This window comes from Betta splendens, chromosome 24 (genome assembly GCF_900634795.4).
Source record: "Betta splendens chromosome 24, fBetSpl5.4, whole genome shotgun sequence".
Taxonomy (NCBI): domain Eukaryota; kingdom Metazoa; phylum Chordata; class Actinopteri; order Anabantiformes; family Osphronemidae; genus Betta; species Betta splendens.
This window is the reverse complement of record NC_040901.2, coordinates 13,683,093-13,788,920: the sequence shown is the minus strand read 5'-3', so window position 1 is coordinate 13,788,920 and position 105,828 is coordinate 13,683,093. Positions and strand designations below refer to the sequence as shown.

Below are 105,828 nucleotides of genomic sequence, written 5' to 3'. Positions count from 1 at the left end.
GTCCAGGCTCATGTAGGTAATTAGGCTAATGACCACATAATGAGTCTGTTTGTGCAGGATATTAGCTTTAGCTTTAAACGAGGCAGTTCAAAAACACGCTACTGGAATTTGTCCTGTTTGATCTGAAGCAGAGCTTCAAACTTTGTGGATTTTAGAATCATTCGTTGTGTTTTTCAGTGTTTCTCCTCAGTTCTTTTAAATTGGCTTAAGACACTTTTACTGTTAAAATAAATCTGATCCAGAACAAGTGAGATGGAATGCATCAAACACTTTAGATTCATTAAATGAGATTTATGCAGCGTTCAGATGAAAGATGTTTTCGCTTTCAGCTGCATCTGCTTCACGGCTTGAACAGACGCTGACGTTTGTCCCAGTTCCACAGACGCTTGTTGCAGGTCGGGTGGGTTCCTCCAGCGTGTCCTGGGTCTCTCTCAACCCCCTCCTCACCGCGACGGACCGGTACCGACCACATCACTGCAGCCGCCGCACCGATCCGGTCTCACGCTCCTTCCTAGAACCACGGCCTCAGACTTGGAGGAACAGGACCAGAACCCCCCCCCGACTGCACTTAGAAACTCTGTCCATAAACATAATGAACAGAACCGGTGAATGAAGTCCAACATGCGCCGGAAGCAGGTCTGACTTAAAAGCAAAGCGAACCAAGCTCCTGCTCCGGTTGTGCAGAGACCGGACGTTCCCCTGCTTTTACATCCTGATATTCGTTGTCTCTACATCCCAAACAGCAGAGTCCTGTTCGTAGGACGCACGGTGGGATGAACCCACGGCCGCCAGCGCTCGCTGTCGTTCATTGGTTGCCCGCGGTGACGGCGATCACCTAACGAGGCCTCTGCGGCCGTCATCGAGGTCACCGTGATCCGTCTGGTTCCCTCTGAGCAGACCTTTGATCTGATCTGTGCAGCTGAGAAGGATGTGTCGGGTTCCGGGACTGGATCGGGCTATAAATACTCACCACGTAGCACTCACAGTGCTGCAGAATTCCCAGAATTTGTCACCGCGGCATTTCCCCAGCTGCAGCGGGTGATTTATTTACCGACACATGATCCTAACGGCGTTTGAGCGGTGCTGAAGGAGAGCGCGGTGACAGACGGTAAACCGTGACTTCAGTCCCGGCTGGAAAACAGAACCAGGCTGCCAAGAGCTTCAGGCACAGGCGGTCCAACCGAACCCCATTAGAGCAAGTGAGGCCCGGTCCGTGTCTTCACTCACATGTCCATCAAAGAATCGTCCGGACCGAGACCACAGTGCACCTAGTAGCACCCAGTAGCACCCAGCAGCACCCAGTAGCACCCAGTAGCACCCAGCTGCACCCAGTGGCACCCAGTAGCATCCAGTAGCACCTAGTAGCACCCAGCAGCACCTAGTAGCACCTAGTAGCACCCAGTAGCACCCAGCTGCACCCAGTAGCACCTAGTAGCACCCAGTAGCACCCAGCTGCACCCAGCAGCACCTAGTAGCACCTAGTAGCACCCAGTAGCACCCAGCTGCACCCAGTAGCACCTAGTAGCACCCAGTAGCACCCAGCCGCACCCAGCAGCACCTAGTAGCACCTAGTAGCACCCAGTAGCACCCAGCTGCACCTAGTAGCACCTAGTAGCACCCAGTAGCACCCAGCTGCACCCAGTGGCACCCAGTAGCACCCAGTAGCACCTAGTAGCACCCAGTATCACACAGCTGCACCCAGTAGCACCCAGTAGCACCTAGTAGCACCCAGTAGCACCCAGTAGCACCCAGTAGCACCTAGTAGCACCCAGTAGCACCCAGTAGCACCCAGCTGCACCCAGCAGCACCTAGTAGCACCTAGTAGCACCCAGTAGCACCCAGCTGCACCCAGTGGCACCCAGTAGCACCCAGTAGCACCTAGTAGCACCCAGTAGCACCCAGCTGCACCCAGTGGCACCCAGTAGCATCCAGTAGCACCCAGTATCACACAGCTGCACCCAGTAGCACCCAGTAACACACAGCTGCACCCAGTAGCACCCAGTAGCACCCAGCAGCACCCAGTAGCACCTAGTAGCACCCAGTATCACACAGCTGCACCCAGTAGCACCCAGTAGCACCTAGTAGCACCCAGTATCACACAGCTGCACCCAGTAGCACCTAGTAGCACCCAGTATCACACAGCTGCACCCAGTAGCACCCAGCAGCACCCAGTAGCACCCAGCAGCACCCAGTAGCACCTAGTAGCACCCAGTATCACACAGCTGCACCCAGTAGCACCCAGTAGCATTCAGTAGCACCCAGTAGCACCCAGTAGCACCCAGTTCCTCCTCGTTTCTCCTGGTTCCTCCTTGTTTCTCCTATTCCTCCTTGTTTTTTTCCTGGTTCCTCCTTGTTTCTCCTGGTTCCTCCTCGTTTCTCCTGGTTCCTCCTTGTTTTTCCTGGTTCCTCCTTGTTTTTCCTGGTTCCTCTTCGTTTCTCTTAGTTCCTCCTTGTTTCTCCTGTTTCCTCCTCGTTTCTCCTGGTTCCTCCTTGTTTCTCCTGGTTCCTCCTTGTTTCTCCTGGTTCCTCCTTGTTTCTCCTGGTTCCTCTTCGTTTCTCCTATTCCTTCTTGTTTTTCCTGGTTCCTCCTTGTTTTTCCTGTTTCCTCCTCGTTTCTCCAGGTTCCTCCTTGTTTCTCCTGGTTCCTCCTCGTTTCTCCTGGTTCCTCCTTGTTTCTCCTGGTTCCTCCTCGTTTCTCCAGGTTCCTCCTTGTTTCTCCTGGTTCCTCCTCGTTTCTCCAGGTTCCTCCTTGTTTCTCCTGGTTCCTCCTTGTTTCTCCTGGTTCCTCTTCGTTTCTCCTATTCCTTCTTGTTTTTCCTGGTTCCTCCTTGTTTTTCCTGTTTCCTCCTCGTTTCTCCTGGTTCCTCCTGGTTTCTCCTGGTTCCGCCCGGTCTCTCTTGGCTCCTCCTCGTCACTCTGAGGCTCGTGTTGCTCAGGTTCTGCTTCTGTGTATGTTGCTTCTTCTTAAAGCGTTCTTTCATCAGACGTCCACATGTTGTTGTCTCCACATGTCGCTGTCAGAGCTCTTCAGATCTGCATGCTTCCTGGGTTCTGCTCTTGGTTTAACACGTTCCTGGGTCACCGTTCTGTCTGCCAGCGCTGTCGCAGCTGATTCGTGTTTACTTTTCCAGATGTTTTCCAGACGAGTTTAAGGCGACAAACTATTTTGATGTCTGACGGCCTCCATCACTGAGAGAGCTCCATCTTAGAGTCCTCAGCATCCACAGCTTCGTGTTCTCAGGCCGTGGAGATGGAACATGTCCTCCAGCAAGGAGAGAAATACCTCCTCAGCGCCGCTGCCAGAGTTTCGGTTTGATGAGATAATCAGTGACACTGACGGCCTGACACACGAGTGGCAGCTCATCAGATGAAGCTGCTCTAATCTGTGTTTATGCAGCTCTGTCTGTGGCTGACGGCCAGGAATGCGACGCGTCCGGCCTCCTGCTGCTGGATCGCTACCATGATGTGTCTGTGCAGAACGCAGGAGAAGATGCATCGCCACCGCCCCAGGGGAGCGTTGGACCTGTCGCCAGAAGCCTGGGTCGATTCAGGGGGAACACGAGCACATCTCCAACGCCACCGAGGAGCAGCTTCAGTCATCAGTCGCCCTCAGCCACACAAGGAGCAACTGGGATCCGAACTAGCAACCTCCTGCTTCCCAGACCGACGCTCCACCCACTGACCACCAGGCCTCAATTCAAAGCCTCTCATTGTCTGCTTATGGTTTTCTGCTGAGGCGTCATTTTACACATATTATTTTACACATATTATCTATGCCACTTCCTGTTTTATTTTGTAATACTTCCTGTTTCTCAGTTCAGTTCCCGGATCATTTAGCACACCTGTCAGCAGTTAATTAATCAGCACCAGTATATAGCCTTTAGCTCACACAGACTCCAGTTGCCAGATTGTTAAATTCAGTACTTCTTTCCAGCGTTTAGTATCTTGTCTCCCGTGTATTGATCCTGACTCCCTTGACTACCGAATCCTGCCTGAACCTTGTTTGTACCTTTGCCTGGAGAAGAACCTTGCTTGAACATCTGACCGTGAGTTTGCCTAGCCCTTGTCTGTACCGTCACCGTGATCCTCTGTGTACCGAACCCTGCCTGTCTACTGGACCTGAGATTGCCTGCCCCCCGTCTGTGCATTAATACCGTGCTCTTTGTGTGTGACCTGGACCGTCTGACTCTGCTTGTAGAAATAAAGCCTGTATTTATCCTCAACCCTCCTTTGTGCTGTGCATGTGGGTCCGACGTCTGCCCAAGCCTGACATTCATCCTGACAGTGCTTTTTTTATTATTTTAATTATATTTATTGTATTTTACTATGTGATATCGGCACCACATACACTCATTTTTACACCTCATGGCGCATTTCACAAGGTGAGCCCTCCATTATGACATCACTGCCTTCGCATAGACCCTGCGACAGCACAGATCCACTTTAAAAGGAGTGGAGGAGACGCTGCTCTGAGCTGAGACGCTCAGACTTCAGGGTCCATCAGACGCGTGCAGCGCTGTCACCTGCAGCTCGGGCTCCAGGTGCGACACGGACCCGTCCTGCTGCTGTGTGTTTGCTGGCCCAGATGTGTCCTCTGTCCTGCTGCTCATCTGAAGCACATGTTCATGTGTCGGACAGATGCTGCAGACGCTGCCTTTAGTCAAAACAACGCAGACCGGATCCGAGCCAAAGGACTCCAGGTTCAGGGTCTGAGCGGTGCTTCAGCAGGAAGCAGCTCTGGGTCTGAGCCCTTTGACTTCCAGATCGATGTGTTCCTTCAGTGGCTCTGTCTGAGCAGCACTGCTTCTGCCTGGACGGCTCATTAATCATCAGCCATTACACATGAAGGCTGTGGGATACAGGGAGGACCTGATGAAGTAGGTGCCTGAGACTTTGTGAAAGTCCTGCAACTATTTCAAAGGCAGTTTCAGCAGAACAGAACAGCTCACGTCAGTAGATATAAATGACTCTGGGTTGAACATCTGGTGACAGTTTTCCTGCACAGTTCATATTGATTTGCTCAGAACAAAAAAGTGCAGCTGATTCAGGAGAACCAGATGTTCGCAGCCACTAGCTTTGATTTGGAGGCTGCTCTGTGGGAGGCTTCCAGCTCAGCATTTGCATGGAAAACACCTTAATCACATGTAATTAGACTAATTACACTTAACGATGGCCCAAAATTGTCTGTTCACACAGAACCCCAGCGGGTTTAGGGTCCGAGCTGCAGGACGCCAGGATGGATCCGTTACAGAGGGTCGGTCCTGCTGCCTCCACATCACGTCAGGCTGCGGGAGTGGAGCTTTGAGGCCCAGGCGTGTTTGTGTGTGTGTCTAAACCGGGAGATCAGCTGAGGAACAGCTGAGCAGGAACCAGCGGGTCACGGTTCTGGAGCTGTGGAAGTCTGATGAGTCCAGCGCCACCTCCGTCCACGAGACTGGTTCTGTCTGATAGAACCGGGTCTGTTCCTTTGATTAGGAACTGCTGAGCTTTGTTTTCACTGATCTGTCTGAGCTGAATACAGACGTCGGTCAGCGCGAGGCGTTCACTGTTGATGTGAGAGGAAACGTGTGCTGGAGCTGAGGCTTTGGAAGAAGCCTGAGTCCGTCCGGAGCGGACGTGTCTCATGAAGATGGATCCTCCTGTGTTTTCGGCTTCGCTCCGTCTGGTTCTCCCTCAGTTGGACGCAGGGTTGCGCTTTGATACCACATGCTGTTATTTACAGGCTCAGCGCTTCCTTCAAAGCAGACTCCTATTACAGATGAATGAGCGTCGCAGCGCGTTCCAGGCTGGAAACCATCAGCATTAAATATGAAGTCACATGTACGTTACTGTGCAGCTTTAACGTTCTCAGCAGAACTCAGTAGAACCCTTTCTATTCCATTAACTGAGCACCGCAACCCGTTACGTTTCCAGGATCAGACGTCACCAAAAAGTCAGCAGCTAAAACTGAGGGGTCACGAATAAAAACGTTCGTGATGCCTTCACTGAACTCAGGAAACGCTAACTCTACAGACCTTCAGCAGCTCCAGATTAAAACCATATGAAATGTTTGTATTAGAGGATGACACAGACATTTGAAACATGATGCGATCAGATAAGGATTTTATATTTGAGGTCGGTGTGGACTGGGAACACTGGGTTCATCTTCAACTCCGCCGTATATTTAAAAGCTGTAAACCTTTACCGATCTGTGAAATAAAAGTGCCAGATTCACATGGTCAAATAAAATCCACAGCGGAGGTCAGAACACGCTGACGTTCCACCAGGTTCTGCTTCCTCCAGGACCGTGTGAGGTTCTGTAGCTCCGGTCTTATTTTGATTTCACACACTTCACATTAAAGCTTATCACACTCTCATCTGGTGTTTGCTGCAGACTTCCTGTCACATTCCAGAAATAGCACTTTCCAACTTGATGCTTATTCTCCGTAAACGCACTCCTTCATGTCTGGACCTTGAAGTAGGTCACGAACGAGTCTCAGGAATCTGTTCCGTGCCTCTGATCTCCCGTCCAACGAGGCCGTTTGTGGTGCGCGTGCGGTCAAACAGTGAATAATGGCCCAGTGTCGGTAAACGATGAGTCACTCGGAGCCGGCACAGGGCTCTGACAGGTAGTGTTTGGTTTCCATGGAGACGAGGAGGCTGGGGCTCAGGCTGTCCTGCTGTGGGCTTTAAGGGATTGAGGAGATGAGCCTTCTGCTGTAGTGCTTCAAATGCTCACAGACGATGCCTTCAGGTCCCAACGGTAACAGCAACTCCTGTTGGAGCGGCCTGTTGTTGTGCTGCTTCATTGTTATGGTGAAACTGAGGAAACCTCGTGTTCAGGCCTCTTTACTCAGGAATTTTCTGTCTTTATCTGATGGGTCCCATAAAGTGAAGTGCATTAAAATGACATCAGTCCGTAAAACTCCCTTCCCATTTGGTTTGAACCCCGACGAGGGAAAGGGAGTTAAAAATATACTTTAATAATCTGCTTTGTGAGGTAGTTTTATGTTTATATTCCCCCAGAAGTCGACTGGGCAGAAGCGTCTGCACACGATGTTCCTGCTTCACATTTACGCCACCGCAAAAATGTACTTTATGTGACAGATGCACTCGCAAAAATGATGAAATAATGAGTCATGTATTATTATTTTCATCTTTTAGCAAGTCACTTCTTATTTATTGAGGTCTTCTTTGTTTCATTTCTGCTTGTTCGTGTGTGAAGTGGGGTCTGATGTCTGTTAAAGGATTTACACAGAACTCTGACATTTTTCTTTTCTTTATGTTTACGTAATATACGTGAAATGATGCACATGACAGTGTTATCGGGACTGTTGTTGTGTTGGTTTTCAATTTCTATTTTATCTTAAGGACAATAATATAAAGTCCTGAGCCTGGCCTGGAGAAACGCTACCACCTTACCTTAATCAGGTGATTCTGATTAAGACTTAATTAATAACCTGTAATAATGGCTCAGCTACACGGTCGATCAGTGACTCGAGTAAAGTCACCACCAGCACGTTCGGAATAATGTATAGAGGAAACCATGCAGTTTTGTCTGTAAATTCTGAAGCCTGCAGCAGATTTTATGGTCCTGAAGTGCTCGCCTTCATACTCTATTACCCATGATGCAGTGGGCCAGCTGATGATCACTCTGCTCAGCTGTTTGCATCTGTTGCCATGGTGATGAGCCATGTGGAGGCTGCGCAGGATGTTTGCTGCTGGAGGGAAACTTTAAAAGCGAAACACGCACATTATTTCAGCTAATATTTACCAGGTTATTGGATGAGTCATCAGTAATGGGCAGTGACGTGAAGGATCAGCTGAAGTTTACTGAGGTAAGAAACACACCCACACAGACCTGAACACATGAACATGGCTGTGACCTAAACGCTGAACGTTTGAACCAAACATGAGGCTCCATTGACATGAATCTGGGTCCTTTAGTGAAACGGCAGCAGGTTGTTGCTGTGAAGCTTCAGTTCAGTGAGGCCTTTTCTCCTAGTTTGTTTCGTCCATGTCTTCATGGCTTGTTGAGTTTTGTTCAGTATCTGAAGGTCCTTGGAATAAAACCCACCTGTCGCCTCGTTCAGACACGTTTGGCTCCGATTTCTGGAGCGAGTCGTCTTTTTCTGGGCAGAAAACGAGCAGCTGCTGGAGGCGAGTGTCGTTCTGCACACGGAGCCTTTGGGTCCTTGAGGTGTTGCTCGTGTTCTGGGGTCAGCGTCAGGCTTTGGTCGGGACACGACCCAGCAGAATCTGGACCGTCTGCGTCCGCGTCCTGTTTGAACTTTTAAAGCAGCTGCTGAAAATCCAACATGGTTGATTTTAAAAGTGTAAATGTTGAAACGAAGTTTTAATTTCCTGTGCAGATCCTCTGACTTTGCTTTGGACGTGTTGAACATGAACCGGACACCAGCCGAGCTGCTGTTTATGGGATGCTTGAGGCTGGTGCTGCCTCGTTTGGGTCCAATACTGCAGAGAGGAACGCAGCTCCACCAGTCGAGGATAATTCCTCTGATGGTTTTAACGCTGTGAACGCTCGTTCAGCATCGGTAGAAGTGATTAATGTGCTCGTGGGGCTCATCACAACGAACCTGTGGTCCCTGAATAAGAAGTCTTCACCTTGAACACATGCATGTGTGGAGCAGCTGCAGCAGGAGCTGAGGTTCGTCTGAAAAACCTTCGCTTTCAGGGAATGAATCCATCACACACGAAGCCAAAGCGTCTGCTTCTTAATCCTCAAACAATGTGACTCAGCTCGATGAGATCAGCTCTTCCTGCATTAAACATCAGCAGACTGAGCTCCTCAGCGTCTGACAGGCTCCCGTCCCATATGTGGCCCAGAGCGGCGCGGGTTCTGACCCGGGTACTGGTGGGAGGCCTCAACGTGAGCAGGCGGCGCTGCCAGATGAGCTCACTGGAGGCTCTCTAGTTCTGCAGCTTTGACTCACTGCGTTCTGGTGGTGACAAATAATGAGCCTGGTCTCAGAGTCCAGTTTACTGCTGTATTTTCAACTTTTTATTGTGCCTGATTGTGTTGTTGTGTGACAGTTTACCCACTGAGAGACAAATAAAGGTGTTCCTATTCTCATCCTTGCATCTTGTTAGTGCTTCTCACTATCTATTTGAATTAAGCCGTAACCGCTCAGATGCTCAAAGTCAGTGTGACAGTCTGTGTGTGTGTGTGTGTACGGTTCAGTTCTAATGACCTCATGCTCAGATATGTTTTACGTCCTTCCTCCGTCTCTATTGAAGGTGGAGGCAGGAAGTTGAGCCTGCCGCTGAGTGAAAACACGTGTTTGCAGCTGGACGGGCTGCAGGTACCGTCCTCTGCTCGGTCTGTGACTCAAGTGAGGAAAATGTTAAAGGTTTTGTTTAGTCTCGGATCAACAAAGCGTCACTTCAGCTTCCATTGTTCTTTCCAAACCACAAACCCTTCACACGTTACTGTAGTGGGGCTTGAATGTGCTGAGTGATTCCTCCAGTTACTGACTCATGGTTCAGGAAGTGGCACAAAGTATCTGACGAGAAACCACGAGTGAGACATCAGCCCAGAGAAGCTGTTCAGGTCCCACCAGCGACATGAGCCAACGTATGAGGAGAGCCGAGACACTGAGCAGCTTGTGATCAGCCCGTTCATGTTGGTCTTCACCCCGAGAAATAAAAGTGCATGAGTGTAGCAGTAACAGACTGGACAAATGATCAGGAGGCCTGGTTCTGTTCTGGGGGTGGAGCTGGACCCCTACATGCTGTAGCTGAGAGGAGGATGCTGGTCCAACTCCTCTCTATAGACGACACCTCCACCCCCACACAGTGTGTGTCTGGACAAAGGAGCACCTTCAGCCACAGCTGATCAGTATTACTGTAGGTTCTCCACAGAACGCCACCAGAGAACCTTCCTACCGGTGCCATCAGCCTGTACAACTGCTCCTCTGTCTGTGAGGGTTGGTCTTCATCTGGGCAATAAGTATAATAAAACTTTAGCTAGTAATTAGATGTGAGTGTGTGTAGATCTGTTAGCATTCGTCTCCCTTCCTTCTTGTGTGTTCCTACAACTGACAGCGATCAAAGTGTGCAAATTAATTTCCCTCTGGGATCGATAAAGTTTAAGAATTTTGAATTATCTCTGTTAATAATGCATGTTTTAATTTGTCTCGTTCCTTCCTGAAAAACTGAGAATAAAAACCACCAGCATCAATTTTCAGTAGTTTTATTGAAAAATGCCTCTTTGGTTTTCAGAAATAAATAAGAAAATAAGGCTGTGGATTCACAAACTGCAGTTAAAATATGAAGCAGTGAACCATTTCATAGTCGTGCATGCTGGTTCCCACTGCTGTCGATACTGAGAGAATGACAAGGATGACGACAACAACTATATTCTGGTTAACACAAAATGAAATAACAAAACTTACTACATACACCACAGACTATTCCACCGCTGGTGAAATGAGCCGTGAACTAAAGGAAACCGATAAATATGGATGTAGAGATAAAAATGGAAGCCGTGTGTAACTGATGGGTTATATTTTACACTGATGCACTGTTCAACACTGCTACGTTCAAACAAACTGATGCAAATATGTTACAAGCAAAAGAAACAAGTGGAAAAACTAATCTCACAGGTTTTAATGGATTCCTGACCTTTGACCTCCTTCCTGCCACACACATGTGTAGGTGTTTTCCAATGAAGCTGAGGTATCAAACCTCGTCCCTTTGCGTCTAGTGTGCACAGCTCCTGCTCTGTCTCATGTTAGTCTGCTGGACATCCTCCCTCCGCGCTGGCTTAGCAGCACCTCCTGCTCCTCCTGCTCCTCCTCGCGGGCGGGGGCTACTCTGCTGTCGGGTTCTGGAGGGTATCGGCCTAGTTGGAGATAGCGTTTCCTCAGTTTGTCTCAACACGCACAAACAGAAGTGAATGTGTGTGACAAGGCACCAGGTCAGGGAGGCTCAGGGGCGAGTTGATGAAGGTCGTCGACTAAACCATGACGACGCTCCCCCGACTACGCCTCAGTCCTCCCTCGTTTTGACTCTAGCAGCTCAGGTGTTAGTCTGCTGCTCTGGGAGATGTAGAATGAATGAGGGGTAGAGTGTGAACGTCCAGTCGAGCCTGAGCGGTGAAAAACGGGGATGACAGAAGTTTGAAGTGTTGTGTTGGTTGCATTCAGCAGGAAGCAGGTTGTTGTTTGCAAGGCACAAGCTTTCAAACTACAGATGTTAAAGGTACATTTAGTGGATTGGCTTCATTTACAAGGCACCATTAGTTCATTTACACGTCACCTTGACACCAATGCTGTTAACACTTGTTGCCGTGGCGGCTGCACTTCCTCCGTGTCTAATTCACCTGGTTAGTATCTGTGTTGTAGTTTGGCGCATGCTCCTCCGCTCAACGCAACGTGTCTTTGTTTGGTCTTTGGCTTCGAGAAGCAGCAGGCCATTAAAGGCGCCGGTGCCGTCAGCGCTGCTGCCGGTGGCTTGTGAGTCGATGTTAGTACTGGTTCCCTCTTTGTTGGGTTTGTTAATGGGTTCCTCTGGCGGCTATCCTCTAAACAGGTCTAGCGTGTTTCAGTTACTTCTATGATTTGGTTTCAGGAAGTCAGTGAAAGCAGCACAGGCGGCTTAGAAAGTCTACTATGGTGAACCTGCAACAGGCCAAAGAGGACAGAAGGTCAAAGCAGAGGTCAGCAAATCAACAACTTCTACCTTCGATTAGTCACTCTACAGTCCCAGCATGCTTCAATCCTGCCTTTAACAGTGACTCGGAAGTTCTGACTGGCGTCCATAGGTCGGGTCCAGAGGCTGGGCCAGTCTGTGAGCTAGCTTGTTTGCTAACTGCTAATTTGCTCAGCTGCAGCGAGTCTGATGTGACCTGGGCTCACCAGGTCAGACCCAGAACCTCTGGAGCCGACCCACGTTCGTACCCTGCTCTATGTCCCTGAATGCTTCACACATCATGAGCTGTGAGGTTGGTGATACGTACCTACATATCCTTGACCGTTGTATGGGATACCAACACACTGAGAAGAATCGCAGTACCCAGAGGGTCCAGGAGGCCCGCGGGCTCCAGCATAGCCTGGACGTCCAGGGGGACCGCGAGCTCCAGCGGAGCCTGTGGGGCCTGGAGGTCCAGTCCTGCTTTCTCCTGCAGGGCCTGGAGGTAGAACACAGACGCTGGGTGTTACAGGACTTACTGTAGGTTCTGACTGATAGCATCATGTTCACTGCTTCATTTGAGTCACCCTGGGTCACAGCAGACAGTAAACCTTAATCTTCACCACCAACCATTTAATTCGCAGAAACTCTGAGCGATTGTTCTCCGGGTTGGTTTTATGATCATTCTTGGAAATTCAGCTTTGACGTGTTATTTCTGCCTAATTTAGTTTATGGTGCTGCTGTAAATATGCTCCCACGGTGGTGTTTAACCGACGGGTAATTATCAGCCTGAACACGCTGAAGGAGCTGCTGATCCTTTTTCCTCTGCTCGGTCTAGACGGGGACGAGGCTGCGTTGGACGCTGTCCCGTCTGCTCTGAGCATGTGCTGTGTGTGAGCGTCTTATGTAACGGCTCCCTGCTGTCCAGCTCCCTCTCCTGTCACTCCACAACCTGAGCCGTCTCTCTCTCCGTCTGTCTGAGGCGGGTGTCGGGTGACTGTACATTAGGCTGGATGAGCTGTGCTTAGCTGCTGCAGCCCCAGGCAGGGTGACATCATGGTTTTGTACTGGACCCAAAGCTGCAGATTCTACAGGGAAGCCTCAGAGTTCAGACATGATCATGTTACACTAATGTGACTAACGTATAGTTAGAAGGCACTAAATCTCACCAGAATCCAACGTGTTTCCGCTGACTGACCACAGCTGCTGACTCAGTGTATACTTGAGTTCACCCACACACGATGTGGAGATCTGAAGCCCGGTCAGCAGAGCTCAGCGAGTAGTGTGTGTGCTCTGTGTTGTGCTTTGTGTTGGCAGCCTTTGCTCGTTTGGCTCATTCTCACCTGGAGGACCTCTCTGTCCTTTCTGTCCGATACCTGGCGCTCCTCGCTCTCCTTTCTCTCCTGGAGGACCTGAAGGGAACAGACAGACAGATTGGTGCCGGCTCCTCACCTCTGGGACTGCTGCTTCACTGTGTCGTGTGGATTTGTGTGAGTCGTATCAGGCTCGTCCCTGGTCAGTCGATGGATTCTCCTTCTTTCTGACCTGCTGCACTGACCTAGAAGCTGAGGTCTTGGTTCGGATTTTTTAGTGTTCAGCAGTAAAACACGACTGGACTGCAGTCAATGTCACAAACTGCACATGAAAGCACATTTCAAACTGTGGACTTTGGCCTCATCACACATTTTAATGATGACTTGGAGGAATCCTGACAGGATAGTTTCAGGGAGCCCAACCAACTTGACCACCATGTTTTCCTATGCAGACCTGGACTCTATACTTACAAGCTGTCAATCCACAGACTCAGGTTGGCTTTAGTTGTAGGATGACGTCTCATCTGCATCCTGTCATAACTGTTGCAGAATCATGATTCACTTGCTGACTATTAGATTTGAATGTGTGTGAACATGACATGTTTGGAGTTTTAGGGCAGTTTGATTGTTATCAAACGCTAGTCACTTGTGGAACAGAACACATGGTACCTCATAGGACCGGCTGAGTCTCTGCTGCAGAGCCAAGTGCTGGCTGTGATTACCTCTCTCCCCCTGCTGCCCGGGTAAACCTGGGCTACCAGGGAAGCCGTTCTGTCCTGTGGGTCCGGGCTCTCCACGGGGTCCCTGCCTCCCGCTGGGTCCCGGAGGCCCTGGAGGACCCGGGTTATTGCTGCGGTGCACGCCGCTGGGGATCTGGTTCAGTAACGTGTTGACACGAGTCATTTGTGCTGCAACAGCAGAGGAGAAGCAGAATCACAGACTCATGAAAGACGGGAGGCAGCGCCGTTCCTGCTGCTTAATGACGCCACAAGCATTTCCAAACAGTTCAGGGAGAAAAAGACGAACTCACCGTTTACTAGATGCTCGCAGACTTGTCTGGCAATGGATCGCATCATGTTCTGAGGAGCAAAGTCTCCCTGGGAACAAAGATGTGGGCTTTAGGTAAACACACACGGGCCGAGCTACTGCAGATTTCGTTTTTAATGGCTGGACCTTTTCTCCTAAATATGGCTCTGAAGGTTTGTTTTCTGTTCTGATGTTTACTACATTTGTAAACTACACTAGTCATGTGAAAAACTGGGGCGGTGATATAATATTTCTCACCAAAACCTATTTTTGTGGATTAAATTGGCTAAATCTGCCACATGTGCAGTTTCATGATAAGACTGGAGGAGTTGTGAAGAACAGGAAACTGAACTGAACAACTGAAGTTTTATTACCACACTGGCAATTGATCAGTTTTACTGACTTCAGATAAATTATCTTCAGGTCACGTAAAGTTTGAGCTACTCACTCTCTCGCCCTTGTCTCCTTTGGGGCCAACGGCGCCCTGAAAGCACAGACACACGCGATTACACCTGTCAGACCTTGTGTTGGCGCAGTAACTCTGGGAGGACACTTACAGGAGGCCCAGATTCTCCGGTGTTTCCTGGTTTTCCTGCCATGCCTGGTATCCCAGGAGCTCCTGGAGGTCCCTGCATGGAAACACAAAGCTCTGACAATGGCTCCACAGCTACAAATCAGCTAAAGCTCAGCTGCTGAAAATGAGTTCTTCACATTCTCCCCTCCCTCCCCAAACAAACAAGGGCCCTGATTGGTTTACACTCGGAGTCAAAGCATCAGGTCTCACCATGGGCCCTGCGGGGCCTCTGGGTCCAGTCGGTCCATCCTTCCCTTGAGGGCCCTGACACAAATAGAATCAAACTGGTCAGATCACGCTGAAAGAAGCAGCAGCTGCCGTTACAACCAGCCTGACTGTACTTACTCTGACTCCGGCTGGTCCGAGTGGTCCGACGGGCCCAGGAGGACCAGGTAGACCCTGTGGAACACAAGCAGCACTTTAGTGGGACACTCACCTCTGCTCTGACCTCGACCCAGCTCAAATGACAAATGAAATTCTGTCCTCGCTGGTCTTTTGATTTACTGTGACCATAATGTGTTCCAGACCTGTTTTATCAGGCCTTTTACAGCAGACTCTGTCTGGGCTGCAAGTCAGTAAAGGCATGTTACCACATCCGCTCCAACATGCCCACACCATGGTGCTAACCATGGCCATGGTCAACACCAGCACGAGCTGATTAATCAGTCTGACTCATCACACGTTGAACTGTTTCCTCTGACCACCTGTGGCCCCACACTCAAAGCAGAACATTTTTGAGGAGGACACTTATCAGTCAATCAATCAGGGGACTTTTATTGGCCCTTAAGTTTATGCTTTACTGCTGCCTCCCCTTTGGCTCCAGGCTGTTCTCTGTAACCTTGTAAATGTATAACAGCTAAAGTGGGAGACGTCTGCATCAATGTAGTGATGAGCTCCTCCAGGACAAACTGAAGTAAAGGTCTCTGGAATGGTTAAATGAGGGACAAACCCAGAGACCTGACCTCTGCACGATGAGCACTCAGCTGCACTGTAAGAGCAGGAAACACAGAGCAGCTGGAGGAAACTGGTCCTGTGGTACTTTAACCTCTGCTGGTGTGTTAAGGTCAGTGTCAACGCTGACCTTCTAAAGAATGAAAACCTTATCTAAATGCAGCCGCGTGTTGATGGATGACTCAGAGAAACGAGTCCTGCTTTTCTCACATCATCTGTGTCACTCAAGTCCAGTTCCTCAGAGCAGCACTTACTTTCTGTCCTGGTAGCCCTGAGTCACCAGGCTCTCCCTTTGGTCCAGGGCGTCCCTGAGAGCAGAAAACATGGAAGAGAACATGTCTGAGACATCAGTGATGGAGGTTTGTGGTGTTTGATCATTAGAGCAAAGGTTCCTGTGAGGAAACAGGACCAGCTGTTTTTCACTGACAGCTTTTCTATCAGCTCTCTTTGTTGCACAGTAGTTAGTGGTGACTGACGAACAGAAAGCAGATTTCTGACTGGAAACTAATCAAACTTAATATTTCGAAATTTGTTTGCTTATCTCAAACTAAAACTGTCTCCAGATGAGAAGTTATGAAATGTTTTGAGCAGCGTCGTGTTGCTTGTTTGCCTGATTAACCTCAGTGCATGAAGAGATGTGAGCACGGTTCCCTCTAAGCTGTGCACGTGTGCAATTGTGCACTGCTGTCGGCGTGCACAAAAAATCCAACCTGAATTGAAAATAAAATAAACACAACAATTGATTCCGTGTTATTTTGCACGAGTCGGTGAGTGACCAGTGAATGGCTGCAGTGATGCGATTCACAGCCCTTTTTACGCAGCTCATCAACATAAAAGACAACGCTTTTGTTTGGTTGTATTCAAAAGTTCCCTTCTAACCCAAAGTATTGTTGGACGTGTCTGCCTCGAAATGTGTGTCGTATAGCAAGTAAAGTAGTATCAGTAATAATGAAATTGTATGTAATTGCCTTCATTCAATATGAGTCAAAGAGCGAGTCAGAGAGTTAAGCATCAGCCAGAACAGGCAGCTATAGGTGAGAGTGACTGGATGACGGGCACTCAAATAGAAAGTTGAGGTTTGGAAGGTTGAGGTTTCAAGAAAGGTCGGTAAAGTTCGCGTTGACCTTTGAAAGATAAGCTCTGAGGTTCAATCATCCACCTCACCACTGTATGTTTAGTTTATATTGTCTCTAACACAAATGTTAAATCTGTAATTAGACATTAACAAACCATGCAACTTGGATGGATGCAATGCTGGCCTGACCACAGTGTACATGTCTGATGTCGCTCACAGTAGTCTAAGGGAACGTTCAGGGGGTTTGTGTGTTTGCTCAGACATGAAAATTTGGGATCATTGGATGTGAGTGTGTGGGAACGGATACACTACGACACGTCATGCATTTAGCATTTGTCTGATACTATTTTACATTAAACGTGTAATGCACCTTTAAAGACAGCTGATGATAATATGGGGTTTCAACAGAAGAACTTTCCGTCGCTGTGTCGACTGGAAACATTCCTGTTTATCTTCAGACTGATTTATTAGCGCTCATTCATCCTCAGATACTCCCCAGCTAATAAATTTAACGTAATCCTTGCATGTTGGGATTTCTGTCCGGTCACTGAACACGTGTGGATCAGTGTTTGCAGACTTACAGCCTCTCCTGGCATGGAAAGTCCACTGGGTCCTTGAGGGCCAGGCAGACCCATAGGTCCAGGCGGTCCGATGTCCCCCCGCGGGCCCACTGGTCCCTGTGACGTGCAGGAAGGAGGTTAGAAGAGACGACTGGAACTGGGAGGGAGTTCTGCTACTGGTGCAACGTGCAGAGAAAAGACCAAGAAGAGCTGAGGAATGCTGCTGGCTGGGCTGAACCGGACTCTGCTGTATCAGGTTCTGATATAAAAGCTATAACACTCATTCATGTAAGTAAATACAGATGTTACTCGTGTCTAAGCACAGCTTCAGGAACCACGGTTTCATTTTCTCCTCCTTAATTAAATGGTGAAGCATCAGTGCTGAAAGACGGGTGCTTTGAAAGGTACTTACAGCAGCTCCAGCCTCTCCCCTTTCACCTCGAAGGCCTTTGCTGCCGGGGGCACCCTGCCGAGGAGAAGCACAACACAGACACTTCAATTCTGTATTCACTCAACAGCTCATCTGGACTGTGGAGGCTGGTGACATTGTTCTGATTGATTGACAGGGTGGAGGCGAGAAGAACTAAAAAGAATGTTAAAAAGGTGAGAGCTGGTGGTTTAGGATTTTAGACTTGAATCGTAATTTCAGACGGCTCTTACCACTGGTCCCTGAGGCCCAGGCAGCCCGTTGGCCTCTGACATGCAGGTGCAGGAGTTGGGGAGAGACGGACACTTCAGCTCATCCCTCTGTTGGAGAAGCAAACCTTCAATGCTTAGGTGACAAATCAAGTGATAGTGAAGTGATTCATCCCACACGCCGTTTGTGCTGAAGGCTTCTGCTGAGCTGACATAGCAGCTGTCTGCTCTGCAGCGCTTCACGTAATAATTGGGCTGGAGTCTGAATGCAGAACGCTGAGCTCAGACAAAACTTCATTTGTTTCATTGTCCCTAGAGGTCCCCGGTGCAGAGTCCAAGCACTGAGCTACAGCCTGATACTGTAGCTGCTGCTGATTCCCAAATATTTAACAGCTTGGAAACCAGCGTCCTGCTCTTTTTAGCCTGGCAGCCGACCTGTCCCTCAGGACGTGGGGGATGAAGAGAACTACAATAGGCAGCGTTGTGACCATGTTTTAGTTGTCTACAATGCTCCATCATCTCACTAAGAATGGTGCAGGGTCAACCATTGTACAGTGTGTTAATGCTGGAATGGAATAACTGAAGACGTTACAAAGTCATGAGCATGTGACGAGTTCAGAAAGACTTTGTTGGACACTATAGTGCTGGGAACGTCTGTCTTTCATCGTATGTGTGAGCGGCTCAACCTCTGGTATATCAAATACGCACTGTTTATTATCTGAGTCTGTTCTGATTCTGTTTATGCAGCTCTGACTCGTCTGCTTTGATCTGTAGGACGCCTAAGAAAACCAAGGCCACGCTGTTAGTGCTGAGAGCTGGAGTGTTACTGAACAAACACAGTGATTACTTCAAACGAAGCACAAAAACAAACACTGTGCTGAGTCTTCATACTTAAGCTCTAGATCCATCAGCATAGAAACCCAGCAGCTCAGGAAGCTGTGCGTCCACCTTAGTAAAGTAAGGTCAGGACTTGTTGGCCTTATGCTGAAATGATCTCAGGTTATTGTGCAAACAATAAAGTGCTTTACTCCGTTTGGCCACGACTAACATGACATGCATTAAAAGCACGTGTGTGTAATCAGACCTGGAAAAGGTCTTTGCATTGTCTGGCCAGTAATGGAGGTTGTTGTTGTTTGGGGTTCAATTCGAAATGATATCAGAGGATAATGTTTGGTCTGTCGGCCAAAACCACCATCACACTGTCTGCTTGCGAGTAGAGAAGAGGCTTCATGCAGAAACTGATTATCTGGATCCCGAAGCCAAACATTCACCATCAGCCTGTTGGCAGCAGGTCGGCTGCTGCTGGCATTTGTGCACAGTAAATACATAGACGAGCCTCTCCTCACCATAGACGGGAGGTCACAACATCTGTCCCTGCTGGTCCAGGCCAAGCTGCACACAATGTCAAACATCTGGAGCTGGAACTGCAGAGGAAATGGAAACAGAATGTGAAAACACGGAAGTGGTGTCGTACATGTGTGTGATCCGCCCTCAACAGATCCCAGGAGACGTCTCCTATTGGAGCCATGTTGACAGATTATGGTGAAGGAAGTGGGTTGTTATAATAATCCCACACAGCTCAACGTTGATGTTTGATGTCTGTCAGCTGTGTCCAGCTTTAAACTTGAGTCGTGCGTCTTAGGCTTGTTGATGGTTGTAAAAGGACACTGCTCTAAACTCGGATCCGGTGGATTGTACAGTACAATGTGTTTGTAATGAATATGCTGAAAACCTGGGGACTGGTTTGCGTTTGTCTCTCTCTGCGTGGGCTGATGTGGTCATCTGATGCCAAACCATTCACTTTGAACTCTTAAACTGCCTCAGTCTCTCTTCTTCTGTTTTCACGCTCCTGATGCAGCGTCATTGTTCACTTACAGTTGCTGACTGTCCTTTGGAGCCGATGGCCTTGGACATCTTGCCCAGGACCTGGTAGCCATCGCTGGATGTGTTTCCAGCAGCCTTGATTTCCTTTTCAGCCACTTCTTGGCAGTCGATGTTGAGTTTGACACTCGTGGATGAAACCAGGACATGGAGCTGCAGAGGGAGGAGAGAGAAGAATGGATTTTATTGGCACATTCTTTGCTCTAGGACCGAGGCTGAGGTCTGTGTTTCATCCAGTGTCCTGCAGATCATTAGGCCGTGCAGGTTCTGGTGGTAGAGGCAGACACGCTTGATTGTCCACACTCTAGTTCTGTTTGTTGGAACTGTATCATTATTTTTTTTCTTCTGTTAAATCTGGCCACTGTTTGCAAGCGTGACCTGGTCATTTCATCAGCACTAATGCAAACTAACCAAGCACAGTCTGACACTGGCTCACCTCCTGCTCTCACAGAAGTCCAGTACAACTAAAACACGGCTGTGAGGAATCTGCTTCAACTCTTCAGTGTGAAATAACTGCGGCAGCATTGGATTAATCTGTTACACACAGACCCACAACGCGTTCTCCCTCACCACATCGCATGATGTCATTTTGTGGTGAACCACGGGCGCTGCCTCTACAACAACTTTTCCTTAATGCCGGCAGCTCAGAGGCAGAGGCCGGTCGGCACCAGGCCAGCTGTACGAGGGAAAGCGCTGCTCTGACGAAGCCGCGGCTCGCTGCCTGTGGTCACATCAGCGTCCGCGGAAATGTTTCACTGTCTGAGAGACTAGAGGGAAGGAGGTCAGCCGTGTTTCCACTGACGCTGGAAATGTCAGGCATTAGTTCCCTGAAGTCAGCAGGTTAACACTTCCCTGCGTTGCTTCTCTGGTCTCTGGACGCTGGAGTTCACAGGATGTGGATGCTACAAGCCAATAACACTGAAACACTTCTACTGCAGCTGCCAATATGTAAATGTAATCAGCTTCGAGCCAGAAGGGCTTCACCCAGACTCCTTCTGCCCCGTCCAGTAGAGGAAAGTCTGAGGCACATATTAGTCACATGTGGATCTCCCTCTCTTGAGGATAATATCAGCTATTACAGGCTATCAGACCTGCCAAAATAAAGCTGGAGCCAAATACAGAATTTCTTTCATTTTTTAAGCTGTTCCATATGTGGAGGGCTTTGATCAAACGTCTCTTATCAATTGGACCAGAAAGGAACTTCATGAGAAACAGCTCAAATATTTGGAGGAAGGTTCATTTGATAATGGACTGATGAACTGATACAGTGTCTGATTCCTCTGTGGCACTGTTGATTAACTATAACACACAAGAGTGAGTCACCAACACGTCCTGCCTTCACAAGGTCTCACTAGAGCATCAACAGTGAGCGTTAAGTGAGCGCTACTTCACTCTCCTTGGTTTCTAATGGAGGCACAGGCTTTATGCACCAGATGAACAGGTCACTCAAAGCTTGATTAAGTAGCTGTGGTCAGTGACAGGCTGCCTCCACTCGTCTGCCTGATGGAAGATGACAGCGCAGATAATGAGCAGATTGATGATCCAACCTGCTGTATTAGCACAGGTGAGCTGCTGTAAATCACCTGATGACAGACTCTGCCCTGCAGCAGACGCTGAGCGTCACGGTGGGAGGTAAAACCGTGGAGCTTCAACAACCCCCCTGGGGTCAGCTACAAGCCAGCAGAGGCAGGCTGCCGTCTAGGAGGAGCTGCATGGAAGCGCCCCCGCCCCCCTGCTGGCTCCACTCCGCTCTGATGTAATTGTTTAATAGAAACAGCAGTGACCCAATCTTTTCCAGGCGAGTGTCCCGGCAGGAACTGCAGCGCATTTTTAACGGTCTCCCTCTCAAACAGCTTATGGATCCATGTGATCATGTTGTTCAACAGCTGTCCACACTGTTCCCCTCAGCAGGGCATTGTGTAACTCCTGCCATCAGCATCGCAGCAGAGACCACTCTCTATAATGCAGACGCTCATTTGAGGCCAACTGTGTGATCCACATCAGGCTGGAGACAAGGAGAAAACCACATGAGAGCAGCTACCAGTGGAAAACCTGGAACATTCTGAGTAACAACAACGCCTGGAGGTAGTTTAAAAAGCGTGAAAGAATCAAGTGGAACATTTAATATTTCAGTAGCATCATTCTTCATTTACTAAGTTAAACCACTCCAGCTCAAGTTCAGAGTCTGGTCTGGATGAAATGAGTAAAAGCCGTCATGAACTGAGCCCATGGCTGAGCTCTGTTGTTTGTGGTAAGTCAGAGCATCGGCCTGGGAAGCGGAACGTCCCCGGTTCGACCTCCCACTGGCACCAGGTGTGTCCTTGAGCAAGACACACCAGCTCCCACTGCTCCTCCAGGGGACGGCTGAAATGCTGAGGACACAACCCCAGGGGTCGATCTCATCTTCTGTTCGTCTGAGCTGACACACCTGTAGTCCTGCCACAGCAAAGCTCCATTCAATAGATGTGAATTATGACTCGGTTCAGTTCAACATTAAGATTAAGATCCAACTTTCACACATGGATCAAATCCACAACTTCAAAAAACGGCTCATTTGGAAAGGCTTGTTTTTAACGTGGTTGTTGGAGTCAGACTGAAGGTGTGCTCTGCGTTTACTGTACCTTGTGGAAGCTTCCGTGGAACAGCTGCTTCACTTGATTGTTGTCGAAGGAGACTCTCTGGATCTCACCACGCTCGTCTTTGTTGTAGAAAGACACCGTCTGGCTGGAGGCTGAGCAGAGACAGGAGGCCGTTACAGTGAGTCTGTGACTTAACATCAGACAGCACAGCTCCAGAAGAAGCCCTGGATTATATCTGGGAATCCAAAGTAATTATACCGAAATCAAAGCAGAGCAGCTCCGATTTCTGCTTTCTTTTCTGTCAATATGGACTCAAGGTTTAGAGAACGAGACGCTTACATTAACGCTAAACATAAAAAAAAAAAGTTTATTTGCAGGAGAAGACGACCGGCGCTTGTTGTTTTCAACCAATATTCAGGACACAGATGTACAGATGCTCTAGGAGCTCAATAGGATAAATGATACTTACGGTCGACAGTGACGCCGGTCTCTGGCTTGTGGTCCTTGTTGGACACCTGCCAGATGTCGAAGGCCTCGGTGGGCGAGTCAGGGAGGAGGCGGATCATCAGGATGATGGTGTAGGCGTGAGGAAGTCCGATGGGGTGGACGTCTCTGTTTTTGAGGCGAGAGGACAGATAACGTTATGTCTCCTCTGGAATGACACGGTTCTTAACACTGTCGTCTAAGATAGACGGAGTGAGAGCAGCTGCTGCGTCTGGTCCCACTCACGAGCTCTGAGTCTGATCACTGCAGCTGCTGATCATCACACAATGGCAGAATACTGTTCAGCAGCTGATCTTTACATTTATTTATCTTTTGCTTTAGCTGCTGTTCAAACACGTAACATTAATATGATGACACACTGTTAATATGGAACCAGTGGCTCAGATTTTGTATCAGGAGGTTTGTGCCTCTGATGCTGAATGCTGGTAAACACTGGGCTGGTTTCCTGCTGGTGATTTCGTGGATGGGGAAGCCTGTTGGGCCGTGTTCAGCATTAACAGTCTTGTTTTGTGGCCTGACAAAGTCGAGTTGTGTGGAACCGCTTCAGAACGGGCCGGCTGCACTCTGTCATGAGCCTCAGCCCACTCGACCTCACACAGGATCGTAAACCTGCTGACCCAGATAGGGGAGGAATGAGCTCAAATGGTCTAGACGCAGCTGTGCAGAATGCTTCATGTTACTGACATGAACGACCTGGAAGTCGTTCATGTCAGTACCTCAACAAATTTGCACTTTCAGCCATGCGTCGTGCTCTGCAGGCGTCTGACCTAAAACTACAACCTCTCTAAAGTGGTTGAACATGATTCCCAAGAACTGGAAAGCTTCTTTATTCTTGTCTAAAGGTCTTTTTGTGGTTCTCTGTTGTCCCTCTGAAACTGAATCAGCTTCCTCTTCATAGGAACAGGACCTTGAAGGCCTCCTTTTGTGTTCGCTGGAGGACATAATCAGCAGCGGCTGCTGCTTGAAGCAGGTACTTTTATTGGAGTTTCATGGCTCCGCTCCCTTTTGTCTCACAGACCTATTATGACCCTCTAATCCAGTTTTTGATCTCCAATCCTCTGACACGCAGAAAAGCACTAAGGGATGCAGCATTTTCTAATTACAGTATGCACCAAAAACATAGAACAGCTGATCGGCAGAGATAAAACTTCAAACTTGCTCATACGTTGGCTTTCGATGAACTAATACACATTAAATTATGTTATGTTGTTTTTCTGTCATATGTTTGTGTTTTAAAGCACATTGACTTACTTTTTTATGAACTGTGGATTATGACTAAATGATAAGTTTAGGATGAAATGCTTACAAACAGCAGTTCCTCTGTTACAATAACAACCTATTCTGGGAAGCTTAAGAGACGCTTTATTAAAGTGTTTGTACAGTAAGTGAAAGCTTCAGTCACATCCCAGGAGTAGCTACAGTTCTAACCGGTCAATGTCCGGCTGTGATGTTATACTATAATGGAGTTGATATGAATCTAACTGCCTCCCTGTAAATAACATGGTACACTAACATGGTACTTTGGAAGCATGAGTGCAGCTTGATGTGCTGGAAAGGTTAAACCATGATATATGGACTCACGTTGTGGGCTGGGTCAGGAAGGCGTTCTTGTGGAGCCTGTAAGCTGTGTAGCTGTTGAAGGATCCGGGCTCCATAGAGACGCCTTTCACGGAACTGTAGGTCTTTTCTGTCAGGTTAAATGCCTCAAGCATCCTGAAGCCTGCAACAAACACCATTTTCATTGTGTCAAAAATGCAAGAAAACCTGAATCTGTTTGAGTGGTAAATTCCCTGCATTAGTTCTCACCGGGTGACGTAAAACCGTTCAGGAAAATCAAGGGACAGGCTGCAGAGAGAAAGACACCAATTCAGGTTTCATGTGAACAGACACATACAGACACCGTCGACCAAAAACTAGTTTAAACTCACAGGAAGTCGAGGTTTCACAGATAAAAGTAATCAGGTTTTCTCTGATGGTGTCGAAAGCATCAAAGTTGTCCACGACGAAGACGTGCCTCTCCACGGGTTTGCTTCCGATCTCCTGCAGCTCGGTGAAATCTGCGTCGGCGACACCGATGGCAAAAACACTGTAACCTGGTGAAAGAAGAGAAACCAGGTGAAAAGGAGCCGATCTTCCAATCTAAGAACTTCTGCTGTGCATTGCTTCTGCTTCGTTACCTGCTTGCTGCAGTGTAGCAGCATTCTTCTTGACCTCGTCCTGAGATTGTCCATCTGTGATGGCCACCACCACCTTGGGGACATTTCTCCTCATGCCGTTCGCCACAGAAAAGGCCTTTTCGTAGGTGTGTTTCAGGGCCACACCTGTTTAACAGAGGACAAGAGCTGCTGAACTTGACCTCAATAATTCAGAGGATTCAGGATGATGGAGGAGACTTAAATGTGTGATGAAGAGTGTGATCGAACCCGTCTTCGTGTTTCCTCCTCTATAGCGAATGTAATGAAGCGATGACAGTGCGATGCCTTTGTCTTTGTAAGCGTTCAGCTTGAACTCTGTTTTAGCATCGTCGCTGTACTGAACAAATGAAACCTGTGAGAAAAGTCAGGGACATTTGAAACGTTAGCGCTGCAATCGGTTCTCACAGAAGGATTCAACACCTCCACCTAAAAATACAAATAAATTCAAGAGAAGAATCTGATCACAGGCAGTAGAGACCAGTAGAACCAGCTATAATACAACAGGATCACACAAACAGTAAATGAGCAGCTCTACAATCACGGAGCAGAATCCGTATGTCTGTGTGACAAGAAAAGAGAAATATGCTGTGTAGAAAAACATACAAAGCAGAGACAGCCTCTCAGGGCCTGGTTACAGGATAATACTATAAACCAAAGCACATTTGGTTTCCACGGGATTTGAAGTTTCAAGTCTACTTAAATTTTACATTTTAGCTAGACATTAGATTATATTAGTTCAGACTTTAATAATCCCACGATGGGGAAATTTCGTTGGTTGCAGCAGTGAGCATAAGATTTTTTTAAACAGATGGACAGAAAAAAACAACTGGAAGACATGTTGAACAACATTCAGACCATCAGGGATTCAGTGTTTCAGGAAGCAGATGGAGCTGAATTATGATAGACTGCAACAGATTTACTGTAATAAATAAATCTAAGATTCAGAACCACTGTCCACACACAAAGTGGATCCACAGCTTGTCCTGCTGCTCATCCATCGTAGCTTAATGTCACTGCTAAGTTAGCCTCAGGGTTTGTAGCTCAACATTTAGGATATCTGATCTGTCCTTTACCTTCTATATGTTTACGGTTGTGGTTAAACCTTTAGGATTCGTTGCACATATTTATTACTAACCTGCATTCCTGAGGGTCCGATGACGTCAAAAGCCCCAATGACACTGGAGACAAAGTGCATGACTTTGGTGAAGCTATCTTCTCCGATGCTCCAGGAGCCGTCGATGAGGAACACCACATCTGCTTTGGCACCTTTGCAAACTGAATCAAGAAAACAAGTGAGTAAGGGCTGAAGCCAGCGGCCAGTGCTTCAGCAGCATCGCAGTCAGCAGCAGCAGGGAACATGGCATCATCACACGCCATCATTACTGATAAAAGCACAACACTACTGAGAAACACTGATGGGTCATGTATAGTAATTATGGGTTTCTCTGATAGCTAAAAATTCTGGCTAAACAAACAAGAACATTTGGTCTCCACACGTTCTGAATGGGGACTGTTTTAACGAGTTCCTCTCAGACAAAGACCACTTGGAAACACGCAGAATAATCTGTGCCGTATGTGATCGAGCACACGCTGTAATCTTCTCTTTTCCAGCTCGGAGATTTATAAACAAAACCAAGCAACACAAACAGATTCCTGCTTTCCTTTTTAACACCTAAGCTGTTGGTTCTGAACGGGTGGGTTCCCTTTCATGCGCCCCACAGGACCGGCTACACATGTGCTGGCTATTTATTCACTGCTGGCACGAGTCGCATCCAGAAGGAGTCAGCGTTCAAACCAGAGCCAACATGCTGCAATCAGCCCTGGGATGATCCATGATTTCCTCAAAAGAGGTTTGATGGGAATTTCAGCTTTGTTGAACCTGGTTTCCCTGAATGATCGTGGAGTTGAAAGGTTCAGTCCAAACCTATGGTCCAGCTGAAGGCACAGTTACAGGTTAAATGTAGATTTAATCAGTCTCCCCTTTGTTTATAATCTTCTTTTGTAGTGAAAGTAATCCATCGTTTGACGTGATACAGTAACACATCTCATGACCTCGTTATGTCTTGCCCTGTAGTTTTAGTGAGGCTTTCTTCTGGCAGTTTCAGGTTTATTGTGGCTCTGAAATGTCCTACTTGCTTTAACGGTGAACATTTTGGTCGATGTGCATGTTTGTGTGTGCGTGCATGCGTGCGTGTACACACCAGCGTTGTGTGCTTACCTGCCCACGCAGGGCGGATGGTGTGTGTGTGCGTGTGTGTGCGTGCGTGCTTACCTGCCCACGCAGGGCGGATGGTGTGTGTGTGTGTGTGTGTGTGTGTGTGTGTGTGTGTGTGTGCGTGCTTACCTGCCCACGCAGGGGGGATGGTGTGTGTATGTGTGTGTGTGTGTGTGTGTGTGTGTGTGTGTGTGTGCGCGTGCTTACCTGCCCACGCAGGGGGGATGGTGGGTGTGTGTGTGTGTGTGTGTGTGTGTGTGTGTGTGTGTGTGCGCGTGCTTACCTGCCCACGCAGGGGGGATGGTGGGTGTGTGTGTGTGTGTGTGTGTGTGTGTGTGTGTGTGTGTGTGTGTGTGTGTGTGTGTGTGTGCGTGCTTACCTGCCCACGCAGGGGGGATGGTGGGTGGAGGTGTTGGGGTCGGTGGGAGTGTTGGCGCTGAAGTTGGCTTCACCACTGGTGGAAGAATCAAAATGTTATCATCATACTGGTAATAAACAGAGAACTGTAAACACATCATATGATGAAGTCACTGATTTGGGTCCAGACCAAGCAGTGATGTTACTGCAGAGTCTGAATCATGCTTCATGTCTCAGACACTGGTTCATTCTTTGACTGGATGTGTTGGAGTGAGTTACTACGTTCACTGTTTCTGTAGTGAATCTACAGCGCTACTTGACTGATTAGAAGCATCTATTTAAATAAATCAAATTAATAAATTGAGAATTTCTTCACTCACTAATCCAGTTTGGGCATAAATACATGACAAACTGAAAGCTGAAGGTCCTTAGACCACCGGTCTGCAGGTTTTTTAGCCTCCACAGATTTCACATACATGTTCTCTCTTTGGTGCTGACTCCTGGTCCCTCCAGATTTGGGGTCTGAACGAAGACTGTTGCAGTGTAGAGGGAATATGGAGAAAGTCCGTCAAAGCAGTACTGGGGCAGACCAGCGGGGATGGTGATCTCCTGCTGTCCTTTACTGGAGGCTAGAGACACAGGAAATCAGACTCTTACTTCACTCATTACACAATTTGAAAACACACACTTCGGCTCCACAACCTCTAATGTCAAAGTGATGATTTAATCATTCTCATCTTTGTTCTCTGCGCTAAACAGTCATTACATTGTAAGCATCCGTTTCAGTGTAAAGCAACATAGTGTATTATATGCATTAAAACATCTTTTGACCACTGAAATGGTCAGAAGATGTTTTAATGCAAATAATACACCACGCAAACTGAAATTAGTGTTCACTTCAGCGTTTTATGGGACTCATCAACTGGATGGATTAAATTCAGAGGCAGACTAATAACAGCAGAGGGACTGAGCAGCTCCGGTGTTTGTTCACGATGGCTGGAAATCCACAGTCTGAGCCTCGTAAAACAAACCCAGGGGGTTTCATACGCAGTTTAAGCCCTGAATCATCATGAAAGATTAATACATGCAGCGAAAAGCATAATAGTTACTCATTATATACATCTCCTGGGGCTTTGATCACATTCTTGATTCCCACCAATGACTCAACGATTACTTCCCCAGGTGCTGGCATCTGGCTTTTAAAGTTAACACCCAGGCCGATGGCTTGTTATACATCTACCTCAGCCTGCGTTAAGCTCAGCACATGACAGAGGACCATTTATTTAACTGTTCCATTCTCAGAAGTCGGTACATTGGGACCTAATGATAAATGTTTTGGCATCTTTATACCTGAAGCCTCTGAGACTGTTGTCGCATCCATCTGCTGATGTGTTCACCCTGAATCTGAGCCATAGAGTTTGTTGCATAATTCTAGAGATTCTAGAGACTCTAATCCACATTTAGGAGGATGCACACTGACACACAAGCACGAACAAGGCTGGAGAGGCGTGTACACCTAGATAGGAGAATAAAAGATGACACTCCCCCTTAATATGTGATGGACCAACCCCTTCTTTCCTATTTACACCGGAGCAAACACAGCAACGCTTGTTTACTGCAGAAGCAGCTGCCACTGAGGGCGACAGCTACTTTCAGTGTGACTGAATTCACGTACGAAGGCTTTCCTAATCTGTCACATGACACGATCCAGCTGCTCTGATGATGCAACAGTTTCAGAATGACGTAATCAACACGTTACAAATGAAGCCTCTCGTTTGTCGTCTCCAGAACAGTGGCTCTTAATAGTCAACATAGAAGAGACACATTTATTCAGCGATAAGTGACGCTGACAAAATGTAATGTGTGAAACGTTACAGCTGGACGTTAGATAGTTGTGTGTTAAAGCCAGTGCTTTCCACTTCACAATGTGAAGGAGACGCTGGAGAAGCAGTGAGCTCACCGCTTGCAGTGCCACTTGAGAACACGCAGGTCACAGACCTGTTGACTTGAGAACATGGCCTGCTGCCTTCCAGCAGGATGGACTCTGGATGGAGGAGCTTTTCTAGCAGTGATTAACCATCTGTCTCTCTCCAGGGCACACATCCTGCCAGCTCATCAACAGCCCAAACAGCTGATGACAACTATTGTTTAAACACTGATTTTATTCTACTTATTTACCACTAATCCGTGTCCATGTGTAATTATTAACCAGATTGAGCTTGGTGGTCTGATGCTTTTGCGCCAAGCCAGAACTTGCATCCTGCTTCACGGTATAATCACAAAGAGGCAGCTAGAGACAGAGTCTGGTGCCAACAGCCAACACGGTCCATTAAATGTTCCCAGAGAAGATCTGAAGCACCCGCGGCCATGTGAATGACATCATTTGATCACGTGATTCCTTCAGGCATCTCTTTGATGTGTGCATCCAATCAATAAATAAGACCGTCTGTTTGTGACGGCTCAGACGCATAAATCAGACGCTTTCACACTGGGTTCTGGCTGGAAAATGACGGCATATAACTTCACAATGCGGTGAACAGCACCAGACTGGATGAGCCTGCAACCAGCCTCACCTGCTTCCCAGCAACTGTTAACCAAAGGCTGTACAGGTCAATGGAAGGAAAGGTGGCTCCATCTACGGTGGGACGTGAAGGGACTTACGGTCTACGGGGTTCAGTTTGATTCGATACGACGTTGCCGCTCTGTGATGAGTCCACTTAATGCAGAACTTGTCGTGGTCAATGTCGTAGGTCTCGATGTTGGAGACGTTCAGATAGACTGTGGAGAACACAAAAGAAAACATTTAAACCTCGTCACAAGTTTCAGCTCCATCAATCAACGCCCTGAAGTGAGAGCATCTAGAGAGAATCTAAATGAGAGCGTAGGTTTCTGCTGCTGTGCAAACAAAATATGTTGTTTGGTTTCTTAGACTGGACGTACGTGTTGTTCCCTGTCCAGCGAGTGGCGCACTCATGCCGCCGGTGTACTGAGCAATCACTTTGACATCGTAGGTGGTTCCAGGCTGCAGGTTGTGCAGAGTGTATGAGGTCACGTCTCCCACAAACAGATCAATGGCCTGGTTTGTGCCTGCAAACGAAACAGAACAGGAATATTGTGTCCAGTAAAACGTTTCCTAAATGGGAACCAAGGTCTGGCATAAACACTTCACGACTGACATACTTGAAAGTATTTCTTATTTTTTAAAATATATTTAAAATGTTTAGTCCATTGTCTAACCTGCGGGAGAGTAGATCAGCCTGTATCCCTGGACCGGAGCCGGCACCGCGTCCCAGGCCACTCGGAAGCGCGTGTACCACTCATCAGACACACGCAGGTTTCTGGGACTCAACAGTCCGACTGTGAAGATGGAAGCGGGTAAATTCAACAGTGTGAAACAATGTGGCAGCTCAATAAACTATAAACTGAAACGTTGTTCGTGTGGTTTATGATATGTAATGTGAAAGTTTACATCTGGGTCTCGCTGACTAGTGTGAACACGCAGTGAACACGCAATGAACACACAGTGAACACGCAGTGAACACGCAGTGAACACAGTGACACTCTTGTCTGTCTACTGTACTTCACTCATCTCATCAGTTGTGACACAGCAGGCTTCATTGTCTTGGACCTGTGCTTGTGTTGTTCTTACCTGTGCGTCCATTCCCGTTGAGTGAGCCTCCAGAGCCCTCGGCGTACATGGCCTCTACAGTGATGTTGTATGGGGTGTCAGGGTGCAGGCTCTGCAGCATGGCATTGTTCCTGTTTCCAGGAACCATGGTCTGAGGATCAGAAACAGCAGCTGTGTCAGAGACTCGAAGGCAAACGCTCAAATACTCATTTCTGTCATTTAATGGACTTGTAGAGGACCCCCTACAGTCTAAGGGCTTCTTAGTGGTTTTGGATGATAAACTGGGGAATCACAAAGCAGTACAGCCAGGCCGACTGGGTCTACGTTGAGGTTACTCCAGTGGTTGACATCGGACATCATGTGATGTGTTCCCATTGCTTTCAAACACACTGATGTTAATATGTTTTCTGATGATGGATGAAGGGCCTAAAAACTAAGTGAATCACAGATCTGAAACATTATTTCCTTTTCTGTAGCAAAGATCACTACTAAGCAGGAAGGAATCATTTGGCCGGGGTCCTGAAGCACAAAATTGCAGCCGTGCACCAAATCAAACGCTCTCCATTAGTCACAAACGCTAAATTGTAAAAAGTGCACACATTTGTAAATTCTTACGAGATCTCCTGTCAGTCACACGGCGGAAAAATCCTTTCATCGCTGCATCTCTGCTGTAGTTATGTGACTCATGCACCACAGGTGTTTGGCTAACGAGCAGAGAGGGAGACACAGCTGGGGCGTCTCCGCCCACCACCACACATCCAACATCTTTTAGCTCTATTAATATCGCTATTATGGCCCAAATTACACTGTTTGTTTAACTGAGCCTGTAATTAGTCTCACTAATCGCTGATTCAGAAAAGAAATGACTGAGGGAATCCTAAAACATGACTTTAGCTCATAGCTTCAGAGAAAGAAATTATTGGTGGGACTTGATCCAAAACAAAATTAGAGCTTTATTATGGCTACAACAATTGAGTTCATTTCTTTATAAATAATTTCCTTAAAAGGAAAACTGAAACTTTGATTCAAATTGCTGGTTAATATTGTTGGTCTTGTTTAGTGATTTGGTGAAATGGAAGTTCAGCTGAGCTTCTGTCTGGATACATGCTAGGTCTGCGTTTGTACTCACGAACTCGGTGACGGGATCTCCGGTCAGAGGAGCGTAGGCGATCCTGTACTGCCTGACGGGTCCCTCTGCGTGGTCCCAGCCGATGGTGAGGCTGCTGGTGGTGGCGTCGAACACGCGCATGTTTCTGGGACCGGCACGCGGCACTGCAACCACAGCGTGATACATTAGCTTACATGGAGCCACCACCTGTTGCCTGGTCTGACTGTACCAAGCGTCGGCGTACGTGTTTTGCCGTTGCCCTTCACCGACTGCCCCTCTCCGTCAGCGTACAGCGCAGAGACGGTGATGGAGTAGGGGGTGTTTGGGATGAGGTTGTCCAGGAAGGCGTTATTAGTGTTCCCTGCAACCAGCACCTTTGTGGGGAAGAAACCAAAGGGTCAGAATGATAGATAAGCTCACGACGGCCACAGCGGGGAAGCTCTGTCTATTCAAATTAGCTTTTGTGCGCTGCGTCACAGATTGGCAGTGATAATGTACATAATGAGCTCAGTGCAGATCCCTCAGCCAGTTATCTCCAAGGCTTCCTGTTGCCAAAGCTTTCCTCTAACACTAACAAAGTCCTGGGAGGTTAGATGCCAAACCAATTGTTCATTCGGTAAGTGGACTGACGCATAAACAGTTTTTGCTGGGATGCGGCTGGAGCGTGCAGGTTCTGTCAGCGGCTCGGTGAGCAGGACCCAACATGCAGCTCAGCGTGTTTTCTGACAACAAGGCTGAGTGCAGACATCGTTTGTCACAGCGACAATCACAACATTTATGTTTTTCCTGGGTTTTTGGGCCATAGAGTCAGAATCAGCACCGTGACATCATGAGGAGCGTATGTGCTAGCTGAGGTCTGTAAAGCGTAAATGGGCTCCTCAGGGACAAGGACGTCTACAGGCCTGGGGTCAATCCCTCCAGTAAAGTCAGCTCTGCATTTGGCCATCGTCCTTCTAAAACACGATGAACATGTCATAGTTGAGGTTTACTCATTCAGTCACTGCCTGAAGGCGATGCGCTTCAGCGCTTGTAAAACGGCGTTTAGTGAAGCCAAGGAATCCCAGGTCCTCTGTGTGCTCAGTCCCTGCCTTTTGCCTTTGGGAGCAAGGAGGTTTTTAAAGGATACATTACGTTGACGTGTAATGATTCTTTAAATCGATGGTACAGACCTTAACTGTTGTTTGTAGTTTGTTTGGCTGAAGCAATAGGAAAATTAATTCCTCGGTCAGTTGCTTGAGCAGCTTAGGGCATGAATGAAAATGAGCCACTTTGAGCTCAATTATTCTGTGTTTGTAATAGTTAGTGCATCTTTGTGTTTCTGAGCTCATCTCGGTGCGTTTGCCAAACCCACATCCTCCTACACTAAAACAAAATCAAAGGTAATTGAAGCAAAATACAGCTGAAGTAAAAATAAACAGAGGAAACTGTGACTACACAATAAAGTACACAACACTGATAGCTTCATATCACCATCAAAGCACATTCTAATCATCAGAACAACCTCATTCCATTACAGTTCCTTATCATTTCCCTCTAATCCAAATGCATGAAATCAGTGCTGATGGAGCTGACAAGTCATGATTTCCATATTTAAGAGCATTCCTATAATTATCACAACATCTGTGGAACATCAGACAAACGGCACCAAACGAGTGGGACCACCTGCTTCTGTGGAATCAATGAGCCTGCGTTGATTTAAATGTGATGTGGAGAAGAGATATATGTGAACACGGTTCACAGCCTTGAGCTGAAGATTTGATTGTGGATTGATTCTCAACTGCATAAACTAATTCCTACTCTTCATTTGTGAAGGTTTTATTGACAAACATTCTTACATAAATTAAATTACGTCAAATTTGCAGATTTGAAGAGAGTCACAAAGGTCATCTGTTGGTAGAGTAGCCAACAGCCAGTGACGTTTGATTGAACGGATTTATTTAAGTGGAGGAGATTCAAACTTCTAATGCTTGAGCTTTGGGACGTTTGTCTGAAGGCGTTAAACTGAGCTTGAGAAATGACACTTATCAGCTGCAAGCTTATCAGTAATCATATCTTCATTATCTTTATTCAAACAATGCAAAACTTGCTGGAGCCATGAGATAATTCTTTTTTCTTCTAACCCAGTGTAATTTCCAATAAAGATCTTGAAGGAACGACTGACAAGCACTGACCTGCAGCCTTGGCAACAAAGTGATTTGCAGTAACATCTAACTGTTTATTGCGTAGTGTTGTTTTTCACGGGCTCTAATCCTCTCTTCTTGTCAGCGGAGACACGGATGTCAGGGAAAACGGCCAATCCTGCCCTCCAGACAGATTTTAAGCTAACGTTACTATCGAGCAGCCTCGGGACAGTCACTCACCGACTCTGCGGGTCTGGATCCAGTCAGCGGAGAATAAGCCACCTTGTACTGTTGAACCTGGCCCGTGGCGGGCTCCCAGCGCACGTTCAGGCTGTTGGGAGTGGGGTTGTACACCTGAATGTTCCTGGGTGGTGTGCGTGGCACTGCAGAGTGTGAAAAGGTCAGTGAGTAAAGCATCAAGGCGTGTGTGGTGATTTAATACCAACTAATGCCAAAGGATCTAAAAACAGTGATTACACCGTTTAAAATGTCAGAGTACTCAACAAGACAGGGCAGGCTGTCACGCTGAGGACCAGGGCTTCAGTCACAGACCTGTAACTGCTCAGTGAACCAACAAACGGTCTGCTTTGCTCTCATTTTGATTCACACTATAAATGAAAACAAGAAAATCTAAGGTAGAGCTGAAGCGCTGAGGGCAGCAGGAGTCTGGATCTATGTGGAGAATGTGTAGTAGCCCAGTTTAGAGTTTATGCAAAAGCCCTTAACTTCCTCTTCAAACAGAACCAGATGTACGGTATCTAGCCTGTGGGTTTCTGGAGCTTTACCCAATAATGAGAACTAGCTGCAGTAGGTAGACAAACACAGATAAAACTGCCGCCCTCACGGATGATTTATTGTGTCATTTAATGCTACAAACCAATCATAACCACAGCCGAAGACCTCTCTGAGTCATAAATACACAGGTCCACTGTGACCACACAGCTCCGACTGTAACGCTGCAGTCACTCATGCTCTGGTTCATTAGGCGAGCAGTAGGTCTGCCCTGCTGGCACAGCGTGGTCCTGGGTCGAGCCAACTTGAGCCCCATTCAAAGACTTTTCCTACATCCATTGTATTTATTAGGCTAAATGTGACTGAATGGATGAATGTGTACCAGAGCTGACCACTTTGGACCACACCCAGATGATGAGAGATGTAGAAGATGCACAAGATGTGCAAGCATTCAGTTTGTGCAGCATATTTAATGCTTCACAACCAATGAAAGTGGTTCTGGTTGAACCTAAACTCACTGCAGATGTGCTTAGAACAGACTTACAACCTAGCACGCAGCAGTTTATCTGAATGAGGACATGTAAAATTTCCAAAACAGTCAAGATTTAAATTGCTAATTTATCCCACTAAAGTGCCACAAGAAATAGGTTTCACAGCTTCCCAATTAAACATCCAATGATGCTCTTCTGCTAAGTGTGGCCCACAGTCAACGACAACAGGACGTTCACTAAACAAAAAGGACAACGTCCCAAATTTCCACATTATCTGTGTTTTACATCATTGTTGGACTTAATCACTTTGAGAGGGAATCACGTTAGCTCTTCTTTTGTTCCAGTCGACTGCTCCTGAGGAATTCAGGGTTTTCTGTGATTTAGTGTTTTTGGCAAACTCTGTCAGTTTTGCAGGTTTTTCCAGCGAGTTCACTTACGAGGCACTGTTTGTCTACAGATATGAAGGTCTGACCCAAAAGACGGAAGGGGATCTTTAGGCTGAGGTCTGTTTGCTACCTTTATCAGTCAAATGCACCGTTTCAGCTCTACTGGTCCAAACACAGTGTGCTGAAGGTCACTTTGTAACAAGCTTCAAGTGTTTGATGTTGCAAGTGTAGAGGCTGTCGAAGGAGAAACAGCTTTGGCACTTTCAGTCTACAAAAATGTCCTTACTGCCAACACTGACACTCCCAAAAGTCCAAAGTTCTTTCAGGCTATGTCTTTAGCCAACGGCGTGCACGTTGCACAGAAGGTCTGGGACTCACGTGTCTTTCCTTTGTCTGACTGGCGCAGACCATCTCCCTCTGGGTAAACTGGAACCACAGAGACAGTGTAGAGCGTGTTGGACAGCAGGTTCCTGAGCACAGTGTTGGTAGTGCCACCGGACACCTGTTCCTGCTCAAGCCCAAAAAATATTTAACATCGCAGAATTAGTTAAAGCATGGCAAAAGAATCTAAATGTTAATTTAAATTTCAATGTCTGATGACATGCAGTCAAAGATTCTGTGCATTTGCATCTCTAAAACGTGAGAATGTCACTCTCACCATGTCTTCAGCGCCGCCTGATGCAGGGACGTAGATGATGCGATACTGGCGGACGTTGCCCTCCGCGGGCTCCCAGCGCACCTTGAGGGAGTTTGTGGTGGGATCAGTGACCTGCAGGTTTTTCACTCCACCCAGAGCCTCTGTCAAGAGAGAGGTGATAAACACCAAGTATAGAGCCACAACATTAAAGTTTATATTCAGTCAGATCTGAATTTAGGCGTCTGTATCCTGACTGTTTAGAATGCTCAGACATGTTTTGTGGCTCCGCTGAGCTGATCTGACTGAGCTCACTTGTTTTTCCGTTCTCTGACGCGCGTTTCCCCTCCATGTCGTCGTAAATAGGCACCAGTGTGACTTTGTACTCGGTGTCTGGACGCAGGTCCCTCAGCACCGTGTTGGTCGACATTCCAGATACCTGAGTCTGTGAATGACCAGACAATAAAATAAGATTCCAGTGAAAGAATGTCAGCCAAGGACACAGAACTGCATCTTCCTCCAGTTGTCTGACCCTGGAACTAATGGTAATTCTGCAGATAGAAACGAGTTTAGAAACTTCCCAGTAGAATTTTAATAAACAATTTTGTGTTTAATCAACTTTGGCTGCAGAGATATTCTCATCAGGGGGTCCACTCCATTTTCACAGGGATGTAGATCTTTAATCTTTTATTTTAATTAGCACTGTCCTTGCTGATTAATAAATCTTATTGTCAGTTATCGTTACAGTTTCCCAGAGTAACCATCAACCTGTGGGTGTGGATTGACCATGCTATCGGTTCCTCCAGCTGCTGGCACGTAGATGATCTGATACTGCCTAACGTCACCCTCAGCTGGGTCCCAGCGAACCCTCAGGGAGTTGGTGGTGGGGTCAGTAACCTGGAGATTCTTCACTCCACCCATAGGCTCTAAAGACAAAAGGTGCATCAGTCTCTCAAACAGCATCTGAAAGCAGATGTCTCAAAATTAGGGATGCTATCAATCAGAGAAAAGTGGTCAGTCCATCCTGTGACTGACTAAACTGTCTGGCATTCTGTGATGCCCAAACATCCTCATTAAAGAGCTTTTTAGGTTTTAAAACTTTATTCTCTCCACAGAGGCTTAAATTCCTGCTGCAGATAATCTGTAGCATTTGCTTTACACTGCGGGGCACAGCAGATGTTGGTTTTACTACATCAGGACTGTCCAGATGTTTCAGACTCTAGGAAGTTAATAAACCCGTTGCCTCTATTACGTGAACTACAAATGTTCATATTTTTCTGTCTTAAAAGACCAAGTGTTTCCAGGTTTTTGATGATTATCTTCTAGCAAATGGTTTCAGTTCATGTCTGTACCCTGTGGAACTCTTATGTTACAGGTACATGCATGTGTCATGTTGTGTTGTGGTAATGCTGTGTCGGCCAGCAATAAGCTCTTACAGCATCACTTTCGTCTGAAGGAATTAGTGTCAAAAATCAAGAACGTACGAGGCAGACTTCTTTAAACTGAAGCATATTAAAAGTGAAACTAATTATAATCGGTGAATCCTGATTGTCTAAAGTTATTACACCCTGTAATAGGTTGCAGCAGCTGCAGTGATAGGGCAGCATGTGTCACTCAACGCGAACAAAGCCTGTCAAAATAAGCCTCACTGCTGCATCATGAAGGGATAAAATGGGTCTAATGTTTTCACCATGTGGGAGATACTGCACCTCCTTGTTTTGTTCATCTGTCTCCAGTACCCTTAAAATAATATTAAGCACACAAATATTTATAAGATGGATTTTATTTACGTTTTATTTACTGCTTTGTGTAAAACTGTGCCTCCTCTGTGTCTGTGTGTGAAATGTTCCTGTTAAGTACTGCGCTGTAATTAAAAATAAATGCAAATACAAACAGATCCAGCAAATAAATAAATTCTGCAAACTTCAATAACATGAAAGAAAGAGAGGGAGCTTTATAAGAGCTATAAAACATTAGTTGTTTGGATGTGGAAAACCCAAAGCAGTCACCGCATGAGTGCCAATAATCTGAAAAATGAATTACTAAAGTGTAAATCACACAAGTGTCAGTTATAATGTGTACAGTACATGAGAAGTGATGCTGTGGCATGGACACGTGGCTGAGATGAGGTGCGAATGTGGCACTGAATGGACCCATGTGTATGAATCGTCAAAGTGCTGCTCGTCTCCTTAAAAGTAGTTTTAAAATGTTATCCGTTATTATGTGATGCTACAGAAGTTTCCAAGCAGACATTCACTGGTTCATTTTAAAACTATTTAACAAAAACGCTGATGTGAAGCTCTGACTGTATAGAATTGCTTCACACGTAAAGGAGAATGTTCGTGTGGTTCAATCCTAAACAAAGCATGGGATTATTTTTGGATCAGATTACTTCTTCCAGCTCTGGAACAATTCACAGATGCAAGCACTGCACTCACACGGTGCCCATGTGGAGAAGAGCTGGGTGTTTGGAATGACTGACTCACTTGTCTTTCCCTTCTCCGTCTGCCGTATGCCCTCCACATCTGGGTAGACGGGAACAACCGCCACGTTGTACAATGTGTTGGAATCCAGGTTCTTCAGGATGGTGGAGGTGCTCGACACCTCCTCCTGTTCCACAAAATGTTCAAACCTCTATCAGCAAGTTTACAGTTAATTGTAGCTATGGTAATAAGGCGGTTGAGAACTTGCAACTAAAATATAACCTGGATCAATGTGAAGCTGTAAAATCAAAACTGCTCCTACCATGCGTTCCTCTCCTCCTGGCTGTGCTGCATAGAAGACCTTGTAGCTTTTGACGTTGCCCACAGCAGGATCCCAGCGAACGGTCAAGGAGTTAATAGTCGGGTCGATCACCTGCAAGTTCTTCACTCCACCCAACGGAGCTGAGAGGCAGCAGGGAAACGTGCTTAGAAAGGGTTTAAGATCAATCTGCTCTAATTTTGATTGGCTTGGTTACAGCAGATGAGCAAACGTGACCAGGTCTAGATTCTGACTAATGCATTATGAACAGTCAGAGAGTGATGAAAGATGAATGGCCTTACAATAATCGGAACTTTCTCCTTTTAAACCCTAATCTTAAGGTTTTTGGAGGCATAAATATGAAACCCAATCAGTAAAATGACTCAAGGTTGAGCATTTTTCCAGCAACTTCAAATATGTCTTTGACTCACTTGTCTTTCCCTTTTCAGACTGCGATTTGCCCTCCATCTCATGGTAGACAGGCACCACAGTGACAGTGTACTCAGTGTTGGGCTCCAGGTTCTTCAGAACGGTAGAGGTGGTGGTTCCAGTCACCTGGTCCTGGTTGGAGAGAAAAGAATCAACTTTGGATTGTGCAAACCCCTCAGAGATTTAGAGATCTGTTAGAAAAGCCAAGTCCTAAAAAAGGGAGTTTGGCAGATGCAGAAAGTCTCAGACTGAGCATGATCAGGGGTTAATGTGCCGTGAGCCTGGTTTTCTAGCTGTCTGTTCAGCGCAGCAGCAGGAACAGTTGAACCATAGACATAAATATGGATTTCTGCAGAAACCTTAGATTTTAGCAAAGCACCAAACTGGCAACCAAAAGACCACATCTTCACGGCTAAATCTGCTCTCCACCACTTAATCCAATGTTAGGCCCATTCTGCTCTCTACCTGAGATAAGTCCAAATATTTCCAAATCAAATAGGGACGTAGGCTAATGAAATCGACCCCTCCAGATATTGTCATTGCGTTATAGAAAGCAGCTCAGATGTCTTGGAAACGAAGCTGCTCACTGCACATGCCTGTGTTTTCCATTAAGGGTAATACATGTAAATTGCTACAGTGTTACGCAGCAATTTTTATAAGTCAATATTTGGCTTTTTCCTCAAGTATAACAAGTGTAGCTGTTTTATTCCTATGACTTGATTGTGAAGTCTGAACCGTGATGAAGCTATTCACGTAGAACACACAGTAAAAATGTCTACGATGGTCTTACAACGTCCTGCTCCCCTCCAGCAGACGGCTCCCAGATCACGATGTATTCACGGACGTTTCCCTCAGCGGGCTCCCAGCGGACGTTCAGAGTAGTGGTGGTGGGGTCAGTGACCCTTAGGTTCCTCGCAAAACCCAGCGGCTCTGAGCAGAGATGCGAAGCAGAAAGACGTGTTCATTTGCCACCAGTGAAACTGAACATAGTGTACACAAGTGTTCCTGCTTGAACTGGCCAACGTATGACACATGAGCACGCGCACTAGCTACTCACTTGTCTTCCCGTTGTCGGACAGGCTGGGCCCGTCCCCCTCGGCGTAGACGGGGACAACTGTGATGCTGTAGCGAGTGTCAGGTAGAAGCTTCTCCAGCATAGTCCTGGTAGTGCTCTCTGACACTTGCTCCTACAAAGAAAATCTGGTGAACTCAGCAGTCCATGAAGTCCTAGCAGCGCTAACCTTTGACCTACAGACAAAAGTTCAAACTTTCCCCAGGTGCTTTATTGAACGTGATGTGCAAACGAGCAGGTTTTGAATCAAATCACTATCAATGTGTAACTAAATATAAATATAATAATTCCACTTTTTCCTGCCATTTTCTTCCCTAACTGAAGAAGCAACATATAAAACCACTTGAAAACCCACTGGCACTAAAGTCAAATACTTTCTGTAAAATAAATTGTATTATGACACTAATTGCAGTTAAAAGCAGCAGCCAGATCATCAGTCAGACACTCAGATGTGTTATTGTACAGCTCCTGCACTGTGAACCTCGTTGAACGCTGACGGCAGGCGTCTAATTAAAGGGATTTGCACATAATTCTGTGCAAGCTGCATTCCAGAAACACAAGCCCCACAAACAAGCAATGCAACAGACGAATGCCCTCTGCCAAAAGATTCAGATGCTATTGTGCCGTAACTGCATGGAGGGATTATCTTGTCAAAATCATGACATCACTAAGTCCCCGGCGAGGGCTTTGAGTTTTAAACTTCTTTAAAAGAGCAGTGGTTCAAACAAAGTCAGAGGATTTTATTAACATCTGTTGCAAAATGAGAGACATTTAGAAAATGAGCAAATGTTCATCCAGTGCCAGAAAGAAAAGAAGGAACAGAGAGAGCAGCTCCCACAGTCTATGATCTGCAAGGCAGTAAAGCTTAGATATCTGATATTAGTGGACCGTTTCACAGATGAGCTTTCAAAGCCGTCAGGCAGAAATCTAAAACTGTTCACTTAGTTAGTTTGTGGTTTCAACTTGACTTCACTTAAATCCGCCCAAGTCTCAACACTTAAGTTAGATTAGGTTTTCTGATCTTTACTTTGTTGTATGTATTGAATCATTAAGTGTAATTATGTTGTGTTTATCTAATTTCTGTCTTTTATAAATTATAACAGATTATATAAAGACTTACTGTAATTTAATTGTCTTTTACATCTGATTTAGTTCGTTGTATGTGTAGTTTATCCACTAGAAGTGGAGAGTGAGACAGTCTTACCACAACTTCCAGTCCTCCATCTGCAGGAACGTAAATCACTTTGTAGCCCTGAACGTTGCCGTCGGCAGGATTCCAGGTCACAGTGAGCGTGGTGATAGTGGGGTTGGTCACCTTCATGTTGCCAACGCCACCCAAAGGCACTGGGAGGATGAAAACAATGGTTATTACCTGTTCCACCATAAGACGTTAGGCCTGAGCAGCTCAGCGACCTACATGTCTTCCCGTTCTCAGACTGGCGTTTCCCCTCTCTGGCAGGGTACACGGGTAACACAGACACGGTGTACAATGTGTCGGGTGTCAGGTTCCTCAGGACGGTGGAAGTGGTGCCTGCAGGAACCTGCTCCTGTTTACAGAAGGTAAAAGTCATTCAGAGATGCTTATAGCCATGACCTGCTACATCTTGTCTGCCAAAGACTCGCCATTTCTTCTCGACCACCCGCCGCTGGCAGAAAGAAGACTTTATAGAGCCGAACTGCACCGTCAGCCGGTTCCCAGTCCACAGTCAGAGAGGTCATGGTGGGGTTGGTAACTCTCAGGTTCTTCACTCCTCCCAGGGCTCCTGCACACAACCACAAGTTGAATACACCCTGAACCTTTTATAGTATTTTAGATGCATCCTCGCACATCAGTAGGAAAATTTCTTTTAAATATTTAACGTATTGTCTGTAGCAAAAGAGAAATAAAAAAGCTGATGAATAATTCACAGCAGACATTCTGTGATTTGCCGTTAGTAACAGGCAGGGTAAATGTTTGTGCTCTTACTTGTCTTTCCATTTTCAGACATTGTCTTTCCATCTCCATCAGCGTAGACTGGCACCAGGGAGACATTGTACAGCGTGTCTGGCTGCAGGCCTCGCAGGACGGTGGTGGTTGTACCTGCTGACACTGTTTCCTAGGTTCAACAAAAAATGACCCAAATCAGAGGCAGCCTGCAGCTACAAATAATGTGGATATTTGAGTAGATGCAGTGATTTAAAAACAGCAGCTGAGGCTGAAGGACAGGGCCTTAGGTTCAGTGGCGGCCGACATGAGGCGGTTGCTGTCCTACCAGTCCTACCATGCTCTCAGCTCCACCGGCGACAGGAAGGTAAATGACTTTGTACTCCTTCACTCGACCCTCGGCGGGCTCCCAGCGCACGTTCAGGGTGGTCATGGTCGGGTTCAACACCTGTAAGTTTCTAACTCCACCCAGAGGATCTGACAGAACACAAACATGTTAGAGGTAAACTACTTTTAGTCATTACATCCATTTTCCCTTCTTCTTCTACTTCTTCCTTCATGTCCTATCGCTCCTAGTAGTTTTGTTGTGTATCAGCAAAATGTACTATATCATCAAATTAATTATAAGAATCGTACTACATCCTCTTTGTAATGTTTGTAGTCATGTCTTACTGGTCCTTCCTTCCCCAGAAATGTCTCTGCTGACGCCAGTGGAATACACAGCTGCCACGGTGATGTGGTACGGAGTGTCAGGGTCAAGCTTCTGCAGGATAATGCTGGTCTTCTTCCCTCCAACCTCCTTCTGTTTTCAGAAAGCATGTCAGCAATGAGACTTTTGGTTTGTTCTTTATTTCAAGGCCATGTGCTCCACAGAACAGTCCTATCACCAGGCATATCCTTTAATCTCTTTTGGTAAAGAAGAGCCTTTGCACAAGATGAGGCAAAGATGCTGTACCGGAGTAGCACAGAACCTGACCCGGTGTTTTTACTCCAGACTGAACCTTTACTATACAGTATATCATCTCTTCAAAGGGAACCTGAGCTCACCCTGCAGACTAACTGCCTTTTATCTTAGAGCGATGATGAAAACAACAAGGCTACAGATGCTCTCAGTCTTGGTAAACACAAATGACGTAGCTAGGAATCAGGACAGAGATCCATTAGACAGACTTGTAACACTGACATCATTTGAATCGACCTTGACACATTGTTTAGAGAAACACTGTCATAACATCTCAGAGACACAATAAAATGTAACTGGCTGAAATTCCTCTCATACATCCCTCAGTCTTTTGAAGTTACATCAAGAGCGAATGGTTTGTTAGGCCATCGTGCAGGAATGCAAGCTTGGAAAGCAGAAGTCTTTTAACTGTACCATCATGCTAAAGACCATGTCAATAAAACAACTCAAAATGTGCTGATGGAGCTCAAGGTTCAGTCCAGATAAATCCCCCTCCTTTAAAGTGCTAGCTGCCAAAGTGGGTTTAACTACGATCGTTCAGGATGGGAAAAAAAATACACTTTCTACTATAAATCTGAGAGTGAACGTACTGAGAGACGTGCCCCTCCTGCGACAGGTCCGTAGGTGATCCGGTAGTTCTGGACTGTTCCAGGGGCTGGGTCCCAATTCACTGTGAGCGTCGAGGTTGTTGCGTTGAAAACCTTCAAGTTTCGTGGAGGCCCAGAGGGCACTGGAAGAGTACAGATGAAGCCAGTGAGATAAATCAGTCTAAACATCAGCACAAGAAGTGTTGGATGAGGGGTGATGATGGTGAACATGATGACGGCAGTGATGGCGTTGCTCCTACAATCCTGAAGGTCATGGGGATGAAAGCACACAGATGAGGATGAAGCTTCTCAGAGCAGGGTGGAAGTTCAGCAACTTCTGATGCATAAATTTCAGTTTGCTTGAAAATGAATATTATTGAATATTACCGATGAAGCTAAATTAGAAGTAAACTCCAACCCTACGAAAGGAAGACTGCAACAACGCATGCAAACAACATTAATGAAAAGCTGAGATTTTAAAAATGGATGGTGTTAAAATATGAGATGAATATCACAGTACAAATGTGACAATGAAACATGATGGTAGTTGGGACAAGAACAAAATGGATCACAATGGAAATAGAAGCCAGGTTTTCTTGCATTTGGAGGTAAGAATTAAACTGAACTCTAAAATGTGTATTCATGCATTAAAAAACCAAGTGTCCCTCATCGTCTCACTTAAACTTATGAACATTCAATTGGAACCAGTACTTCTCGTAACATACCATCAGGATCCTTCAACACTAGAAAGAGATGTTGAGAAAACAGTGTTATTTCGTTTCACTGATCTGTCATTACACTGGGAGCCGGGGGACGATGCTGCTCAAATGGCTGACTTACATGTGCGCTGGTTTCCCATCAGGTCTTCACTCTCTGACTCGTCTGGATAGATGGCTGTGACAGTGACCGCGTAGTCGGTGTCAGGGTCCAAGTTCTGCAGAACGTGAGAATTCTCATCGCTGCTGAGGATCGACTGGCCACAGACAGAAAAGAGGTACGTTAGGTATCTGTGATCATAGTACCAACACTGTCACAGCTTTGCTGACTTACATAGGAGGCGTCGGTTCCCCCCTGCTTGACCCAGCCGATGCGGTACAGGGCCACGTCCGGGGCTGAGTGCTCCCAGGTTGCTCTGAACGAGGTCTGGGCCACCTCGGAGAACTGCAGGTTCTTAGGGGCTGGGACAACATCTGCCAGCAGACAGTATTAAAGTCTAGACCTTTTACTGTGGTGGCAGGTTTGTACATATTTAAAATAGCTAATCAAATAAAAGATATGAAAGACGATTGAGAAGTTGCCCTCCTCTCTTCCCTAACTATAGGACACTGTAATACTGCAATTTGTCATGTGGGTTTAAGTAGGTCATTTAAAAATACTGCAAAACACTACAGGTCTACAGAGAATAAAAAAACAAAAGAAAACAAAAAAACGAGTCTGACCTGTGATGGCGCTTGAAAGCATTGTGCTCCCAGGTCCCTCATCGTAAACTGGAGTGACGGCCACATCATACTCGGTCTGAGATATGAGGCTGGTCAGGTCCAGGGTAGTGACATCACCATTCACTTCAGCCTGCCAGGGACAAATTGAATCAATTTAAAGGTATTGCCGATCATATCAATAAAGCAGTACTTTTGTAGGTTCAGTGAATACCAGGTGCTACAATAAATCACCGCTAAGCTTTTCCATAAAGTGCTAAGACATCTAATCTCAGCAGAGTCTTCCACGTTTAACCAGTCGTAGAAAAACAGAAACTCTGCACCCAGCAGGCAAGACACAAGCAGCTTTCAGCAGGAATCCTTAAGAACAGTTGAGCCGCTGCGTGTCATCCATCAGAATTTCTGTCCACCAACAGCACCATTGTCCCTCCTCTGAGATCCAAGTGAGGAATGAGGAGAACAAAGTGGTACTGTGATGATCCAGTCAAGCTGGGCCGACGGCCTGATCCAGGTTTTCTCATAAAGATCATCCAACAATGTGGAACCGCTGCTAGTGAGAGGTCGGCCATAACTCTCGAATTGGTCACCTTCCCAGACTAAAGAAACTGCAGCTTATTATTAAATCCACCTTTCACTCATCTAATCTGCACCAACATTTGTTGCAAATGCATTGTTGCAGCAGAGGAACGTAAAAAGGTCACAGCTGGACATTCCAGCTGCAAACATATCTTTAAGCGAAGCAGGGTTACATGACTGCAGGAGAGTGTGAGATGCGATAAGTGTTAAGCATTTTTTCTCCATTCCCCAATGGTGACATTTTCAGTCCTGCAGACCCAGCTGGCTCAAATCCCCATGTCCCTTAGTAATATTTAGATTTTATTCTAACAATACAAGTAACAAAACGGAACAGAGAAAGCAAATGCTCACTGTCAAAGTCAGAGTTTTTTTTAAATAAAATGAACTGTTAACAAATAACCCATAAACATGGAAGAAGCTCTGTCTTACCTCCTTTACGTCTCCTTCGTCTGGTTTGTAGGTGATCAAGTACTTGCGGACAGCCCCAGGTGCAGCATCCCAGATGAGCTTCATGGTGCTGTGAGTAACATCCCTGATTTGCAGTACTCCAGCAGGAGGCACAGGCACTGAGGGAGAACAGGAAAAAGACATGCATTAAAATCTGGCCAACCCTGACTTAAATATAAAATCATCCTTGCTCCCACTGTCAATATTTCTGTGAAGAATTAAAAAGACGCTGACTGAAATGTTGGGCCAAAGCATACTGAACAGCTGAAAAACAGGCTGCAACTCATTTTCTTCATGCTGCTTTGGATATTCTGTTTTTCAGTGCGTCTGTTTTATATCTACTGTGTTGGTTTCAATCCAAATTATAAACTCCAGCATGTGAGAGATGTACTGTATGCTGTTCCACAAAAATGAAACTCTCCTATATTCTGTCAACCATCCAAAAACATTTGAACAAATGACCAAATGAAACATGGCTTGTATTCACAAAACGAAAAACATTTTAAAACAATTTCATGAAAGTTTGGTTGAACCTTTAGTTCTTTAGTTCACAGACATGAGGTTGTTTTGGTCTTGTGTTTGGTGAAGATCTGGTCCCAGTCAATAAAATGCTGTATAACCACTTGTCTTACTGTACATGTCTTATTATTGACTAGTATGATCTGACCAGGGGGAGCTTTGCACCAAGAAGGCTTAATGTAATGTTGTAGTAGAAACATGTACATGTGCTACATACATGTGACTCCTTTGCCTTCCAGGGGCTCACTGACAGCTTCACCGTACATGGCCAAAAGTGAGATGGAATACTCCGTGTTGGGTATCAGCTGCACCAGCTGGACATTAGTTTCATCTCCCCCAACGCGGACCTATGTGGGGAGCAGACAGAGAAAGTGGGGTGTTGGAGGGGATTGGAGAGTACAGGTGGAGGTCACACACCAGGAGGTAACAGTTAACAGTGAACAAACCAGTGAACAACTGTTTCCTACTCATATTTTTACTATTAACACCGCCAATAAATAATGGTAGTTAAAAAAGCATAAGCCTCCACCAGGTCCCAGGTGAGTAATAGCACATATAGGTTAAGTTTTATCTAAGTAGCATCCTCCGTATTTATATCATCCCAATGACTTCAGGCCATGAGCTAATACTTCCCATTACCAAGGGTGGCTGGGCTGTGAGCGACCACTTCCTGCTTAGAAGAGTTCGTCCTTTTGCCATCTGGAAGCAGTAAGGTGGCACAAGCAGCAGCCTAGTCATATAAAGTTGATGTGGAAATGCTGAGCACACAAACTAACATGAGTGCGTTTCTGAGTCCAAGTGTCTGTTTCCATTGTTTGAAAGTGCTGGAGTGTTGCCTTGTACCTTTAACTTTTAGGACGTTAATAAGCATTAACACTCTGAGGATGTTGCTCTGTTTACCAGCCTGTTCTCATTTAAACCATTAAATGTTGATTTTGACATGTTTTTGGTTAAGTATGAAGAGCGAGAATCCAACCACAAAGTCAGGAGATGCACAGATGAACACCTACACTAAGGAATTGTCCCACTGTGTTTGATGACCATGATGAAACTGTAATATTGAAGCTGAAGCTCTATATTCCCTGAATCCAACCAGATAATTTTTAACTCCAACCACAAAGTCTACTCTAAAGAGCGTCATCCCTGTGACACTGTTGTACAGTACATGCATCCAGCATCAGAGACGAAAGAGAGCTAACAGGGAACTTTGAGTTAGCATTCTCTTACCTCTTTCTCCTCCTGGGGCTCAGAGGCATTGACGGACCTGTACAGCAGCAGATATCCTGTGGCCCCCTCCACCTCCTCCCATCTCACCCTCATAGTGGTTACACCCTCATCATAAACGTTCATATTCTCCACAGCTAACAGTGGCACTGATGCACAGGAGCAGATAACGCAAAAAGAAGCTCAGTGACACATCTGACACATACACATATATAATGGTTTTCAGACTGGAACGTAAAGTCACAGATAAAAACTAAGACACTTACAAGTGGTCTCAGTGCCCTTCAGTGGCTCGCTGCTTTCCTCACCAGCCACAGAGTAAACATTGACCAGGTACTTGGTCAGAGGGGTTAGGTTCTGCAGCACAATGGTGGTGACCGACCCGTCAACCAGCACCTGGAATGATAAAGAAGCAGTTACCGTTTTGTAGCATTTGTCATCTTAAGTGAATCGGACAAAGGCCAATAAAAGCACAAAGGATGGAAATGATCCAGTGTTCTGTTTTTTGAAATGAGACAGACAGGAAGTTAAGTGTAAACTAAGTGCAGGTTCACCAAAGATACTGTGATCCAGACTTTAGTTCCTGAGGGCCATGTAAACAGGCCTCTGAATAAAAGCCAGTCCTGGGCATGCGAAGACTCCAAGAGTCAGTTTTTAACCTGCCTTGTGAAATTTGCCACAAAAGATGAAATACACCAGAATAATAAACAACAGGCATTTATTTAAGTTTTGATTTCAAAGTCACTTTTTTCCCTAACTGGCAATATTTCATTGTCTAAAGAGTCACAGGTAGTAAATCAACTAAATAATTGGTTCACAGAAGAAAACGCAAACAGAATAGTTATCTGTTACAGTTTAAATGAGATCTAATGGGCCCCAAAGGGAACTAAAAAGCAGACAGCGGAGTACTGGTATGATTCAGGATCAGATCCAGTACTAACAAATGATGAACAAAGTTCTGAAGCACACAGAGCAGATTGTTCTAATGAAGTTCTATGGAACAAAGCAATTATCTGAGACTGTAACTGAAACGGTACTGCCTGCACACTCCACACTGTCTTGGTTCTGTTAAAATTCCTTTAGTTGTGTTCAGTTTGAACAAGACTATTGTTTGACAGCAAAACCAACCTGTGACGATCATTTTCTGGAAAGGACCTATGACCACAATTCTAAAATGTTTGCTTACTGATTTTACAGCACTGTTCTTCTTGTGTACAGTTTGTTTTCAGCTCCAGGTCTTGATAACTAACGGAGGGTAAAATAAGCTTCATCTCACTGTCAGTTCAGGTCCTCCTGCCGCTTTCATGTAGACGACGCGATACTTGTCCACGGAGCCACTGGGAGCTGTCCATGTGGCCCGGAAGGAGTGGTGGGTCACCTCTGAGGTCACCAGGTTGGTGGGTGCCTCCAATGCGTCTGCTGAAATGGAGCAAAGAAGAGCTGGATTATGAAGCATCATGTCAAGTCTTTCACACTCTGAACCTGGTTTCTACAAACCTGCCACCACTGATTGCTCCTCTGACAGTGAAGCTGATGGCCTGCCACATATGACAACTCCAGTGACAAAGTGTTCCTTTAAAAATGTTTTTCCTCCTGCTGTGCTGTAACTTATTTCTCCATTTCCGATAACAGATCTGATTTACACAAAGTTAATGTTCTTCCAGTGTGAAAGCTTCCATCGGATGCTTGAATCTGTGGGCAGTGCCCTTCAGTTGTTGAAGGAATCAAAATTGTCAGCTTAAATCCTTCTGTCATGGTAATCACGGAGATCTTCAGTTTTTCTATTCATGAGTAAAATTGATTTGTGAAAAACAGCGTAATGTTTACACTGAGTGCATTACTTCTACGCTGCACCTGTCAACTTTCATTAGGCTCATCAGTTAAATAGAATGAACGCAGCTGTGCAAAGCAAGAGCAATTTGCTGACGTTCATGCCTTTACTTGGACGGAAGGTTTATGTCGTCTTTCACGAGAACAGAAACGTCTCCTGCCCCGAGCATCTGTACAACCACCTAAATGCCTGTAGTAACATTGAGATAATGTATGTCTGTCTACTACGCTTTTGTGAATTCCGGAAAAGCTGAAAAACCAGCCATTACCAAACGTAAATCTGACTCAGTATAAGAATAAGATACAACCTTCAACTTTGTCACATATCTACAGAATTATGTGTTACTTTTGTCGTAACAAGTCAGTACTGAGCTGCTTTGAAGCCAGTGTTTAATTCAGAGCAGTTCTTTGCATTTTGAGAGCCAAAAACTCGGCTGTCAGCCAGGAAAACTGGCTCCACTGTGGCACCGACTCTTTGCTGGGTTACAACCAAGAACCACTTCTCTCAAGACCTGGATTATGGTGACCAACTATCTACACCGAGGCTTTTTTATAAACATCAAAATGTGCATCGTTTATCAGATTTGCTGAACTTTAGTGTTACTGAAGTAGTGGTTGATGCTAGGTAGCTAGCTAATGGCTAAAGCTAATGAAGAGCCCTTCCCATTTCACCAGAATAAAAACTTTTGTATGATCTTAAAGCAAATATTTGAGCTTTATCTGGAATAAGGAGCTTTTTGAACCTCATTACCAGCCAATATTTGACTTATTTCCTACCTGAACCTTTGACACTGTTGCAAAGATTGTCACTGAGGTCATCAACAATGTCCAACAGGAACTTGAAATCGTTGACGTTGTACATGTGAATTTCATCGGGATCGGTGGCAATGGACCTCAGCTCATTCTCATCAGCGTTCTTCACACCTAGAAAAAAAAGTCATTCAATAGATCTGTGCCTAACATATGCCAGACTAAAGTTTTGTTTCATAAAGAACTAATCTTTTTTTTTATTATTATTAGGTTGCTTATACTCAAGTAAAACATCTAGTTGGAGATATTTCTGCTAACATCAGTATTTAATGTCTCAAATGTCTTTCAAAACACATTTAAATTATAACTTAATCATCCTATAGATACTGTATCAACCTTCAGCACCCTGTAAAAGCAGCTGATTAACTACTGTATAACACTTTTTTGTGCTTTTGGGACGCAGAGACTGGATTTGCTGCTGCTGCAGCTGACAGCATCACTCACCGATGGCATAGAGCTCAATACCACTGTCTCTCAGTTTCTGAGAGTTGACAACAATTTCATCTTGGGACTTTCCGTCAGTGATCAGAACACCAATTTTGCGGGCCTCGGGTCGCTGTCCCACACTGGGTATGAAGTTGTTCTGGAGGATGAAATTCAGAGCCATTCCTGCGTGAAAAAAAAAAAAAAAAAATTAAAAAAATACATTTAATTAATGCATAAACAAGCCAGTGGCAAAAAAACATTCGACCCTTCCACCTTAATAAAATCTAAATTTATCAACAATGTCTGTGTAGACCAACACAATATTTTTATCCCTTTCCCATTCTTATGCAATTCAGCTATTCTATTCTTCGTGAGAGATCTGAAGTCGTGTGAGCAATAAAACTGGCATTTTTAAGGACACAGTAAAACAAAGTAGCTCTAACCCACACGTTCTAACGTGTTTTATTGACCAGATTCCACGGTTCAACACTCCTGACTTCAATTAGCTTTTATTGCAGCCATTACTTGATGATTTCATACTTTTCAACCAACTCTATAAATGTCTCAATAATGAATTCGATATGAACATGATTAGTACAATGATTTGTATGTTACTGGTCAAAATAAAATAAAATTTTAATTTAGATAAGGATGGGACCAAGTCAAGAGTACAAAAATGTAGGCTGTACTTTCCTGCCATACTGAAAACATTACAAGTAGTCAGTACTAGGACAAAGTAATCAATGTGGAGCCACAAATCAAGGCTGGAAACAGTCTTTTTATTATAATATTGACTGACTACATAACACCAAACCTAACAAATGGTGCTGTGTATGCCCTAGACAGACATGTTGTGATACGTTCTGGTATGTACTTGTTCAGATGATGGACACAAATTGGGGAAGTAAATTTGGACAGAGGTTAAATGACCTGTCATGGTGTTTCCTCCTTTGTATGGCAGGTTGTTGACGGCGTTCAGCAGGGATTCCTTGGTTGGGTGGGCATTGAGCTGCCACTCTGTCTTTGGGTCTCCACTGTATTGAGTCAGAGCTGAAAAAGACAGTGACATGTAGAAACCACAAACAATAAACCTACAACGTGTTGTACATGGAAGTATTTTAATGAAATCCTCACTACTCCAATAATTTATACAAACTGGGTAAAAGGGAGGCTAGTAGTAGTTACAGAGGCCAGTAGTACTGTAGTAACATCATTACCGATCTGGACCCGCTCAGGGCTGATGTCAAAGACGCTGACCATGCGAGCAATGAAGTTACGGATGGTTTTGAAGTTGATGCGGCCAATGCTCCAAGACCCGTCGACCAGCAGCACAATGTCGGCCTTGGCGTTGGTCTTGCACCTTGTGTCTGCGTAGACGTTGATAAAATGGAGAAATGAGCCACAGATTCACAGTTACAGGTGGACGTGAGTACACGTGACAACAAACCTTATGGGAAAATGAGAAAAGAGAAAGAAATGAGAACCAGAAAAAGAGGAAAAACTTCTCACAATCACAAAGGCAATATGTTCATACAGCATTACATAAGAAATAATTCACACTCGTATACATAGAACAGCTGTCATTTCGAGATGAACTGCTCTCTTTTTTTAGGGCCTTGTTTCTCCTCTCTCTCTCTTCACACAGAAGTCGTTGGGTCTTTCGATTCAGTGGAGAATGAGCTGTGTGTCTTCAAGCTGAAACTGAGGATGTGCTGTCCAGCAGGTCTCTGGCCTCCTGCTCCACACAGTTACTGCACATTTCTACTTCAGGCACCTGCAGGGTTGAAAAATGGCTGCTCGCCCTCTTTTCTAGGACAACAACAGACACCAAGCAGTTTAAAATCAAGGGTGTGCAACTGAAAACACAATGGGTTGAATTTCTCTGGTCTTTATTGTTTGCAGCAGGCTGCAGAAGCAGATGTTCGACGCCAAGAGTTGGATGCTTGGCTGCAGTCTGGTTCAGTTATACCACCACTGGTAAACAACATGCTCATGTGTCCCACTGACATCAATTAATAAAAACAGATGTCATAAACAGAGTCGGCTAATGTGCTGCAGTCGACTGCTGTGTCCGGTAATAAAATACCCAGCTTTGTCTGGTTCTTTCTTAATGTTTCGTTGTTTATTGTTGTAAGGCATCTCGTCACTGGACCTTAAGAAGCGGGGGTTCTCTAACAGCTCAAAGAACTACCAGGAACTCAAGGTAATTTTTTATGCTGACTTGTGAAAGCTGTTCTTGTTGTAATATGTTCTAATAGCTCTACCATTGCTTCCTCATTGTGACTTGATTTCATCTCTGCCAGACGTCTTTAAAACTGGGCTTATTCTCAGATAATGTAAAGCAACTCAACAAGTGATGATGGAAACAAGTAGAATTTCTCACTTCACTGTCAGGCTTTTCACACTTCGTTTAGGAGAGAATTTTTTAAACGGAAAAAATAATTTTATGACATTAAAAAGATTTTTAAAAAAACCTGTCCAGCTCTGCCAATCTGGATGGAAGCCTTCACTAAGCAGCCTGTCATGTGAGAGCCACGGTTTAATATGATAATCAATGAGTGTAACCTCGGTGGAACACAGCCCACTCTGTAGGCTGCTGGTCACTGTTCCCCATTAGAGCAGAAATTCCTGGCCAGGGTCAGCTCCTCCTTAGAGCCCTGTGTGAAGCATAACATTTTCCTAGCTGCATACGTCCTAGCAGCAGCTAACACACACACACAAGCTAATTGAGAGCAGAGCCATTTTCAAATTTTTGACTTTTGTATCACAAAGGAACATTTACTAGAGGCTGACCGCTATAGCATGTCCTCCTAGAGAAAATGAAGATGTACTGTATGTTTCCAGTGACACGTTTAATGTACAGCACATTGTGGGATGGCTGCTCACACCCACCCTGGTGAGGGAATGTGTCCAAGTGAGCAATTAATAATTGTTAGTGTCAACACTTCAGCGTGCGTCTATTAAGTATCTTGTCGTTTTGTTCTAGATCAGACTTCAGTGAAATATGAGGGGGGTGAGGAAATGCAAGCCAGCCCCCTCAAAGTAATTTTGCACTAATTAGAATCATCTGTGCTAATTTGCAGTCTGCGATTCCAGTCTGACAGTGACGTTGATTCCCCTTGACAACAAATAATTCAACATTCTGGCGGCACTTGCAAGTTCGACCACTGCTGTTATGAGGAGACTTAGCTCAGACAACGGCTGGTCTGCAGGCCTGCTAATGGAGTGTAGGCTGGGTTATAGAGTGATGCATTTGTCAGCTTTTACCAGCAGAGTCCAAAGGAGGAGGTTCAGGACCATCCATGAGTGTCGTCATCTCCTCTCCTGCCAAAGGCAAACTTTCCCCTCCATCAAACATCCCAAACACAGCCACAGAGTACCTCGTTTGTGCCCTGAGGAAAAAGAGGACAGCACTAAACCTCTACCAGTTTTTCATTATCTCCATTAAAACTAAGAGGATCTAGATTTTTATGGTTATCATTTGATACAAAACAAAACACATCACATGCGACATTTGATGCTACATAGGCACTAAAAAGAAACTACACTTCTCAACTGTGATGCGAAACTTTTGGTTCAAATTGCTCAAGAAAAATCTGTCTTACCGAAGTTCTTCCAGAACGATTGTGTTATCATAGGGGCCAACATGTAGCTCTCCCAGGTCAATATCATCCCCTGTGGGGTGAAAGGTCACCTTGTAGCCCCTAACATCTCCAGGTGCTGGATCCCAGGAGACTCTGAAACTGTCCTTGGTGGGCTCTGAGGTCTGGAGGTTCCTGGGAGGCTTATATTGTGACACTGAAATAACAGGACCCCACAAAAAAAATTACAACGTCAAGCTCTGACAAAGGTTTTACAAATCAGCCAAACTACTGAAGCCAGTTTCTCATTAGTCCATAATACAATTCCTGGTACCTGGTGCCAAAAGCTCAGTATCATGCTGTGTGTTAGTAATAGTAGCATGTGTGCAACTGTGATTTTAATGTCAAAGTGAAAAGGTCACTGATTTGTTGCGGTGCAGCACCTGTAAGAATGAAATACTCAATTTAACAAGTCGTTTAAACTCCACATTATGACACAATGGAAAAACATGGTGATTGACTTGTGTTAACATTTTTGCTGGCACAAATGTCAAACGCAGCATTTTCAGGTTTTAAATACATTTAACTGGAGAACGTCTGGGAGGCCAGTTAAGACAGTCATCTGCAGCTTGGAAATGATTTAACAATGTTTGACACTTAACCTGGAGTCAAATAAAGATGAAGTGAATGTGGTGTTAACCAGCTGGAAGAGCTCTGCCCTGCACTGTCACCTGATGGCCATTCAAGGTCAGACACATCAAAAGCGTGGCCTGTACTGAGTGCACACATACAGTATGTGCAGCTTTAAAAGGCTGCAGGCTTGTGCTTTCTATTTTGTATAGTGTTGAGTCTAAGACTAGGCATTGTCCTTCCTGAAGCTCCATAATTAGGAAATTAGTTAATGGTTAAACACTGACCCCCATCTCAGCAGCAGGTTTTGAGTGACTTTGAGTTTAAACGTCTTGGTTAAGATGGAAATGTTTCTGCAGTGTACCGTCACTCAGTGGGTTGAATTATGGACCAACGTACGTGTCTCTCCTACTCCTTGCCTTGCTTTTCCTTCCCCGCGCTTGTAGATGGGGTGGACGGTGATGTTGTACTTGGTCAAAGGCTGCAAACGCTTCATGACGGTGGAGGTGGCCGTGGCAGGGATCTTCAGGGCTACTTCTTTGCCTCCACTGCTTGGGACATACTTCAGGCGGTAGTTGACCACCCTGCCCGGCGCTGGAGTCCACGTGACCTTCATGGTTCGCTCCGTCTCATCTGACACAATCAGTCTTTTACCAGCAGCAGAGGCTAAAAAACGAGAGCATATGAATCCTTGTTAGAAATGTTATCTGGTTTACTTAAGCTCCAAGGTCTCTGTTACAAGATCCCCGCAATTACTTAACACGCAACATCTGATGGCCAGAGCTGCGGTTGTTCTGTTTGTCTTACCATCTGTGGTTTCCTCCCCAGCGAGTGGGCCGCTGTCTGTGTGACCGTACGAAGCAACAACAGACACCTGGTAGAGTGTTTCTGGGGTCAGCCCTTCCAGGACTGTGCTGGTAATGTGCCCTGGCACCGTTTTCTGTCCAGCCTCCTCAGAAAACTGTGACTTCCATCGAACCCGGTACATCTTGACATTTCCTGGTGCTGCTGTCCATGACGCCTTAAAGCTGGTGTCTGACACATCGCTGGTGACCAGATTTTTAGGGGGTCCCACATCTGAGCAAACAAAACAGCAGGGACATATTCAGGAAAATCAAGCAGCAACACTTTTTCTGGCACTATTATGTTTTGGAGGAAAAGTATTAAAGACCCTCTACCCCAGCCACACATTTAACCATCACTAACGTTAGCATCCATAACCACTTTTTACTGTTTCAAGCCGGTATTTTTACATTTGTGTATTTCTGTCTTTAACTGAAACCTGTTATGTCCTAATGACAGAGCTGAGAAGGTTCTGTTAAGTGTTTGTAAGGTTTTAGGAGAAAAACATCCTCCCTTTGAAACACGTGATCAGACGAGTGGACAGCTCATCGCAGCTATAAAGCGCTGAAGAGACACGAGGGAGCTGTCCAAGATGAATGCCTTTATATAATTCTGAGGACACTTCGGAACATAACGTCTTCATTAGTGAGTAAGGAGCCGTGGGAGTCAAAAGACATAAAACATGCAGAGAAGCAGCTGAGCTACTGAGACAAAGGGACATCACAGGGTTTTAGGAAACTGCTTCATTTTATCCAGCGATTGCCACAGTCTTTCTCCCTACGGGTTCACTTTGTTAGCTGGTCTCCAGTTAAATATGTGGGTACCCAAACGTTCTTGTTTGTTTCTTCAAGATGTTATGAACCTTGAAATGTTTGACAGCCTAACTGAAAAATACATTTTTATGTCTGGGTACTTACTTTTGTAGCTTTGGCCATTATTTCTATTTAAAGCAGGAGCTGGTTTGTGAATAATTTGGCATTAGTTTTACCAGTCCCTTTCTCAGGCTCAGTGTTTCACGTCTGTGAATTCATTGTGCTGATGGTCATCAATAAAATCCTCGATAAAGACCAATGAGCCATTTCCAGAAGTAGCTGTGCACGGCCACACCATGACGCAACCAGCACCAGCTTTGATTTGGACCAGGAGCAGAAGCTTTTTCACCCCAAACTCTAGCCTTTTAATGGCATTGGTAGAGGTTAAATGAGTTCATACTTTTATGGCTCATCCATGTTCAATCTGGCTTTGTGATTCTCACTGCCGAGAGGTTTGCATGTTCTGGTTGGTGTCCAATTTCCACTTGTAAAAGACCTGGTGGCTCCTGAGACCACGGCTCTGTAGAGGCTGTTGGTGATGTCACCGGACCTCTTGATCCTGCTCACTCATGGTGGCTTTACTGCACCAATACACAGCCTCACTCTGTGTGTGCCACCTAAAGTTGAGTTGGAGCTGAGTTACTCCTTAGTGACTCTCAAACACAATAGAGAAATCACTGACAAATAAACGTATCAGTGAGGATTAGTCCTTTAGCCGGAAGACATTTTGTCTAGTGGCAACACTTCTGTAACTCCCGTTCTAAGGCTCTAAGAATAATAAATAAATAAGGTTATGAATAATTTTAGAGAAGCAGGAGGTGAAAGGTTGATGACAGCATGACCAGAAGAGGCACTGGAAAGGCTGTTTATCCGATGTGAAAATTACTGTACCACAATAAATCAACCCCAGCTATGCAGTCGAGTTCGAAATAAACTATACTATTTTAGGTTTTGCCAATTGATGCAGCTCTTTAGCAAAATGGAAAATATTCCTCTTTTCCAACTGTAAACATTTCTAAAACTGGCAGAAACTGAACCATCTATTTGTCTCACAACAATAGAAAAATAACAACAGAAAGAAACTAATTTAATTCTAATACTAGAATACAATTTAACGTAATAATCTTTAAAAAAAACATGTTAGGAAAAATAATGTTTCATTTTTCATGTTGAGAAGCAAATCCTTAAAACTAAAAGTATTAGTAGCTTCATTCAGCCTTCACTGATTTAATGCGTAGATGTGTGCAAATTGACTAATAAAGCTATATATTTTACTCAAACTTTCTTTAGGCCAAGCCTTTCCCAGACTCAACTATGTCTGAAACATGTTTACATTTACTTGCTGACTGTATAAGTATAGTTGCATTTTGAGCTAATATTTGATGTGCTGCTCAGCTGTTGTCAGCCACTGGCTCAGACATGACAGCAGACATCATTAGTGGGAGCTGGGAGCTCTCCATGGCTGCTGCAGTGTTTTTTTATTTTAATCAGATTCAAGGAATACTGTCTCTCAAAGGCAGAATTCAAATTTGGATGCTTTTGAACTTACCAACCACAGAGAGACATCAGATGGAGTACGGACTGTCTGGCGCTCTGCAGATGCAGATCCTTAAAACATTCAGAGCTAAATTTCCACAGCAGATTTAATGCACTAGAGTCTTTCCACAGACAGCTTGGTGCAGGAATGACAGCGTTCACTCATGCCCCTGCTGAACTGTTTAACCTGTACAAGCACTGGTCAGCTTCCATACAAATGCTATCCTTTGGCTTTGCAGCATCTAATACCTAGTTCTAGCAACAGTCTATGCTTTTCAAAGCTTTTTACTTCTGATCTGTCACACAGATGAGAAGGAGCCTTATGGTCACAGTGGAAAGTTCACAGCTCATTACGTTGGGTAAACTTGGCCACTTGACACATTACATCTAATGTCAGCCATTTATAGCAGGACAGCAGTTATTATACAGGTGGCCCAGGTGAAGAGAGAGAAAAATTGAACCATTGAACAAAGGCAGTATTACTGTCAGTGGATATGTAGAAATTACTACAACGAAAACAGCACAGATGAAGGGAGGCAGTGGAATGCAGTCAGACGGTCAGACACTCCTTTAATTGCAGACATAAAATAAAACCTTATCTCAAGACATGTTTGGACGACACCTCCTACTCCTTTACCCTACTTTTCAGTGCTTTTATATAAGACGTATCAAGCTCACCACTGTAATATTTAATCACGTGTTTTGGCCCAAAGATTCACTACCGCCACCTATAGTATATGTCTTTATGTCCACCTCCTCCCAACCTTGACCTCAGAAGTCACTCCTAATAACTAGGGAAAGTCTGAAAACAACAGATTGCGTAGTGTCAATACATTATCTTTATATTTAAAACCTCAAGTGTTTAGTTATTTTAAAAACATTTTGAGGTCAATGGAAATGAATTACATAAGAACTGCACGATCATCAATCTAACAATACGTTTGCTCTCTGGCAAATCCTGAACCCTGTGTCTACAGTTATATAAGTTTTTCCATCTCACAGTCCTGGGATCAGGAGGTCCTGGTTAATGTCAACTCTGATGGGTTCTTCCAACAATTGCAGCTGCAGGTCAGGAGATGTTAGCGTCAAACAACTGAGCAGATGAACCACATTTAGCTCTACTGTGCTATTGTTCAGAAAAACACTAATACTGACAACAGAACAAAAGTACACAAAAAGATCAGAACACTGCCAAAACCAGCAAGTTACAAAAAGGATGTTTCCCAATTTACAGTAGCTCACATTTGATCATGTTATTTTATTAGATCTACTGAAGCATAACGTGAAATTTTAAATAAAAAGAGGGATTACAGCGCAGCCAGCGGGGTTCTTCATTAAACATCTGAACAGGTTTCTTCCTGCCTCTGATGTGGACCAAAACCAGGGATGTCTTGAGGCCCTACCAGTAATAACACTAAAGCAGGCCATGAATGCAACGCAGTGGATGGAATACAGCAGGCTGTGCCAGTACGTGCCCGACACACCAAACATCAGAGGAAACAGCCATGGGAGACGAGGAAGACGGGCAGCATGAAACAAGGTTTCATGGAGACAGAGGCACAAACAGAGGAGACAGCGACAGGAGTGAGTCAAGTCTTCCCTGCTCCTCCTCTCCTACAGCCCTGCTCCCCGCTAGCTTACATTCCTGTCCAGTCTTGCTGTTTCTCCTCTGTGGCTGGCTGCTGTGGGCACTGTAACCCCATATACACGCCTCAAACAGGTCAGGTTGAAGGAGCCGTGGTTATGTCCTGGTGGCTGTTTGAGGCTAAGAGCTCTCAAATTGTGATGACGTTTTACTGTGAGCCACCTGGGTTGTTTTTCCTGGGAAATTCTCCCATGTACGCTGAAGTGCAAATATAGTTGTCATGATTGTGTACAACATGTGAATGATTATAGTCACATCTAGCTTAGTTTCGGCAACATGTTTAGTCCAAAGGTTCTGTTCAGTGGCAACTGGACTCTTTGTCTTAACCTGCCATCCAAAACCACAGCTTACATTAAAGCCACTTTTTTCTCTAATGCAACTCAGAAAAAATGGAGCAAAGAGCTTATTATGTGCAATACATCTATTGCAACACAGGACAGGAGGCAAAGATCAGAAACAAGGATATTGTATCAAGTCATACTGTAGTTCTGAGATAGTCATGGCACGGTAAACATCATGATGGAAGAAACAGTTATAAAGAACATAAGGGGAGAATAATATAAATCCATCTGAGAGGCAGCTGGGTGTTTCATGTCAAAGAGGTGCAAGCTGGGATTAATCCTGTCTGTTTTTATAAACCAACTAAACTAAAAGAAACATGACCTCAGACAACAAGCAGCTGTAAACTAGGATGAAGGTGAACAGGACACACTGACTGATAAACAAATGGTGTTGCCATGTTTATCTCTAGTTGCATCCTCAGCTCTGTGGCTGTAGGTCCATAATCATACATAACCCCTCCCTAACAACGCTAAACCCAACCACCCTCACTAGAAGTTTCTCCATAAGATAATGTCCTCAAATTACCAACAAAACAATGACTAACAGCATTAACCAGAATCTAAAAAAGTTTTTAATTTAATTCAACTTTTCCTCATCATTGTTTATCACCTTTGAGAACATCTTGACCCAATTTCCCAGCACTCTTTGCTTCTGTCTGTTTCCCATTCCTTTCCCTTTAAGGCAGCGCAGCCCTGATGAGGAGCTCGATGGGTGGTTGTACTGACACTTAAGGGCTGGGAGTTCACTTTCCACTGGGGTGAAGAGTGTGTGGACTCTGGCACTCCCAGGCAACTTTGCAATACAAATCAAAACCAAATGACAGATGGTGATGACTTCACTGACATTCCTAAACAGTCTCAACATAGCAAAACATAGAAAGACAGCATGAAACTACAACATTTTGAAGAACCCATATTTTCAGATTTCTGTCATTTTGCTCATTCTGCATAATTTTGGAAACTGTTGTTAGAATCTGTTGAGTATTTAAACAAATGACCTAATTACTACTCAGATTTAAGAAGCTGTAGCACTCAAGGACAGGTAATCACTCTGCAGTGAATTCATACGGACAACAGAGATGAACTAAATTTTGATCAAAAGAACCATAGAAGTCCAAGTTGACAAAGAACAAAGCCCAATGGGCACATGTCTTTGTGACACAACAGCCACATGTAGGAACGAGACAAAGGAAAAAGTAACAACAGAAAGTGGTCAGGAAAACAGACACAGCCCAAGGCCCAAAGACAGAGCGCGTCAGAGGAATCCAGTAGTGTGGACATATACTGACAACTTCCTGGTAATGTCCTAACATCTGCAAAACAGTCCTAAACCCAGACTAACTGATCATAGTGTCCACCTTCTCCAACATCACCCCTTACATCTAAAGAAATCAGGAAACCCACTCAGGAAAACACTTCAAATAGCTATCTTAGAAAATTCTACATTCTATTCTCTTTTAGGGCAAATTTAAAATGATAAACTAAAGCTTTTCCAGAGAACAGTATGTACTTTCATGAACCTGGTGTCTGATGACTCTTCGTATGTAAATTATTTTAATCGTTAGTGCTTGACTATCTATACAGTGTAATTATACACTGTAAATGGAGGATACAAAAGTGGACATTTTGCGCTCCAGGCAATGCAGTGATTCAAAGATCAGTTACCTTCTTTGGTGGTGCCGTCAGTCTGCTGTGTCACTCCAGGTCCGGACCGGTATTCAGGTGTGACAGTAACACGGTAGGTGGTTTGAGGCTGGAGCTTCTGGAGCACAATAGTTGTCTCGCTGCCTACTGTGGTCGCCTCCAACCTCGAACTGTCGCCCCCTACGGGTTCATAGGTCAACCGGTAGCGTGTGACTGCTCCTGGAGCAGGCTGCCATGACACTCTGAGGCTGTTTGTTGTCTCTTCATTTACTCTCAGATTGCGCACTGGGCCTTGCTCTACAACAAACAAGGTTGTGTTTGAGTGTTCATTCAGTTAAATACAGTAGCTTACATAAAAAGCTAAATGTGTTGACTCAGTATAAATACCTTCTAATGTGGTCTCGTAGCCTTTCAAAGGCAAGCTTTGCCCTTTCTCGTACTGAGCATAAACGTTGACTTCGTAGAGGGTGATTGGAGTGAGGTGGGGGAGGAGGGCAGTGAGCGTGTCCCCAGGCACAGAGATAGACACGTAATGTCCATCTGTATCATCAGCCGGCTTGAACTTCACCAAATAGGACTCAACATTTGTAGCGTCGATTTCCCATGAAGCTCTGAAGCTCCTGGGGCTAACGTCTGAGAAGGTGAGGTCTCTGGGCTGGACTAGTTCTGTAGAGAGCGTGGGGGAAAGCCAATATTAGTCAAACACAAGTAAACATATGTAAGTTCCCAGGCTGACTAAGATCTTAGCAAAATCTGACTCATTAGGATTTTGATTGTAAAGATGTTTTTGCAATAATTTCACACAATAACTTCTCTTCCACATGCACTTTTTTAGACTAACCTTTAACATAGAACAGAAATATATACTATATACTATATAATATAGTATTGTTTTTATTTAGTTTAGAGAATATTACCTAAGAACCTAAAAATACTGATGCCAGTGAAGCCAGACCTTCAGAATGGTAAAGGCTGCTGTGAAATGACTCGTTATGAGAGCTCTCTGACTCATTATATGAGATGAAAGCTGCGGCTGGGCTTCTTTTTCAAGCTTCTGTGCACTTCTATTTGTTGACATAAAGTCATTATTATATAAGAATTATATAATCAGAGTTGGTGAGTCACATTCTACACTGGAAGCTCAGTTTGGCAAAGTAAAGCAGCACGATTAATTTTTAGTTTCTAGCGGCTTCAAATGAAAGTAACTCATTTCACTTGTTTAAACTTGACTGCCAGATGTTCAGGGGGTTTGATGATTTCAGTACCAAGAATGCGTTTCATAGTCAGGATTTGTTTATGGACACATGATGGACAAAACACCTGACGTTTTGAATTGTTCTGATGTGATAATAAAAGGAGTCATCTGGTGCTCCAACTAAGTTTAAACAAGTGCTAAGACCAACCACTACGTGACCCAGTTGTGTTTCCACATGCAGGAACTCTCCCTGCCCTTGAAAGATCAAAAGGTGGACATGTGTTTCACACATTGAGGTAAAAGCGGGTTCAGTTGAAAAAGATGCTCTTGGAAAAGTGACATGAAAGTAATTGTCTGCATATGGAAGACTGCTGGTACTGGTTTGCACTGGGTAGAGTTACATCTGAATGCTGTAGTAATTAATTGTTAAAATGTTGTTTTGATCACTGCAGATGTTCCACACAGTGCTCATATACAGCAGGACTAGCGTTGTATTGTACTGAACAACACTGCAACATTGGTACTAGCTCAATATATTAAATAAAATCAAACTAATAATTTCTGCTCTGCTGCTAAAGCTACAATATGGTTTAGGTTTACCAAGTGAGCAACTGCCAGTAATAACAACAACAAAATTGTTGTTCTGAAATATTGGGAAAACAACCAATAATTGATGAGCAGAGGAAATTTAAGCACATATTAAATCTTTATATAATCCTAATGCAACAACAAAACAAAGAAGACTGTCATCGGCATAGAGGATAAAAGCAGTCTTACGTACGTCTCTGGTAGATGTTGCGAAGTTCCTGTTCAATTCTCAGGCAGATGGATTGTGTAAGTTCTTTGGAAATTCTCTGGAAGGCATCGAAGTCCTCCACAGTATACACATGGGTCTCTGTAGGCATATTGGCAATGGCCTCAAGCTCAGATCTTACAGCATCCTTAACGCCCACTGCAAAGATCTCCACGTCTGCATTTCTGAGCTTATTTGCCGGCTCCCGAAAGGCATCCGACGACTTTCCATCAGTGATGAGGATGGTGACACGGGGAACATTTGTGCGAGCCCCTCGATTAGCCTGGAAGATCTTCTCCCTCACGAAGGTCATGGCCTTTCCAGTGTTGGTAGAGCCTCCTCTGTACGGGAAACTCCTCACTGCCTTGACCACAGCACTCAGGTCATGGTGCGTGTTCAGGTAGAACTCTGTGTGAGGGTCCCTACTGTACTGGACCAAGCTGATCTGAACCTTATCTGCCCCAATGACAAAAGCGTTCACCAGCACCTCCAGGAAAGCTCGTACTTTAGCAAAGTTGTCCAGGCCAATGCTGTAGGAGCCATCAACCAGAAGTACGACATCAGCTTGAACATCCACGCCAAGAGAACATTCTAGATGGGAAAACAAAACGTTCAGTTGATGGACAAGATGCTTATAAAGCTGCTGAAAAGCTCCTATAAAAATATGCAGTGAAAAAAATTGAAAATTAAAAGTAAAAATAAAAGAATGTTATACTCACCCAGTGACACTTTAACGGGCTCGGTCTTCTGCAAGGCCACGATGGGCTCACTGGGTGTCAGACCCTTCAGTGCTAACAGGCTGATCTGGTACTCTGTATCTGGAGAAAGATCTCTGACTACCACTGTGGTCTGGGTGGAGCTCACGTACAGCTCCTGCTGCCTGCTGCCAGTAATCATGGGAATCACCTGCACCTTGTATCCAGAAATGTCCCCGATTGAGGCATCCCAGGACACCCGCATGGACTTGGAGGCCACCTCCAGGACTTGGAGGTTAGAGGCGGGTTCAACAACTGCAACATAAAAAAATATAAGAATCAGGTATTTGTGCCATTAATGTACACAAAATAATCTCAATAGGGTTAGTGCCATCTTTTTACCACATCTCACCTTCTTCTCCGCTCACATCCACATTAAGCTGATTGTCGATGCCAGTGCACACCCGATCAATAAGCTTTTTTTGCACATTCTTGATATTTTCAAATTTGGCAACACTATAAACATGGTCACTGAAAGGAGGGGAGGCCATTAAGTTCATCTCTTCTCTGTCGGCATGTTGGACACCTAGGAAAAAATATAAAACATGTTTCAGTGAATGTATATTTGATGGTACTTTTTACATTGACCATTACAGACCATTTACCATTTTCTATAATCGGAATACTTCCTATTAATAATAATTATAGGTAATTAATTTAGAAATTCTATCTCTGCTCTCATTGGATTACAGTATCTTGGTATGAAGTGTTAGACTTTCAAATGACATGTGACTCCTATAGAAATATTATGACCTGTAAAATTCTTATCACTTCACTTTTAAACGACCTTGGAAAACTAGTCCTCTCTATAACACCATCATCTAATTACGTGGAAAGTCTGACAGTGTAGCCTGAGCATAAACATAGATAAAACCTGCTATCACTCGCTTGTAATGTTAATGATGTAGGAATTTAACCTTGTTCTGTTATTACCTCATCACAGGTTCTGTTACAAGCAGATGAAAGCATTAAATACAGATGGAAAATGTAAGAAGTGCTATGTAATAAACTAGTTCTGGCTTCGTACCAAGGACAAAGATCTCCACCCCCCTGTTCCTTAGTTGCTTGGCATAGATCTCCACCGGATCCTCAGATCTGCCATCGGTGATGATCACCAGTGTTTTAGGAAGACCCTCCCTGGCTCCGGCCGCCTCGGTGAAAGTGTTAGTCAGGACGTAGTTGAGGGCATTACCTGTACATTTCACAGTGACTTTAGTCTAAAAGTACCTTTAAGTACCATTTATCTGCAAGAAAGTTTCTGCAAGATGGGTCTTAATTTCCATATAAAGTAAAATAATTCACAAACCTAAACCAATTTTCTTCTATTATTGGTATTTGCTATATTCTTAAATAGGGCATGACAATTATTGGTATGACACGTAAAGCTTTAATTTCTACAAAAACAAACATTACTTCATATTATCATTGTACCTGTCCTGGTGTCACCTCCTTTGTATGGAAGCGAACTGATGGCCCGCAGCAGTGCAGGTCGCGTCAGGTGTTCGTTCAGGTTGAATTCAGTTCTAGTGTCGCTGCTGTACTGAACCACACTAACTCTGGTTTTGTCTTCACCAATCTGAAGGGCACTAACCACCGCAGAGATAAAGTTGCGTATGTATTTGAAATTTACTCTGCCAACACTCCAGGAGCCGTCCACCAGGAACACTACATCTGCAATGGCACTCACAGGACATTCTGGGAAAAAGGTAAAAGGATGTGGAGAAGCAAAGAGGATGAGAACAACTTTAGCATATTCTTAAATACTAGGCATCTGTTACTTAAGATGGCTAATTACCGCTTCTGTAAAAAGCAAATATGGGTTCATGTCAACTAATGAATGATAAGAATTTTTTTCAATTACTTAGTAAAAGGTTCACACGTTACACTAACTAAAATTATATTTTACTGTTAGGCAGAGTCTCTCCCTTTGAATCCTTTTTTCCTCTCATGAAAACAAGGAAAAATCAGCGCAGGCTCGTCATCGTCTGCCTAACGGGTCCAGGGAACCAGCGGAAGCACTCTTTTAAATCAGTATCTGTAATGGTTTCCACTGCTCTCAGCACTTTAGGGTTGGGCTCTTAACTCACTCCCTCAGCTCCTCCGGCAGGCTTAAACCCCACCTACAACCTACAACTGAGCATGTGCAGCTTACCTCACATTGGCATAATTGACTGGCCCAGGTTCAAGCCGATGACCAAATACTTTAGAGATTTATGAGAGCCTAATTTTGATTATAGCTTTACAATGGCGCGTTATGTGGTTGGAGGATCCCTTTTCTGCTGAGATCACACTGATGGACACCACCCAATAGTAAAGAAGTCAAAGAGGTATTACAGCAAGTTGAACAGGAAAGGAAAAGCTATGCAAATGAAGAAAATAACTTACTGGCTGAATCTGATAAGTCTGGTTTTCTGGAAGCTCCACTTGACTCAACTGAAAAGCAATAACATAAGTGTGTTATTAAAACACACAATGTTCTGTTAAATGTATCCTCAAAAATCCTTTACGTAATGTCATGTTCCTGTGAGCCAAGCATTCAAGTTGGACCAAATTATACTCTTTTTGTTTCAATATATGATGGTATTTGTCTCACTGGACATTTCTTTTGCAACAGTTCATCGCTGCACATACATTAAATGTGTGAAAAACTAGCTCTCAAATGGGGAAATTAAGGAATTGATGTCATGGGTCTTGACAGATTCCCAGGAAGTCTCCAAAGCTCAGAGGGTTTCTTACACCAGTGTACACAGAATTGCCAAGCAGACAAACCTGACAGTGAGCAGAGAACTCTGACAATTCTGAGGATCTTAACAGCTACTTGTGCTACTTTTGGAAACTGCAGGTTGCAGTTTCAAAATGAGGCTACAGCTGAACAGCTGAATTTCCTGATTACTGAAAACTGTCCAGATGTTTTTATCCTTGTGCAAAATTAAATCTACCTTTCCTAAGATTAAGAATAAAAATTAAAATGAAGTGGAATTTTAAACATTTAACTGATGAAAACTGATGAAAATCTGTGATCTGTGTTTGACAAACCTGCAGTGAAATGACTTTCAGTGAAACCACATAGTGGCGATCTCATCCTGAGGTCACTAAATATTGTATTTCCAGGTGTTGTCACTTTTGGTGTTGGCCTCTTGCTGCCAACACTGACCAGCTAAGAAACCTGAGCAGGGTTTGGATGGACGTCTGGTGCTAGTTTGCACACACAGGGGACACTGACTCACGTGTGATCTGGCCGGAGATGGGCAGACTCTCCTCTGATCCTGCATATGCTGATATTGTTACAACATAATCCACATCTGGACTCAGGTCTGATATAGAGGTTTTACTCGCAGATGCAGGCAGAGTAAATTCCTTTGTCGGTTGATCTACAAAAATGCAAAAAGTCAGAGGGAAGCTATTAGGAAACTATTGCATTACTTCATTTCTCCAAGACTCAAAACAGGGATTCAGAAAAGCCTGAATCCAACTATAGACCTGAGGACTGGAAGAGCTGTGTAAACACAACAATATGATTGAATTTAATGAAAACATTTCGCATTATGAATCAAAACAAATTATTGTAACCCTTCAATACCCTCAAATCTCCCATTAAGTGTAATTATTTCCTTTAAATTACTCACTTCAAACTAATGGGTTTTATTCATGGCTTTCCTCTGGATTTCATAAAGTCCATCAAACAAGACCATATCATTTATTATTCAACAGACAGTCACGCTTTACAAACGTCTGTTACTAGCATCGTTTAGCTGAAGTGCGTATTTAAGCTAGTCTAGTTCTGTTACTAGTAGCAGGTTTAACGCCGGTAAGCGTTTAGCATCAATTAGCTAGCAGCACACCTGTTACACCTGACAGTAAGTTACGTTTATTGATACGTGATGATGTTATTCCTGCCAATGAACGCAAACTAGGCATCTTACAGGAACCTACTTTCCTGCCGAACGAAGACACTCGCTGTTTTGTAAAAACTGCCGCTGAACTAACAACTTTGCCGCTTCTGTAAATTCACCCGCCGCAAATGCGAGGAGATGGAGATGGTACATTCCACTGTGGGGGTGCATGGAACCACATTACACGGCGCTTTGGGCAAGGAACGTGGAAATATCTCTTCTTTTTTGCTTGTAACAATAAGACCAACACGGAGAAGGTTAATCCATAAATTATTCTTATTTAATTTTTATATTCTCTTAGGTGGTGGAAATATCTTTTCTTCAAACACCCCCACACAGTAACGGGTTTGAATGTAGCCAGACTAGCGTAAAGCTATGAAGGAAGCTAATTAGCTAGTACTTAACTGTTTAGTTTGTCACACAGTAGTTACCTAACTTTAATTAACTTTTTTTTTTTTACAGTTTTTGTATGTGTTTGAGATCCTTTTTGTCAAACAGAAGCTGCTGTCAGACAAACCTTGCAGCTGATGATTACTCCTCATCTTGCTGGCTATAATGTTTTATCGGTGCTTTTCCGTGAGTTTTAACGTTAGAGGACTCGGGGCCAAACATGTGTCTGCAGAAACCTTCATGTAATTGCAGGGAGTGCTGAGTCGTGCCGGTTTATGAGGCCGGGCAGGACGCGACTCGCAGCTTTCATCAGAACCCACCTGTGTCTGAGGTCACTCGTATCCTGTAGCCCTGGATCCTCGACCGCGGCCTGGTCCACATCATCTGCACCGTTTTCTCATTTAAAATTTTAAACCTCAAATCTGACGGCGAGTCGACTGTGGAGAGAGAAGAGCAACGCAGTTAGCGCTGCGCTTTGAGGAGGTGCGTGGACTACAGTGGTGAATGTGAGGGATCTGCCAACGGTCAACACTTCTGGGGTGAAGTAACACAAGTTGACTGTTGGAGCAAACGACACGGGACGAACCGAGGCACAGATGTGACGGACGCCATTTTGGTTAAAGAAACGGCGCTGGACGTGTGGCTAGTAGCTAGTCCACGACTCAAGCAACAACACAACGAGACAGCAAACAAAACAACACAACACGGTAGTCCTACATTAGAACACTGACCAATACAAATGAACAGGGCAGGAAGATTGACCTGCATGGAAGCAAATACATTTGAATTTGAAACCAAATTCTGTTCAGTATTTAGTTGTAATCGCTACTGAAACTGCTGTGAATTAAACATCTGGGATAATAATTGATCAGACCTGTGCGTCGCTGCTTCCATACACGTAAACAGCTTTTGGTGAATTAGTTGTTACTTTAATTTTGGAGACAAATGAAATGTTCCCACCCTGTCCATAAAGTCCCACATGGACTGACTGCCGTCCAGCAGACGTCCATGACCTCAATCCAACTCAGGACGTTGAATTGACCACAAAACGAGAACACGCTGAAGCTGTCCAGTGTTGATTGTACAATGGATAAAGAGCTGATTGGTTGCTTCCATCGCCTCCATTGCAAACCTCATAAAAGAATACACAGCGTCTGCGTAGACGCGTGTACGTCTTTTTTGCTTGTGTTTCCTAAAATCTGCACCAGAGGTTCTTAAACTATTAGAGATCCCTCCTGGAAACGTTGAAAAGTCTACATTTGAGGATCTGCAGCAATTTAAGAACAACTGTGGGGTTTTGTGCTGTTAACCAACAAACAAGCTCAAAATACACACAGACTGAAGACTTGACTCATGACTACAGACACAGGATCATGCATGTGTACATGAAAAGTTGTTTTCAACAACTTGGAGCACTGGACAAAATGTTTCCATGTACACATACCTTCTTTCTGTAATATTTTAAAATGATATTCTTCAGGTTGGGGTGCAGGTCCTACTGTCTGGATCTAGCTTCCTGTGGCGCACAGACCTTTTACTGTATCAAGTATTTGTGTTAAATTACAAACTACTGTGAACCGATAGCTGCACCGATTGACATCACACTGAAAAGTCCCTCTGCTACAACGACTGTGATCCCAGTGCTTCTGACAGACCCTCCCAGTTCTCCCATCACTGTGGCGTTCGACCACCACTGTGTTTTATTTCATCGCTTATTATTTATAGTTTAACAAAGCAAACAGGTGATACGGTAACGAAAGCTAAGCTCAGTAGCTGTACATTTCACTGTCACATTCTGGCTAGATTAGCATTGTTTAATACAACTAAAGCCTGGTTCCAGCCCACCAACCAGCTCATCTGTTAGTGCAGGATTGAAGAATATCACTGTAAAATATTGTAAAGCCGAGACTCAAGGCCAAGGCTTGACTGGGAATTGTAACAAGACGTCAAAAATGGAGGAAGCACCAACCTGGGGATCAAATCAAGGGCCACGGGTTGCTCCTGTTCCAAATGCGTCTACTGCAGCCAGAAACTACCCCCCAAACTCCAGCACGTATCCAAAGGCTCGCACAGACGCACCACACACTCACCGGGCTTTAGTTGTGGCTGCTGCTCTATGACTTTATTTTGCCATGTCTTATTCCAGACATGACATAAAGAGAAATCTTCTTGTCATAATGAATCAAACACCTAATACGTCAAATTATGGTGACACTGTGACTCCTGGAAAACAGGCCGGGTCCAGGAGTCACAGGAGGTCAGACGCGCTCCCATCAGAGGAGAAGAGCTTCTTTTTTTAGTTTGACTTCGCCCTCTTCTTTTTTATGCCTAGAGAAAATCCAGAAGCCCAGAGGAGAGATTCTCTCCCCTCCTCCTAACCTCTGGAAAATAATGTGAAACTCATATTTTGTCTTTCTGTTCCATCAGGAGGAAAAGATGCAGGGAGGAAACTTGGCCACGCGCCGTCTGGGATTTTTCTTTTTTCCTGAAACTGGAGAAATGTGGACCACAGTAATAGAGAGCGGAGACTTTGAGCAAGAGCGCCTCCTGGTGTGGGTAGAATCAAACAGCATGTGTCTGAGCCCTAATGAGATGCAGATACAGATACACATGCTTATCTGATTATCATTCACACTGACACGATCTGTCCATGATGTAATGATACCTTTACCTTTGACTCCCATCGCGTCTCTGTGACATGCTGGCTCATTTAATACCTGGAGGCTTTTTAAATCTCAGCTCCCTCACTGTGGTACATTCAGAAACTAATTAATGCTACTGGTTTGGGTTTTTAAAAAAACATTCATGAATTTAAAGCAGAGCGTGTTTTTCTCGTCAAGAGAAGATCTTGCCAGTTCCTGCTGGAAACTGGATTTACTGAACTGTCATCAATCAAAGTTGGACCAAAACTGAAAAAGCAAATCAGTTCAAACAAATCAATTCACAAACACACAGTTTTACTTCAACTACGTGTTTTTATTCGGACTGTATGTGCAGCTACATAGTGAGAAAAGGCAGAGCTGAGAGGAGCTGGATCAGAGAGTGGAGGAAGAGGAGCAGGAGGAGAGGGAGCGGCTTTACCTTGGTTCTGGGCCTGAGAGGAGGACAGCAGCAGTGCCAGGAGGGCAGCTGCCGCCAGAGACAGCCCGCTCTTCATCTTCATCCTTGGGCTCAGCACCGCATGAATGAAGCTGCAGGAGGATCGGAGGCAGTTAAAGCCGCAGCAGCAGCCCCGCTGCAGCCTCGGGGCTTCACAAGACCATTACCCTGATATGAACCCCAGGCTTCTGTCATCTGCCTGAAGTAACGCTATCCTCCTGTATATCTACGGCACAGCTTGTCTCAATTTGTTTCGTAAAACACGCCAGAATCCTGCTTTTACTGCAGGGTACTTCATCAATTTCCACAATCATTGTACTTGTAAAACTGCTTTTATATGGATTAGATAAAGTTCCAAGATCCACAACTTAACAACTGTTAGGAACCAATAAAATAGTAAAATCCTGTAAGACATTTTAGCAGAGCAGAGCTCGGTTCTGTTCTTTTCCTCAGCGGTACCGTGTAATATTGCTGCAGACTCTCATTAGGCCACAGCAACCGAGCAGCAGATTTTGGCACTGCGCGTAATTACGCAGCGCTCCGCCAGGAAGCGGTCCACGCGTTATTGCAAATCATACGAGTCAAACGTCATTATAAGTGAAATTTAAGGACAAGATACAGTCTACGAAGTTAATTGCACTGGTGTTTGTTGTGAGAAATAATAAATTGTAAAATCATGCATCACTGACCTAGAGAAGAGTCTGTAGGAATTCTTTGGTTTTGATAAAAAAAATACAAACAAAACGTTAAATCTCGCAGTTGAGCGTGAGTCTGAGGACAGGGAAGGTGAGGTGGTCCGGTGTCAGAGCTCGAAGCGGTCCGGGTCCCAGACGCGTCGCCGAACCTTTATCCAAGTGGGAAGACTGTCCACACAGTGTGATACTTAACAGGGGGCTGCTCCCAACTCTGCCTGCCCCGTCTTACGACATCCAGCTGGGGCAAGAAATGATGTGTAACCTCTCGAAGCTCGGAGACGCACGCACGCGCGCACACACACAAACACACACACACACACTCGGAAACTCTTACATAGTTTTGCGCATTCCTTTCTGGTGATGGAGGGCTCCTGTGCGTCTCGGCCGCAAGGAGACAGCGGCGCAAAAGCTGCCTTTCGGGAAGAGGCTTTTAGAGCCTTCGTGTCGTGAATCAATGGGAAAATATTACTCAGTCTAGTAAGTTAAACCGCAAGTCAGACTTTTTTTCTAGTGCGTCGTTCCAGCTTTTAGGGACGCGGGTTTGTAGGATCCTCAGCTGGATTTCATAAACCCGTTAAATAAGCAGGCAGCCGTCAGCTGCAACGCGCTGGAAACGAACTTCCACGATGTCTGTTCAGGAATGAAGTAACGGCATGTTATAGCTTCCAGACAGGCTCCATGTTATAACGAACCACCAGACTTACATAACTGCAAACGTAGTGCAAAAAGCCAGATCCAGGTCCGGATCAGAGAGAGGAGCATGAAGGCTCCGCTGCACCTGCGCGTTACGTCTGCTCGTTGTAGATCACACAAACTCAGCAGTGACACGTGCACTTACTTTATTCCCGAGCTTCAGCTTTAAAGGTGAAATAATCAGCTGTGGGTGTGGACCGACAGCAGAACAGGCCCAGAACCTCTACTCGTTCTCCCCGAGTTAAATCAAAGGAGACAAGAACCCAGCCCACGATTAAGGTGAAGACGAATCACTCGCCAAATGACTCCGTCGTCCTCTGTAAACACGTATGTTTGTGCTTGTGTTTGTCTAGTGCTGCACAGAATCATAGCAGGCCGCGCTTATTAACACCTGGAAACGCGCTGTTGAAGGGCATTAATTAACTTCTTTGCGGACATCGCCCTCTAGTGGCCACAAACGTCACCCTCTGCTTTTATCTCCCCACCGTGACCTCATTAGACGCCATCGTCTACTCACCTGCTATTTACATCTACTAAGTCACGGCAGCGTAGCGGCGTGGGACTGAATCTGCCACTAAAGGGGCCCGTGAGTGTGTGTAAAGGCTGAACCTCCATTCGTTGTACTTTTACACAGCACGTCTCTACAGACTTGATTTCTTTTCCTCTTTCGCAGTTTATCCCAGCGATTCCCCGCGATTATCGTTTTCTGCCAAAAGAGGCCAGTGTTGCGCTAATGAGCCGCAGTGCCTTCAATCATTAATGAGGCTCAAAAACTAGCCACGCCCACACGATGCTGCGTTCATGCTCTACGGAATTGAAACGTCCAAAACGTTAACGGGTCACTTCCCGCCACAACTAATGTATTCAAAGTAATCCACAGCATATAAACAAACATATACACAGTATGCATTAACATAAAAAAGAGAAGAAGACTAAAATACATTTTAATACCGTTTGATATATAAATGCTGGAATTTATCATCAGTGATTCAGTTTTAAAGGATAGTTTACAAGAAGAATAGAACATAGTTTGTTCTTACGTATGTACCTATATGGAACAGACATTTATAGTATTGTAAAGAATAATTTAATATATAGCTCTATAGGCTCTTAGTCACCGGGTCAGAGTCCTCTCATGTGTGAGCACAGTCTGGTGGATTCTTCCCGTGGGAAACATCTGCAGACCCTAAAAAAGCTTAACGAGGCAACACCCAGCACACATGACAGAGTTCAGAAGATCAAAGGTCCAATTAGAGGCCGGAGGAAACATTTAATGTGATAATATCCCATTTGAAGACTTTGCTTCATGTGAGTGAGGTGGACCAACGCTTTGCACCAGGACGACTTTAACACCATTGGCAGAAGTCCAGTTGTTGGATAAAATGTGCTTAGTGTAGAAGCTAGAGGTCCGGAGTGTGACCAGAGTCAGGCTAAGGTTCAGATGCGTTTCTGTGTTGCTTTAAAAAACGTGATTAGAATTCATGCACAGTTCACAATCACGTTTTGTTTCTGTTACATGATGAGCTCCAGCGTACAACAGCAAGCTTTACAGACGTGGCTATGGATGATGATGACACATCAGTTTGTGTATATTTCACATCTACAAAAATGAATTCCTATGTAAACAATCTGTTTTCCTAATGCACTGCGTCAAGTGTTTGACTTTACACCACGACGAATTGCATATTTATTTATACAGCAAAACACTGGATATTAACGTCATGTACGACAATGTGCTTTTCCCACAGCACGTGAAGGCAGCGTACACACGTTCATGTGATTGGAAGGTTGAAAATCTAGGCGTGGTCAAGCGCCGTAGGCGACGCCTTCCCCACGCGCCGCTCGGCTCGCGCGTCCCGTGTTTGCTTTTAAACTTTTCCGAGCAGTCGGAGCCGTAGGTGAGAGAGTGAGGGCGGGTAGGTCGCGTGACTCGCGTGACTCGGCCCGGTTCGGATGTGACGGACTCCAGTGGGGATTAACCGATTTGAATTGAGTGTCACTAACTGCTGAAGCGGATAATTTAGAAAAGCGACGTCGTAAGTGAAGACGCAGCCACAGAGACGCCGCTTGTAGCTGCGCGTGCGGAGAAATGGAGGCTGTGAGTAAATGGACTCCGCAGCAGGTGGTGGACTGGTGGAGAGGTAGGGCTTCCGAACGGGCCGGTACCGGGTACACGGGTGTTCTGTGGGGCCGCCGCCACGAATGGGACGTTTGGAGCCGCTTTAATCTTTAGTTTCAGCCACGGGCTTGTGTTTAAATCAAGTCGTCCGGTGTGAAAGCAGCTTTGATTCTAATAGAGGTGCATTAATGTCAGGTTTGTGCGTTCAGAGCTCAGTTTTTACGACTCTAACCGTTCCGTTGCCGTGGAGACACAGTTGACCGTAACCCGCTGAACACAGGTCTTTATTCCGTTCTGCTCCTGAAGTAAACATCCTGCAACGCAGCGCTGTTTGAGGTGATGGTGCGGTTTAAACAGGCGTGTTCTGGCGCCCAGTCAAAGTGCAGCAGAGAGAACGCGCGTGTCCGTGTCACTGTTTGCCCTTCTTTACTGTGCAGGCAGCAGGAAACGCTGCGGCTCCAGCAGGCCACTGTTTACACTCATCACTGGCTTTATTGGGCCACAACGGGTTGGACCAGTTCACATAACAGCCCTGTTATCTGAACAATCGCAATCAAGCAGATTCTCTGGATACGGGGCAAATTCAGCTGCTGCAGCTGTTGACCCGTCACTGGGTCGGGAGCCGGGTCTCAGAACCTTTACGACTGCGAGAGAAGATCACTACTAATAAAGCTCCGGTCCTGGACTGAAACGCCTTGAACGCGACCAGGGGCTGAAACCAGTCTCGTAGTCCGACGCTCTGAAGCAGTGGCACATCCCAGTATGACCAGTATGACCAGTATGCGGCCGCCGGCCTGCCAGTGCTGCTGCTGCTGGTTCTAAGGAGTCCTCGCTGAGCGGTGATTGGGCTCCAGGACGTGATGGGATCTGTGCCTGAGGCCTGAGGCGGTGGAGTTGGAGCTGCGCGTGTTCAGACACATCTGCATATTTCAGCAGGTGCAGTTCCACGGAGCTGAGGAAGGATCGAGAAGCTGCAGCTTCAAACGGGGCCGTTTGACCAAACAGCCTTTATCTGCACAAACAGCGGCTTCCTGTCGGCTCGCGTTATTTATATTTATTATTTAAGGAAGGACGGTCACGAGATCCATTCAGCCGTAACGTCTAAACGGGCTCAGAACAGGAGTTCATGACTGCTCAACTCCAGCTGCAGCTTCTTCCCACTCCCTCAACGCAACGGACCCATTGAGTGCTGGGTGTGAGGCCCGGCGCTGGGCTCTGGGTCGGAGCTTGGCTCTGGGTCTGCGCTGGGCTCCGGGTCGGACCCATCGAGTGCTCGGCGCTGGGCTCTGGGTCGGACCCATCGAGTGCTCGGCGCTGGGCTCCGGGTCGGCGCTGGGCTCTGGGTCGGCGCTGGGCTCTGACCCAGAGCACTCGATGGGTCCGGCGCTGGGCTCCGGGTCGGCGCTGGGCTCCGGGTCGGACCCATCGAGTGCTCGGCGCTGGGCTCTGGGTCGGCGCTGGGCTCCGGGTCGGACCCATCGAGTGCTCGGCGCTGGGCTCCGGGTCGGACCCATCGAGTGCTCGGCGCTGGGCTCCGGGTCGGCGCTGGGCTCTGGGTCGGCGCTGGGCTCTGACCCAGAGCACTCGATGGGTCCGGCGCTGGGCTCCGGGTCGGCGCTGGGCTCCGGGTCGGCGCTGGGCTCCGGGTCTGCGCTGTCCCACCCAGCCTTCGTCTTATCAGCGAGTTCACTGAATCTGAGGAAGTGGCCAGATTGCGCCTCTTCCTGCTTATGTTCCGTGAGCAGCGCTGAGGTCCGTGAGGAGGGAGCGAGTCCAGAACCACGTTCTCACAGCACCCGTGCATTGATGTGCTGCCAATACAGAGCTCAGAGGACCTGAAGCGCTTCTGATCTGTGGACGGTTGCTTTATCTGCGGTATCAGTTGAACCCGTGGACGTCGGGCCTCCAGCGCCGGCTGAACACTGGGAACCAGCTTCTTACTGGGAATCATGGGGTGCTTCTGGGCCCAAAGCAGCAGCTCACACGGGTCAACAGAACCAGTGGCCTCAGTGAGAATGGGGGGAGCTGTGACCTGGTGCTTCATCATCTCACCCAGTTTGCTTCGGGCCGCTACGTACGGCTCCACAGCCCGTTACTGGTGGCACTGGGCCGCTGCTGCCGGCTCTGCACACGGTGAACTCCCACTTCCTGTTTGCTTAGTCTTAGTTTTGTCAGAGATCTGCTCGGCGGAAAGGAAATCCTCCTCCTCCTGAGACAAATGCTCAGCGTGTGTTTTAGTGGCGCTATGAATAGCTTTACTGCTCCTCTGCTGGGGGTGAGGGTGAGGGGGTGAGGGTGGGGGGTGACGAGCTCCTACCATTTGTTTGAGCGTCACACTGTGAAGGAGGCGCGACTCCTGCAGAAAACCTCCTGTTTGCTTAAATCTTTGTGACTAATGTTTAACCCGGCCGTTCATGAGCAGAGGGAGCTTTGACTCCACAGTGAGTGAGTGGAGACGCAGCAGCTTATCACCACCGCTGCTTCTGTCAAACAGGGCATAAACACAAGGTTGTACCAGAAATGCAGTGAAAACACAGTTAACAGCAGCGACTGAGGGCTCAGCTCCTCAAACAGCCGCTCCCTGAGACGGCGTCGCTGCCTGATGCAGAGTCCGTTCACGTGTGAGAGGGTGAGAGGGTGAGACCACGTGAACATGTGAGAGGGTGAGACCACGTGAACATGTGAGAGGGTGAGACCACGTGAACATGTGAGAGGGTGAGACCCTGTGAACATGTGAGAGGGTGAGACCACGTGAACATGTGAGAGGGTGAGACCACGTGAACATGTGAGAGGGTGAGACCACGTGAACATGTGAGAGGGTGAGACCACGTGAACCCCTGAACCTTTGGCTCCACAGACTCTGATGTGACGCCGACCACCTCCGACGGCCTCGCGTCTCTTCTTCTGCTGCGTCCACGCGCTCCGCGCTGCTGTTTGGGTCGAGCGCCAAACCAAACTGCAAACGCTCAGAAGGAGGAATGTGGAAGACGTGTCAACCGTCCTCTGGTGAATCAGCGTGTTTCTCATGGGAACCCTGGATCCAGCTCTGTTTGTTCGAGGCGGAACAGGTTCGTCCTGATCCGCGCAGCCTCAGATTCTGACTATGAACATGCATCAAACCCGGACTATTATGACTCCAACCATCAGCTGAGCTGCTCCAAACGCGCTTTAATCGCAGCGGCTTATGTGGAGTGTAAGCTGTGGAGGCCATGGGTCGGTCCGGTCCGGTCCGGTCCGGTCCAGGTGGCCGCCTGCTTCCCGCTGCTCCTCGTCAGCCTCTCAGCTGTCAGTAATGTGATCCCTGCTGTCGTGACACATTCCTGTGAACCACGCGTTCTGGCGGCCCGCCGTCAGCTCTGACAGAACCACTTCTGCTCCGTGGTGGAGTGTGATGGGTGTGGCCCGGTCCTGGCAGCGAGCGGGACCGAGGCTGAGCCCGCGGAGGCTCCGGGGTTCAGCGTTGGGCCTCACATTAATGAACTCAGGGCTGTGACGTCAGAGGTTGGTTGGGGAGGACGGACCCCCCTCCGACCCGGCGGCCCGTCTGTCCTCCTGCAGCCGGTTGTTCTGCTCGCGGTTCTCGCCGTTTTCACCGTTCTCACACGCAGATTCCACCATTTGCTGAGCGCCGGCTTCAAAAGCTGCTTGACTCAAGACATATTGGTAGCGGACTCAGACCTGCTACTGATCCAGCTGCAGGAACTCCTTTATCTGCCCCCCTGCTGCTCTCCTACAGGAAGGTCAGAGGTCAGAGTTGTGCGCAGTGGCGCCGCTGGAGCCGCTGCTATCTAAGATCACGAGGTCAGCGTTTGAGAAAGGGACTGAATCTGTCTGCCGGTTGTTTCTCTCTGTGATACTCACTGATGCTGGTCCAGTTTTCCTTCTAACATTCAGAACCACCCTTTGGGCGCTGCTGGTCCTGAGGCCCGCGGATCCACACGCTCTGACTGCAGCTGCTTGTGTCTGTTGTGTCCCTCAGGTCTGGACGACAGCCTGCTGCAGTACGTGCCGTCCCTCCAGCTGCAGCGGGTGGACGGGGAGCAGCTGCTCAGGATGAGCCACCAGGAGCTGCTGTCTGTGGGCGTGGCGCGGGTCGGACACCAGGAGCTGGTGCTGGAGGCCGTGGACCTGCTCTGCGCTGTGGTCAGTGCTTGGAGAACACGTTATCAGCGCTCGGAGAATGTGCTGATGTAAATAAAATGTCCACGGTGTGGCAGAACCAGAACCCGGACGAGCCTCCGGGTTCTGGAAGGGCGGGTTTAATGGTGTCACTCAGCTGAAACGGGACGCACAGAAGGAGTCACAGAACACACAGCAGGGCTTCCTGCCGTGACGTCGCTCTGCTGTGGATCAGGAAACAGATGTCAGGGCCCGGCGGGCTTCCGCTCACACGGGCCGGGCCGACCGAGGGTCCAGTCTGTTGTGTGTCAGCCACGAGCTGAACTCTACTTTCCTGGTGGAGGAACCTTTTTCTTTAGTTTTATTTATTGAGTGGATCGTTGAAGTGAAGCGAGGTTCACATTAACACACACTCCACCGCACTCCAGCAACAGTCCAACTTCACCCGCAGGCTTCGCGCCTGCTGCTCATGTTACCTGTGACATGGTTTTAAGTGCGCGCCAGGTGTCAGTCGACAGGTGGAATGTCAGTTTGGCTGCACATGTTTTCTTTGGCTCCGATCTCTGCGGAGCTGAATGGCACCCGCGTCCCGTCACTCTGGGTTTATGTGCTTGTCGCTATGGTTACCAGGACTTTCCTGCCTGTGTCTCGTCCAGAACTGCGGCGTGGAGTCGGACGTGCTGAAGACTCTGGGGGGGAAGATGAGGGCGGCGCACCACAACCTGAACAGCGCCGTGTGGCAGCGCAGGAAGAACCCGGCCTATCACGTCAAGAGCTCCCATCAACCGTCCAACGAGTTCCTGACCGCCGTGGTGGAGCTGATCGCAGCCGCCAAGAGTCTGCTGGCCTGGCTGGACAGGTAGCGCGGCAGCTAGCCAGAGAATTACATGAGTCAGGACGCAGGTTGGAGCATGAACATACCCCAGGGTCACTGCGAGAGCAGGCAGGAATATTAATGAGCTGCTGGCAGGTGAGAGGATTTAGCAGCAGACTCCTTGGGCTCTGACTCGTCTCTGACTCGTTGAGCGTCTCCTGCAGACGCGCTCTCAGATCTGACGCCGCAGACGCTTTTTACTGACACCACGACCAAATCCCATTTGTTGCATTTAAAATCTGATCATTTTCAACTCTTGAAGCATTTCTTACTTTGCACCGAGCTAAACTGATTATGGTGGATGTGACTCATGTGATGCACCACAGATGGAACGTTACCAAGCTGATGCTCACCACTGGATTCTGTTGTTTCAGGACTCCACTGACGAGCACCAACGACTTCACCTCCACCAAAAGCACAATCATCCAGCTGTGCCTGGAGCTCACCTCCACCGTGCAGAAGGTCAGTGAGGCCTCCGGACCTCCCTCCGCGAGCCGAAGCCGAGCTCTGTTTATTTTCTCTGTTTGTCCTCTGATGAAACGCCAGGCGGCCGCTTCCACGTGCGGCACAAAGTCCGATGGACCGAGCAGAGTAAACACAGCCAGCAGCTTCATGGTTTGATTCTGTACATCTGCCCATGAACGGCCACATTCCGTTCCGTCCGTTACTGTGGGCCTGCTGAGCTTCCGGCTCGGACTCCTGCTCAGACTCCTGCCGGGCCTCAGGCTCGGCCTCAGGCTCAGACTCCTGCCGGGCCTCAGGCTCGGCCTCCTGCTCAGACTCCTGAGACTCCTGCCGGGCCTCAGGCTCGGCCTCCTGCTCAGACTCCTGCCGGGCCTCCTGCCGGGCCTCAGGCTCGGCCTCCTGCTCAGACTCCTGCCGGGCCTCCTGCCGGGCCTCAGGCTCGGCCTCCTGCTCAGACTCCTGCCGGGCCTCCTGCCGGGCCTCAGGCTCGGCCCCCTGCTGGCTCTGTGCAGCGCTGAGGCGTCGCCCTGCCGCTGGCTCCCAATCATCCTGTCAGCGTCTTTACTGGGAGCTGTTATTTCACCGACCACAGGAGGAATCCTCGGGGGCCCTGAGAGGCGTCTCGTCATCCTCCCTCTGGCTTCACGCTCCTCCACACTGTCATTTCTCAAATATTTTCTCTCCCGCTCATTCTTGCAGTGGCTTTTCTCCCTCTGTTTACTCACAGTTCTGCAGAGTCGCTAACACAACTACTGTCATTGCGCTGCGTGGACACACAAAGTGGAGTGAACTGGGTTCCTGGGTCCAGTTGGTTCTCGTCAATGATATCATGGAGCTTCTCTTACGTTCAGCAGGACTTCCAGTGTTTGGTGGTTCAGACGGAGCCTGTGTCGTTGTGTTGTTGAACATGACCTCCGTGTCGCTGACCACTAGTCTGAGCATCGATCTTGTGACTTTTATTCCCCTTCATGGATCATCAGCTGCAGTCACATCAGCTGATCCAGTTCCTTTAACTTCTTAGCTTCTACAAATGTTTGACGTGTTCTGTCAGGTCCAGTTGTGTCGTCCCTCAGTTTGTGTGTCTTTAATTACAGGACTGTACTGTTTATGAGATGGAGGAGAAGATAGTGGAAGTGGTGAGTACACACACACACACACACACACACACACACACACGCTTCCTGTATGTGTGTGTTCAGCTCAGGAGCCCCCGCTTCCCGTCTTGGATAACGCTTCCTGTTGGCTGTTGAGTTGTTCCCAGACCAACTCTCATGGTCTCTAATGTGTCTGCTTTCCTGCCAGCACAGCTGCACTTCTTCATCTAGGGATGATTTAAAATGTCCTAATTTGATCTGAATATGTACAAATGTAACACAAAGCTCTGTCTTGAAGTAGCTTCTTGTCATTTTGTTGTTGTTTAAACGTGTCGTTGCTTCTTGTTTGCTTCAGTCACAAGCTCTGAACGCCATCTGTGAGAAAACCGTTCAGACGACGTCCGACCCGTCGAAGAGCAACATGACGTGTCTGGAGGAGGTTCACATCACCAACATCAAGCCTGGGGAGGGACTGGTGAGCGCCGCATCCACAGACACTGAAGGATTTACTTCATGCACCAGACAGACAGAGACGCCAAGGCCGCTGTGCTCAGAGCTTCTCCTCTTCAATTCTAGGGAATTTACATCAAGTCCACGTACGACGGCCTCCACGTCATCACGGGGACCACAGAGAACGTACGTGTGTGATCCTCCAAGCGCCTCACTGCTGCTAAAAGCTTCGCAGTAAAACTCTGCCTTTCAGTCTCCTGCAGATAAAACCCAGAGAATTCACGCTGGAGACGAGGTCATCCAGGTCAACAGTCAGACTGTGGTGAGCGTGAGCAGCGTTCTGTGATCAGGCTTCTTGCGCGCAGTCGGGCTTGGTTGGAGCTGATCCTGCTCTGTGCTTGGTGCAGGTGGGCTGGCAGCTGAAGCACCTGGTGGAGAAGCTGAGGGCGGAGTCTGGAAGCGTCACCCTGCTGGTGAAGAAGCGGCCGCACGGGGCCTCCGGCAGCTTCGCTCCTGCTCCGCTGAGGAACCTGCGCTGGAGGCCGGCGCTGGTCCAGGTGGGCCGAACGCGGGCCGAACGCGGAGCGGGTTTAAGCACTAGTGGGGTTTCCTCTGCAGCCGCTCCGGCTGCCGCTGCTGAAGTGTGGGGCTGAACAATGAGTCCCTTCTGGGCTTTTCCTGGAAAACAGCAGCTGGGAAACGCCCCAAACATCACAGCGCTCTGTGGATTCCTTTAGACGATGACTCACGTTACTCCACAATGTGACCATGTAAATCCACCTGGAGCCGTTTGTGTTGATGGAGGATAAAACACAAGCTCCTCACCTCGTCCTCACTTACCTCGTTCAGTTCATCGTCAGGGGAACAGGTTTCTTTTAGGGATATTTATTTATTCATTGGATTCAGAAGCTCCTTCGTGAAGAAGGAAACGTCTCGTGTCTTTTCTGACCACCACCGTTAATCAGGCATCTCTGCTGTTTGCTGAGACTTCAGTGCTCACAGAAAAGCCTCAAATCTGCAATTTAACGCTCCGGCTCACACAGTCCTGATCAACCAGGTGCACCCTGAGAATTCCTTGTTCTCCTTTTTTATAGACGTCTCAGGGAGCTCCAGGCAGAGAGCTGTACAGATGTCGACAGGCAGAAAGCTCAGACGCTTCAGGGCACAGAAGGAACACAGCCATGATGGATTTGTACATTCCTCCTCCTCCTGCAGCCCCGTATGCGCCGCTGTGAGTATCTGATCCACCAGAGCAGAACCAGTAAGAAGCCAGAACCCGGGCACATGTTCTACTGTTCTCTGCAGAAATGGGAACGAGGCTCCAGGTGTGAGAATGAGGCCCAAGTCTCCAAACTCGTGTCTGGACTCAGACGAGCTCAGGTCATCTGAGAGCGGTCCCTTTGAGGCCGGACAGCCCGTCTGCCTGCGCCAGCGGCCGTCCCAGCGCTGTGAGTGCCGTAGAACCCACCTCAGCTGCAGAACCTTTAACCGGGGGTGTGAAGCAGGTCCTAACCCTGCGTGGCGTCTTCCTTGGCTTTGCAGGTAAACCTCGACCCGTTTCCATGCCAGTTGAGGCGTTTGCGGCCGTGTCCGACTCGTCCTCCAGGCCCGGAGCTAAAGGAAGGAAAGGTGATCACTACCCACGGCCTCGCTGCCGTGTTGCCGGCTTTTTTTTAGCTGGTGCACAATTACCCAGAGTTGAACCTGCATTGACTGTGTGTCGGTAGCGCGGCTCTAACAGAAGCCTTTCCTCATCAGGCCAGAAGCCTCTGCACCGGTTCCTGAGCAACGAGGGCATCAGCGCCATCCTGGAGGAGGAGCCGTCCTTCCCTCTGCCCTACCGAGGACACCCGTCTGTCCGCGGCGTGGACCACATCAGAGGCAGCCAGTGCTTCATCAACGCCGACCTGCACAGCAGCGCCACCATCCCCTACCAGGAGGCCGCGTCCAAGAAGCCGGCGGCCGCCCCGTCTGCTCGGACTCCAGCGAAGCAGCCCACGTCGCTGCTCGGCGGCTGGTTGGCTCGACTCCGGCTGCTCAGCCACTGACGGACAGAAGGGCAACGGGTTTGGTCCCGTCCGGATCCTCAGGGCTCCTGTTTTAAATGGCGAACACTGTTGGAGCAGTCGTTGGTGAAGTGGGTCCAAACCATCGACACATTCAACGGGGATCGAGTGACGACAGCATTCCAGTGCATCACTTACTGGACGTAAGCTCAAAGGATGGAGGCGCTCAGACACACTTTGAGCTTAAAGACGCTCATTAGCTGCTGAAACTCATCTGTGTTTTTCTTTTTAAATAAACTCAAGATTTTAGACTGTGTGTGCGTGCGGGCCGCAATCTTCTGAAAAGGAAGCTGGTTCTTATTTTCAGTTGATTTTGATTTCTTGCAGAATTGATCATGAATAATCCCACAACCTCTGGCTTTACAAGGTGAAGCATCGCTCAAGCACCTTCTCTCAACCTCAGGAGCTGTTGATGTTCAACGTGTTCAAAGTTGGTTTGGACCAAGACGTGTGTAAATATGTAGATGGTCTTGATGATAACTTAAAGAAAGAAGTGAAAAAAGAAATGTGCTAGAAGTGACGCTAATGAGCACCTGAGAAGCTGAAACCAGCACAGGTTCCACTGTAGTTACTGTTTAAAAGCAAGACACTAAAATAAATGTATTTATTTGCTAAGTGTATTAAAGAAGTGTCTAAAGATAAATCATGTTTACCAGCAGATGTTTCGTATCTAAAAACCTTAAGAAACATCCAGAATGTAAAAACACTGAAGTGAACTTAAACAAAATAGAAAATTTGACCATAACCATTAAAGTCCCAGTTAATTCAAACATCCCATCCACAGTTGTGCCTTCTTGGGGCTGCTGCTGCTCTACTTCATCTTCTGCTGATTCTTGGCTGCAGGTCAGGGAGGAACATTCAGGGTTTGCTATGTAAATGTTGTGGAGGTGTTCCCCAGGGAAACGTTGTGGAGCCCCTGATGTTTACAATCCAAGATGTTTCATGATCAGAATGATTCTTTCTGTTTGGTGCCTTTAAACTAACACTTAAGACTTACTGTGGCTTGTAGAAAAGATGGCCAGAGTGTGACACAGTGTAAATACCACCTTGTATTTGTTTGGAAGCAGTAATTAATTGACATTGAAATGTTTGAATATGTTTTGGGTTTTTAAACTAAAGATTTCAATTTTTATTGAATAAATAAATAAAATTCAAACTCTTTTTTAATGTTCAAGCCTTAATTGCCTAAAGCAACAGTTAACACTAGGATTTACAGACGTTTAGCAGATGTTGAGTGATCTCACTGAAAACAAAGCGCTCCATCACTTTGTTGCTGAGCATTTCAGGGTTCTGGTAAAACTTTGTGCATCCTGTCATGAGAAGAGTCTTGTTGAACCAGTCTCATCTCAGGTTCTTTGTAACTTGAAAAATCCAAAAATAAAGTGCATTATTTTAAACAACCCAACGTTCAGCATTGTTTTGTAGAATACACTGTCTGGCCCAAAAGAAAGGCTCCATCTGGACTGATGATCTGTGGCTGCTGTAATTGGTCAGTTCTGGGTTCAGCAACAGTATGTGCTCAAACAATGAGGTCAGCTGACGATCAGTGGATTTTTTTCTTCCCTGATGACGCCCACATATTCCACGATGATGAAGAAGATTCATCAGGCTCAAACTGTGAGTCAAACAGAGTCCAGACCTTAAGTCCATTGAGAATCTTTGGGATGTGCAGAAGAAGGCTTTGCTCATGGGTCAGACTCTGCGAGATCTTGGTGAGAAATGAATGCACCACTGGATGGAAATAAATCCTGTGACTTTGCAGAAGCTTATGGAAACAAAGCCAGTGAATGTGTAAAGCTAAAGGCGTCCAATGAAATGTTAGTGTGGCCTTTTTTGTTTGGTGGTTGGTTTTACATGGGATCGTCTCCATCTAGTGGACAAAGTTGCTTCATACTTTCATCACAGTGACTTGTTTTATTAACTGGAGTTTATTAATAGGTTAAGGTTTCATTGATAATAAACCTTCATAGGTTTTAAGCCTAACGTGATGCACTTGCAGTTTTAGTAGTAACCAAGTACATTTTTCCTACTGCTGCGTTTTAAGTACAGCAGATAGTGACTGACTGAGTTTGTGATCAGTCACAGTGAAACCTTCTGTTCAGCAGCATTGTCCTGGTGACTTTATAAAAATGCCACAAGTGGCAGATTGTGAGATGAGACAAACCACCAGATCACAAACTTCTGCTTCACAGCAGCTGCAGAGGCGTCTGAGAAGCGGAGCAGGGCAACGCGCTGAAGAACATGTGAAACAGGAAGCAGTCACCGAGCGTGTGTCAGTGTGATTTAGCCTTTGTGGTCGGTGTCTGGGCTCCACAGACACTCACTAACAGAGCTGATGTCTAGTTCCTCCTGCGCTCAAAGGACGAGCTGACGAGCGGACGTCCAGGCTGCAGGTAAGAGCTCGTCTGGGTTTTCTTCCATTCCATCCAATTTGTGCATATTTATGTGTGATGTTTGTTAGAACATTATCAGAATCACTAAAGTCTGCGCTTTTTCTTCTTTATTATGTTGGTCTCTGTTTCCCTCCTGATCTGAGCCAGTTCTGATTATTTACTCCTGCGTCTAAAACGTGCCCCAGCAGTGAAGCCTGGCGCCAGGTTCTGCTCCGGCTGTGACTGGGTCTCTGTCTCAGACTGCAGCCATGAGTCGGCGGCGTGTGTCCGTCAAAGACCTGGGCACGTTGGACTGTCAGGGCTGGCTGCACCGCAGGAAGGAGGGCCGCAGCTTCCTGGGAAGCAAGTGGAGGCGATACTGGTTTGTCCTGAAGAGGAGCTGTCTGTACTGGTACCGGGACAAGACGGTGAGCGGCCCAGAACTGGACCCAGCGCTGAGCTTAGCAGCAGGCGAGCAGCGCTGAGTCCAGTGGGACAGCGACCGCATCCTGTGGCTGCACCCCTGCCGTGCGACAGCAGCGGCGGCCGCGCTCGCCTCCACTTTAACCGAGCTGCTGTGTTTCCGCAGGACGAGAAGGCAGAAGGCTTCATCAACCTGTCCGGCTTCGCCATCGAACAGGCCAAGCACTGCAGGAGGAAACAGTACGTGTGCCACATTTAGTGTGTGAAAACCACAGTCTGATGTGTGATGCTCGAGGTCAGCTGATGTGTGGTTGTGCTGCAGCGCCATCACGGCCAGCCATCCTCTGGTGGTGAGCATCTTCATCGCTGCAGGGACGTTCACCGAGATGAATAAGTGAGTATGTTGTTCACTAATATCACCTTCAACGTGGATGGAACCTTCAACGCGTCCCAGGGCAGCTGGTGTTCACCCAAACACTTACTGAGGGGTCTTATGCTCGGGGTTCATTAGAGCTTAGTTTCACCAGTGGAAAGGTCAAAGGTCACCAGAGACACTGACATGAACATGTGTTTGCAGGTGGATCAGTAAACTGACAGAAGCTGCCGGTCTGAGCGACACGACGGACGCTGAAGGTCAAACTCATTATGTTGCTCGTCACCTCGTCCTACAGTTCACTTCCTGTTTTCTTTCCTTCATCTCATCTCGCCACTGTTCTGCTTCCGTCCTCCACCGTGTCGGTCTGTGCAGACTGTTACAGCGAAGGCAGCGACCCAGACGGGGACGAGGATGCGTCAGCGTGTTCTCAGGACTCTGAACATGAAACACCAGAGCCTGAACATGTGAGTAAACAACTGAAACCTAAGGGACCTAACTGCCCGGATCCAGTTCCTGTGAAGCCTCTTGTCCTCACAGGGAGATGCTGTGAGTGAGTCAACCTGGAAAACAGCCACTGCATCCAGACGCAGGAGCAGCTCGGATGGAGGGGACGCGAGGAGAAGCAGAGGAGGGGGCTTCAGCCAGCGTCTGTCGTGGCCTCATCCCTCCAGACTCGAACCCGGTGGAGCAGCATCGCCTCCTTTGGTCCAGGTGGAAGAACAAGAGGAAGTCGGTAAACACCTGGACCCACATACATCCCGCTTTAACCAGACGATGCATATCAGCACGCTCTTATTTTGAAAAATGGCTACGAGCTCATTGGTGTTTGTCTGCAGAGAAGACGCCTGATGAGATGGAGAGTCTGTACAGGGACCTGAGGGCAGCGAGCCTGTCGGTGACGGGTCAGTGCAGCCGGAGAGACTTCAGAGCTTCGTTCATACGACGATGTAACAACGACAAGGTCAACGACAAGCTTCACCTGCTCAGGATCCTGAGCAGCACGCTGAAGGTGCCCGTTTGTCTCCTGCAGACTCGCTTTGTTTGTAGAGGACACATTAAAATGCGACTGGCTGCTTTAAGCGATTCTGTCCGAACCCTTTCAGGCCAAAGAGTCAGAGCTGCAGACGATGGAGCAGATACTGGTGGACCAGACTCTCTCAGCAGCTGACTACAGGAAGTGGAGGCTGTCCAACCACGTCCTGCTGCAGCAGATCGGTAAACACAGCCAGGCAGCAGGGGGCGCCTCTGAGCCGACGCCGCCTGAGACCGGGATCAGGGTTTGACCCAGTGGACAAAGATCAGCAGTCGCCTAAAGACTGGCAAAAAATGGAGGACATGAGCAAAAGCTCACAACTGTGCAACAGAGGAACTAAAACTAGCAGCTCAGTCTTTTTTCACATTTCTTTGTATTTAAGCTTTTCAGAAGCACATTCCCATCATGCACCTGGAGTTAAATAAAAATAATGCTGTTCAGGATTTAAACGTGTCTATGAATCTGATGTGACAAACAGGACATGTGTCATGTTTGACCTGAAGGTGGAACCAGACTAAAGCTCATGCGACATGAACAGCCAGACACAAAACTACTGACAGTAAACAAATTTATTTTGTCATCTGCATTTACAGCTGGAATTCTGGGAATTCAAACACAACATCTTTGCCTGTGAGCTTCTTGTAGACACCAGAAAATGTCTCCACCTGAAACACAAGGTCAAATGATCAGTATCATGAACAACCATCAAGGTTTTCACTGTAGTAAATGTCCATGCTTCACTGTAAAACAAAGATCCACTTCTGAGTTTCAGTCAAAGTCTGTGCTAAATGTTGCGCCTTTATGTTGGACAGTTGAAGCAGGTAGCGGTTAGCATGAACAGCAGAGACTGATCAGAGCGGCTAAAACCTCATCCTGCAGAACTGTTTGGGTTTGACTGGATTTAAGAGTTATCTAAGAGTTTGTGCCCTGCATGGTTTAGCTCCCCAGTAACGGCCCACAAGGGCTCTGGGAAGGTTTAGGAATATACAGGACGCCCGTCCTCACAGCCTGCAGCCGGGGACTGAGCTTGGTCTCCAACGTTGTGGAACGGGACTGTACGTCTCAGCTCAGAGCTACGCTCCCATACGCCACCAGGACAGAGCCAGGAGAGTGTCTCACTGGGTGTCCACGTTGGACCAGGTGAGACTGCAGACGGTTGCTCCAACTTACTTTGTGTTCGACGTTGTTCTGCTGCGCCTTGTCCAGATGGACCTTGATGAGCCTGCTAGCGTCCTGTTTTACTCTGATCCTCTTACCCACGATCTCACTGGGGAAAACCAGGTCCTCCAAGATGGCGTCGTGGACCGCAGTCAAAGTACGGCTGCAGAACGGGACAAGCACTTCATCAGTTAAAAAGGTCAAAACTAAACCCTGCAGCCGTGCAGCAACATCACATCAGATACAATCGGTTGCTATTTGAATTTAAATTAGATAAGCCTCAACCAAACATTACAAACGCCTTTACTTTTGACCTATAAGGTTACATAAAACTCACACTAAACAAGATAATCTGAATGTTCTCAAGTTTTAAACTTAATGAAAACTGGCGAAATGCAAACATTTGCATTTATAACCAAGATGAAGGTTTGTGCCCTGCATGGTTTAGCTCCCCAGTAACGGCCCACAAGGGCTCTGGGAAGGTTTAGGAATATACAGGACGCCCGTCCTCACGGCCTGCAGCCGGGGACTGAGCTTGGTCTCCAACGTTGTGGAACGGGACTGTACGTCTCAGCTCAGAGCTACGCTCCCATACGCCACCAGGACAGAGCCAGGAGAGCGTCTCACTGGGCGTCCACGTTGGACCAAGCCGTAGTCTACTGCCATATTAATGCAAAGCAGTGTTATTTAGCCCCAAAGAGCTAATTCTGATTAATGTGCCTTATAGAACAACAGTCACAGAATTATTTTCTAAAGGCTCTATGAGAATCTTGGGATATACTCACCTCCTGGGACGCTTCTGCTTATTCTTCGTGCGGCTTCTTCTGGTGGGTTTGGGCAGAATTCTCCTCTAGAAATCAAGAACACAATTTCTAGAACATTCATAAACATTTAAAAATGCATGACAAGCTTGTTTTTGCTTTAATGCATTGACGCTTTACTGGAACAGATTCAATCAGAGGTTTTACCTTCAAAATAAATACAAGGATTTTAAATTTAGTTTGTGCCCTGCATGGTTTAGCTCCCCAGTAACGGCCCACAAGGGCTCTGGAAAGGTTTAGGAATATACAGGATGCCCGTCCTCACAGCCTGCAGCCGGGGACTGAGCTTAGTCTCCAACGTTGTGGAACGGGACTGTACGTCTCAGCTCAGAGCTACGCTCCCATACGCCACCAGGACAGAGCCAGGAGAGCGTCTCACTGGGTGTCCACGTTGGACCAAATCTGACAACAGGTTTGTGTGTGGAACCACTTTATCGCAAATATATTCAAAATCAGGGGACGTAATGTTGCACAGCACTACCATAAAAGGCAGATACACAAAATATTAATCAATTTTAAATCCCCTTGAAAACGCAAGGCTAGGCATAATAAATTGTGTCCACCAAACTGAAATCCATTTGTTCCAGCCACAACACTTGAGCTTTTATTTTGTGAATGTGATGCAGTCCCTGGAGGTCTGCTTCTGCACACAAACCATGACTAACAGTGTTATATTTGACCCGGCTGCATTTAGTTAAAGGAGATCAGCCATTGATCTTGAGAAACAGGCATCCTCTTTCTCACCTGAGCAATGAAGACCACGTGCTTTCCACTGAACTTCTTCTCCAGCTCCCTCACTAGACGAACCTGGATCTTCTGGAAGGACTTCAGTTGAGGAACAGGAACGAAGATGATGATGGCTTTCCTGCTGCCACCAACATCGATCTCCTACAACAAAAGACAACAAAAGCATTTGACTGAGGTGTGAACATTATAACATATGCTGATGTGACAAGGTTAGTTACAATACAGGAATCAGTGTCACATCCTGCTGTCAACTTATGTGCCCTGCATGGTTTAGCTCCCCAGTAACGGCCCACAAGGGCTCTGGAAAGGTTTAGGAATATACAGGACGCCTGTCCTCACGGCCTGCAGCCGGGGACTGAGCTTAGTCTCCAACGTTGTGGAACGGGACTGTACGTCTCAGCTCAGAGCTACGCTCCCATACGCCACCAGGACAGAGCCAGGAGAGCGTCTCACTGGGTGTCCACGTTGGACCAGGTTCTAATCCCAACATTTTCATATGGAACAGCTCTTCAGCACAGGTTTCTTTAAACTCTGGTCCAGCGGCCAATGTGGCGCCGTGCCAGCTTAGACAGACTGAGATGAGTGATTTGAACTCCTACCTTCGCAGCAGTGATGTTCAGCTCTCTCAGCTGAGCCTTCAGGTCAGAGTTCATCTCCAGCTCAAGAAGAGCCTGTAGAGAGAAAACCAGAAGTTAGGATAAAACTGGGTAAAGCTGCTTGTCTTTAGGCTCATGTCCAACTAAGGGAAACAAGATAAAAAACAAACAAAAAAAATACTAAGACAAATCTCAAATCGTACAACTTTGTTCTTAGTGATCGGTTACAGAAGCTTAGACAACACCTCCATTTCTTTAGCAGTTCATAGAACATCGACTTATATTTTAAAACGCATCTACAAATACACAAGCATTTAAAACACTTTTCTTGGCGCATCAATTTACTTACAGCCACCATTCCTGAAGCTAAGCAGCATCATGAGCTGAACAGATCAAGTGAATGTTTAGATCCAAATACAGCGATGGTTGTTTTACCTGGGAGATCCCAGACTCAAACTCGTCTGGCTTTTCGCCATTGGGCTTCACTATTTTGGCGCTGGTACTGAACATGGCCTTTGTCTCTGCAGAACAAAACAACATTTAGTTTATCTTGCAGACATTTGCATGAACAGAAGCAAATGAGTTTCAGTGACTTTGTGCCCTGCATGGTTTAGCTCCCCAGTAACGGCCCACAAGGGCTCTGGGAAGGTTTAGGAATATACAGGACGCCCGTCCTCACGGCCTGCAGCCGGGGACTGAGCTTAGTCTCCAACGTTGTGGAACGGGACTGTACGTCTCAGCTCAGAGCTACGCTCCCATACGCCACCAGGACAGAGCCAGGAGAGCGTCTCACTGGGTGTCCACGTTGGACCAAGCCGTAGTCAACCTCCACAGACATCATAATGCTTCATACTAGTTAAAGATTGAATTATGTTACTTCTGTTGATTTAACGTCTGACAAATTACTCAAACCAGCTGTAAAATTTAGTCACGACAAACATTACGTTTACACGGATTGGAGGAGATTCATGAAACCAGATGGCACGAATTAAAGACAAAACCCCCCAAAGGCGAGAGTCGAATTACGTAGTAATTAACATTTAGTAACTGACATTAACCTGAAAATAAGAACACTTCCATCCATAAACTAGAGAGAAAGGTACAAAGAAGCAGCAGGTTAGCATAAACAGCTAGCCCCAGCGCTTCTCGTTTACTGGTTGTAACGTAAGACTGGTGTTAATTTATTAAGATACTTTTGAGCATTAACTCCAGGATTTACTGTTCACCGAAGTCTTTCACTACCCCGCAGTCTCCCACTGTGCCCCCGCTGCCATATGAACACATGCTAGGCCTGCTAACGCTGCCCTATAGCCACAACCTCAGAGCCTACCCTACTACGCTTCATTTAGTGCAAAAAACAAAGGCATCCGCCGCCACAAACGGTATAATCTAAGGCATCAAACACTTAAGATGACTTTAAGGGGGTACAGCAATGTGATTAAACAAATTAAAACATATTAAAGAAAAGCAAACGCGCTGCAGTGGAAAATAGCACGACTAACCTCTGTCAACGACGGCCAAGGAAGAGGCCGGATCATCGCGAGATCTGAATTAATCCAATGCGAGGAAGCCGTGACGTTATCGCGAGATAGACAATACGCGGCTACGGTGGAAATATCGCGTTCAGGGAAGTAGGAAAAACGATTATAGCTTTACGCAAACGCTTAGCTGATTGTTTTTGTTGTCAATTTCTATTAATTATGGATAAATGGATACAAGTGGATAATGCAAATATTTTTTTACACATGTGAATTGATTGCATTTTCGTGCATCTATTTTTGTGCAAATACCATCAGACGTGTATACATGAATCCAGTAATATTTTAATGGATATATTCTTTTACTATATTTGCGTAAACAAAAGAAGAAATACCAGAACAAGTACAAGTATTTACAGTATCCCTGTTGGACAAAGACTGATCATACAGACATTATAAATATCTTATTTATGACTGAGTCTTTGGTGAACAGACCTTTATATTAGCTGCTCATACTTACGTCTTAAACGTGCGACGCGAATATAACATCGCGAGACTTCCGTAACACCAACCCCTTGTTAACGTTGCTTTGGATTTCCATGAGTTGTTGTCGTCGTTACAGTATCTGCAAGGTTTTTATCCAGGTACTTCATTTGTAATTAGGAAACCACAACGGACGCGTTTTGCTGTTTGTGTTTTCTGGACTAGCCAAAATAGCTTAGCATTGTGCTTAGCACTTGTCATGTTACAGCGAAACTACTTCTATTCAGATGTAATGGTGTTTTAGCGTGAGTCCGTTTTAAAATGCCAGCCTCCTCTGTATCACGAGCTGTTCGTGGCGGACAGTGATGTTTAGACTGGCCGCGCTTTTCAGTGTGGTTCGCAGAACTGTGTGCAGCTCGGCCGACGACATGGCTAAAGGCAAGTTTTTCTACGCAGTGAGGAAAGGATTCAAACCGGGCGTCTACAGCTCATGGTGAGGCTGAACCCGTCCCACTGGGGTTCTGTGTAGAAGCAGCCTTATTAAACAAAAGGCTCATCGTTAGTTTTGTTGTTTGACTTTGTTTTAGGGATGAATGTAAAGCACAGGTGGACAAATTTCCATCCGCCATTTTCAAGAAATTTGCCTCAGAGAAAGATGCCTGGGCATTTTTCAGAGGAGTCCAACTTTGTGCTCCTCCAGAGCCAAAGCCCAGTAAGTTGTCCCGTCTGAAACTGAAACTGACCCTGATTTATTGTTTAGGCTCCTGTTCAAGAAAATACTTGACACAATCAACCATGTTTCTTTACACTATGAAAAGCAAGAAAGCTTTAAGCTCAAGGCATTTTGTCTTTCAGCAGCTCTGAGTGATGCGTCGGACTTCACTCTTCTTCCTAAAAGAGGCCCAGAGCCTCTGGAATACATCCCTCTGGGTAAGAAAAGATGTCACTCAAAAGACGAGTCCGAGTCCACGCCCAAACGGGTCAAACCCTCAGGAAGCTCACCTGCAGAAAGCACGGCTGGATTCACATACATGGGTAAATGCTGTGACTTGCTAATTGAAGCAAACTGTGGTCTATAAACGTTGAGTCCAGTCACTCAGTGACGTCTTTCCTCTGTTCAGGCGACGCCGTGGTCGTTTACACTGATGGCTGCTGCTCAGCCAATGGGAAGACCAACGCACGGGCCGGCATCGGCGTGTACTGGGGCCACAACCACCCACTGTGAGATGGATTGGACTGTTACTGAACTGAGGACACAAGTTTAACAGACGTCATAGTCTGAACAAATCTGTTAATAAATCCAATTGTTTCTGACATTTTCTTACCACTTTTCTGCAGAAATGTTTCAGAGCGACTGCAGGGAAGACAAACCAACCAGCGAGCAGAGATACAGGTAGAGATCAGCGTGTTTGTTTGTTTAGGAAAATAAAACTGCACCAGCTTTAACTTGGATTAATAAAAAGCAAAGGTTGTGCTGTTCATCACAAACATATTTTGTATTTAATTAATAAGTAAAACTAGATATTTAAAAAAATGTATTTGGATTCTTTATGTACTAACTCCAAACCCAGGCCGCCTGTAAAGCACTGGAACAAGCCAAGGAAGAGAACATCAAAAAGCTGGTTGTTTACACCGACAGCAAATTTACAATTAATGGTGAGTTTCCACAGCTTTATCCATTTTTTTTCGTTATCTTAGTATATATCTTATTAAACTTGCTGATTCTAATTCTAATTAAAGCTTCTCAACATTTGTCCGTTCCTTAATAGCAGATGTTAAGCATTTGCAGCTCATTGTTTGTTTGCTGCAGGTGTGACGACCTGGGTAAAGAACTGGAAGCTCAACGGTTGGAGGCTGAAGTCAGGAGGTCAGATCACCAACAAAGAAGACTTTGTGAAGCTGGACAGGCTCAATGCCGAACTGGAGGTGGTCTGGGTAAATATTGGGTCACGACATGCTCACTCACACAGCGCTCCTTAAGGTAACTTATCCAGTATGGTCATGATTAAGGGCCAACAAACGGGAGCTTCTTAAATTATGGATCAGGAGGTTTTTAGTTGCAGACCTGTTATGGCAGCTGTACCGTGCGTGGCGTGAACAGCTGTGATCCGTTTGAGCCATGGAGACAAAGCAAATGCATCACAGCGGGTGTTTGGTTCATTCCCCGGCTCACTAGACTGGAGTACAGGTCCAGAGTGGAGCGTTCATCTTCTCTCCCTTTCCTTCAGCTGCACATCCCAGGTCACGCTGGCTACAAAGGCAACGAGGAAGCCGACAGACTGTCGAGAGAAGGAGCAGCGAAGCCTTCACAGCCTGACTGTGACTAGAGTAAAGACTGTTTATCTGGTTCATCAGCAGCTTGGATTTTCTCACTGCACCTTTTTTTTTTTTTAAGAACTGAAAACCTGGAGAAGAAAGTTCATCGTCCATTTTTCTGTTGAACGTCTTAAGATTTTTTTGCTGTAAATAAAGTTTTAAGTTACATATTTAACCATGTAGTTTGCACTTCGTGATCGACAAAGTAGAGATGATAAAATGAGCACGAGGATCAGAACGGAGGTGAGGAAGGAGATTGTGGAGATGAGGTTCGGTCTGTGTAATACTAGTATCTGTCCAGCAGGAGGCGCCACAGGTCATTACTTCGCTCCAGACAAAGACGAACGTTCAGCATCATCTGCCTGAATATGGATGAATGCGTCGATGCGTCTGGTTCCGAGTCACAGCAGAGAGTAGAGTTTTTAACTACGTGTGAATTATAATCTCACTTCAGTTACTGCCTCAAGATTAAACTGGGAAATGGCTGTTCCCAGTTGGACCAGCAGACTCTAAACCAGTAATGAGCAAGACTGGCTGTATCCAGGGAGAACATCCATAGTCCAGAGGTGATGATGCATTGTTTAAATGTCTGAGTGACTGATGTGCAACAGGTTGATGATGATGATGATGATGAAGCAGAGTCACAGTCTGATGTAAACCAGACAGTTACACTATGAGTGGCCACTTTATTGGGTGCAGAGCAGAATGGAACGTCCAAATCCTATTTATCACACCTTTAATAACACGCTGGTTAAAGACTGTTATAGTCAAATGAATAAATGTCAGTTACTGTGTATTTACAGCCTTAAATCAGATCTTTTGGCCTCATTACACATTAATGCTATCAGCTGTTTTTCTAAACATCTGCTGATGTTGAATTATTTGAAATCTTAAATGATCTGATGTTAAATAACAGTCAGACATGTTTTCTATTGAACTGAAGCAACATTGACTAAATGCAGGCCTCAAACCTTTTCAAAGGTTTAGTTAACAGTGATCACAGAACAACTAAACCACAATCATTCAGTAAAAGTGAGTGATGCTAAAGAACGTTGTTCTTTCATCTGTGCGTTTGATTCTCGTTTACTTGTAATTGCTTTAAATGTAACTGACGACTAGTTTTACTAAGACGTCGTTTCGAGTCTTTCTCTGCTGCTTCTGCACTCTTTATAAAACATCCTCTCTGATCTAGAGAGAAATGAGACACTCAGCCCTCCCCTCCTGGTTCCTCCTGCTCCTCCTCCGCCTCCTTCCTCCCGCGGCCGGTCGAGTGGTCGGTGTTGGTGTTTCCAACTGCAGGACGGAAGCTTCTCACTTTGACCCCGACCGCTGCCTCGCGGCGAGTGTGGGGCACTGCGACCCCGCCAGGGGCGGCCCAGTCTGAGAGAGCAGCTCTCAGAGGTCAAAGGTCGCCCCGCAGCAGCTTCACCTCCTTGCTGGCTGAGCCTCGTTAACACTCCTCCTCATCGCGCACATGCTTCCTCAGCAGACTGAGCTCTGGCACCGGTTCGCCGCTGCTCTGCTGGAGGGGAGGAAGAGCCAGCAAACTGTGAAGAAACTTAACAAACCAGACATTAGAAACATCCTGCTCACACTTTATCTATAGGTTTTGTCAATTTTAGACCCACGGTGTCTACAATAAACCAGAGTCTTCTGCCAGGGTCAAAGAACTCTCTGACACCACAAAGCGTCTGACAGCGAGCGGGGGATGTTTGCTAAAGCGCTCGCAGTGCTGATGGGGAGGAAAGAAAACTTCACGCAGACGTTCAGCTGCTCCACGAAGTCCAAGACTGAGCCGCTGTGTCGGAGCCAAGTCGCTGAGAGCGGAGAGAGCGCGTCGAGTCGTGATCGTGTCCGAATCAATGGGGTCGTGTGTGGAAGTTGCCGAGTTCAGCTCCGGGCCGCTGAGGCCGCGCGGGTCCGTTCGCTGGTGTCCGAGCAGCTGATGACTGATGTCTGAATAGTTGCGATCATTTACCCGTGTCCCTGAGGTCACCAGTCACCAGATACGCGTACTTATAAAGCTACTCAGCTTCTGCTTCACACACGTGTTGGACTTGTATCCAGACTCATTGAAGGTGCTGAAGTGACTGCAGTCACAGTCACACAGCAGAGGTGGAGCATGGTTTGTACTGGGCCCATCACTTCCAGCTCCCTCCCAGTAGAGTGATTCCCAGCAGACGCCAGGTCGCCAGGACCTCGTCCCACTCGCGTGGACTCCTGAAAGCTGCAGCCCACGAGCTTCCGCCGGCGTCTGAGGCCCGGTTGCTAAGATCACGTCTGGTGCTGCCGACAGATCCTGGTACTGATTTTCCTGACACCATTATCTGCGTCACAGACGGTTTCTGTGGTTACTAAGGAAACGTGGGAGTCACAGGGCAGCGTCTGAAGTGATCAGAGTTGTTGCTGGGGCGACGCCGGAGTTGCTAAGATGGTGTTGGAGTCAACTTTGCTCTGAGTTGTTGGGTTAATGTCGGTTTCTAAGGTCACTTCTTCTGTGATTCATCGCATTTATTTATTACATGAAACCAATCTCAGTGTAAATTTCCTCGCAGAGATTTCAAGGTTGTTTCTTATTCATGCCGCACGCGGCATCATCAACGTGGAGCCCGCGTCTGACTCCCACAGCGATTTCTGCATCTAATCCAGCGACGGTATTTACACCCGAGCTTCACTTCCGAGGCCAGATGAACAAAGCAGCATCTGTTTCCATGGCAGCCGTCGGCATCTGCAGCTCTGGAACCCGTTTCCCCACCTCCGCCTCTGCAGACGCAACCAATCTACCAGGAAGCGGTCTCCTAAAACGCCGTCGCTGGGGCGGCGTTGGGATCCAGTCACAGCCCAGAGCTCAGGGCGCCGCTGCTGCAGACGTGTTAATTGGTGGAATCAGAAAGCAGCCGAGCTCGTTACGCGTTCAGGTTCCAGCTCAGTCGCGCTCACGCGCCTCGTTGACCTACAGGTGGATCTGCTCCACGCATGGAGCCAGATCACTTCCCTCCAGGGCCTCGGCAGCTCAGCTTTCTGTTACGTGGGGCTTCGTTATCTCGTCTCCCTCCTGATTTGCATCGTGCACAGCAGCGTTCGCGTCCGTCCGCGGCCTCGTGCAAACTTCTCAGCACTCTGCACCCTGAAGCCATCGCTGCCTTTCTAGCTTCACTCCAAAATGAGATTTCTAGCATTTGGAAATTACATGACGCCTACGCTTATGTAAAAAAAAAAATCAAATATTGGCACAAATGTAAAACTCATTATGGAAACACACTGAAGTTATTGACTATTCATAGGTTCTGCCTGCAAACGAAGAGTCGGTTCCAGGATGATGTCTGAGCTTTTCAAACACACAGGTGAAGTCTGTTACTTCCTTAATTATTTATTTAATTTATGGTTGAGTTTAATTATAGTTTCAGTCACATTCAGATGCAGTCATCATCAGTAGATGTGGTACTTTCAAATACTTTAATTAGTGTAATTAACTCATCAGTGGGATCGTTTTTTACAAACAGGTAGGAGTAAAGGTTCCAGCCATCGGGACCAGAGACCCGTCCACGGACCGAGGCAGTGGAGCTGGTGGAGCAGGAGTAGGTGGAACCAGGGAGCACAGGTGGAGGTGGATCAGGGAAAAGCGGCCGAGTCCAGGCGGCTGCAGGAGATGCAGACAAATGGGTCTATAGGACTCGGAGCCCGGGGAAATGAGGAGGACGCGGAGCAGCCAGAGTAAACAGCGTGTGATGAAGCCAGTGTCGGGCCGGGCCGCGGTTCTGAGCGCTCAGCCGGCTCCCACGTACAAAAGCAGCAGTCGAATGAAAAGAATGAAGTAACGGAGCGACCGAGGGAAAGGCAGCGACCGCTCACATGCTCTGATGGAAGCGAAGCGGCCGAGCTGCTCTGTGAACCAGTTACAGGCTGCTGCCGGCGCCTTTGGTCCGCGTCCCTGCAGCCGGGCCGGGCCGGGCCGAGGCCAAGGTCGGCAGCATGGAGGTGCTGCAGATCCATCCATCAGCTGCCAGGACGCTAATTATGCAGCAGAGTCCCAACCAAGCGTGAGATGTCATTACACAGATGGAGCTCCAGAGGAGAGAGGCTGCGTGTGTGTGTGTGTGTGTGTGTGTGTGTGTGTGTGTCAGCTGGCAGCGTGTGCGTGTGTGTGTGTGTGTGTGTGTGTGTGTGTGTGTGTGTGTTTCAGCTGGCAGCGTGTGTGTGTGTTTGTGTGTGCGTGCGTGCGTGTGTGTGTGTGCGCATATGTGTGCGTGCATGTGTGTGTGCGCATGTGTGCGTGCCTGCGTGCCTGCGCTGCAGCGCCTCCTCACATCCAGGCCGTGTTTGCGTTCCCGCGTTGCTGTGCTCTACATCCTCTATAAAGTGTGCTGATGGTGGAGCAGCAGCGGCGGCGCCGCAGCGTGCGCTGCCCGCGTCTATTTATAACCAGACCAGGCTGAGGTTTCAGGACTGAGAGCCGCTCACAAGTTTCACCATGAAATATGCAGGTCGCAGCAGGACACACGAGCAGAAGTGAGAATAAACAATGTAAGACAGGTAGAAGGAGGAATCTTCCATGTGGAGCCCAGTGTTGTGCGAGAGTCCAGAGTCGCCGCTCGTGAAGCGGAATGAAGTCGTTGTGTTGAAATTATCATAAAAGGCTTCTGAATCAGAGGAAAACACTCACATCAAACGCCCGGTCCCACGTTCACCTCTTCTCCAATCCCAGCTCACAGCTTTAATTGCCGCTTTCAGTGTTTGAACTCGGCACGGCGAGCGCCCCGCGTCCTCATTACCAGGAGAGGTGAATTGTGGGTAGAGTCTGCGGGTGGCGCGGCAGCCCGCTGTGAGCGCTGATGTTTCAGAAGGCAGGAAACAGGAGAAAAGAGAGGACAGACGTGACGGAGGAGACGGAGGAAAGATGAGAGTGGAGAGGGCGAGAAAAAGCAAGAAAGGAAGCGAGATGGAGGAAGGAAGGGAAGGAAGGGAGGGGAAGGAATGAGGAGGAATGAAGGGAAGGAAGGAAGGGAAGGAAGGAATGAAGAGGAAGGAAGGAAGGAAGGAAGGGAAGGAAGGGAAGGAAGGAATGAAGAGGAATGAAGGGAAGGAAGGAAGGAAATGGAATGAGGAGGAATGAAGGGAAGGAATGAAGGGAAGGAATGAGGAGGAATGAAGGGAAGGAATGAGGAAAAATTAAGAGAAGGAAGGAAGGGAGGGAATGAGGAGGAATGAAAGAAGGAAGGAATGAAGGGAAGAAATGAAGGGAACGAAGGGAAGGAGGATGAGGATGAAAGGGAAGGTGGCTGTTGACAAGGAGGAGCGAGCCCAAAACAAGCGGCGGCCACGTTCCTCGGCCGGAGCCAGAATCAGAATCAGGATGAAGTGGCGCCGTGCGCGAGGCGCGGGCTGGGCTCATTGCACTGCAGCTCGGTAGAACTGGGACACCGTGGAGCTGGAGCTGCCGGCTGCCTGTTAAAATGCTGCTCAGGTCTGCAGCAGCCTGAGATCCTGAGAGGCAGCTGGCAGCGCAGGCAGACAGAATCCAAACACATCACGTCCACAGCCGCTCTGCACCACATTCAGAGGCGAATCCTCCGATTGCGTCCCTGCGCAGATGCTGGGAGACGCTGGGAGTTGGTGGGAGAGGCTGGGAGACGCTGGGAGACGCTGGGAGGCAGTGGGAGAGGCTGGGAGACGGGGGGAGGCGCTTGGAGGCGGTGGGAGTCGCTGGGAGACGCTGGGAGGCGGTGGGAGGCGGTGGGAGACGGTGGGAGACGATGGGAGACGGTGGGAGACAGTGGGAGGCGCTGGGAGGCGGTGGGAGTCGCTGGGAGACGGTGGGAGGCGCTGGGAGGCGGTGGGAGTCGCTGGGAGACGGTGGGAGACGCTGGGAAATGGGGGGAGGCGGTGGGAGACAGTGGGAGGCGGTGGGAGACGCTGGGAGACGCTGGTACACGCTGGGAGGCGCTGGGAGACGTTGGGAGATGGTGGGAGATGGGGGGAGAAACTGGGAGACGGTGGGAGTTAGTGGGAGACGCTGGGAGGCGGTGGGAGACGCTGGGAGACAGTAGGAGTTAGTGGGAGACGCTGGGAGACGGTGGGAGGCGTTGGGAGACGCTGGGAGATGGGGGGAGATGGGGGGAGAAACTGGGAGACGGTGGGAGTTAGTGGGAGACGCTGGGAGGTGGTGGGAGACGATGGGAGACGGTGGGAGACAGTGGGAGGCGCTGGGAGACGGGGGGAGGCGCTGGGAGACGCTGGGAGTTGGTGGGAGACGCTGGGAGGCGGTGGGAGACGCTGGTAGTTGGTGGGAGACGCTGGGAGGCGGTGGGAGACGGTGGGAGGCGGTGGGAGACGGTGGGAGGCGCTGGGAGACGGTGGGAGGCGGTGGGAGTTGGTGGGAGACGCTGGGAGACGGTGGGAGGCGCTGGGAGACGCTGGGAGGCGATGGGAGACTGTGGGAGACGCTGGGAGGCGATGGGAGACTGTGGGAGATGCTGGGAGGCGGTGGGAGAGGCTGGGAGACGCTGGGAGACGCTGGGAGACGCTGGGAGGCAGTGGGAGAGGCTGGGAGACGGGGGGAGGCGCTGGGAGGCGGTGGGAGTCGCTGGGAGACGCTGGGAGGCGGTGGGAGGCGGTGGGAGACGGTGGGAGGCGGTGGGAGACGATGGGAGACGGTGGGAGACAGTGGGAGGCGCTGGGAGGCGGTGGGAGTCGCTGGGAGACGGTGGGAGGCGCTGGGAGGCGGTGGGAGTCGCTGGGAGACGGTGGGAGGCGGTGGGAGGCGGTCGGAGACGGTGGGAGGCGGTGGGAGACGATGGGAGACGGTGGGAGACAGTGGGAGGCGCTGGGAATTGGTGGGAGACAGTGGGAGGCGCTGGGAATTGGTGGGAGACGCTGGGAGGCGGTGGGGGACGCTGGGAGAAACTGGGAGATGCTGGGAGACGCTGGGAGTTGGTGGGAGACGCTGGGAGTTGGTGGGAGACGCTGGGAGGCGGTGGGAGACGCTGGGAGGCGGTGGGAGACGCTGGGAGGCGCTGGGAGACGGTGGGAGGCGGTGGGAGTTGGTGGGAGACGGTGGGAGGCGCTGGGAGATGGTGGGAGACGCTGGGAGACGGTGGGAGACACTGGGAGACGGTGGGAGACACTGGGAGACGCTGGGAGACGGTGGGAGTTGGTGGGAGACACTGGGAGACGCTGGAAGGCGGTGGGAGACGCTGGGAGACAGTAGGAGTTAGTGGGAGACGCTGGGAGACGGTGGGAGGCGTTGGGAGACGCTGGGAGGCGGTGGGAGACAGTGGGAGGCGGTGGGAGACAGTGGGAGTTGGTGGGAGACGCTGGGAGACGGTGGGAGGCGTTGGGAGACGCTGGGAGATGGGGGGAGATGGGGGGAGAAACTGGAAGATGGTGGGAGTTAGTGGGAGACGCTGGGAGGTGGTGGGAGACGATGGGAGACGGTGGGAGACAGTGGGAGGCGCTGGGAGACGGGGGGAGGCGCTGGGAGGCGGTGGGAGTCGCTGGGAGACGGTGGGAGGCGGTGGGAGACGATGGGAGACGGTGGGAGACAGTGGGAGGCGCTGGGAGTTGGTGGGAGATGCTGGGAGGCGGTGGGAGACGCTGGGAGAAACTGGGAGACGCTGGGAGACGCTGGGAGTTGGTGGGAGACGCTGGGAGGCGGTGGGAGACGCTGGGAGGCGGTGGGAGGCGGTGGGAGACGGTGGGAGGCGCTGGGAGACGGTGGGAGGCGGTGGGAGTTGGTGGGAGACGGTGGGAGACGGTGGGAGATGGGGGGAGGCGGTGAGAGACGGTGGGAGGCGCTGGTAGTTGGTGGGAGACGCTGGGAGACGCTGGGAGACACTGGGAGACGGTAGGAGTTAGTAGGAGACGCTGGGAGACGGTGGGAGTTGGTGGGAGACACTAGGAGACGCTGGGAGGCGGTGGGAGACGCTGGGAGACGGTGGGAGACGGTGGGAGACGGTGGGAGGCGTTGGGAGACGCTGGGAGATGTGGGGAGGCGGTGGGAGACAGTGGGATGCGGTGGGAGACGCTGGGAGTTGGTGGGAGACGCTGGGAGACGCTGGGAGACGGTGGGAGACAGTGGGAGGCGGTGGGAGACGCTGGGAGACGCTGGGAGTTGGTGGGAGACACTGGGAGACGCTGGGAGGCGGTGGGAGATGGGGGGAGGCGGTGGGAGACAGTGGGAGGCGGTGGAAGACGCTGGGAGTTGGTGGGAGACGCTGGGAGACGCTGGGAGACGCTGGAGACGGTGGGAGGCGTTGGGAGACGGTGGGAGGCGTTGGGAGACGCTGGGAAATGGGGGGAGGCGGTGGGAGACAGTGGGAGGCGGTGGGAGACGCTGGGAGACGCTGGTACACGCTGGGAGGCGCTGGGAGACGTTGGGAGATGGTGGGAGATGGGGGGAGAAACTGGGAGACGGTGGGAGTTAGTGGGAGACGCTGGGAGGCGGTGGGAGACGCTGGGAGGCGGTGGGAGACGCTGGGAGACAGTAGGAGTTAGTGGGAGACGCTGGGAGACGGTGGGAGACGGTGGGAGACAGTGGGAGGCGGTGGGAGACGCTGGGAGTTGGTGGGAGACACTGGGAGACGCTGGGAGGCGGTGGGAGATGGGGGGAGGCGGTGGGAGACAGTGGGAGGCGGTGGGAGACGCTGGGAGACGCTGGAGACGGTGGGAGGCGTTGGGAGACGCTGGGAGGTGGTGGGAGACGCTGGGAGGTGGTG

General features: G+C 47.2%; 4 protein-coding genes and 5 non-coding genes across 17 annotated transcripts; 2 read left to right on the top strand and 7 right to left on the bottom strand.

Annotated features, from left to right (window-relative positions):
* Nucleotides 1–10,176: 10,176 nt before the first annotated feature.
* On the bottom strand, nucleotides 10,177–73,688 carry col12a1b (collagen, type XII, alpha 1b). Of its 7 annotated transcripts, none has more exons than XM_055506298.1 (77): nucleotides 73,426–73,688; nucleotides 72,719–72,828; nucleotides 69,958–70,074; nucleotides 68,582–68,725; nucleotides 67,740–67,787; nucleotides 66,786–67,049; nucleotides 66,382–66,546; nucleotides 65,707–65,880; nucleotides 65,319–65,609; nucleotides 64,588–65,190; nucleotides 62,999–63,277; nucleotides 62,633–62,908; nucleotides 56,598–56,867; nucleotides 56,190–56,456; nucleotides 55,185–55,377; nucleotides 54,847–54,971; nucleotides 52,797–52,946; nucleotides 52,510–52,629; nucleotides 51,598–51,762; nucleotides 51,121–51,267; nucleotides 49,790–49,929; nucleotides 48,780–48,909; nucleotides 48,517–48,662; nucleotides 47,507–47,636; nucleotides 46,753–46,889; nucleotides 45,751–45,880; nucleotides 45,362–45,501; nucleotides 45,152–45,284; nucleotides 45,037–45,054; nucleotides 44,315–44,454; nucleotides 43,436–43,565; nucleotides 43,092–43,240; nucleotides 42,806–42,935; nucleotides 42,463–42,602; nucleotides 42,257–42,386; nucleotides 42,044–42,183; nucleotides 40,825–40,954; nucleotides 40,558–40,697; nucleotides 39,770–39,899; nucleotides 39,342–39,481; nucleotides 39,083–39,206; nucleotides 37,383–37,522; nucleotides 36,912–37,041; nucleotides 36,621–36,760; nucleotides 36,341–36,470; nucleotides 34,594–34,736; nucleotides 32,478–32,607; nucleotides 32,255–32,397; nucleotides 31,147–31,276; nucleotides 30,735–30,854; nucleotides 30,438–30,584; nucleotides 30,159–30,275; nucleotides 27,974–28,126; nucleotides 27,520–27,594; nucleotides 26,061–26,200; nucleotides 25,154–25,277; nucleotides 24,908–25,051; nucleotides 24,659–24,823; nucleotides 24,537–24,575; nucleotides 24,312–24,450; nucleotides 22,696–22,838; nucleotides 22,269–22,378; nucleotides 19,642–19,800; nucleotides 19,113–19,190; nucleotides 17,791–17,877; nucleotides 17,543–17,596; nucleotides 17,152–17,247; nucleotides 15,750–15,803; nucleotides 14,890–14,943; nucleotides 14,755–14,808; nucleotides 14,528–14,599; nucleotides 14,419–14,454; nucleotides 13,975–14,041; nucleotides 13,667–13,852; nucleotides 12,981–13,043; nucleotides 11,960–12,136; nucleotides 10,177–10,843 (listed from the first exon to the last, which is right to left on the bottom strand). In XM_055506298.1, exons 2-77 carry the CDS (start codon nucleotides 72,798–72,800, stop codon nucleotides 10,728–10,730), a joined length of 10,662 nt encoding a protein of 3,553 aa, XP_055362273.1. In that variant the 5' UTR covers nucleotides 72,801–72,828; nucleotides 73,426–73,688; the 3' UTR covers nucleotides 10,177–10,727. The 7 variants fall into 7 exon arrangements, with proteins under 7 accessions (XP_055362273.1, XP_055362277.1, XP_055362272.1 ...); XM_055506302.1 differs by having other exon boundaries at nucleotides 10,177–11,621; nucleotides 49,790–49,932; nucleotides 73,426–73,687; XM_055506297.1 differs by having other exon boundaries at nucleotides 49,790–49,932; nucleotides 73,426–73,687.
* Nucleotides 73,689–75,960: 2,272 nt separating this feature from the next.
* LOC114849204 (connector enhancer of kinase suppressor of ras 3-like) lies at nucleotides 75,961–89,958 on the top strand. The gene is made up of 21 exons (XM_029140377.3): nucleotides 75,961–76,265; nucleotides 80,223–80,386; nucleotides 81,019–81,221; nucleotides 81,611–81,698; nucleotides 82,796–82,837; nucleotides 83,151–83,270; nucleotides 83,372–83,431; nucleotides 83,499–83,567; nucleotides 83,653–83,802; nucleotides 84,340–84,476; nucleotides 84,551–84,693; nucleotides 84,788–84,874; nucleotides 85,004–85,290; nucleotides 87,896–88,111; nucleotides 88,273–88,346; nucleotides 88,429–88,500; nucleotides 88,684–88,739; nucleotides 88,855–88,946; nucleotides 89,020–89,215; nucleotides 89,319–89,491; nucleotides 89,586–89,958. The coding sequence occupies exons 1-21, from the start codon at nucleotides 76,214–76,216 to the stop codon at nucleotides 89,763–89,765; spliced, it is 2,661 nt and encodes an 886-aa protein (XP_028996210.2). The 5' UTR covers nucleotides 75,961–76,213; the 3' UTR covers nucleotides 89,766–89,958.
* A 108-nt stretch (nucleotides 89,959–90,066) lies between these two features.
* Nucleotides 90,067–94,405, bottom strand: rps7 (ribosomal protein S7). Its single transcript, XM_029140387.3, has 7 exons — nucleotides 94,340–94,405; nucleotides 93,273–93,358; nucleotides 92,841–92,912; nucleotides 92,239–92,382; nucleotides 91,459–91,523; nucleotides 90,686–90,836; nucleotides 90,067–90,180 (listed from the first exon to the last, which is right to left on the bottom strand). Exons 2-7 carry the CDS (start codon nucleotides 93,345–93,347, stop codon nucleotides 90,103–90,105), a joined length of 585 nt encoding a protein of 194 aa, XP_028996220.1. The 5' UTR covers nucleotides 93,348–93,358; nucleotides 94,340–94,405; the 3' UTR covers nucleotides 90,067–90,102.
* On the bottom strand, nucleotides 90,434–90,650 carry LOC114850213 (small nucleolar RNA SNORA73 family). The gene has a single exon (XR_003784794.1). It is a non-coding gene; the product is annotated as a small nucleolar RNA SNORA73 family (small nucleolar RNA).
* Nucleotides 91,100–91,316, bottom strand: LOC114850217 (small nucleolar RNA SNORA73 family). Its single transcript, XR_003784797.1, has one exon. It is a non-coding gene; the product is annotated as a small nucleolar RNA SNORA73 family (small nucleolar RNA).
* On the bottom strand, nucleotides 91,673–91,889 carry LOC114850216 (small nucleolar RNA SNORA73 family). Its single transcript, XR_003784796.1, has one exon. It is a non-coding gene; the product is annotated as a small nucleolar RNA SNORA73 family (small nucleolar RNA).
* On the bottom strand, nucleotides 92,494–92,710 carry LOC114850218 (small nucleolar RNA SNORA73 family). Its single transcript, XR_003784798.1, has one exon. It is a non-coding gene; the product is annotated as a small nucleolar RNA SNORA73 family (small nucleolar RNA).
* Nucleotides 93,430–93,646, bottom strand: LOC114850215 (small nucleolar RNA SNORA73 family). The gene has a single exon (XR_003784795.1). It is a non-coding gene; the product is annotated as a small nucleolar RNA SNORA73 family (small nucleolar RNA).
* A 430-nt stretch (nucleotides 94,406–94,835) lies between the features above and the next one.
* On the top strand, nucleotides 94,836–97,289 carry rnaseh1 (ribonuclease H1). Of its 3 annotated transcripts, XM_029140386.3 has the most exons (9): nucleotides 94,836–94,959; nucleotides 95,190–95,291; nucleotides 95,386–95,510; nucleotides 95,654–95,833; nucleotides 95,920–96,019; nucleotides 96,137–96,191; nucleotides 96,370–96,454; nucleotides 96,609–96,733; nucleotides 97,027–97,289. In XM_029140386.3, the coding sequence occupies exons 2-9, from the start codon at nucleotides 95,227–95,229 to the stop codon at nucleotides 97,123–97,125; spliced, it is 834 nt and encodes a 277-aa protein (XP_028996219.1). In that variant the 5' UTR covers nucleotides 94,836–94,959; nucleotides 95,190–95,226; the 3' UTR covers nucleotides 97,126–97,289. The 3 variants fall into 3 exon arrangements, with proteins under 3 accessions (XP_028996219.1, XP_028996218.1, XP_028996217.1); XM_029140385.3 differs by having other exon boundaries at nucleotides 94,853–95,291; nucleotides 95,657–95,833; XM_029140384.3 differs by having other exon boundaries at nucleotides 94,853–95,291.
* The last annotated feature ends 8,539 nt before the right edge of the window (nucleotides 97,290–105,828 follow it).

Bases quoted from the DNA above. Each gene is read 5' to 3' on its own strand.
- LOC114849204 (XM_029140377.3), top strand. From the start codon at position 76,214: ATGGAGGCTGTGAGTAAATGGACTCCGCAGCAGGTGGTGGACTGGTGG. The intron at 80,387-81,018 runs GTCAGTGCTTGG...TGTCTCGTCCAG, and splicing joins TGGACCTGCTCTGCGCTGTG to AACTGCGGCGTGGAGTCGGA. The intron at 89,216-89,318 runs GTAAACACCTGG...GTTTGTCTGCAG, and splicing joins GGAAGAACAAGAGGAAGTCG to AGAAGACGCCTGATGAGATG.
- rps7 (XM_029140387.3), bottom strand. From the start codon at position 93,347: ATGTTCAGTACCAGCGCCAAAATAGTGAAGCCCAATGGCGAAAAGCCA. The intron at 92,913-93,272 runs GTAAAACAACCA...TTCTCTCTACAG, and splicing joins TTGAGTCTGGGATCTCCCAG to GCTCTTCTTGAGCTGGAGAT. The intron at 90,837-91,458 runs GTGAGTATATCC...CCCGTTCTGCAG, and splicing joins AAGCAGAAGCGTCCCAGGAG to CCGTACTTTGACTGCGGTCC.
- rnaseh1 (XM_029140384.3), top strand. From the start codon at position 95,164: ATGTTTAGACTGGCCGCGCTTTTCAGTGTGGTTCGCAGAACTGTGTGC. The intron at 95,511-95,653 runs GTAAGTTGTCCC...TTTGTCTTTCAG, and splicing joins TCCTCCAGAGCCAAAGCCCA to CAGCTCTGAGTGATGCGTCG. The intron at 96,455-96,608 runs GTGAGTTTCCAC...TGTTTGCTGCAG, and splicing joins CAGCAAATTTACAATTAATG to GTGTGACGACCTGGGTAAAG.
- col12a1b (XM_055506297.1), bottom strand. From the start codon at position 72,800: ATGAAGATGAAGAGCGGGCTGTCTCTGGCGGCAGCTGCCCTCCTGGCA. The intron at 56,457-56,597 runs GTAAGACAAACA...CTCGTTTTTTAG, and splicing joins TGGGGAGGAAACCACAGATG to CCTCTGCTGCTGGTAAAAGA. The intron at 39,900-40,557 runs GTAAGACCATCG...CTCTCCAACCAG, and splicing joins CTGGAGGGGAGCAGGACGTT to GACCAGGTGACTGGAACCAC.